General features: G+C 36.8%; 4 protein-coding genes and 1 non-coding gene across 10 annotated transcripts; 2 read left to right on the forward strand and 3 right to left on the reverse strand.

Moving 5' to 3' along the window:
- The first annotated feature begins 7394 nt into the window (after window positions 1-7394).
- LOC141669345 (small nucleolar RNA R71) lies at window positions 7395-7501 on the forward strand. Its single transcript, XR_012553632.1, has one exon. It is a non-coding gene; the product is annotated as a small nucleolar RNA R71 (small nucleolar RNA).
- Window positions 7502-32933: 25432 nt separating this feature from the next.
- Window positions 32934-46678, forward strand: LOC141667945 (uncharacterized). 3 transcript variants are annotated; one of them, XM_074474596.1, is made up of 11 exons: window positions 32934-33295; window positions 34044-34274; window positions 34711-34915; window positions 35453-35543; window positions 35633-35778; window positions 35863-36106; window positions 36513-36617; window positions 36808-36990; window positions 45160-45364; window positions 45661-46144; window positions 46439-46678. In XM_074474596.1, exons 2-11 carry the CDS (start codon window positions 34049-34051, stop codon window positions 46524-46526), a joined length of 1977 nt encoding a protein of 658 aa, XP_074330697.1. In that variant the 5' UTR covers window positions 32934-33295; window positions 34044-34048; the 3' UTR covers window positions 46527-46678. The 3 variants fall into 3 exon arrangements, with proteins under 3 accessions (XP_074330697.1, XP_074330699.1, XP_074330696.1); XM_074474598.1 differs by lacking the exon at window positions 32934-33295 and adding an exon at window positions 33350-33573; XM_074474595.1 differs by lacking the exon at window positions 32934-33295 and adding an exon at window positions 33596-33845.
- A 303-nt stretch (window positions 46679-46981) lies between these two features.
- Window positions 46982-51665, reverse strand: LOC141667946 (sucrose-phosphatase 1-like). Of its 4 annotated transcripts, none has more exons than XM_074474601.1 (9): window positions 51483-51665; window positions 50265-50349; window positions 49889-50188; window positions 49642-49704; window positions 49223-49417; window positions 48815-49105; window positions 48455-48641; window positions 47430-47476; window positions 46982-47346 (listed from the first exon to the last, which is right to left on the reverse strand). In XM_074474601.1, exons 2-9 carry the CDS (start codon window positions 50322-50324, stop codon window positions 47254-47256), a joined length of 1236 nt encoding a protein of 411 aa, XP_074330702.1. In that variant the 5' UTR covers window positions 50325-50349; window positions 51483-51665; the 3' UTR covers window positions 46982-47253. The 4 variants fall into 4 exon arrangements, with proteins under 4 accessions (XP_074330702.1, XP_074330700.1, XP_074330701.1 ...); XM_074474599.1 differs by having other exon boundaries at window positions 49603-49704; window positions 51483-51664; XM_074474600.1 differs by lacking the exon at window positions 51483-51665 and adding an exon at window positions 51207-51327 and having other exon boundaries at window positions 49603-49704.
- Window positions 51666-53852: 2187 nt separating this feature from the next.
- On the reverse strand, window positions 53853-59196 carry LOC141667944 (putative myosin-binding protein 4). The gene is made up of 4 exons (XM_074474594.1): window positions 58894-59196; window positions 56421-57638; window positions 55020-55965; window positions 53853-54224 (listed from the first exon to the last, which is right to left on the reverse strand). Exons 2-3 carry the CDS (start codon window positions 57565-57567, stop codon window positions 55094-55096), a joined length of 2019 nt encoding a protein of 672 aa, XP_074330695.1. The 5' UTR covers window positions 57568-57638; window positions 58894-59196; the 3' UTR covers window positions 53853-54224; window positions 55020-55093.
- A 439-nt stretch (window positions 59197-59635) lies between these two features.
- LOC141664187 (uncharacterized) lies at window positions 59636-78336 on the reverse strand. Its single transcript, XM_074470085.1, has 18 exons — window positions 78182-78336; window positions 76880-77008; window positions 75815-76054; window positions 74632-74778; window positions 74466-74544; window positions 73770-73953; window positions 72647-72712; window positions 65756-65995; window positions 64853-65059; window positions 64443-64746; window positions 63512-63671; window positions 63316-63424; window positions 62627-62762; window positions 62451-62506; window positions 62072-62371; window positions 61839-61961; window positions 60923-61612; window positions 59636-60132 (listed from the first exon to the last, which is right to left on the reverse strand). The coding sequence occupies exons 2-18, from the start codon at window positions 77004-77006 to the stop codon at window positions 59968-59970; spliced, it is 3333 nt and encodes a 1110-aa protein (XP_074326186.1). The 5' UTR covers window positions 77007-77008; window positions 78182-78336; the 3' UTR covers window positions 59636-59967.
- Window positions 78337-144179: the final 65843 nt, after the last annotated feature.

Raw genomic sequence — 144179 nt, forward strand, 5'->3', positions numbered from 1 at the left:
GACACTAAAGATCAATAAACTTATGCAAACGGACATACCGCCAGAAACGTGGTGTGTGCAAATGCTTAACAGATATGCTTTGGAACTAGACCAATTACTAGGACTAGACTATCCTCAAGGCAATCCTACGATTATACAAAGAATAAAAATTCTAGGCACAAAGTGATATACAACACTACAAGAACTCTGGAGCTTACTACGGAATCGTGCTTTTTATTTACAACTCAAATGCTTATTTGACCGTGCAATGAGTGAGGTCCACAAAAGACTTATACAATGGTATCCATGTAACGAGCGTTAGGTTAGCGGATCCCAGACTCTAAAAGCCTTAGGTCACTAGGCACAAAGTCCCCTAAGAACTTAATAACTCGAATACCAAAGAGCCCACTCTTGATCAATTATGCAAAAAAAAAAAAATTTCTCTGAGCAAGTGCGTTTCGCTCCATCTTGCTCAACCCTAGACTACTCGCATAACATGCGAGCCGGCTACTAGCCATTTGACGCCTAGCCACAACTAGCAACAAATTCCATTTTTACTCCATTTTTTTTTCTTTTTCATGCCTTTACCACTAAGAACCTATTATCAAATTCTAAGCATAATAAATAGATTATCCTCGAAAATAATCAGATCATAACAACAATCTAGTCCTTAAGCATTCTCTAAGACTTAGTGACAATACAAGTGCTTCTAGCATGCATATCAACCTACACAACTTAATATCACTTTAATGCTATCACTACACTCGCATCAATATCACAATTCAGTCGATAAATCATTGCAAAAGGGATCATGGTATATGCATGAGCTATATGATATGACAAACAAATAAAGCTATATATAAAAAAAACTATATGGCAAAAATTATGCAACTATATGAACTAACTATCATGAATATGCAGCTATATGACACACACAAAATATTCCTTAACTACCACCCCCAAACTTAAAATCTTCACTGTCCCCAGTGAAGGTAGTAGAAAGGAACACAGGGTATACCTACTCGGAGTCATCATCATCATCACCCTCAGTGGGTGGAGTATCAGGCGGCGGGTATGCAGAGTCCTCACCAAAAACTGGCCACTGGATATCAGCTCCAAGGCCTCGAAAAGCAGTCCCTAACGCAAGAGTGAGCTCCTGAGCAAACCTGCTCTGTGTCTCATACATGGCATCCATCCACCGTGAAAGCCTCCTATACTGGGCATCACCCATCCCAGCACCCTCCTGAGCTCTCGAAGAACTAGCCTCACCACGCCCTGGCCTGGCCATAGTAGCACCTCGTGCTGGACGCCCTCCTGGAAGACGATAACTCAGCCCATGCTCCTCAGGCTCACCACCGGTCCACTCCTGCATCCCATTCAGAGTGCCAGAATCTATCGGAGCTGCTGGCAACTGCAACTACTCATGAGCCGGCCAGTTCACTCCTACTGCTCGGCATAGCTTTGTAACCGTGGATGCATAAGGGATGTTCATATGCTTTGCTCCCCTCAAAAACTTCAGAATTCCTTGGTAGATAAACTCACCAAGGTCCACATAGTATTCCTCATTCAGAATTCCCCACAACAACTGTGCTCTCTCAACTGTGACCTCGTGTGCATGTGAAGAAGGCAAAATATTAGCACATATAAATGCATTCCATGCACGGGCATACCTGTTCATGGCGATCGCCGGAAAGTGACGATACTCATTATTGGCTGGACTGCGGTTCCAAACTGTGCCCGGTCGACAGAGAGTCGCACAAATCAAATCCAAGTCAAAGTCCTCAGCAGTCTTTTTATTCCAGTTCTCCTCCTCGGGCTTCCTCTCTCGCTGTCCAATCACACGGCGAATCGCCGCAGGATGATAATCAACCGTCAGCCCACGAACTACAGAAAACCCATTCTTTTCAGCCTTCGCGTTCGCGTAGAACTCGTGAACAACACTCATCGGTACTGCTTCGGGTGACTCACAAAAAGCTATCCACCCCTTCTCTGCAATCATGGGCAACAACTCACCATCCCTCCCTGATGGTAAAAACCCCCTCTCCTTCAGAATCGGCTTCCCCAACAGCCTAGTGTACTCCTCCTCCGCGGCTCTGTCAGTTAACCGAGGCCTTGCAGCAGTACCCCTTGATGAATCAGCAGTAGGAACTGTGCTGCTGCTGTCAATAGTGCGTGCTCTCTTGGGTGCCATTGATTTGTGAATAAAAGTGTGTAAGAACTGATTTTTGATGTTTATGAGAGGGTTTAAGTGTAGGAAGTTTGTGGGAGATATGTGGGATAGGTGTATGTATATATAGGGTGTGGAGTAGGTTAAATTAGATTAGGAGTGGGGTTGAGGGATAAAATCATGGGGTAATGGGAAAAGAATTCGTGGGTTTATGGGCTGTGATGGGTTTTTGTGTGTTTTTTTTCTGAACTGTAAAAAATTTTCTGGAACTCGACCCCTGCGCGGCCGCTCAGCATTTCTGCGCGGGCGCGCAGCAAGCTGCGCGGCCGCTCAGCATAGCTGCACGGGCGCGCAGAGGGTCTCTGGAATTTTTTTTTTTCAGCCCCTATTTTCTGATTTTTTTTGTGTTTTTCGATAGGTTATTAACTTCTAAGGGTTCCTGTAACAACAATTCATGGGTTGCCTCCCACGCAGCACTTCTTTTTCGTCATTAGCTTGACGTTCCGTACCTTTCTCACGTAGTCAACAACATGGCATTAACCACCTCTCGGTTTGCCATGTCCCCATAGTAGTGTTTCAACCGCTGACCGTTAACCTTGAATGCTTGGTCCGAATCATTCTCAAAAATTTCCACCGCTCCATGTGGAAACACAGTTTTGACAATAAAAGGTCCAGACCACCTTGATTTCAACTTCCCAGGAAAAAGTCGGAGCCGAGAGTTGAATAACAGAACTTGTTGCCCTGGCACAAATAACTTAGGATGTAGCTTCCTATCGTGCCACATCTTCACCTTTTCCTTATACATTTTGTTATTCTCGTACGCTTGAAGTCGAAATTCATCAAGTTCATTAAGCTGAAGCATTCTTTTCTTACCAGCTGCATTTAAATCCAGGTTCAATTTCTTCAATGCCCAGTAGGCCTTATGCTCAAGCTCCGCCGGTAGATGACATCCCTTACCGTACACCAACTGAAACGGTGACATCCCAAGTGGAGTTTTGTATGCTGTTCTGTAAGCCCAAACATCTTCATCGAGCTTTAAAGACCAATCCTTCCTTGACGGATAAACAACCTTCTCTAGAATGCGCTTTATCTCTCTGTTAGACACTTCCGCTTGACCATTTGTTTGCGGATGATAGGCAGTAGCTACTCGATGATTCACATTATAACGCTGCATCATAGAAGTGAACTTACGGTTGCAAAAATGCGATCCTTCATCACTTATGATTACCCGAGGTGTTCCAAACCTTGTGAAAATTTGCTTATGAAGAAAATTTAGCACTGCCTTTGCATCATTTGTCGGTAAAGCTTTAACTTCGACCCATTTTGAGACATAATCGACTACCAGCAAGATGTACTGATTATTGCAAGACGAGATAAAAGGCCCCATGAAATCGATTCCCCATACATCAAAGACCTCGACTTCAAGCATCACATTTAATGGCATCTCATCCTTCCTTGACAAATTTCCCACTCTTTGGCAACGATCACACCTTAAAACAAACTGATGAGCATCCTTGAACAAAGTAGGCCAGAAAAAACCTGCTTGCAGAATACGAGCTGCCGTCTTCTCACCTCCATAGTGTCCACCATAAACCGTGGAATGGCAGTCTCGTAATATCCCCTCCGTCTCACAGAACGGGATACATCTCCTGATGATCTGGTCAGCTCCCTGTCTAAACAAATATGGTTCATCCCACATATACCACTTCACCTCATGTAGAAACTTCTTCTTTTGAGCGGATGTCAAATTAGGAGGCATTATATTGCTGACAAGATAGTTTACAATATCTGCAAACCATAGCTCTTCCTCCTGAACTGCGAACAACTGCTCATCCGGAAAAGATTCATTGATCAATGTCTTATCTTGTGAAGTAGACTCAGGATTCTCTAACCTAGAGAGATGGTCAGCTACTTGATTTTTAGTACCTTTTCGATCCTTGATCTCTAACTTAAATTCTTGAAGTAAGAGCACCCAACGAATGAGTCTCGGCTTCGAATCCTTCTTGGAAACCAAATAGCGAATGGTCGCATGATCAGTGAATACTGTCACTTTTGTCCCAAGCAGATAAGATCGAAATTTCTCGAAACCAAAGATTATAGCCAAGAGCTCCTTCTCCGTAGTGGTGTAGTTCATTTGGGCCCCATTTAAGGTCTTACTCACATAGTAGACCACATGAAAGAGATTATTCTTGCGCTGCCCCAGAACTGCACCTACCGCATAATCACTCGCATCACACATCATCTCAAACGGCTCTGTCCAATCTGTTGCTGTAATAACTGGTGCAGTGATCAAACTCTTCTTGAGAGTCTCGAATGCTGCCAAACATTCATCATCAAATTTAAAAGGCACATCTTTCTCAAGTAAATTGCACAATGGCTTAGATATCTTTGAAAAGTCCTTGATGAATCGCCGATAAAAACCCGCATGACCGAGAAAACTACGGATTCCTTTCACCGAATTAGGTGGGGGAAGATTTTTAATGACTCCCACCTTGGCCTTGTCCACCTCCAGACCTTTGCTAGAGACCTTATGCCCAAGGATAATGCCTTCACGCACCATAAAATGACATTTCTCCCAATTAAGCACCAAATTAGTTTCCACACATCTTTTGAGTACGGCACGAAGATTATTCAAACATTCATCATACGAGTGTCCAAAGACGGAGAAGTCGTCCATAACACCTTGACATTATTTCCAATCATGTCAGAGAATATAGCCATCATACATCTCTGAAAAGTGGCTGGGGCGCCACATAACCCAAACGAAACTCTGCGAAAAGCAAACGTGCCAAATGGACAAGTGAAGGTAGTCTTTTCCTGATCCTCTGGTGCAATACAAATCTGATTATACCCTGAATAGCCATCCAGAAGACAATAATACTCATGACCAGCCAACCTGTCAAGCATCTGATCAATGAATGGAAGAGGGAAGTGATCCTTCCTCATGGCTTTGTTCAACTTTCGATAATCCATGCATACTCTCCATCCTGTTACTGTTCGAGTGGGGATGAGCTCGTTCTTCTCATTTGCTACCACAGTAATACCTCCTTTCTTAGGCACACATTGTACGGGGCTCACCCAAGAACTGTCAGAAATAGGATAAATGATGCTTGCATCTAGCCATTTTAGAATTTCTTTCTTCACCACCTCCTTCATGATAGGATTAAGTCTGCGCTGCTGCTCAACAGTCGGCTTACTACCTTCCTCTAACAGAATTTTATGCATACAATATGAAGGGCTGATCCCCTTGATGTCTGCTATGGTCCATCCAATAGCTGATTTGAATTCTCTCAAAATCCTTAAGAGCTTGTCTTCCTCACTACCTGAAAGGTCAGATGCAATAATAACAGGTAAAGTAGATGCATCACCTAAAAAAGCATACCTCAAGTGTTCAGGTAATGGCTTGAGCTCTAAGGTAGGTGCTTCCTCTATTGATGGTTTGAGCTTTCCTTCAGCATTCTTGAGGTCAGAAGTACCAAGAGATTCAAACGGCATGTCCAGCTTTCGCTTCCAGGGAGAAGCATTCAGATATTGTAATTGCCCGTTGCCATCTTCATCATCACTGTCAAAATCCCCCACTAAGGCCTTTTCCAATGCATCAGACATTAGCATGTGATCGAGTTCTGAAGTAACCGCAGAATCAATCACATCCACTTATAAGCACTCCTCATCTTCTGTAGGGAATTTCATTGCCTTGAACATGTTGAAGGTCACATCCTGATCTTGTACCCGCATAGTAAGTTCACCTTTCTGCACATCTATCAAGATACGGCCAGTAGCCAAGAAAGGTCTTCCCAAGATTATGGGAATCTTCTTATCTTCCTTAAAATCCAGAATAACAAAATCTGCAGGAAAGAAGAGCTTATCCACCTTAACTAGCACATCCTCCACTATGCCCCTTGGGTAAGTAATAGAACGATCAGCCAATTGTAGAGACATGTAGGTGGGTTTTGGATCAGGCAAATCTAACTTTTTAAAGATCGACAACGGCATCAGATTGATGCTTGCTCCCAAATCACAAAGGCACTTGTCAAAAGTCAACTTGCCAATGGTGCAAGGAATTGTGAAGCTACCTGGATCTTTAAGCTTTGGAGGTAACTTTTGCCGCAGAACAGCGCTACATTCTTCCGTTAGAGCAACGGTCTCAAGGTCATCCAGTTTCACCTTCCTTGAAAGAATACTCTTCATAAACTTCGCATAACTAGGCATTTGATCCAGAGCCTCGGCAAAAGGTATATTGATGTGAAGTTTCTTGAACACCTCCAGAAACTTACCGAACTGTTTATCCAGCTTTTGTTGCTGCAATCTCTTAGGGAAAGGTGGTGGAGGATAGAGCTGTTTCTCCCCTGTATTACCCTCAGGCAGAGTGTGTTCAATAGTAGTCTTCCTTGGTTCCGCCACTTTCTCCTTTTGCTTAGCCTCTTCAACTCAAACTTCAGCTTCTCCTTCTTTTGCCTTTTCAGCATCAACAACTTTTTCAGACCTTAAGGTAATAGCCTTGACTTGCTCTTTAGCTTCCTTTCTGCCTGGTACTTCCGTGTCAATAGGAAGTGTGCCAGGTTGACAATTTAGCACTGCATTGGCTATTTGACCGATTTGATTTTCCAAGGTCTTGATAGCAATCGCCTGACTCTTGCATAACAGCTTAAGTTCCTCAAAATTAGCACTAATAGGTGCAGCTGCACTTCCCTGTTGAGGATATAATTGCCTTTGAGCATACTGTTGTGGTTGCTGGAATCCAGGTGGATTAAACTGTTTACTCACACCTTGCTGATATGGTGGCTGAATAGCATTCTGATTATTACCCCAGCTGAAATTTGGATGAATTCTGTTGTTAGGATGATAAGTAGCTGGCACAGGCTGCTGTTGTTGCTGATAATTATTCACATACTGAACAGATTCGTTGACAAGAGAACACTGATCCGTAGCATGAGAACCTGCACAAAGCTCACAAACCATAGCTATTTGATTAACTCCATATGTAGCTAGAGAATCAACCTTCATCGGCAGCGCCTGGAGCCGTGCTGCAATAGCGGTGGCTGCATCGACTTCCAGAATACCTGCTACCTTCCCAGGCATCATCCTCTGAGTTGGGTTTTGATGTTCATTTGCAGCCATAGTCTCGATAAGATTATAAGCCTCAGTATAGCTTTTGGCCCATAAGGCGCCTCCAGCTGCTGCATCGAGCATGGGCCGAGATTGGGCCCCCAAACCATTATAGAAACCAGTGATCACCATCCAATCGGGCATTCCATGATGTGGACACTTTCTCAACATTTCCTTGTAGCGTTCCCAAGCTTCGCACATAGATTCTGTAGGTTGCTGCGCAAATTGAGTAAGAGCACTCCTCATAGCAGCAGTCTTTGCCATCGGATAAAACTTCACCAGAAACTTTTGCGCAAGATCTTGCCAAGTAGTGAAGGACCCAGCTGGTTCAGAATGTAACCAGTCCTTAGCTTTGTCCCTCAATGAGAATGGGAAAAGCCTCAGCTTGATAGCCTCATCAGTCACGCCATTATACTTGAAAGTGCTGCAGATCTCGACAAAATTCCTTATGTGCATGTTGGGGTCTTCAGTCGCAGCTCCTCCAAAAGAAACAGAATTCTGCACCATCTGAATAGTGCCAGGCTTGATTTCAAAGGTGTTAGCTTGAATAGCCGGATGAAGAATGCTTGACTGAATATCATCAATTTTAGGCCAAGAAAAGTCCATAAGAGCTGGATTAGCCTGAACAATATGATCACCCATGATTACTGGTTCTTTCTGCTCAGTTCCTGAATCCGAATCTTCAAAATCTATCTTCTCCGGAATATCAAGAACTTCGTCTGTCTCCTCAGCTGTATCTAAAGTCCTCTTGCGAGTACGAGAATGAGTTTGCATAAACGCTCGCTAAAGTATCTGAAACACAACCAGAAATAATAAGTAACAACTACGTCCTAATCACTGAGTCCTAATGACCAATGATGGTAAGTACATAAACTAAACAAATACGCCGAGTCCCCGGCAGCGGCGCCAAAAACTTGTTAGGGCGAAAATACGCGCTAAAATACACGCAAGTATACGCGTTCGCAAGTAATATAGAATACTTTCTAGTTCGTTCCCACAGAGACTCAGACTAATTATTGTTTAATTAAACTCACGCACCAACGTATGATTACTTCTTAATGTTAAGACACTAACACTTAGAATTATTGACTAAATATTAACTACAATTAATTACTTAGTTTATCACTTAAATAACACTTCAATTAACAATATTAAAACACTCATGAGATCACAACTTTATTACTACTTCCTTCAATAGTTATTGTTATTACCTTTAGCATGTGACAGTGATGATATTAATCGAATAATATGAAACTGATAAAAGCCAACTTTCATTGTACTAATACCATTCTACCAAGCATCCACAATTAAGATAGAAGTTGAATAGGCATCAATTATGTTGAGTTCCTATATGTCTACAGAAATTGACAACACAATGATTTAAGCACAAGTTATTCCTTTTGATTACACAGGGCGAATAAAACTGTTAGAGTTACCCACTAATCATGCACATCATACATGAACCTATGCTAGCATGGCAAGTTCTAAATCTCAAGATCCACCGTCGCTTCACAAGAGATTAACACCCTATCTTATATGTTCGCGACGCACATAAGACGAATACGCACAACCAATACTAGATATCATACAATCATCACACACTAAAGTATTAAACAATTAACTAAAGAATTCCATAGTAAATCCGTTGCGACCCCATGATCACGATTAGCCCATAATAGCACTTATCGTCATCATGGGTTCATATGAAATCATGATAAACAAACACAAAAAATTAATAACTCAACTAATTATATTAAATCAGAGTACGGCACAAGAGTAATTAAGTTCAAAGTAAGAAAACTAGCATCCAACGTTACAACGAAATAAGAATCACAAGAAAATATGCTTCCTCTTCGTTGCTGTGTGCTAAAACGGTCTTCTTCCTTATCTCCTTCGCTCCTTGCTTAATACCACGATCCAACCTCATGAAAACGTCTCTTAATCTACTTATATAATAATCCCATAAAACTCAGATTACATAGAAGTGGAAGCCAAACAGAAGTAGAAGTCCTAAAATAATTTATCTTTTTTCCCGACCCTGTGCGGCCGCTCAGCATAGCTGAACGGGCGCTCAGCTTTCTGCGCGGCCGCTCAGCTCAGGACCCTACTGGAAAATTCCTGAGTTTGCTCCGTTTCTTCGCCGTAATCTGCCCCTTTCTTTCCTCTCGCAATGGTAAACACATGCCAAGGCTTATTCTTGATGATTACTCCTCCGAAATGTAACTAATACCCTGAAATGCATAAACACTAGAAAAACGCATCAAATACACAAAATACTTGATTTCAAGGCACCAATTTAAGCCATTTTAAGATGTTCTAAGTGGTATAAAATGCCACTTATCAATTTGCTGCTGTTATTGCTGTATGAGCTGTTGTTGCTGTTGTTATTGTTGCTGCAGTTGTTGTTGCTACTGCTGGAATTGGAATTGTTGTTGCTATTGGGCCAGCTGAGTAGACTACTGACGCAACAAATTCATCAATTCACTCATGGAGGGATCCTCAACAGATCCGTTATTGGGTTAAGAATTCTTCTTTAGTGGCATCTCCTGAAACATAACAGTCATAAATAAAAAAATGGATTGCTCCAAGCAATTTATACATATGCATCAGTAGAGCGTTTCCACTAAGACAGTATCCTCAACCTAAGTTTAATTGGATCCATGCTGAGTGAATGATCATAATCTAAAAATGCCAGCAATAGTAACAACAATAATAACAATGCACAAATATATAAAAACTGAATAATGAAATAAAGCAGCTACTAGTACAACTGAAATCCAACTGAAAATAAACCATCCAAATACACATTAAAATTGGCTGTCATAGCAGCCTCTGCCTACTATAATCTATCACAACATAATATACATATACAAAGAAAACAACTACATAACTCCTGGATACCAACTCTGAGCTCTGTATCTCTCTGCTGCAATCCTGGTCTAACCACTGCCACTGCCACCGATAGAACCTAGCTCAAACACTAACCAGTTCACTAGGTCCTGATACTGCACAACCCTGAACTCTGAGCTAATGAAATGGCCAATGGATATATCCCTCTCAACAACCATTTGGGTCAAGGATCGCACACGGGCCTGCACCTCAGGGGAAGGGGAAGGAATGCCCTGGAAAGGTGCAACGGATATCTGGTCAAGCTGAGCAGCCAACCCCGGACTCTGCTCCCTGATAAAAGATGTATTCACCACTCGGAGAACATGGTAAGGGATCGGAGAAGAAGTACCACTAGGGGCCACAGGAGGAACCGGAGGTCTCGAAGAGGAAGAACTGGGACCACAGCCAGGAGAAAAATCCCTAACAGCAGACACAGACCTACATACCCAACGGGGATGAGCACTAGGTCCAGGGATGTCCCTCAGTACAAAAGAAGGAACTGGTGGAGGAGGCATAGGGGTCTCCTCAACAACAACATCCAGGGTCCTCTCGGAATCTGAGTTATCCGAGTCTGAGGGGTTCTCCCGAGAAGGAGAACTAGAAATCACAATAGGCCACTGCCAACAGGATAAATACAGGAAAGACACAACCGGGTCAAGGTAGTTCTATCAAAACATTTAATAGATACCAGGGTAATACCGTCGGAACCCTCGACTGACTCTAAGGATTTGCTCCTCTATATGAGTTGTTGACTCGCTCCTTAAGACTCACTTTAACACCTATTCGACACAATCCCTAACTTGGATCAAGGACTTGAAACTGTAGCTCTGATACCAACTGTAACGGCCTCAACCCTGGGGTCAGGAGTTGACGTCACTCAACACAAACACCAAAAATATAAACAACAAGATTATTATTATTATATACTAATTCGACCCCGAACCAAGATCCGTTCCAGGTTTAAGTATGATTCAGGTTCACAATATTACAAGCCATTTATTCAACATCTGACACACTCTAACTATATTCAGTAACTCATCAGACCGCATGTGGCCTGATATACACTACCTCTGAGGAGCCGGGTCCTGAAGGGGCGGGAACACGGGTCTGTCTGACAGGTCTTCTAGGCATTTGTGACATATATATATAACAAGTTTCAAGGGTGAGCATAGTCGCTCAGCTGTACCAACATATGAATAACAGAATAAAAACAGTAATGTAACCAAAGATAGGAACAAAGCTATAATCATGTGAACAACATTATATAATGAAAAGCTGAGATAATTGGATATCACTGACTAGCATGATTTTAATAAAACAACGTAGTAGTGTGCTATGTAAGTACCGGAGTCCAATTTTAGCACGCTATTCACATTTATAAAACCACTGTATCAATTACTTATACCCTTACGGGAATCACAAATCCAAATCAGATACGTAACGGATATGTGAAGACAGCTGATCAGGCTATCAACACCAGACGGCTCTAACTGCCATCCCATTTACCTGTTCCGGAACTCAGAGACTAGCTAGGTCTCTGACCTGCTGGACTAATCAGTTATAATTTGTGCGCAACCGAATTAGCCTCTTACGCCACCTCAATAGGCCTACTCTGGCCCCTATGTATCCCATATCTGATAGTTTTATCCAGTTTTCAAAACACGTGTACCTATCTCATTTCAAAACCATTCATTTTAACATCACACATATAAAATCTAGTTCGCAAATCATTTCATTCGAGATAGGTACCTTTCGAAGTTACTTTTCCCCAAAACAGATTGAAAACATTGATTTATAATTACAGGGGATACGTAACTTAAAACGTTTCTGTTCCTTTACGAGATTAAAACATTTGCTATTCATATAAACTGAACCATAAAAGAATGGTCAGGGGTACTTGCCTTGCAACGCTTTCGGAAATCCTAAGTAGCTTTTATGCTGACCTCGATCTTGGCAAAACTCGACTGGGATCTACACATACAAAATACCCTAATCAGTTATACCGACATTCTTGATATCCTCAAACCCTAATAACCCAATCCGATAACCCAACTCGTATAGTTATTAAACACACAATCACGTAATCACGTAGTCCGTATACAAATAGGGGTAAAATGTTTAATATAATAAAGTACGTTTGAAAATAAATTTTTAGAAAATTTTGGCAGCAACTCTTTTGTTTATAAGCCTACCCGTCAATTACAATCGACGTCAAACCCAACAATCACAGCAATCCATAATTTCGTACAATACTCATTCCGATACAACTCGTAATACAAATAATTATTTAAGTTCAAAAATATTTTACGTAAATCACTTTATTTATTTATAAAGATTAGGACTCAGAACGAATTCATCACTGTCCACCTTACGCTCGTAACGAGTCATCGCGATACGGTGGCAAAATTCTCGGGGCACTCGATTACTTGAATTCTAACGTGAAAATTTCATCGATTACAAAATAATTTTCCCCTCAAGAATTATAACATCACGAATATTTATTCATAAATAATTCCTGCAGAAAATCAATTAATAAATTAATAAAAATTAATTCGAATTAACTGGAATCAGACAACAGGCAAAAAAAAACCAAAACACGGCCACACGCACACACAGCGCGTGCAACAACAACATAACACAGGCGGGTCGCCTCACCGGATAAAACCGGCGGCAACCGGAAACGGAGGAACCGACAACAACAACAACAACAACAACAACAAAATAGGGAACTAAGCACCCATAATCAACTGATTACATGCATATATACATGTATATATATATATATTCACAATCAATTAAGCACATAACCGAGCATCAATCGGAAAAGAAGCAAGAACAACGGAGGCGAAACTCACCACAACAGGGAAGCTGAGAGTGGGAGGAGGAGAGGAGAGAAAATAGGAGAGAAATGAGAGAGATAAACGAACAAAAGAGGGAACCAGAGAATCGAGATTATTCGAGAGCCACAGCCGAGAGCAAAAGGGAAATTGATGTTTAAAGAAATAATATGACAGCCACACGTGTCCTGCAAAAACAAGATACGGGTTGATTTATTAACACGTATCCCTGAATACTCGGAAAACTGATTTTTATCTCGACTTTATATTTTTAACGAATAAAGTGTGATTGAAAACATACCGAAATAAATCCAAACTAGTCTCAAAAGGTCAGAAATATTCCAGAATAATTAAAAACATAATTTTCAAAATTTTAAAATAATTATTAAAACACAATTTATACCCGCTTTTTAACCATTAAATGAAACAACGCGCGGTGAAATTAATCTCAAAAATTTCCAAGATAATTTTAAAATTACCAGAATATTATAAACTTAATAAAATATGAATTCCATGATTTTTGAAGAATTCTGGAATTACATATGGAATTTATAAATAAACACACTCAGAAAATCATTTAAAAATAAATAATTAGTGAAATATTGATTTCTCAATTTTATAAAGTCCTAAACATATTTATTGTAATTATAAAATTGTAAAACCAATTTTAGAAATAAATCCAGATATTTACAAAATTAAAACTATAAAAAAATTACTCTTAAAAGCATAACACAACCACATATCTCAATAATAATTCGCACAATCCAACTCATATACCAATAGATCACAGATAGATAATAAAATCAACACACTGCTGCCAAAAATCAATACGCACATTTTATTTAATTATTTATTCAAATATTACACTTTTAAATATTAAAAATAAAAAGAAAATACACGAGTCGTTATCCGTTGCATTCATATTAGTAGCATTCATGCATTTTTATTCTCTTGTTCTTTGAGTCTTTTTATGCTTGAGGACAAGCATCGATTCAAGTTTGGGGGTATGTTGAGTGGCATTTATGACACTTTATAATGCTCTAATAAACTTTGAATTGATGCATTTGTACTCAAGTTGTTAAGTGTTTTAACGTGTTTTCTAGTGTTTTTGCATTTCAGGCATTAATATCTGAATCAGGTGAATTGACATTGTTTTGGTGCTAATTTGGTGTCAAGGTGGTGTTGGAATAAAAGCTCGTGAAAAGCCTGCTCGAAGCCACAAGGAAAAAGATGAAATCTTAGTTTTTCCCAGAAGGACGGCGCGCCCGCGCTGTGAAAGCGCACGGCCGCGCCAGGATTCCAGAAAGGCAGCGGGCCCGCGTTGTGATAGCGCGCGGCCGCGGCGGTGCGGAAAATATGAATCATGATTCTAATTTGATTCTAAGTGGGGAGACTTCCAGATTGCAAAGGGCTGCTATATATATTCAAATAAAGACGTTTTTACGAGAGAGACATACTAAAGCGCAATGAAAGCCGTAAGAAGACCGTTTTAGCACAATTCAACGAAGGCGAAGAAGATCTTGTTTTTACTTGTGAATCTTTGTTTTAAGTTATATTTGGATGCTAGTTTTCTTACTTGTGAACTTTTACTCATATTTGTACTTGGTTTTATTTATTCGTTATAAAGACTATGTTTGTTATACCATGCTTTCATCGGAACCCGCGTTGATGATGAGTCCGATCATGGGCTAATCGTTATCATGGGGTTCTAGCGGATTTATTTATAAATTTATTTAGTTAAATTGTTTTGATACCTTAGTACGTGGTTATTGATTGATATCCTAGTATTGGTTGTGCGTATTCGTCTTATGAGCGTCGCAAACTTATAAGATAGTGTGTTAAATCTTAATGAAGTGACAGTGAATTTAAGGATTTAGAACTTGCCATGCTAGCATAGGTTCATGTGTTATTGTTATGCATAATTTGTAGGTAATTTTAACCATCTTACTTGCCCTGTGTAATCAAGATAGATAACTTGTACTTAAACCGTTATGTTATTAAATTCTATAGACATATAGGTTCTCAATATAATTGGTGTCTATTCAGCTTCTATCTCTTTTGTGGATGTTTGGTAGTATGGTACTCGTGCAACGAAAGTTGGCGTTTATCAGTTTCATGTTGTCTGATTAGTGTCATCACCATTGCATGCTAAGGTTGAGAACAATAAGGTTATTGAATGAAGTATTTAATGAAGTTAGAATCCCATGTTTGTCATATATATTAATTCAGTCAATCTTAATTTCGTAGTTATAATAGTTAACGTAATTCTTAGTTATAAATAACCTCAATTTGTTATCGTATTAGCATTGAATAATAACCATACATTGTTGCTTAAGTGCGTGAATTAATTAGTTAACCAATACAGTCTCTGTGGGAACGAACTAGAAAAGATTCTATACTACTTGTGAACTCGTATACTTGCGTATAATATTAGTGCGTATTTAGCGACTAACACCTTCTTACCAAATCTAGTCAGTCCTTTCCATGGTGATATCTTCAATAACACGGGTTCTCCCTCATTGAATTCCATATCCTTGTTGGCTTGATCCACATATTTTCGTTGATGATTCTGCGCTACTTCCAGTCACTTCTGAATAAGTTTCACTTTTTCTCTAGTTTGTTGAATCAATTCTGGACCTAAAATCTTCCATTCACCAACTCCATCCCAACATACTGGAGATCTGTATTTCCTCCCATTTAAGGCCTCATAGGGTGGCATTCCAATCCTTGCATGATAGCTGTTGTAAGAAAATTCTACCAACTATAAGTGTTTGTCCTAACTGCCATCAAAGTCCAGTGCACGTACTCGTAACATATCTTCAATTGTATGGATTATTCTTTCGCTTTTCCCGTCCGCCTGGAGATGATATGTGGTGCTCATATTTAACTTGGTAACCAAGTATTCTTAAAATTGTCTCCAAAATCTTGAATTGAAACGAGGATCTCGATCGAAAATGATTGATACAGGAACTCCATGTCGCATCACGATTTCCTTGAGATATAAATGCACTAGCTTTCCAAGTGAAAATCTTTCGTTGATCGGAAAAAAATGTGCTGACTTCGTTAGTCTGTCGATAATAACCCATATTGTGTCATGATTTACCCTGGTTCTTGGAAGTCCTACTACGAAATCCATCGCAAGATGTTCCCATTTCCATTTCGGAATATTCAGTGGTTGCAGTAATCTACTTGGATGTTGATGTTCTGCCTTGACTCTTTGACACATATAACATTTACTTACCCGTTCTGATATTTCCTTCTTCATGTCTAGCCACCAAAAGTTTTCTTTCAGATCCATGTGCATCTTTGTACTTCGTGGATGAATAGAGTATCTCGAATTGTGATCGTCTCGTAAAATTTCTTCTTTGAATTATGTTATATTAGGTACCCAGATTCTCTAGGAAAATCGTAGAATTCTCAGATTCAGCTAATACTAGTATCAGTTGTTATTCAACCATATCAAATTTTATTAAATATGAATCAACAAATACTGAATCTTTTGTTATAGATATACACTGACTCCATATTCATATTCAAATAATATAAAAAGTTAGTAAGCAGTAAAATTCCTCGCCCAGGTTGCCTCGCGTACGCGAGACACCAAGACGTTCTTCCAAATCGCCCTTCGACCCGTGTCGTGTCGTGTCATGGCGAGGCATTAGTGCGCGCGAGGCCCACACTACCACCATGCACACCCACATGCCTTAGTAGTTGTACACAACTTTTGCACATGATACTATATAAAACACAAAGTCTCTCATTATCTTATCAATGTGGGACCCACACAACCCATTTCAAGTTACAACATTCACCTCAATTTCTAGATGAATTATACTAAAAAAATGACTTGGATCGAAATATAAAAGTTTAAGTACTGATTATAAGTAACAACTTTCAATAACTAGATGTTTGTCTTTGTATCTTTGTATAAAATATTTTAGATGCCCGTGACAAAATATAATTTATCTAGATATCCTAAATAATATAACTCATGACATATTTCAACATTATTGAATATAAAATTGTAAGAAAAAACAAAAAATGGATATATTTCTCCACAAAATAAAATTACTTTAATTTCCCAACTTCTATCCAAAATCTCCTTACTGTTGGATTTTAATCGCAGCGGAAGCATGACAAAACGCTTTTACACATATAAAATCCAAATAAAAGCATATAAATCGTGATTAAAACATATGAATCGATTACTAACCTTTAGTAGTGATCCAAAAGCAACGATCGGAGATCCTTAGCAGCTGCTCCTCAAACGTAAAGCACTCCACCAGTATCCACCAAGAAAACGATGCTAAGGAGGAGGAGGAGGTGGAGAGAATTAGGTTTTTCTAAAAATTTTGGGTTAGAATGAAAATAGGGTTTATAATAGTATATTTATAGGCAAAATTTTCAGCTGAAATTTTCCCATAAAATATTATTATTATTAACCCTTTATTATTCACATTAATAATTAAAACACCTTTTAATTATTAATCCTTTTTCTAAACACTTTAGAAATAATTCTCTCTCTTGATTTAATTTCCAAAAATTAAATTCTTAATTAATAATATTAAGAACTTTTCTTAATTAATTTATAATCAATTAAATCTCATTTAATCAATTATTAAATTTCCCAATTAATTATTTATTTCATAAATAAATAATTATTAGCCATTATTAATTAATTCCTCCACCATTAAATCATTCTCTTTTATGGTGTGACCCTGTAGGTTCAATATTAAGCCGATAGTAGAAATAAATAATAATAAAACTATTTTATCATTATTTATATAAATTCTCTAATTTATTAAATATGATTAATCAATTAATCATATTTATTCTACATCGTGAGGGATACTTCTCAGCATATCGCGACTATCCGGATAATACGAATTCACTGCTTAGAATACCAAGAACCTATTCAGTGAATAGTTATCATACAATTAACTCCTTCTACCCTACAATGTCCTGATTAAATACAAGGCATGGATCTTGTGTCAAGCCTATCTAATTTAATCATTTGCTTTCCCATTCACTATGCTCAGTTCTATGTAAATTAGAAACTTCTTTCTAATTTCATTCACTCTGGCCAGAGATTCCTGAACTAGCATAAGTGGATCAACCTTGAACATTCTCTTCCTTCACTGGAAGGGGTAGATCCTTTATTGATCATACACTATCTTCGTGTACAAATTCCTATACCCAGTAGAGCCCTAATAATTGTCCCTGGAGACTAAGAACTAAACCAAAGCACAGTTCAGTGTACACAAGATGACTATGATGACCTCAAGTCTAAGGATACTTGTACAACTATCACTATGTGAACAACTGTTGGCACGTGAGTGAACTCCATCAGTTGTTCAGCTGTGCGAGTCATGTTCAGTGAACTTATTCTATAATAAGCACCTACATACTAGCTATAGTGTCACCACACAAATATCTATGAGAACAGACATCCTTCATAATGAAGCAAGCATAGTATGTACCGATCTTTGCAGATTATTAATTACCAGTTAGTAATCCTATGACCAGGAACTGTTTAAGTTTAGAGTTATCATCTTTTAGGTCTCACTATTATGATCTCATCATAATCCATAAAAAGCTTTACTCTAAACTATGGTATATCTTATTTAAACACTTAAATAGATAGAGCCCGTAATAAAAATAAAACAAGTCTTTTATTAATATCAAAGAAATCAAAACAGGTTACATAAAAGTTATTCCTAAATCCTCATACATGATTGGACTTAGGACATATTCCTTTCAATCTCCCACTTGTACTAAAGCCAATCACTCTGGTATCTAATACCCATCTTGTCTTTATGACGATCAAAGTAACTTTCAGAAAGTAGCTTTGTGAGTGAGTCTGCTATGTTGTTATGTGTGTCAACTCTCTTTTAATACTAGAAATGTTACCGCGCTCCCACTAACCCTTTTGTAGACACATGGTTCATCTACGTTTTTGATAAAACCAAACTCTTTGATTGTCTCATCAAAACGGATATTCCATCTACGAGAAGCTTTCTTTAAACCACATATGGTTCGCAGCAGCTTACACACTAGGTTTTCATTTCCCTTGGAAAGAAAACCATCTGGCCATTTGCCAGATTTCATAGTCGTAGTAAGCAGCAATCGCAAGCAAAATCCGAACTGATTTTAACAGGGCTATAGGTAAAAGGTTTCATCAAAGTCAATTCATTGCCTTTGTTTGAATTCTTTTGCCACAAGCCTGGCCTTAAAGGTCTCCACCTGGCCATCTGCTCTAATCTTTCTTTTGTATACCGTATACATTGATTCCATTTCGGATTTCATGGCACTTTGCCATTTCTCTGAGTCAACACTACTCATAGCCTCATTATAGGTCACAGGGTCATCTTCATCGATGATTGACAACTCATTGTCATTCTCAATGATAAGGCCATAATACCTCTCAGGTTGGCGAGACACTCTCTCTGACATACGAACGGGCTGTTCCACAGAAGGTTTGTTCAGTCTGAACAGGTGTTTCCACTTGAACCGTAGTAGTTTGTGCTTCTTGAACTTCATCAAGTTCAATTTTGCTCCCACTGTTTCCTTCAAGGATAAACTCCTTTTCCAAGAAGGTAGCATGTCTGGGGACAAACACCCGATGATCGGTGTAAAAGTAATACCCTAAAGTCTCTTTAGGATATCCCACAAAACTACATTTTACGGATCGAGATTCCAGCTTATCTGGGTCAACTTTCTTGACATAAGCTGGACATCCCCAAATCTTAACATGTTTAAGACACGGTTTCCTTTCTTTCCATATCTCATATGGAGTTTGAGGAACAGATTTGGAAGGCACCTTATTCAGTAAATATGCTGAGGCTTCCAATGCATAACCCCATAGGAATACTGGAAGATTCGCATATCTCATCATGGACCGAACCATGTCTAACAAAGTTCGATATCTCCTTTCATATACCAATTTGGAGGAGTCCACTGGGAGACTATACCCTTTTCTTTGAGATAATCCAGAAACTCTCCATTCAAGTATTCACCACCTCGATCTGATCGAAGAGTTATAATACCATTTTTGGTTTGTTTCTCTACTTCATACATATACTCTTTGAACTTTTCAAAGGCTTCAGACTTGTGTTTCATCAAACACATATCTGAATCTAGATCTATCATCTATAAAAGTAATGAAGTATGAAAATCCACCCATGACTTGCGTAGACATTGGTCCACATGTTGGGAACCACGGACTTAGGGTGTTACTACGTTTTACGATAAAGATTACGAAAAGAGGATTACCTTGTTAATGGTTGATTCCACGCTCTTCTATTGTATTCCCAAATTCCCTTGAGCGAAGTGTGGCCTCCGTCTTCTCAAGTTATCCTCTCTTCTTGCTCCTTGGTGGCTACAATATATTTTCACACAATTCCAAGCAAGAAGAGAATAAGAATATATATAGGCTACAATAGGGACCATGGATAATTAGGTTGGGCCTTCTAATTACATCTTGAGCCTAGCCCAATGTAATTAAATATTAATTCAATCCACTAAAGAATTAATATTTGCGCTACCTTTCCTAATACCGTAATTTAATTAATTCGGTTCCAATATTATTTGCTTATTAAATTCCTCATATTTAAAATATCATATGTCCATTAATTAAATAAATTACTGATAATTTATTTAATTAATATCTTTTATCCTTGATCATCCACTCAACCTTTATTTAATTATGCCAGAATAAATTCCACCTGCAGGGTTTCACATAATTAAATCTTTTTGAGCTTTCAAGGGGACATCATTAACCCGAATATTATCAGGACATGGATTCCTTCAATAAATAATATCCACCATGTATATAATTCCATCACCCAAAATATAATGATATAATTCAAAAGAATTATTTCATATATAAATCAAAGCATGTAAATAATATACACGTGTCAATTACTATTTCCGGATTAAGAACCTAAGCATTAATAATAACATAGAATCTTAGTTCTCCTTCTTAATCAGTATTAAGGGAACAATTCTAAATTTGATCCTGTTCAATATACACAAAGTATACTAGTATTATTTATTAGTCAATATAAACTAATCTAAATAATACTACAGCCATACCAGTGGATTGTCCAACACCACCTGTGCTGTGAACCTTATTATATTATATAACCGTATTTAACAATCTAATATTCTGTATCCCATTTGATACTAGATTGTTCACAATATATAATATTAGACAACATGTAAACATTCAAATGATTCTCAAATAAACTGGCCAGAAATAAATGTACATACTTCAAATAAATATTTTCAGTATACACTAACACCACATACATCTGTGTGTACCAATCCTAGCAAATCTGCAGCCCTCTCTCCATGTTCACTAAATGGAGATTTGGTCATTTTACCCAATAGACAAGACTCGCATGTAGGATATGATTCAAAATCAAAAGGGGTCAAGTAACCCTTCCTTATGCAATGTCCGCAGTCTATTTTCACTAATATGACCAAGTCTGCAGTGCCAAAAGAAAGTGAGATTTTTATCATCCCTTTTCTTTTATTAGTTCGTTCAATCTGAAGTAAATTATGTCACATACATACAGACCATTATTTAAAGTACCACGTCCATAAAGAATATTATCTCTAAGAATAAAACATTCATTATTCTCAATAATAAATAAAAATTCAGCCAAGTCTAACATGGGAATAATATTCTTCACAATCGAGGGAACAAAATAACAATTATTTAAAAAACAATAGTCTTGCCCGTAGGCATATGTAAATGAAATGATCCTACATCTTCAGCAGAAACTCTTGCTCCATTTCCCATCAGTAGAATTACCTCCTCTTCCTTAAGAGTCCTACTTCTCCTTGGTCCCTGCAACGAATTGCGGATATGAGAACCACAGGCGGTATCTAATACCCAAGTAGAAATTTGATTTAATGACATATTCACTTCTATCATGAACATACCTGAATCAGAAGCGGTAGTCTCACTACCATTCTTCTTCTTCAATTCTGCAAGGTAAACCTTGCAGTTCCTCTTCCAGTGCCCCACCTTGTTACAGTGAAAGCAAACAACTTTGCTCTTGGGGTCTTCAGCTTTTGGTGGAACCGGCTTTTCTTCACTTACTTTCTTCTTCTTGGAAGGGTTCCTCTTCCTTTTATTAGGTTTGGAACCTTCACCAATTAGAAGAACAGAACTCTTCTTAGGGGGAAAATTTGATTCCGCAGTTTTCAACATGTTGTGGAGTTCAGGCAGGCTGACATCCAACTTATTCATGTGAAAGTTCACAACAAACTGCGAGAATGAACTCGAAAGCGATTGCAAGACCAAGTCTTGGCTCAACTCCCCATCCATGGCAAAACCAAGTTGTCCAAGACGTTCAATCAAATTGATCATCTTAAGTACATGGTCATTCATAGATGTTCCCTCAGACATCCTACAACCGAACAGCTCCTTCGATATCTCATATCGAGCTGTCCTCCCCGCCACATCATACAACTCTTGTAGATGCATTAGGATAGTGTGAGCATCCATATGCTCATGTTGCTTCTGTAACTCAATGTTCATGGAAGCTAGCATGATGTATTGAGCAACATTTGCATCATCTATCCACTTACGATACACAACATGTTCATCATTATGTGCATCGCTAGCAGGTTCAGTAGGCTTAGGTGAGTCAAGCACATATTCCAGCTTCTCAACCCTGAGAACAATTCTCAAGTTTCGAAGCCAGTCAGCATAATTAGGACCAGTCAACTTGTGAGCATCTAGTATGCTCCTGAGTGATAGTGCAGAAGACATAATATAGTAAATCTGTAAATGATAAACACATAACAACACTTAGCAAATATTCAATTTCATTTCAAAACATTATATGAATCGGGTCTTTATTCATAAGTGGCTCCCACTAGTTTATCTAATTTATTCAACCCCCTAAGTGAAAAATTAAGCATTCATAATGCTAGTGGGAATGGGGATCCTACATTCCATCACATAACCTCGGCTGTGGCACGAACCGCCATGTAATGTTCAATAGGCAGACAACTCTTGTCAATTACATCTTATGTTATTCCCTAATCAAACTTTAGCCTCTTGAATACTTGAGTCACGGCTGTGGCACGACAAACTCAATATTCTAAGTCAAGTCTAATCCAACATTCCGTACAATTGAATCAGTCTCCAACGGCCCACGGCTGTGGCACGTACCGACCTTTAGATTCTAATTCAATGTACACATCTCTATGTAATAGAAAAGTATTTCTTATTTCGAAATCAAAGCCCTCGGCTGTAGCACGAACCGACAATGATTTAAAAATAAGAACTACTTTCTATCATGTTGGAAGGCTATGACCGACACAAGCCCGTTGTATCATTGGCCAATTACTACTTGATATTAATTAATTTTAGAGGGATTATATTACGTTACAATCATAATCATATTATAAAGAGATTCTTCCTTTTAAATTAAAATTTCAAATCAATAATCAATAATCAGATGATTCCCAGATCGGGTGGAGCATTGTCAAGAGGCGTCACTTAATAACCCTTTCTTACAGATAGAAATCTGTTGTTGACATAATCATCCTTTCTCTCATATTGAAAATTCATTTTTTAATTACGTGTTTCATAAACACAAGAATCTTATGATTGTATTCATAATATTATTATTAAGGTTATGAAACAATTTCACTATACTAGATTGTCTAACAAACGCCTTATGTTAATTTAAGTTCACCTAAATCTATCATCGCATGATAAACTAAGCATATATCACATATATAAACATGAATAAATGACAAGGTAGGCATGTTATATCATCTAGCATATTGGTCTAAGCATTATACATCTCTATGTATCACATGAAGCATTTAAAAGCAATTCAAACGATCAACAACAGCTTTAAAACACTTCTGTTAGCTATAAACAGTTCAAAACAATTTCTTATGTTAGGTCACACACACACTGTAGAGGGGGTGAATACAGTGTATAGTACACTCAAATCGAACTTTAAGAACTTAAGTAACAAAAAACAAACTTTATTGAAACAATAAACTCTGTTACAGTATGGAACTGTTACCTCTCAGTGATGAACAAATATCACGAGAGCTGCTAGGGTTACAATAAATAATCTTCTCGATAATGATAACACTTATAGTGTAAACCCTATGTCTGTGTTTATATACTACACAGTTACAAGATAATCGTTAATTGATATGGAATATAATTCTGCTTCCTAAAATATATCAATCAGATATCTTTTCTTCCAAGTATTCCATTCTTTACGGAATTCCTTCTTCATGCATATCTCTTCTTATGTTTATCTTGATCTTCTTTCCTTTAATCAGCTACTGTCCTTATCTGATTGTCCTTCAGCACTTAAGTTCTGATATCTATCTTCTGATGATTATCTCCTGATAACATACGTACTGATATCCTTAAGTCCTGACTTCCAGTATAAGTACTGATCAACAGTTAAGTACTGATTTATCCTGTTCAAGTAAGATCTGAAAGCTAAACATAAAACATATTAGCCATGACATTATCAAATATATCTAACAATCTCCCCCAACTTGTAAATTAACATAATATACAAGTTTAACAGATATTTGATGATGTCAAAAACATTAAGTATAAATGCATGAGAATTAGACTAGATAACTACAACTTACAGTCCTTAAAGCTTTTACCAATATCAACTTCTGATAACAACTTCAGTCTGTATAAATATCAGTATTTAAGTAGTTGTAGATCTTCGACTTGGCTTCATCATTTTCTGATCTCTCTGATGTCAGGAGTTGTTCTGAGATAGTTCTTCAACAAACATTTCTCAGCATATCTTAGTTCATCAATCATTCTCCTTTTGACATCTTTAAGCTCTGCAGTATCTTCACCAGTTTGAAATATTGCAGCTCTGAAATCATTGATCTTTGCTTTTCTCAACTCATGATCTAGTCTTATGACATAAGCTTTGTCAGACTCCAGATTGAATTCAAGTCCCTTAATACCAAGATATGTTCTGATCTGTGCAGTATTAGACTTCATATCAACAATATTACCATTGTGATCTCTGTACTTTGGAACATATATGCTGTCAGACTTAACAGAATAAAGCCTTTTCTGTCTCTGAATCTGTTCTTTTAAGTAGTTTGCAGCAGTCTCTGTTATTCTGTCATCCACTTGAAGTAAGAAAAGTACATGCTCCAATTCTTCAAAATACTTCAATGGAATGGCATTTTGTCTTATATGATAAACCCTACCATCTGTCATGAAATACAACATGATCTATTCTTTCAAGTAGGTATGATAAACCATCTGTACAGATTCCAGTTGATTCAATCTCTCAGGAGTTGCTCCAATACCTGGTTCACTCAAGGAAGTTGGATCATTGGTAGTGTTGTGTACTCTTCTTTCATCAGCACTTCCCAATCCAGTTTTATCTCTAGCTTCTTTTCCAGTAACTACTCTTGCTTCAAAACCACTTGCAGTAGTCTTCAAAGATTGAGTCTGTTTTGCTTTAGTGAATCCTGGTAGGAGTGTCTTTGATCTATTTTCTGATATCAAGTTAACTTGAGCTCTGTCAGAGGTTACTTGCTTCTTCTGAATATCAGAACTTACAATTTCTTGACTCTGAACAACTTGAGCCATGTCAGAGGTTGTTTTAAGAACTTTTCTTGAAGTCAGAGCAAGATCATCCTTTTCATCAGTAATTTCTTCTTCCTCATGAGGTACATAAATCTTGATAGGTTCACCAACCTTTTCTTTACCCTTGGATCTTGGATCTATCTGTGGTTGTGATCTAGCCAACGTTGCTTCAGTATGTGTCCTTTCTTTGATCACAATGCCTTTGAGTTTTGGAAGTGAATTTTTACCAGAAGCTTCAGATTTAGATGTGACTTTCTCTTATTTAAGTCTAGCTTCTTCTTCCTTTAAACTTTCCAAGTCCATTCCTGGATTTTCTTGAAGAAATAACTGTCTTGACATTTCCTCATCAAGATCTAGAAGTTCATCAGAACTTATCCTTTTACCAGCAGCAGAACTTATTCTTTTCCCAGTATCAGAACTTGTCCTGTGACTAGCTTGTCTTGATGTAAACCTTCTACCTTGACTATGAACGCTACCCATTCCAGACTGTCTTGACATTTCCTCATCAAGATCTAGAAGTTCATCAGAACTTATCCTTTTACCAGCAGCAGAACTTATTCTTTTCCCAGTATCAGAACTTGTCCTGTGACTAGCTTGTCTTGATGTAAACCTTCTACCTTGACTATGACCGCTACCCATTCCAGAGTATCCTTGATCATCATTTTCATCATCCTTTCCTTGCAGTGTCTTGTTAGTGTTGCATTTGGACTTAATTACCTTCTCCCCCTTTTTGGCATCAGCAGGTAGTAAAAGAGAGATAAGTAATTCCACTGAGGATTGGATTTCAGTAAGTTGCGATTGCTGAGAAGCTTGATTTGTCAGAATGTCATCAATCTGAGCTTGTTGTTTCTCTTGAGTTTTCTCAATATAAGCAATCCTGTCAATGGTAGGTTGAAAGAACTTTTTCTTATCAATTTTCCAAACTTGTTCTTGTTTGATAAAGTTCTCCTGAATCTTGTGTATCTCTGCATGAGTAGTTGAATGAAGACCTTGTAGATGTTTAATACTCAATGCAGTGACTCTAAGCTGGGTTTTTAAATCATCAGAATTTAACATTTCATCAGCTTTAGTCAAGTGCTCAGCAAGATGTATTACAGTTGGAACATATGAAACTGAGTTCCATTCCTTAGTCCACTCCTGACCTGCAGGAGTTTCACTCCAAGGTACTGGTGCAGCCCCGGTAATAAACTCCTTTACCAGTTCAGACTTAGGAAGAGTCTGTTGAGGAGTATGTCCTGAAGGACCTGCTTCATCAGCATCTATAGTTGGAGCAGCTTCACCAGTATCTCCAGCATTTGCAGCATCAGAACTTAAAGAATCAGTATCTTCTGATAAGACCACAGTGTGAGTAGCAATGGAGGCTTCAGCATCCTCTAATTGCTGATCTGATACTAAGTTCTGATCAACAACCATATCCTGATGCTCACCTAAAGTCTGATCATCAGCATCTTGATGCAGAGAAGGTGTTGGTGATAACTCTGGAGTTTGAACAGCATCAGTAACAGGTGTTGTGGAAGGATTATTTGCTGTTGGAGCTTCTAAGAGAAATACTTCAGACACAACCAAGTGTTGAACATCAATATCAACACTTGTGCCTGGATCAACAAGAGACACAGATGGTGAGTTAGCCTTATCAGATACAGCTTCCTGAGATGGAGTTAATGGAGAAGAAGTGACTGGAGCAAATTCCTTGTCTTGTGAGATCAGAGATTCCTGATCCCCTTCCTTAGCTGCTTCCTCTTCATCATCTGAAACTGGCCTTTGTGCCCTCTGTTTCGTGTACTTCCTTGTTGATTTGGAGTCCTTGGGAGTTTCAGGAACTGTCATTCGTCTAAGCCTGTTGAGAAGCCTAGAACCCCCAATTTCAGAATCCTTCTGAGAAATTTCTTTCTCAGCTTCAGAAACAACAGGTTCTCTAAAAGAAACCTGTTCCTCGGAATCAGATTCATCTCTCAATATAATCCTCCTTCTCTTTTGAGATGGTTGAGGAACATTATTTGTCCTCTTTGGCTTGGAAGATGAAGGCTTCACAATAGGTGCTGAAGATGAAGGTCGAGCAGTCTGTGAAGTTGAGAGATAGGATTTGAGATATGTTCTGAGGGTAGGTTGAGTAGAATGAGTGGTAGGTACTGAGGTTGATGGATTTTGGGTGGTTGGAGTTGGTTGGACATCAGAGTAAACAGATCTATAAGTATCAGGATCAGCATTTACCAGGATCTGTTTTACAGACTTAGGAATCTGTAATGGTCTAACCACTTTTTTCTTAGTATCAGCATTTACCAGGTCATTAAAGTATCGTTTTGCAACCTTAAAAGGTGGGGTTTGAGTGCTGACTAAATGAGGTTCATCAGTACAGTAAGTGTAAATAAGTTGACAGAATCTAGCAAAATAAATAACATCTCGATCCTCTGTCATCCTATCCCCAATAAAACCAATTATTCCAGTTGCAAAATCAAAATAAGTTTGATGAATAATAGCATACCCTATGTGCTGACTCAGAATTGGGATAGCATCAAAATTTGAACATTTGTTCCCAAAAGCTTTGGTGATGCAATCAAAGAAGAAACTCCATTCTCTTCTGATATTAGCCCATTTCAACTGTCCAAGTTTTGTCAGACTCTTTTCATATCCCAATTCAGCCATTAACTCCCGAAGGGCTGAGTCCTCTGGAATTGAGAAAGTACAATCTTCTGGAAGATGTAAAGCCCTGCGTACTGTACCAGGAGTGACTACAAAGGATGAATCACCCACTTGGAAGATAATACTGGGAGTTCCACGTTGACCACCATCATCAAAAAGCCCAGTCCTCCAAAACCTCAGAACTTGTTGGCTTGAAAAGAATTCAGGTTGTGTTAATGCATACCCAACCTCACTATGTACAAGAAGATCTTGCACAAAGTGCAATTCAGATGGAGCTTCAGTATGATCAAGAACTGCAGCATAGTTGTTGGGGACAAACTTAGCTCCATCAATGATTAAATCCTTTGGTGCCATGTGAAAAAAAAATGAGATTCAAGTATGCCTGTTAGGTGTTTGAGATAATGTCTGTATGAAAAACCAACGTGAGAAATAAAGAGAAAGAGAGTAAAAGTAAGGAGAGAGATAAAATATGAAGAAAATAAAAGATTAAAAAAATCTTCTCTCTGTTGTACTTATACTCTGAACAAAAATGTTACCGTTGGACACCTGTCAGACATGCAGTAATAACGGAAAGTTACTGGGCTCGAGAAAACAGGAATCATTACTTACCCAGTTGCCTAGTTTCAAGGAAAAACCGTCCCATTTATCAAGAGAAACAGTTTTAATTCAAAATTGAAACCGTTAGCACTGATTGAATTATTTTTCACTGCATCATTGATATTCTGAAAATACATCACATGAAAATGACCAAGATAAATTAGATAAGTAAGTGCTGAAAATGAATCAGAACTTAATATAAAACAAAATTTATATGGTCATCAGAATATCAATCAGGATTTATCAACACAAGATAAAATAACTCAGAGATAAAATCTTGAAGTGAAAACAACTTTCATTAATATATCAAGACAATACATTTATGAAATGGAAATTACATCAATACGTATACAAGATTTTCCCTAAGCTTCTATACCTAACATCAACAGCCTTAGTCCTAGCTAAGAAGCCTGACAAAGCTGATGATGAAGAAAAACAGGAAGAAGACGAGATTAAGTCATCTTCTTCTTCCTACTCTCGACAAACAGAATGGCGAGTCGGATGATTCGCTCTTGCTGGCGGAGAGCTTCCAGCCTTTCCTCCTCCAATCGCTCCAGATGGCGATGGTAGTCCATATAGAAGAACAGAAGGTGTGTCAGTACCTCCTGTGGGACAGAGTCCCATATCTCCTCAGGAATGGCTGTGACATGCCATTCCTGCTGCCACTCGGCACAGCTTAGCTCCATATTGAAGTTTTGGTAGTTCAAAAACATGTTGTATCTGACCATTGTGTTTTTGAAAGAAGAATTAGGAGATAAGTGTGTGAGAAGAATTTGATGGAAAGACTGATGTGAAGTGGCTGCTTATATAGGCAAGAGAATGTCAGGAGACGCAAAGAAATTGAATGCTGACAGGTAGAATTAATTCTACCTCGTCTCCCTAGACTTTGAAAAAGAATAACATTCATTGGAAAGAGGAATCATGGTTTAAAACGCACAAGAAACAAAAAACAGTGGATTGTTCAAGTACGAATACCATTAATCCTAATCATAGTGACTATTAATCTTCCACTTCAACATATTCTAGTTCGAACTGAGACTGTTATCAAAATTTATTCACAGATAAACCAAGTAAAGGATTAGACTGAGAAATCAGAACTTAGACCTATACCAGAACTTAACAGTCATCAGAACATAATTTCTTAACTCGAAAAAGGAATGCCCATCTTAGTAAATCCTCATACAAGTTCTGTGTTATAGACTTCAGAACTTAATCATCAGAACGTGTAACTAGAACTTGTCCTCAGAATTTGTGCAATAATGACACAATGACTATTTATCTAAAATAACATAGACCACCACAGAAATTTTCATCATTCAGATGGAGTGATTAGTGTGTGCATTAAGCTAAATAACAGACAAAGAGTAAAGTCTGATTCACTTCAGTACATCTTAGAAATAAGGCATAACTAAAATTTTGCTAAAGAGCTGTCATTGTCCTGAAACCTACTGATGAATGAGTTCATACTTGAGTCCACCTCAACTGTTTTGTGCTAATTTTATGCATCTTTTGAAATTCTATTTTACAGTGGATTCTCAGTGTAAGTGAGTCACGACTGTTTATCAAAATTTATACTATTATCAGAGTATTTCTCTAGTAATCATAGAGTGTGAAAAGTCACCAAGAAAATATTTTGCTTTTCTAATGCATGTCTACTTAATACCAGCAATGCACTTGGGTCGTCCCTTCCACATTTTTACTCTAGATCTCAAAGGAGTACCTGATTTTGAACTTTTTGCTTTTTCTTTTGATAAGTGAGGTTTATCAGCACTTAGTACATTCAGCAGTTTTACTAGTATCAGAACTTAACAGATGAGTAGCATTATTCTAATTTGTGACTTAGTAATAAGATATACAAAGTAAACTTAACTAAGCTCAATTATCAGAATTTGCTAGTGTCATAGGGTTTCCACTGAAATAATTACTTCTTACATGGAATCATTTGTTTATTGAAGACTACTAGGTCAGTATCTAGCACAGTTATCCTCATAAGATTGAATAGGTACTTGAACAGACATATCACTTATCAGAGTTTAGAAACATATATCAGACAACAGTCAGTACTTAAAGACATTTATCAATTAAACACAGAATACACAATGAGATTAATTCTGTAAATACTGAGCATAAAGTCTGATAACACAGAACAAGACTAAGCAGATTTAGAGAAAGAACCTGAAACCATTCCAAGTTCATTTACCAATCTTGTAAAAGTAGCTTCACACAGTGGTTTTGTGAAGATATCTGCTAGTTGTTGATCTGTGGGAACAAAATGCAATTCCACTGTACCTTCATCCACATGTTCCCTGATGAAGTGGTACCTGATGCTGATGTACTTTGTCATTGAGTGTTGAACTGGATTACCTGTCATAGCAATAGCACTTTGATTATCACAGTAAATAGGGATTTTGAAATATGTTAACCCATATTCCAGTAACTGATTCTTCATCCAAAGAATCTGTGCACAACAGCTTCCTGCAGCAATATACTCTGCTTCTGCAGTTGATGTGGAAATTGACTTTTGTTTCTTGCTGTACCAAGAAACCAATCTGCCTCCAAGAAATTGGCAGCTTCCACTTGTGCTTTTCCTGTCAATTTTGCAACTTGCAAAATCTGCATCTGAGTAACCTATTAGTTTAAAATCTGATTCTCTAGGATACCATAATCCCAGAGTAGTTGTTCCTTTAAGATACTTAAAGATTCTTTTTACAGCTGTTAAGTGAGGTTCTCTTGGATCTGCTTGAAATCTTGCACAAAGAATTCAAATTCTGATAAACAGGAATTTTAATGTGTATAAGTACAATACAAACTTGTATTGACACTTGACACTAAGTTTTGTATGAGTAATTAATAACAATTTTAACACAACAAATACACGAAATATTTTTAATCACATTTCTAACATACAAACAAATAAAATAATTATGAACAAATCAATAATTTATACATATTTAGAGAATGCTCGTGCATCACACCCATTAAAGATTGTGTTATGTATAAGTAATCGACATCCAATATATGTTGTTATTATTTTCTCTATCGTCCATAGTGAGTTATGTACCATTCTATTTTTCAAGTGCTATTTTCTTGAAATGTATGGTAGAAAATGAACACAGACACACGCATAATCTTTGGCTTATATCTTTAATTAAACATATGATCATATTGGTTAATATTGGTATTTGGTTGCGTCCTTACACGTCACAGCTTGAAAGAATAATATCGACTGAAGCAGATAATCTTAGTATTATTTTTGTATCAAATTCAAATGAAACCAGAAGGAGTCTAGCACGTTCAAAACTATTTATTAGTTAATATGGAATGAGGAATGTGAAATTTACTAAGGTCAAGAATAAATATTTAAATAATAATAAAAAATAAAATTATAAGCGTACAAACGATTATATTCTGCAGTATCTCAAACAACCACAAACACTTTACAACAACCCCATGGATCACCCTTACCAGTGGACAACAATAAATACCACAAATATTTCTACAACAACCACATGAATCGCCATTAGCAGTGAATAACAAGAAATACCACTTGCAGCCTCTATTATTTCATTTTAATGTTAAATTTCGAAGAACATGTTCAATTCAAGTATCACCGCATTCCAAAGTAAGTCATATATCCAAACAAATCCGTGCTCAATCCACCGGGTAACGACATGCATATATTTTAAATAATTGATGTTAAAACAGATACCCGTAACAATATTGCAACCACACTATAAATACTAATGCTCGTATACATAAATAAATACATCATTTATCCATCAGACAACAATATAAATATAACGTTGACCATCAAAGTTGAAAAATAAAATTCAATTTACACGGTATAAAACACGTGCACGGACTATAAAATTAGTATTCTAAAAAAAACAAGGAGAATACGATGTTCCGGAATTTTCTATCACTAATTCGGTATTTAATGAGAAATGCGAGATTTAATTCGGATTCAAATTTGAAGGAACGGAAAAGTTGGCCAAATTAGATTCAGATTCAAATTACAATATCAACTCCGGATCAGGGGAGATGCTCTCGTCTTGTTTAACTACTATTGTCCATAGCGCACAGTAGAACATTACTGGAAAAATAAAAAAGTGAAAAAATGTTTTACAAGGAGCTGGTTGGATAACTCATAGCCAACTTCCTAGCTACATTTAAGTTACTTTATCAAATTGTTTGTATACTACTACTACTATTAAACGTACGTTGGAGTTTGGATTTTGTTGAATTGTGGTTTACTAGTGAGTCCCAGTCCCACCGACCCTTTTCAACACTCCCCTTTCCTTTATTCTCAACTCAAAACTCCCCCTCACCCACGTTCCCTCACTTTTCTTGCACTGCATTGTACTATCTCCCCTCCTTTGTAAATTGTATCTATAGGGTTACTACACCAACACACTACACTTAGGATATCATTCTTCTTGAATCTTTGCCCAAAGGGTTGGTGGCCTTTTCTTTCTACCAAAACGCTTTCTCTTCTTTATCCTTTCACATTTCCTTTTATTCATACACTGTGCTTGCTGCCTCAATTATTTGTTTACAATGCTAAAGTTGGAAACTTTTTATTCTTCTGACTTTATGATTTACTTGGCTAAAGTTTTGTAGACTTCAAGAATATGAGATTTGGGATTCTTGATCATGTTCTTTAGCTACTTACTAACTTAATTTTAGTTCAAGATTTGGTTTTAAAGTTCAAGATTTGTGTTTGTTTCTTTCTAGTATGTTTACCCTTTTTTATTAAGCTGTAGTATTATATTACACTCACATAAAAAGTAAATGTGTATGACTGTCCATTTGATTATGTCTGACTGTAAAATGTCAAATGCAGTTGGATTGTAGATAGGAAATTTCAATGGTGTTCATTTTTCAGGGTTTAAGTAGTGCAAAGTCTCCATAAGTTTTCTACTTGTTATATATCTCACTCAATTTTTATGGTCATTCTTTAAGCAGTTGCTTTGAATGTTAGATCATAAAAGCTTATCAAAACAAGGTGAACTTGAAAAAAAAATTGAGTAGTGGAACTGATTATATTGTGCGAAATTACAAACCGGGCTGAGTTGGGACTTCGTAAAAATACAATATTCAATGTGAAAATAAGAGTTTATGTTTGAATTTTATTTTTACTTGTATCTTTAGAGTAGAATAATTAGTGGAGTGTATCTAATTATTAGCTTTTTGTGTATTGCAGTTAATATGAATCAGATAAAAGTTACATGGTTTGGGTTATTGGCGTTATGGTGCATCTGCACCGGAATGGCAGAGGAGGGAGAATACATGAAGTACAAAGACCATAATCAGCCGGTGGCAATAAGAGTGCAAGATCTTTTGACTAGAATGACTTTGCAAGAGAAAATCGGGCAGATGGTTCAGATTGATAGAATTGCAGCCACCCCCGATATAATGCAGAAGTACCACATTGGTAATGGGAACCACTTTTTTCAGTGTTCCATCTATCTGATGACTATAAGATCTGTCACTAGTAATGAGGTTTTATTAGTTCCGCTATCTAATGAATACATTTTAAACATACACTGTTTAGAGCATTTATCGTGTCCGTTTAAATATTAGTATTATAAACTTAGACTACCAACACGGCTGTAACAAGATGGAAATTAACAGGAGCGATTTCTGATATTACTCAGTTTAAGTTTTAAATTTATGATTTCTGTTATCATGAAATCGACAATTTTGATGTGAAAGTGAGATTCTTTTGTTTTGCTCTGATTACAAGAAAAGCTGAAAAGGTTCTTAACGGGAGCTATAATTATATATATAAATCAGACGAAGATAATTAAGCTCCATGATGCCAAAGTGAAATTTGTATGGCACTGATAAAACTCCTGTCTTTTATTCAGGTAGTTTATTAAGTGGCGGGGGTAGTTCACCACTTCCACAAGCTACGGCAACAGATTGGGTTAACATGGTGAATGGGTTTCAAAAGGGATCACTTGCCACTCGTCTAGGTATCCCCATGATATATGGAATCGATGCTGTTCATGGGAACAACAATGTCTTTAATGCAACAATTTTTCCGCATAATGTTGGTCTCGGAGCTACAAGGCAAGTGGGCTATCATTTTCATGGTTAAAATAATCTGTCTTCACGTCTGGTAATCTACCAGATTAACTTAAGATTTAATTAGCCATTTGTTATAAACCAAATAAGCATTATGTTTCCACAGCAGACCAGATTAATGGTTCTTATATGCATTGCTTGACAGTCGTCAGATTAATCCTTCATTTTTTTAAAAATTTCATTCTCGTTTTCTTCTTACCTCTTATATTTGGAAATTCCTGTAATTTAGGATGTCCCTCTTGTAAGAAGACATTGATAAGAGTACGAAAACTTGTACTTCTAATTAATAAGAGAAAGGGAACAGACACCCCAAAATAGAAATTATCCTCAAAAATAACTTTAATACTATATAAATACGACCTTATAATAATGATGGTTAGCTAATGCGTTTTTAAGAATACAATTGTAGTGACCTAATATTTGGTGATTTCATATTATGCGTGCTCATCAAATAAGGTCTTTGTTGATCTATTTTTTAGGCTTCCTTATTAGAATAACTTATTTGAAAATGTAAAATATCAGGGACCCTGATCTTGTGAGGAGGATTGGGGCTGCTACTGCTCTTGAAGTCAGAGCTACGGGGATACCTTATGCATTTGCTCCTTGCATTGCAGTAAGTACAAATATGCTAAGTTCACTTGTCTAATTACCTACTCAGAGCAACTTGGTTAGAATGATTATTTAAGTAAACTGTCTGAGCAGGTCTGCAGAGACCCCAGATGGGGACGGTGTTATGAAAGTTATAGTGAGGATCCCAAGGTTGTTCAAGAAATGACAGATATTATATCGGGCTTGCAAGGCGAAATTCCAAATGGTACCAGAAAGGGAGTTCCTTATGTTGGTGGAAAGTAGGTAGTCCTCCATAGCAAACTGTCAACTCATTATTCACTCGGATGATAATTTTTGTGCCACCCCCTATCTCTCTCGAGCAGGAATAATGTTGTGGCTTGTGCGAAGCATTTCGTTGGTGATGGTGGGACAACTGAAGGCATAAACGAGAGCAACACTATGATTGACATGCATGGGTTGCTTAGCATCCACATGCCACCCTACTATGATTCTGTCATCAAAGGCGTCTCAACAGTAATGGTTTCGTACACTAGCTGGAATAATAAAAAGATGCATGCGAACCGCGATCTAATTTCTGGGTTCTTAAAGGATACCCTTAATTTTAAGGTAGAATTCTATTCTGAGCTCGTATAACCAACTGCATGTTAAAATAAATATCACCTTAGGATTATTTTAGCCACCAAACAGTTCTTCTAGGAAATTGATTCGTTAAAAACTTCGTGATTTAATTTACAGTTAGTCAGTTACATTTCATTAATAAAATTCTTTAAATTTGAGATTCCTAAATTACTAGATCATGCTGCAATTGCATGTTATGCTTGTACACCATAGTTATAGCAAGGATCTAAAATAGATGCCTATATAATCTTAGAAATTGTTATATTTATTTTGTATACAGTTCTTATATAATATATGCTGGTTTGCCGATCTTAGATTTAAATGACTTGCTGAATATTTCTATAATTGTGCGACAAGAATTGACATATCAGTAACTATTGTGGATAATTGGCAGGGCTTTGTCATCTCTGATTGGGAGGGTATAGACAGGATTACTTCACCGCCTCATTCAAATTACACCTATTCTGTGGAGACCAGTATACTTGCAGGCATTGACATGGTTAATATTTCTCTCCAAAAAATTTGAAATTGTTTTTTAAACAAGGCTATAAATATCCCCCCTTCATTGTTTTGATTTAACTGATTCTTGAAGTTGCATACCGAAATTTACAGTAATTATGTAAATTCAAAGAAAATTAGATGGAGAATATTTTGATCGGGCAATTCTACTTTTTAATATGTTATCACAGGTAATGGTCCCGATCAAGTTTTCCGAATTCATTGATGATCTTACTAACCTGGTCAAGAACAAGTATATTCCCATGGACCGTATTGATGATGCAGTTGGGAGGATTTTACAGGTCAAGTTCTTATCAGGTCTCTTTGAGAACCCTCTTGCTGATCTCAGTCTAGTCAATGAGCTCGGAAAACAGGCAAGTAAAACTCCTTCACATGTAACACTTGTCATTCTGAACTCCATTTCAGTTATGCTTGTTCACAGCTTGTCCTCTTATATTTTTCACATGGGGTCATAATTCTTAACCAATCAATACCTGATTGGGAGTAAATAAATCCTGATTATGTAATTAATATTGCATTAATTATACGTGAATTGGGCTATAAGGCCCAATAAGAAGATGTATGACATTCAGACCAAAAAGGTTAACACATCCATCATCAAGCTTGATGGACCAGATCAGGCCTAACGGAACAAAGAAAGCCCAAAACCCTGAATATCAATTAATAAGGGAGAAAAACAGCTATTAAGATGAGTCCGGGTGAGGATATAAATCCTTGTAGATTGGCCTTCAAGAAACCTCATGGGATAAGGAATCAGCTTCCTACTTCCTAGTGTTGAAAATATTTCACTAACAAATATTGCAACATAGAGGCAAGTGTATAAAGAATTTAGCAAGTTCAGACCAAGACCACAGTCAACAAAACAAAGCATGCATATAAACAAAATTAGTAACTGAAATAACGAAGAGAGAAAGGAAGATGTACCCGAAACCATAGCTTTCATCAGTGTCTGAAAATAATGGTACACAGATACAAAAAAAAATCAAGAAAATATGATCACAGCTGAGTCACCAGGCCTTGCTCGAAGTCCTGGCTGCTCTTGAAGAGAATATTGCCCCCTACCTGCTGCGTTTGGGATGCGTGCAATATCTCCACCAGGATAAAACAGCTCGGAGTTGATGTTAACAGCAGCAACAAAACCTCCACCTCGACCAGCACCTCAGTCGCCGGAAAAACCAACCTACAGCACTTCGAACTTGTGTTTCTGGGAGAGAAAATGCAGAGAGGGCGAAAAGAGGAGAATGTTGTGTGGTATGTTTCATCAACAACTTAGGCCCTCTATTTATAGTAGAGGCTAAGTGTAACTTACAACCTTGATATTAATAGACTTTAATATACATTAATATCAGAAATCAAAACTGCTCATTTAATAAATAAATCAAAACTGCTGATTTTGAATTTAAATAAAATGTAACAGCTTTTGTATTTAATCCACACATTAAATCAGTTTTAATATTTTTAATTATGAATCTTTATTTATCAGTTACATGTCCAGATTCATTGAATCTGACTCATCCCACTTACAAAGTGTCCAAGCCCAACAGAGACAATAACCCAGCCCGACTGATAAATTAATTCTAATTAAAAAATTAAATCATAAATAAATAAAATCCTCACTTTATTTATTTTCAATGTGGGACAAATGACACATTCTCCATTTCAAGCTTTTACAAGCTACTAATTTCAACTCTATTTCTTTATGGATTTCATTAAGAAAAATTCTTAAAACCATACATGAAAGTTTAAGTCCACATATCATGGAAAAACTTCCAATCATTAGATTTTAGGATTATTATCAAGAACATAATAAAACTATGATCTAAAAATCCAATTTTTCTAACAATCCCCCACAAATCCATACAGAAATGCGATCAGGTTTTTCATCATGACATGTTTTTCAGAGTAGGTACCCTTCCGGATTTGAACCCTCCTAAGTCCTCTACTTCAATGGCTACCGGATTCAGATGGAATGTTTCACCTTGAATCTTAATCCGTTTAGTATAACCATGTTCCATAGACGACGACAAGTCAAAGGCTATGGTGCCAATTTACGGCTTTGAGACATTAATGGTCATGTCTCGATCCTGTTCGTCGAATGCTTCAAGGATTAACCCTATCCTCTAATTGCGACCACACAATTACATTCGCTTAGCTGGGCATCTCCAGAGATATACTGCTTCTATCTCGTCAAATGACTTGACCCCATTCAGAGTTTTAACACTCTTGCTTTTCTAGCAGTGTCAATACCTTCTAGGTTTACAGGGGATAGACTCAGATACTATAGTATCAACTATGTAGCAAAGGTACTACCAATTCATCCTTACAGCTTGTTATTACCCATTGAATACACTTCGAGGGATCTCCTCTCATGTGTATTGGGTTCCCACTGTTGATGAATTATGATGGGTTGACAGTCTCATCCCCAACCTTGACTTAAGGACCACTGCAAGTTCTAGTCCTTTAGTAAGAGGATCAGCTATATTATTCTGAGTTCCTATGAACTCTATAGCTATGATCCTATCAGTCACTAAACCCCTTATAGACTTGAGTCTAACTTGGATGTGTCTCTTAGTTTTAGCATTATGCTTTTTACTGCTAATTTTGTCGATAGTTGTTCGACTATCACAGTGAATAGCAATAGCAGGAAGCGGTCTGCTTACTACAGGTATTGCAGACATAAGTCCGTGTAACCATTCAGCCTCCGTCCCTGTGGCATCAAGTTCACACAACTCAGCCTCAAAAGTAGACCGAGTAACTATAGTCTGTCTGCTTGACTTCCAGGATATTGCTCCACCAGCCAAGGTGAACACGTATCCAGTCACTCCATTGAAACCAGACTTCTTAGCTATCCAACTTGCATCACTGTACCCTTCAAGCACACCAGGAAATCTCCTGTAGTGTAAACTAAGGTACATTGTGCCTTTTAGATATCTAAGTACTCTATCAAGAGCATCCCAATGAGTTCTGTTTGGACAACTTGTATATCTAGCTAATTTAGACACAGAATATGAAATATCTGGTCTTGTACAGTTAGCAAGATACTGCAAGCTCCCAATAATCTGAGAATACCTTAATTGAGACACAGGCACTCCTGAAGTATTCTTGACAAGGGCAACTTTCGAATCATAGGGTGTACTAGCGATTCTACACAGTGAATAACCATATTTCTCAAGTATAGATTTCTCTATATAATGAGATTGAGTCAAGGTTATTCCTTCAGTGGACTGAATCAATTTGATTCCAAGAATCACACTTGCCTCACCCATATCCTTCATTTCAAAATGCCTTTTCAAGAATTCTTTAGTCTCGTTAATAATCTCAATATTGGTTCCAAACAGTAAAATATCATCCACATATAGGCACAAAATAACACACTCATTACCTTTAACTTTAGTGTAGACACACTTATCACTTTCATTAATCTTATAACTGAAAGGCAATACAGTTTCATCAAACTTTTTATGCCAATCTCTGGGAGCTTGTTTCAAGCCATAGATGGATTTGATCAACTTACATACTTTCCTTTCATTGCCTGATGCAAAAAATCCTTCAGGCTGATCCATATAAATCTCTTCTTCAAGTTCACCATGAAGAAAAGCCGTCTTTACATCCATCTGATGGATGATAAGACCATGGACTGAAGCCAATGCTATAAGCATTCGGATTGTTACCATTCTTACAATCGGAGAGTATGTATCAAAGTAATCAATTCCTTTCATTTGCTTAAAACCCTTAGCTACCAGTCTAGCTTTGTACTTGTCAATTGAGCCGTCAGTGTTCAACTTCCTTTTAAAGATCCATTTGCACCCAATAGTAGAACACCCAGGAGGGAGATCAACCAACTCCCATATTTCATTAGAAACAATAGAGTCAATTTCACTCTTCACAGCGCCCTTCCAGTGCCTTGACTCAGAAGAATCCATAGCTTGTCGGAAAGTTAAAGGTTCGTCCTCGATATTGTAAGTGATGAAATCACCTCCAAAATCCTTGACTACCTTTGCACGCTTACTTCTCCTTGGTTCCTCTAGTTCCTTAGTACTACTAGGTTCCGCCCCCACATTTGTCATCTTTTCCACATGATCAGGAATAGAACTTGATGTGTGAGTAGGATCTTCCTCAGAAGTCGTTTCAGGTATTCCAGTCTTCATAGGGTAGACATCCTCAAAGAATGTCGCATCTCGAAATTCAACTATCGTGTTTGCCACTATACCATCTATGTCAGATTTTAACACTAAAAATCTCATAGCTGTAGTGGTTTCAAGATAGCCCAGAAAGATACAGTCAACAGTCTTTGGACCTGGTTTCTTTCTCTTGTGTTCAGGAACAAGCACCTTAGCAAGGCACCCCCACACACGAAGATACTTAAGACTAGTCATCCTGCCTTTCCATAACTCTAAGGGTGTTTTATCCATGTGTTTCAGAGGGACTCTATTCAAAATATGGCAAGTCGTATTTAGAGCCTCTCCCCACATGTATTTAGGCAACCCAGAGTTAATAAGCATACTATTAATCATATCTTTAAATGTTCTATTCTTTCGCTCAGCAACCCCATTAGACTCAGGTGTGTATGGTGGAGTAACTTCATGAATTATACCATTGTTAGCACAAAATTCATTAAAAGCATTACTCGTATACTCACCACCTCTATCAGATCTCAACCTTTAAGTAACATACTAGTTTGTTTTTCTACTTCAGTTTCATATATAATGAATTTACTAAGTGCTTCATCCTTATGTCTAAGTAAATAAACATAACAGTATCTACTACTATATCTATAAAAGTAATGAAGTATCTAAACTGGTCCTTGGTCAACACACCACCAAATTCACAAATATCAGTGTGTACTAAATCTAACAAGTCTGAACCCCTAACAACGTTATGAAAAGGTTTCCTTATTTGTTTAGCAGACACACATACTTGACATTTAGAATTCTTTTTTATGATATGTTTTGGTATCAACTCTAAGTTCATCATGTTCTTAAGAGCACCAAAGTTTAAATGACCTAGTCTAGCATGCCATATATTCGAGGATTCAATACAGTTAACAGAAGGAATAACATTATTATTCAAATTTCCCAAAACGGGATCCGCATTAATAACAAATAAACCATTTGACAAGTAACCCTTGCCAAAGAATGTACCAGTGTGAATAAGAACTACTTTATTACATTTGAACGAAATTTCAAAACCACTAGAAACTAAACAGCTTCCACTTATTATATTTATACGCATGTCGGGAACATGATGCACTCTCGTCAGAGATAGAATACGTCCTGAAGGGAACTTCAGATCCATGTTTCCAACTCCATGTACTTGAGCAGCACTAGCATTCCCCATCTTCACAGTTAGGCTATGACTCTGTTTGTTGATAAGATACAAATAAACTAATATCAGCACAAATATGTACATTAGCTCCAGTATCTATCAACCATTCATTTGACAGATAGGTAGAAAATATTACAGGGTTGTAGGATACATACCGGTCAACGTCGGTTTCAGAAGCCGTAGCCTCACCAACGACCATGTTCACTACAGGCCCACTTGCGGTTCCAAGCACAACATTTGCTTGTGCTTTCTTCGTAGGGCAGTCCTTACTCCAGTGCCCAACCTGCCCACAAGACCAGCATGGTTTTTTTGCCTTGGGTTTCTTGGCCTTGTCCTTGTCACTCTTAGGTTTATTACTATTAGCTTTCTTAGCAAAAGCCTTCCTCTTCTGTCCTACAGTTGCTATGTTTACCTTCGAGGTACCGTGTTCAGTTGGCATCACATGTCCCTGTTTGGACTTGTGTTGTTCTTGCACCGAGATGTCCAGCATAAGGTTGGTCCAGGTGATCTCTCATTTTTGTCTTTTCAGGGAGAGAGAGAACTTTTCCCAAGACTTCGTGAGCTTTTCAATCACACTCATCACCTTGAACTTCTCCGGGAGGTCCAATCCAGACTCCTTCAAAGCATGCACTATCATCTCGAACTCATGCACCTGCTCAGTCATGGACTTATTGTCCACCAGCTTGAACTCGAGGAACCTTGCCACAGAATACTTTTCTAGACCTTGTGAGTCAGTATTATGTGTCTGGTCCAGCTTTTCCCATAAGAGTTTTACAGAGTAGGCATCAGAAGAATAGACATCAAACAAAGTGTTTGTTAGTGCCGCCAGAATGGCCGCCCTAGCCACTCCATCCTTCTCAGCCCACTTCGCAAAAGCCTTAACTGTGTCAGCCTTCTCTTGATCCACTACTGGTTTCTCATATTCCACAACCGGCCACAGACCCTTTATAGTCAGCCACAACTTCATCCTTTTCTGCCAGCGAGAAAAGCCAATGTCACCGTTGAATTTCTCCGGTAAACCGGTTAGTTCAACAGCTTGTGGGAAACTATAGGTGGTCCAATCAATGGCCCCAGCAGTTGCACCCGAACTGCTACCACCACCAACGATAACCTCACTTTCGTTAACCATTATGCTAAATTCTAAATAACTAATATTCTCTTCAAGAATGTTGAAAATATTTCACTAACAAATATTGCAACATAGAGGCAAGTGTATAAAGAATTTGGCAAGTTCAGGCCAAGACCACAGTCAACAAAACAAAGCATGCATGTAAACAAAATTAGTAACTGAAATAACGAAGAGAGAAAGGAAGATGTACCCGAAACCATAGCTTTCATCAGTGTCTGAAAATAATGGTGCACAGATACAAAAAAAAACCAAGAAAATATGATCACAGCTGAGTCACCAGGCCTTGCTCGAAGTCCTGGCTGCTCTTGAAGAGAATATTGCCCCCTACCTGTTGCGTTTGGGATGCGTGCAATATCTCCACCAGGATAAAACAGCTCGAAGTTGATGTTAACAGCAGCAACAAAACCTCCACCTCGACCAGCACCTCAGTCGCCGGAAAAACCAACCTACAGCACTTCGAACTTGTGTTTCTGGGAGAGAAAATGCAGAGAGGGAGAAAAGAGGAGAATGTTGTGTGGTATGTTTCATCAACAACTTAGGCCCTCTATTTATAGTAGAGGCTAAGTGTAACTTACAACCTTGACATTAATAGACTTTAATATACATTAATATCAGAAATCAAAACTGCTCATTTAATACATAAATCAAAACTGCTGATTTTGAATTTAAATAAAATGTAACAGCTTTTGTATTTAATCCACACATTAAATCAGTTTTAATGTTTTTAATTATGAATCTTTATTTATCAGTTACATGTCCAGATTCATTGAATCTGACTCAGCCCACTTACAAAGTGTCCAAGCCCAACAGAGACAATAACCCAGCCCGACTGATAAATTAATTCTAATTAAAAAATTAAATCACAAATAAATAAAATCATCACTTTATTTATTTTCAATGTGGGACAAATGACACATTCTCCATTTCAAGCTTTTACAAGCTACTAATTTCAACTCTATTTCTCTATGGATTTCATTAAGAAAAATTCTTAAAACCATACATGAAAGTTTAAGTCCACATATCATGGAACAACTTCCAATCATTAGATTTTAGGATTATTATCAAGAACATAATAAAACTATGATCTAAAAATCCAATTTTTCTAACACCTAGGACTCCAAAGTCCATTCTAATTCCAAGACTTGTCCACCAAGTCTCATAACCCAAGTCCAAATCAAGGACTCCCAACATCAATATAAGGGGTCTCACCCCATGGTTGTCACATCGATGAGTCGAGGCAAGTCGACGGACCTCCCGCTAGTCGACTAGTCGACAAAAAATAATATATTATTATAAATTAAAAATACAATATATATATATACACACACAAATGTATATATATTATGTATTTTAGATTTCTAAGTTCTAGGTTTTAAGTTCCAACTCATTCCACAGTGTTTTATTTCAGATTGTAAGGAATTAAGAATCCAACACTTGGAGAGATTGATGAAAAAGTTAGAAGATCTAACAAATGATAACAAAGAAAAGTATTTGCAATCATCTAACAATTTAGTACAACAAAAAAAAGTACTTGCAATCATGTGAAATATGTAACAATTATTCAATAACAATTGTCTGATACAACTGTGATTTGATGTGGTAGTGCAGCATGTAAAAAAAATTATGCAGAAAAAAAATATATACACTGAGCAGCTCGACTAGTCGACTAGTCGACCGCTTAGTCGACTAGTCGACCGACTAGTCGACCAGGCGACCGAAATATCGACATTCAGCTAGTCGACATGTTGAGTCGACCTCCAATCACTGCTTAGTCGACTAGTCGCGACTAGTCGACCGACATGACAACCATGCTCACCCCCAAATCAGAACTACGTTTTTGACTTGATCCCTGACAATCAGCAAGGTAGTTAGGCATCTTGTTAAGGCGGATTGAGTCACGAAACACAAGAGCAGTCAAATCGAGTCTCGAAACTCACGTTCCTTAGTAATAAATACAGTAATTATATACCTTAGTTTTTAATCCATAACAATACCTCTAGTATTTAAGCTATTTGAAGTGTGGCAAACCAAGAGTCATGACTGACAGAAAGTTTTTTTATGCGAACAGGAACACAGAAACTTAGCAAGGGAGGCGGTAAGGAAATCACTTGTGCTTCTGAAAAATGGGAAGAGTGCAGATGACCCGTTGTTACCCCTTCCCAAGTACGTTCCTAGAATTTTAGTTGCTGGTAGCCATGCTGATAATCTTGGTTATCAGTGTGGTGGATGGACAATCAATTGGCAGGGGTTCAGTGGCAATAATAACACAGCCGGTATTGCTCATTTTTGCTATTGGTTTTGTTGCTAAAGTTCGAGTCTTTATGTATGACTTGAGCACTTCGAACAAGCTTCAAAATGAGTGCTTATTGCCAACACTTTTTGGCAACATGAATTTCACAAGTACCTATTGAAATATAGCCATTTAGTAACTACTAATTAATTGTCTTGCGTGTCAAAATTTAAGTCAATATTGATTATTTGCTCTGTGCTCAATCTCTAATTGTTTTAAGAAAACAAACGCGGCGTGTGTATAAACAGTTTAATAAACATAGTCTCTGATTATGAACAGGAACCACCATTCGTAGTGCTGTAAGTTCTGCAGTTCTTCCAGGAACAGAAGTTGTATACCTCGAGAACCCTGATAGTGAATCTATGAAGTCTGGCAACTTTGCCTATGCTATTGTCGTTGTTGGGGAGCACCCATACACTGAGAGTTTTGGTGATAGCACAAATCTCACTATGGCAGATCCAGGCCCAAATGTGATCAACAATGTGTGTGGGGTAGTCAAGTGCGTTGTCGTTCTTATATCGGGGAGACCCGTTGTAATACAACCTTATATGTCCACCATTGACGCCTTAGTGGCAGCCTGGTTACCTGGCAGTGAAGGTCAGGGAGTTACTGATGTTCTGTTTGGGGATTATGGATTTACCGGAAAACTGTCGAGAACTTGGTTTAAAACTGTTGACCAACTCCCAATGAACATCGGAGATTCACATTATGATCCGCTCTTTCCCTTTGGATTTGGACTGTCAACAAAAACAGAAGTGGGAAGGTAAGAAATTCTACAAAAAGAGTATATTGAGCTCTCACTCTAGCTTCCGGTCATTGCGCTTTAATAACTGTTGAAAAAAAAAGGAACAGAAAAAATTTATTGCTAATCCTGCCATTTCTAAGTTTAAGAATTCTTAAGCCACGGGTACTACTAAATACCAACTTGAAAGTTTTTATACTGAATTATATATCTTTTGCAAACTTCATGTCCAAATTATTACTATCATTCTGACTATTGAGAATATCATTCGTATACTACTACTGAGTACTGACCATCATAATGTTGTTTTTGCAGGACACTATCAGCTGGTGTTGATGGAAGACCAAATTTATTTGCAATTTTAGTTTCTTTGTTCATAGCTTTGTATTTCAGATTTGTATAATCAGAATTAGCAGGAAGCAGACATTAACCCCTAGAATGATTTTTTCGAGTGCTCTGATTACCATTGTATTAGTAACATGAGAATGCAAGTTTAAAACAGCAAGTGTAGTTTTAAAGAGAACAGGTGTTCAAATAAAAGCCCCCTTGTCAATTTGGCTGGTATTGCAAGTGAAAATTCGAGGATATGTACTTGTGTTCTTGAACAATTTTTTGTTAAATATTTAGAAATTTAATATTGATCATTTTGTTGTTTGTTTAGGCAAGAGAGATTCTAAAGTACCCTTTAAATATAAATTAAAAAAAAATAGAGTAATGACCTAAAAAATCATGTCATACACAGTCATTAACGAAGTCTGAGAATATGACAAGGGGTATCTTTTCCAAAGCTTTCTTAGTCACTGAACTCTGGCAATTATACGTGAAACATGAAAAATAAGGTAGAACTGAAAACCAATGGAAATAAAGTTCATTTATACTGTAAATAACTCTGCAGATGTCAAGACAAATTAAACAAAGGGTTAACAAGATTAATCAGCATCCTGTTTTATTTGTTGGAGTTGATATGCTAAATGACTTATCGAAGGTATTGCCCAGATGGATCGACTTTATTGAATAAGGACCGGAATATGTTCAGTTGTTCTCTTGTATTGGTCCTGTTGAGAAGATAGACTGGAGATTTTAGACAGACGCACTGGAGATATACAATTATTAGCTCAGAGTTTCGTGTTCTATAACAGCCATGTTGAAGATTCTTTTGTTCCTCGACCTTCCAGCCACGTCTGGTGCATGTGCAGCCACATTAAACCATCCGGTTCTTCAGTCTGTTCACAAGTAGAAATGATAAGTACTAGCAGCATCAGCATGAAAATATGACTTTATAGACGGAGAAAATCTTAAACTTAACCTTCAAGCTCAGTAGAACTGTTGTCAAACAGCAGTATTTCTCCTCATCTGCAAAGTCCATATAAGTTCAGATGGTCAAAGCATATTCAGAGGTTCTTAAGCCTTCATTAAAAATATGTTGGAAAGGTAAGTTACTTTTGTTCAACTTCCAAGCTGACTCTAAGGCAAATCTGGAATTGTTAGAAATATACTTAGATCATAGCTTAGTGTTGATAATTATGGTAAGGTTGATCACCCTTAACTGCACTAGCTTGTACTCCACAGGTGTAGTAGAACCCTCATTGTGAAACTGATCTATAATATTTGTATCGATTACATGAACTCCATACCATATGTATCCGGTGATTTTCAAATGCTTGGCTTGTATATATAGGATTTATAAAATCTAGATATATTATCTTAAATTAGTATATAGATATATTATCTTAAGATAATGCTTAGAACAACTGAACAACTTTTGATTTGGTTGGAGTAGCATTCAAGAAAAATGTGTAGAACTCAATAATATATTACTTTTACTTTTCGAGCACATATTTGGAATTATTTGTTTGATATTTATTATGAGTCTAGTGATTCAAATGATAGTCCGATAAGATGGGTGACAAAAATGATATATGGTTTTCATTTGAGTGACCACTTTGATATTTAACCCTTTAAAATTTTATGACTGTACTTTTTATTTCCAAGTATATCACAATACTTTTACTGATACATACACAGTATCAACTGTTTTTACTTTTAATGTGATACAATTTTACCGTTTGATAATGTAATATAGGCTAGTGTTACAGTTTTCCTTTGTTTTAATATTATTTTAAAGATTGCATTAATCTTTTCCCTTTCCTGAATAATTACAGAGTGCATTAACTGCGCATTTTAAACATGAAAAGCAAAGAGTAGCAAGTCTGCAAGTGTAGTACAATAGAATATTGGATATCAGCATATTTATGTCTTCCACTAAATCAGTTTCAATTATGTTATAGCAAAGGGCAGAATGAAAGTAACATATTACACTTCTAGACTTACCACAGAGCTCCCACTTGTAGAACTTTACCAACCATGTGTTTGAAGCAATCTCAGCTGAATAAACCTGATCGACCCACACCGAGAATGGTTTTCCCTTCTTGTCTCCATGTAACATGACCACATCATCTATACTATGCTTAAGAGGTCGTTTGACTCCAGATGGATGAACAAAGATAGCCATTGAATGCTGATAAAAAGAGAAGCACATACTAACGGTCAGTACGATGACAGATGGTAAGAGCTGAATGTCCCATAAATTATCAACTCTTAAGAGTACTCGCAAGATATTATGTCCAGAATATTTTTTATGATATTAAAACCCTAGTAGATAGATAAACAGATATTTACAGCAAAACATACACAGAGAGATTTCAGTTTGTGTAATGATTGCTCAGTTTTTTCTACTTCAGCTTTCCTCCATTTCTCGTAGAACAAGTAAAACATAACTATCTCATGGTCTGGATGCAATGTTTTACTTCCGAATTCAGAAAGGTCTACTCTGTCTCGTGGAGATATGCTTGAGCCCAATCCAAAATTACCAATAGCTTGTATGATGCCAGCTGCACCTCTTTCCGTGGCAAGAAGTATTTTAGAATTGCTTTTGGCATTCTCTTCGCGCCACTGCAACAACTCTTCCATTGCATTACTGACCTGAATTTCAAGAATATAAGTTGTCCTCACTCCTCACAACAGTTATTCTTGAAAAATGCAATCAAAATGACTTGAAAAAGATTTAAAGTGCATAAAAGATTAGTGTTCGGCTTGAACCATCACTCCGTGGACTTCAGGAACGCTAAAAAGTTCAGCATCATTTCCAGAGTCACCGCAAACAAGAATATTGTTAGGTCGTTTCCCCTCCACTTTGAATTTATTCAGCAAATATGAAAGAGCTCGTCCTTTACCAGCACCTTCTGGAAGCACATCCAAAGCCTCCCCTCCACTATATATAGTCTTAGCATCTAGCTGATTAATAGTAAACATATAGAGGCAATCAGTAAATAAGAAAGCTACATTCCTAATTATATTAGACAAGGAGCAACTTTTGAATCAGGCACAATACAAATCTGTAACCTATCAATAAGTCAAAATAAACTTGTGAAGCGAGTCAGTTAGTTAACTGATTCATCAGTTAATTAACTGATTCATACCCCACGTGCTTTCAGACGCTCAGTGACAGCCTTGATTACTTTCTCAGCCTCATCTTTCTTGAGGAAAAAGCTAACTTTGTGAGGACGCTGACTTTGTTCCGACTGCAATGCATTATGGATTAATAGATTCAGAGAAGAACATGTACCAGATCTGATCTATCAGATGAAGGATACATCCTACAGGGCGAACATCACTAGACATCCACATCCTTAACAAACTAAACTTGTTTATATAAAAGCCAAAGTTAAATATCCCTAACCGGAAATAATTCCCTTAGCATAATACCTGAGGAGTAAGCTCGGGAAATTTTGATGTTTCCTCGAGGACTATGTCTCGGTTCCAGTTCTTATCCAATGATTGTTTCCAATCATCGTCTGGTACCATTGACTCTCCATATGCAATCTCAGTTCCAACAGACATAACAGTTATATCTGGTGATAACAAGGGTTTTTTATCACGCAAGTGCTCATAACTTATAAATGACCTTCCACTTGAAAATACAAGCAAAGAATCCTGACGATATTCAGCTTCCCACAAGGCATTAAACCGAAGAAGAGAGAGGTTCTCACAATCATTATGATCTACCTGCAACATTGAAGTTCCAGTTAAACATTTAATGAAAAACATGCAAACACTTGGAGGCAGCTAAAGAAAGAAATACCATTGTCTGGTCAAGATCTGAAACTATCATGAGGCGTGCAGGACCATGTAGCCGATCCATGCTGCAACCAGCCTTAAACCTGTAACTGTATAAGAATCGATATTTATTAATACTTTTATTCTAGGCGTCTTTAGATGTCATCCAGAAAAATACAATAATAAATACAGACTAAATCCACAATAATTTGTATTAAGAATAGAAGAGTGCAGCTATAGTTAGTGTTCTGGTTCAATTTAAGAGCCCGTACATGCCTATAAACTATGAACTACCTAACACAAAGTCGTGCCAATAGTAATCCTCCCAAAAAAATTTGCCAAGAAAAAATCTTACTCCAACATTCCCTCGTATGAAAGTAGAACTTCCTATGTAGTGTTTAGTTGGGCTGAATGGAATGGAAAGGAAAGGAATGATATTTGAAGTGTAAAATGATTAAATTTTGAAAATTTTACATTCTCTGGCCCATTCTATTCTTATGAAATTTTTCTTCAGAATTTTTATCATAACAATTTTTTTTAGGGTCTTATCATAACAATTTTGCACTACCTTAACTTTTTTTGGATCACTTCAATTTCTATTCATTTTCTTTAATTTCATTCATTCCATTCACTCCAACCAAATACATAAGCGTTGAGATTCATTTTCTCTGTAGGAAAAACAACGGTTCTCCAGAGTAAGGACATTAAATCTATTCGAAAACTACCTTAGTTTAGTTAATTGTTTGCAAGCAAAGCACAAGTCATTTAGTTCAACCTTATGCAACATCACGGACATGGCTGTAAATATATAATAGTATGTTACAGTAACATACTCCACCGTCCGTATATGAATTTTTTTGTTTAAGTTAGTACTTTATAAATAATAATACATATATAATCAATTAATGTTTGTAAATTAATTAGATACCAATATGTAAATTTAACACCCACAGTTCGAATTCCTGACCTTCTCAAACAAGTACGAGAGCTCAACTACGTCGCCGTTCTAAAGTACGGTACGAGGATAGATAGGTAAGAAGATGTACCATTATCTAAAAGAGTAGAGATAATGTTTCCGTAAAAAAGACGTTATAATATAAAAACATGTACAAGCATACTTTGATATACAAAAAAATTGTGCACATTGTAACAACAAACAAGATACATAAACTAAAAAAATTAACAACTAATCTAAAACAAAAAAAAATAGAAAAATTTAAGTTATCAATCAAATAATTATTACCTAATGAGAGCAACGCCGCCGGAGTAGGGTGGAGGCAAGACTATTCAATATACATACATACATACATTCATCAGTGTATGTAGAATTGGTTTTGGTTTGGTTATGAAATAGTCTATGAGCAGAAGTCTGGGGAACGAAGAAATTTAAATATCACTGGGTCTTCTTTAATAATAATAGTATAAATTAATCTTATTAGTATTAAATTTGAATGAATAGGTCAATATACCAATTTTCTTTATTTTATTTACAAAGCATAAGTAATTTCCACGAAAATAAGTATTAATTCCCCTTGACCAATTCTTTACAATATATTTTGTACACTAGTGCGGAAATTTCCACAATAATATTTTTATAAAGGGCGCGATCCAAAATAAAATATTTAGATATATATATATATATATATATATTTTTTGATCATTACTCTTTTATTTTAGAGAAAATTAATCCCACCATCCATGGATTATACACACTTTTTTTCTAGGTCTCTGAATTTTAAATATAAATTGATAAGTAATTTAATGTTTGATTTTTCCCATCACAAACCTTCCGTTAAATCAAATTAATGTCGTAGTGACGTGACAAATCACCCACGAACATTTTTGAAATTCTGGAAAATCAAAGACAACTTTAAAAATGATTCTGATATCAAAATTTGAAACTTGAGTAACTACAAACACTCATTTTTCCATCCCTTATCCATCAATGCCATCAAAATGTTTGGGAAATTTTCAATTTTTGACTTAAATTAGGGTTTTGGTTTGATTAGTTTTTCAATAATTTTGACGATATAAATGGATAGGATATTACAAAACGAGTGATTTGATTACTCAAGTTTTGAGTTTGAAAATTGGAATCACCTTTAAAATTTCGTTTAATTCTTTGAAATTTCAAGAATGTTCTTTGAAAATAACGACGTCAATCTGATATTAACGAAAGAACTGCGATGAGAAAAAAATAAAAATTAAATTACTTATAAATTGACATTTATGGACATGGAAAAAAAAGTTCTTATAATTCACATGTACATCACAATTAATTTTCCCTTCATTTTATATCCAATTTTTCAATTTTGTGTCTCAACATATTTAAGATTTTTTCTTTTACACCTTGATACATAATGAAAAAGCGTGTCATAAAATTTATTTCCTGTAATATCCCCGTTCAAGAGTAGAAGCTTGGGGGCTGACTATGAGCTTAGATTATAACCTTTTCAAATGAAGTTGTTTTAACTTGAAAAATTACCTGGTACTGATTGGGGGTTCGGGGGTGTAATCGTCCCGAACCGAGCCAAATACTGCCAGCCGCCAGGTTCGGCTCGAGCTCGATTAAAATAGTTCGGGTTCGAGCTCGAACTCGATCGAGCCTTTAATTTCAAGTTCGAAGTTCGGCTCGTAAAAGACTCGGTAGGCTCGAGTTCGGCTCGAAAGCTTGAATTAATTCACCAAATATTAAAAAAAAATTAAAATATAATCGGTTCGACTCGAGTTCGGCTCGATAAAAATAAATAATATATAATAAATATTAAATATTTACATAAAAATATATTTATAATAAAAAATTAAAAATAATAGAGGCTCGTACGGTTCGCGCGAGCCTCGCGAACCTTACGAGCCGAATAATTTAAAGCTCGAGCTCGGTTCGGTTAAAAATTCGAAAAGTTCGAGCTCGAGCTCGGCTCGGTTATTTTCGAGCCGAATTCGAATTTTTTACGAGCCGAGCTCGAGTGGCTCGTAAACAGTTTAGTTTGTTTACACCCCTAGTACTGATACAAGCTATGCGCAGCTAAATTAATTTCAATTCATACCTCGGTAATTTGGTGAAAGAATGCCCAAAATACACCAATTTCCACCTTCAACTGCCCAAAATGCCCAGATCCGCGCGAACCGCCCAAAATACCCACAAAATTCGCATTTCAGGCATGCGTATTCAGCCTTTTAAATTTTAATAAAGAATACACATGTTGAATATGCGTATTCACTTTTGATTTTTACGAAGAATACGCATCTTCAACATGCGTATTCACAAAAAAACAAAAAGTGAATACACATGTTGAACATGCGTAGTCTTTGTTAAAATTTTAAAAACCGAATCCGCATCCCCCACATGCGTATTCAGTGGGTAAAAAAGGCGGAACATCCCGCCAATAGATATTTTAGGTAGATTTTCACGAATGGTGGGCATTTTGGTTTTTCAACCTAATTCGGTCGAGGATTGTAAAATTTTGCTATCAGAGGTAAAAGTTGTGAAGTTATATTCGTAAAACGATCCACGTATAGGTTAGCTCATGCTCACAACTTATGGTAAAATCTGAAACAATAAGATTACAATACTTTCGTATGTCATTATTATCTTAATTAATTACATTAAGAATTGAAAAGACAGTAAGATTAAACCCAAGATTTGTTTTAACATCCACAAAATTAGCAAAGTGACTATCTTAATCTTTACACGTACACTTCATCTTAAATAACCAAAAAAGCAGCTTTACACAGTTGATATGAGCCAAACCTCATTACTTGCAAGGAAAAGAAAAGAGCAAGAGGCTCTTCTAAGACTCTGTATAGCATCAAACTTTGCAAACAAAACTAATAGAAAGGAAACCACACTCAGTGTACTCAAAATCCCTTGCAACTCTTTACTGTGGAAGGAAAAACGTCGCAAATTTGTACAAATTTATCCCCATTATCTTCATAGGCGCTGCACACCCTTAACAAGAATATGGTACGTGTACTCGAGAATTATCTGCGAAGTAGAAAGCAAAAAGAGGTTAGTGAAGATGCTAAATAAGTCGTAAATTGTTTGTGGAAAAGCTTCCTAAGTGAAATCATATTGCACTCATAACATATGTACAAGAAGAAAAGTTAATAAACTAACTATATAGACTGATAAGTAAAACAACCGAGACTACTGCACTATAGACAAATTCAAGATTCCAGTTTGCATTTATTATTCTAGGCTACTCCACAATCCTGGTGGATAATTTTGGAGGGGCATATTGAAGTCTACTAATACTTTAAACCTCTAAGAAACATTAGTACATTACTAGATAGTAGATATACATAGGTTCATTCATTCCGCGTATTATTCCCTAAATTCCTTTTTTAGGAAGAATTCACTGCAATCTAATTTTTTTTAGCCAAACTGAGCAAGAATATATTTAACCGCTTGTAAAGTAGGGTTTTGTCAAGAAAATATATGACCACAGATACATATATCAACATTTTATAATGAATTTGCTACCAAGGAAGATAACACTGTACATAATCTGTCCATCTTCAATCACTAAATGTGTTTGCATAGTAGTAAGATTGGAAGACGTGCTACAACTATATTCAAACTTTATATATATCTATGTATACACACATATAAATGAAAATTCTTACGAACTTATAATGTAAGAATTAAATAGATATTTTCTTTAACATGTCTTTGAAATCGTAAATCCAAAACATAGCAAAAAAGTGAATGGCAAACTCTGTACTAATGACCACTTCAAAGAATTACCAGGAAAAAAGATGAAATGGCAAGAAAGTTTACCCTATCATTAGCAAACCCCAGCAATGAACTTTGTGGATCAATCGATTTGTTAATAGATATTATGTCCGTTTTGTTCAAGTTGATTCTGAATTATCCACCATCAAGTCTTCCTTAGTATCAGGATACGGCTTTATAAGAATATCGACTAATGGTTCATTTCCTAATTTTTCCCTAAAAAGTTCAACCGCAGCTTCTAAATTTTTTATCTCTTTCTCTTTATCCGCAATCAGATCATTTGCTTTCTGCAATGCTTCAACATCATACTCAGCCTGCTCTTCCATCATTCTTAGACATTGCAAGGCTTCCATATGAAGTGCCGACTTCTCTTCTTGCAATCTGGTTATCATAGCCATTGCTTGATTGGTAGCAACTGCAGAAGCATTTCTTTCTTCCTCTAGTTCCTTGTATAAAGCACCTAATAATTTCCTATCATGCTCTATCTGCCGTTTCAATTTGTCAACCACATTTTCGCCTTCGATATCACTAACAATACTTCCATCTATAGACAAGCCAGATTCGTTTCTTTCAAGAGAGATTCTTCTTTGAAGTAAATGCATTCCCGTTCCAAGGGAAGAATCAGTACTTCTCATGTCATCAATATTTCCTGATAATCTAGGGCTAATATCATATGATGGTAACTCAAGACCTCGAGCAGCAGACATTTGTGACAATAACATCTTCAAATCTTCACTAAGCTTTGTAGAATCCTTCATAGATATTTGTTCCAAAAGCTTCCCAGATAACTGCCTTCTCGTGTTGCCAACAGCTAGCTTATAAGCATCCCCAAGATCGAAAGAACTGGGCATTACTGAACCAGTGTCGGTCACAGTGGAAGTTTCCACCAAGCGTGTTTCAATAGATGTAAGTGGCTCAGTTTCCACCTTAGAAATGACTTCACTCTTTGCAGCATTTTCCCGACCCAGTTTGTCCGCTTCTGGAACTAATACTACAATAAGAGAACATACAACAAAAACTAATTAACTTTAAGTAATTTCTTCAGTAATGCCATCCAACTGTGTATATATCTCATAAGCTGCTGATGTGTGTTTGGGGGATTAACTGTGTGTATATCTCATAAGCCGCTGATGTATGTTTAGGGGATTAACTTTGTATATATCTCATAAGCTGATGATGTGTGTTTAGGGGATTATTTATCTATTGGGGGGGGGGGTGTAATTTTACATCAGTAGATGCTAAACTCGTCATCGGGCTTAAACTTTTGGACTATTTTTTTTTTAATTTTTAGAAATCACTTTCCTCTCTGAATTCTAATCTCTATATTATGCAGGGGGGTCAAATCGACACAACTTAGTTTGTTTGGAGATCCTTTCTTCAAATCAAACAGGTGAAGATAATAAGTGGAGATTAGGCATACTATATGCCGCAGTAAATCATACTTACTTGGTTCTCCTAAAGCTTCTACAGGAGCAACCAAGACACTGGATGAAGAAAGCCTATTAACAGATGTAAGCTCATCATAGGCAGTTGTACAGAGCTTTGAGCCATCAGATGGAGGAACCTCATCAAAAGATATAAGGTCTGACGGGGCAGGTAGATCAAACTTGCTGTTAACATCTTGTGGGTTGAACTCCTTTAATCCATTGTCTATTGATGTAGTTCTTGCACTGTCAGGGGAATCAATAGCTTCTAACAGTGCATCCGATTCTAAACCTGATGGCTTAGACGGAGAGGCTAGATTTCCAACAGAAAGATCATTAGCCACACTGTGAACAGTTTCGCTGCCAAAAAAATAATCCATTTCATGAATTTGGGCACTGGCTCTATCATCGTAATGAGGGATATCTGATTCACTCTCCGAAGTAATCTCTACTTTACTATATTCCACATGTGACAAAGGATCACAATGAATATTTCTCAAATCAGAAGTTCTGCATGACATAGATGATTCATCCACTGTTTTCTTCATTTCATCCATGTGGTATTCGGTATTTAACAGCACATGTTCATCATGTTCCGTAGCATTAGCGCCAGGATCACATGATGTGGCGCAGAGTTGGTTTTGAATAGTTCCTTTCGAAATCCACTGCTTATGGCAACAAGAGCAGGTTTTTGTCTCTGAGAAATCATAACTACAATTCGCATCCACTAAATCTTTCTCAATCCCAGTGGGAGGATTGGCTCCCAATTTACCTACTAATACTCGATATGTTTCTGCATTAGATTTATTTAATGTGGCAAATGAGAATAGGCAAGTCTCACACAACTCTTGGACATCAACAAGTTTTTTATGGACATGGCAATAGACTCGAGAAGATATCTCCAACTTATGATTGTAACATATCAAATCCCAATAAAATCCTTTCTTCTCCTTCCCTATAACGTCATCAAGTCTTGAGCAAAGCAGACAAGGAATTTGCAATCCACATAAGCGGGCAAACTTTGTAATCAAGTATGAGAAACTTGCATCAAAGAACAGCATAAACATTAGAAACCATTCAAGAACAACCAAGGCCAGAGACATGGAAACTCTCTGGTACATATTTTTTAATCTACCAGAAGGTGACATCCAAGACAAAGCTAAGCACATTTTGGACACAAGTAAGATGATAACTGTAACCGTTTTGAACTGAGATCAAATCCCAAACCGTGATCCGATAACTGAAACATGCAGAAAGAGGAAAATAAATGTTAAGTGCTCTAACATATAGTGGAATGGAAGCAGAAAGAACATGTGATACAAGTCTAGAAAAATCTAGACAAAAGAAGTGGGAGTAAATACATCGTAACTTCCTAAACTTAATACACATAAATGCAAAGTTATATTCCCTACATGGCTACATTATCACAATTAACCTAGAGCATCTTGCAACAAAATTAACATTTTTAGACTAACAATTCTCCATTTTTTAAGATAGATCCAAACAAAGCCAGTGAATTCTTCATCAGTTATTTAGAGAAAAAAACAAATTTACATAACCATGTAAAATAAGAAACTGATGTTACTATGAATCTGTTTGACATTAATTCACATACCCTAAAACATCTTTCCCTGCCTTTTCAGATAAAAGTAGACTTTCTAACACCACAGTTGATTTCCTTAATAGTCGGGAAGCTGATTTTAGGAAGGACTACAATTTGCAACTTATTTGAAAAGCTACTTTCACAATTTATAAGGAAAATGAATATTAAAATTGTTTCCCAATAAACATACCTTAACCTTCGATTTGATTCCAGGAAAATCCAAAATTAATTTGTTTTACAACTTCGAACATTTATTTCTAGCATCTCTTTTTTTGGCAACAACAAACAAGAGGTTAAGGGTTCAAGCTACAGTGAAGGCACTTGCACTAATAACCATTAACTTGAAAATTTTCACACATATTTTATTTACCTAACCTTGAATCATGATAACAATTCATTGTACAACACTTTTTGTATTTGCCATTTTAACGGCCTTTGCTTCCCCCACGGGAGGTTGGCCACAACAATGTCAAACTGACCCTAAATACTAGTAATTGCAAATATCAATGACAGAAAAAATCAGCCCCTTTTTGACAAAGTGTTACTATACCAATACCAAATAGATATAAACTAAAACTTGAATCAATCAGTAGAAAAGAAATGATCACCTCGAAGCCACACCATTTACAATATCCACACACACAGACAATTGCTTCAATTCAACTCAAGCTAGCAAAACTACACACACACGAACAGAGACAGCCTACAGAAGCTATACATAAAAAAAAAAAAAAACTAAAACAGATACACGCACATTATTACTGAATGAATTTTAAAAAAGCAAAGGACAGTAATATACAAATATCATCATAATCAGAATCAATACATATAAAGAAGATCACGCTTTATTAATCAAGAATTCTCTAATCAGTAATAAAATTAGAAACCAAACCTGAAGAAACAAGAAACCCAGAAATATAAAGATAAAAAGAATCGATGTTAAAGATGAAGAGGTTAAGATGAAGAAAAAACAAGAAGAAGAAAAGGTGAGATGAAACTGAAAGTGGAGTGGAAACAGATGCGCACGTTGTTGTTGTCTTTACTTTAGTTGTAATAAAAGTGAGAGAGAGTTAGGAGGCGACAAAATACAAAAGATAAACTAGAAACATAGATAGTCGGCTCCAACTAGGACTCCCCTTTGTTTTTGACTGACGAAAGAAAGGCCCCCCCCTCCCTCTATATTCATAGCCGCCAGTCCACAACACCGCCCCAACTCACTCCGTGCCTTTTTGTTGTTACGCGGAATCTTAAAGCATCTTTTTTTCTACATGCTCCGTAGGGTAATAATTAATAAAGTGATAAATTTATTAAAATAATATTTTTTTCGGTCTCAAAAATAATAAATAGATAGTATTTTTATTTCTGGTAAAATAATAAACTCATTAAAATAATATTTTTTCTTGACCCCGGCTATTATACTTTTAAAGAGATTTAAATGTATTTTGATAATCCATATCAAATCCCGAGTTATTCCAAAATTTAGATGTTCGATTTTTAATTTGCAAAATATTGTTTTTTCAATATAATAAAAAGATTTATCATTTTAAAATCAGATATTGTAAACTCAAAATTATTCTATTTTTAAACCCGAAATTTTATATTTAACTATTTATTTATAACCAATTATAAACCCATATTTTAAAACTCAACTTTATGCATACATCCTCTGTGAGCAGAGACAATTTATACATCTCTTCTGTCATTGTCAACTCAAAATTATTGTGAGAAGATGTATATGAATGAAGTAAATTTGAAATTATACTGAGTGAACAGATTGTAGATGCATGGTTAAGTCTTCAGTCTAGCATACCGGGCGCCTTCCGGTTCACATGAACTTGAGAATAATTGTGACCTTCGAAAGCCAGCTGAACAAGGCCGTGAAGCTCAATGGACATGTATGGTTCGGAATCTGTAACATATCGAGAGACTACAGAGAAGCTCAGTTGTTCATGTGCCACGAGTTCTTTCAGAGCTGCAATTTGTATATGTCGTGGCCAGAAGTGGCTGAAGTGATTGAACGGAACCTGATGGAGAACGAGTATGGCACAGCAGGAACCAAATACTTTTCATGGCAACTTCGTGACCAACTATCATCTCCTCCTAAACCCATATGCTTGTGATCAAGATGAACCTGCGTAACACCAAATATATTATGTCAATCATCAATGTCTAACCAATTATGCATATAAACAAAACTTAACAGTGTTTCTCCAAAAACCTGATCACATAGCTTGGTATTTGAAAAAACATCAAAATATGTGTCACTTTCTGGTGAGATGTGACAATCTTAAATCTAAATGGAGTTATTTAGCAGACTAAACTCAAAGAAACGTTAAGTCAAAGTCCAATGTAATGATATTGGGCATGACGGAGAAGTGAATTGCATTTAACGAGAATGTGACTTTTTGAGTACTGCTTAATGTCAAAGCGTGAATGATCCAAAAATTAGCAATCTACCCTTAACCACCCAAAAACAATCCAATGTCCAATGTAAGTATGTCGGACAGATGGTTATAACAAGTTTTTTTTTGTAATTATATTGTCACATTTAACTATGAAAAAAAGCACAATGTAGTTTCTTACACATTCTAATTCACTTGTATCTTCTAATGATTGTTCACATCATATAGAATCTTTAAAAATCATAGAAAATTATATATTCAGTCTGTTTTTCTGTTCCATTGGCATACACTGCTACAAATATTATATGTTATCGTGTGTTCCATGTTTATCATGGCACCGAGTCAAGCCTTAAAGTCGATAAATTGCTCGACTAATACGAAAAGCTTTGACGCCCGGGTACCTTTGTGTGGTCTAGTCGTCTTTGATAACAATGGCGTGTCGCTTGTTTTTGGATGAAGTTTTATAGAATTATTTAACTAAGAATTACTTCATTAATAAAATTATTAAAGGGAATATACCTCAACATGTTCTCCTTTAATAAGTTCTTCATTGTGCGTTGCCCGGTCAAGCTCTTCTGTGGTGTAGTAACTTGCATTCATTTGCATAGGCGGAGACCCATCATATATGCTAGTGTAGAGTCCACACCCTTCTTTGTTCAAAAATGTTGCCCACCTCACGTCTGCCCTACCTGCACATTCTCCAGGAACAATATACGGGACATGCATATCATCAACATTCATTTCATATACTCCAACATGGGCAGCTGATTTTCGGTCTGGATAACATTCAAATGGCCCCTTTCCATACCATTTGACAAGGTTTATAGATTTCTCCAAGTGAAATTTAACTCCCACACGTGGCAATGGTGGAAGATTAGGACTTGGAGTTACACAGCATTTCATAACAATATCTCCAGTACCATGGATGAAGTATGTAACATTGATTTTGAAGAGAACGTTTGAATCTTTTGACTGGGAGACGGAATTCTCCTCAAGTTCTACTACACCAAGATAAACAACTGCTACTTCCAGAAGACTATCTGTCTTGTTCCCAATGATACAACTTTCAGTCTGAAAGCAAACAGCATCAAGGTTAGCAGCTTTCCACCTTGACAAGTAACTATCTGACTCTCCTCCTTTGTCATTATCTATCGGTGCTCGCCAAAAGCAAGGGAATATCCCTTTCTGCATTACTTGAGTTCCCTCAACCTACCGGTCATGACATTTTTAGTGAGATTATATAGAAAGACGAAAACTTAAGAACACTATTATATGCTTAATTAATTGTACAAGTTTATGAGTATGACCCTAAAGCTTCACAATTCAAAAAAATGTATCAAAAAATTACATGTAAAACGTACCCCTGGTTGCTGCCTTTATTTTAAGTTTATGCAGAAGACAATGGCTAATATAATGAAAATCATCAATCATTTACCTTCCAGCTATCAATGGCGCCAGTGCACTTGTTGAACTTTATCTCCCACAATTTGTAGTTGCTTACTTTTATCGCATCTTCTGTGATTTCAGTAGAGAAAGTGGCATTGTTTACTTTGATATCCTACAATCCACAGATTGACAAAAAAAATTGTTGCACATAAATCTATATAAATTATTAAGGATATAGTTTACTTCTAAACAGGCAACCTGGAGTATAGAAATACAGCTTACATGAGGTATAGATTCATTCTGAACGGGTAGCTGAATTTGTGAAGATAAAATAACATGACCAGTATCAGCCCACCGTGTAGAGCGCAGAAGTTTTGCTGTTATCGTCATAAAGGTTTCAGCAGCAGATGACGAAGACCAAAGCTGATACCACACACCCGAGTCCCACTTTATTTCAAAGCTCTTCTGTGGTTCTATCGTTGGTACAGAGAGGACCCCAGATCCAATTTCACATCCATCACCATAAAGGGTCCAGTCAAACTCTAATTCTTGTGTTGTATCAAAAAAGTTGGTGTTGGTGATCTACAAGGTAAAAAATAAAAGGATGAAAGAACATTTATTCCAAGAGACGTAAATTAATGTATAGGAAATATGACGATACCTTAATTATTCCGTCTTTGAATGACGCCTTGATTGGTTGGTAACAGTACTTGACCTCTAAAACAAAAATAAACTTCATTATCTTGTATAAACTATAAACTATGCCGTCTTTAAATAACTGTATTAACTCATTATATTGTATAAAACTTGGAACAACAAGATGTATAAATTACTTACCGTGTACTGCAGGATGAATAGAACGATCTGGCCACACTATACCATTAATACAAAAGTTTAAATCATTAGGGATATCACCAAAATCACCTCCATACGCCCAATGCTTGGTGCCATCAGAACCTTCCTTCAATAACCCCTGCATAAAAAGCAAACACTTAAAACTTTACAATGACATTGAAACATAAAAGACTGGTAGACAATGAAGCTTCTAGGAGTTCAAAAATACGAGGAGAGTATAGTGTACATCTGAGGAGAAAGGTTGTGCAATATAGTAGTAAGACTTTCATGAGCTTATAAACCTACTAAGGTTCAAGATAAAAAACAATGTACAGAATTACAATTTATCTTTAATTAGGGCTCGATTAGAGTTGAATATACAGATACCTACAGTTCTGAACTATAATTGAGATCTACTTGTGGCAACTGGACTTTAAACTTCACTTATATGGTTCTCAGTTTGTTGCTTGATACACAAGTGCTTCGGCAGTTCGCGAGGCTTCATATTTAAAAGATGTTTTTTTCCCGACCGGGGGGTGGGGTGGGGTGAGTTAGAGTTAAAGAAATATAAACGATAAAGAATCTTCATTACTATAATGTTATCAGTGCGTCATATCAAAATTTAGCGACACAAACTGGAATATGAACATGAAATGACCATTAAACAGATGACGGATTTGTTGACTAAAAACCTGATCAACCCAATCCCAGATAAAGCCTCCCTGTAGACCAAAAGTGATATCAATTGCCTTCCAGTATTCATCAAGGCTTCCATTGCTGTTTCCCATTGCATGTGAATACCTGTCAGTGCATTGAAACTTTTTTAGATACTTAAATTGCATATCTTAGTATAAACAGAGTTGCAAAATCACAGAAAGGAAAACACACTCGCATAAGATCACAGGTCGTGTTTCCGTAGGATCCTGGGCTATCTTTACTATGTCCCACACACGCATGTACATGGGACACACTACATCTGTAGCAGTAGTCCTAGATCCACCACCTTCATAGTGCAAAGGCCTTGATGGATCCTTACCACGTATCCATCCTGCAACGAACCATTTATAAACATGACTGCGTCAATTTCTTATTATAAGATATAGTCTTAGAAGCAGTTTTTAACAATTTGGATATAATTTTAAAATTTAGATGCTTTCAGAGATAAATGGTAGCTCTGACTAGTTTGCAAATATAAGTATCATTGTGAAATGTATTAAGCTAGAAATGTACAATGAGTATTGAGTATCTGCAGCAGACATCTGGACTCAATGAATCTGTACATTCAACGTGGATAAGTAAAAGAAAAAATGCGTGCCAGATATTAGTGATAGACAACAGATATGGTAGTATATGGGGCCACAAAATTCGGTGTTCTGCTATTTGGTCCTATAATCTGGCTATATAAACCCGAAATTACATAAATAATATTTGAGGATTCTATTTTCTTATTCGGTATTCAATGCAACATGTAAAAATCGAAAGCAGTGCCTTCTGTATTCAAAGACAATGCTAATCCGTAATAACGGAAACCAGTGCCTGAAGATTGGACATGTAAACTGAACTTTGACCCTGGTACATATGAGTAATCATTCAATTCACATAGGATGATTTTGCATGTATAAAATCAGACAGCTTCATGTCAAATCGGAATAGTGAGATCCTCATGTATTGCTAGTTTAGAGTAAAGAAATGGGCTAGTTTTCTCTTGTTCAAAAAATTTATAACCATAATAGTTAACATCAAGAGCATATTAAGAAACACTTAACGATTTTTATTTAATCAAGCCAAAATATGCTCCATGTTATTAAATGTCAGTTACCAGCAAGTGCATCATGATTGGGACCATATTTTGCCTCATTCCCCAAGGACCATAAAATAATGCATGCATGATTTTTGTCCCTCTCAACCATGCCAATGACACGATCCAACATAGCTGAAGCCCATACTGGTTCCTTAGTCGGATGCTTAAAATGTCCAGTATAATCAAAACCATGCGTCTCAATGTTGGCTTCATCAATCATGTACATTCCAAACAGATCACACAATTCATACCACCGTGGATGTTGTGGATAATGGCTGTTTCTTACAGCATTAATATTATTTTGCTTCATTAAAACTAAATCCTGAAAGAAAAATATATAAATTTTGATGTTAGAACCGTGATTTCCAACTAGCATTCTCACAGATGCATGGAAAACTTTAGCTGATAAGAACTACTTATGTTGTCACCTTAATCATGCAGGACTCCAAGTTTGTTTTTCCAAGACGTGGATGGTGTTCGTGCCTATTTACCCCTCTTATGACAACGGGTTGCCCATTTACAAGAAGTTGCTTTGGGGCTTTTGAGATCATGCGAATACCTACTTGTGATGATTCACAATCGATAATTTGGCCTGATGCATCTTTGAGGGTGACAACAAGGGTATACAAATTTGGCTGCAAAGCAAAAAATATGAGAGAAATGTTAGATGAGCTTCATGCATAGATATGTCAAAATTTCCAACCATATTGCAAACGTGACATCATATTATATCTACTAACTGTTATATCACATAACAAAAATTTAGACCAGTTGAAGAAACATCTAAACTTCAGTTGTTTGTCCCAAAACATTGAAATAAGAAAGTGCAAAGAAACAAAATCCAGACCAAACTATTGTACAAGTAAAATCATGTATAAGTTACATTCCTTGCAATTAATATATACATATTACATAATAAAATTTAGTAAGCAACTCATAAAAGCTAGGGTATTAGACAGAGGCCCCAACAAATAATATAATACTAGTATAGTACCTCTTTCAACACTTCTTGCCATGTAGATAAGTAAAGAGCATATATATGAAGTGCATATAGATAATCGGCATTTAAGTGCATCATGTGGTAATAGGACTTGCAGCAAACATGATACAATTATTGAGGGGACTGAAATACCATCTATATACCAAGTTATCGAAAAGATTGAAAAATTTAGGGAGAGACTGACCAGCTTAATATGTTAAATAGCACACAGACAGAGAAACAATTAAAGATAAAGGAAAACTTAAGCTCAAAATTGGTCTTCAGATGCCAGTAGTATGCTAGCTGCAAGGACATTATTTTGAGTAGTTTATTAAAAGGTGAGAATGATTACGTGCTCCGCTGTCCAAAGCTTGGGCGATTTAAGTTTTCCTGCAAGCATATATCCATGGAAACCCAGAGTCCCCGCAGGTGGTGGACAAAATTTCAAATGACATACAGCAGCCGAAAGTAGATCAACCTGCCCATCACTGATAGGCACGCTTCCAGTATCATAGACTGCAGCTTCAACAGTGAAGTTCTTGAGGAAATCTCCCTTGGATGCTTCTTTTGAGTTATCGATTACAACTTCAAGCTGGATTATAAAAATGTAAATTAACTCATTTGTTTATCACAAGATTCTGCTAGTTAGGACTACCAATGGGTGTCACTAGATATACGAGAACATCAGAATTATTAACTCAAATATCTTTTCCGCATGCAGAGGCATTATTTATATAGTATATAATATTGAAGTACATAATATGGGTTAAGAACAGATTATGATACAAAATGTCACGCATCAGGGTCAACAGCCAACTGTGCTCAAAACTTACTCAAGGCGTAGGACTAAAAAGAATTAAAAAGGGGTATCATGGTAATTTAATAAATTAAAGTAGCAGTCTTTTTATTTAAAAGGGAAATAGGAAATATTGGTGGGCTTGGGCCGGGGAGAACAAAAGAGGGGAGGGGCAGTGGAATTAGGGTTATGTTATTTCTGTGAATTGAGAGAATAGTTTGGGAGAGGCGACTGGGGACTCTCGAATCCCTCCCAGTAGTTGTAATCGTTCTATACGTTAACAGTTGATTTATAATCTAAGTTTAATTCATCTCAAGTGGTATCAGAGCACTACGATCTATGGCGCCGACAACACCTATGGTTAATCAAAGAGTGGAGGAGTTAGAGGATGCAATGGGGAATATGGAGGCTAAGTTGCAGGAGATGGTAAGTCAGGCTGTCGAGAAGGGTTTGGGGGCGATGAAGCAATCATTGGTGGAAGCGTTACGAGCCAATCAAGCGGAACAGGTGAAGAAACAGGGGGCAGACATGGAAGCTTTGGCGGCACGGTTAGAAGGGCGAATCTCACGAGTCAGGGAACAACACGAAGCACTCATCTATGCCATTAAGGATTCGCAAGATAAATTTCAGCTGGAGGTAAAATCCACTCTTACTTCTATTCAATCTATGCATAATCAACCTTCTGATACGATGGAACGAAGTGTTAATTATGCGGAGTCATCGCGAGATGTGACTTATACTCCAAACAGAGAGGGTAGTTTATCTGGGGGTTTTGGGAGTGCGCAGTATGACAGGAGCAATCAGGTCGGTGTGGGTTCTGGAGGGGGACCTGGAAATTGGCATTTTCGAAAACTCGACATGCCAATTTTTGATGGGAGTGACCCGGATGGATGGGTTATGAGGGTTGATAGGTATTTTGATTTTTACAAGCTTACGGAGGAAGAGAGGTTGGAAGCAGTGGTTGTAGCTCTTGAAGGAGATGCGTTAAAATGGTTTCAATGGGAGAATAAAAGGCATCCGATTCGTCGTTGGGCGGATCTAAAAATATTTGTTCTCGGGCAGTTTCGATCAGTTCAAGGAGGGTCTCTCTACGAGCAATGGTTGTCAACAATTCAAACTCATACAGTAGCCGAGTACAGGCGTAAGTTTATTGAGACAGCAGCGCCACTTGACCGTGTGGCGGAGGAAATATTGTTGGGACAGTTTTTGACTGGGCTAAAGGAAGATATACGGGCTGAGGTGAGGCTGTTGAGTCCGGTAAATCTAGAACAGGCAATGGAGTTGGCTTTACGGGTTGAAGAGAAAAATACGGCAGTGGGATCATAAAAATTGCTAACTAGTTCGTTCAAGTCAAGTATGTATTCTTATGCTTCGAAGGGCCCTGCAGCAGTGCCTTCCCTGAGTGGACAGACCAGTCCTACATCGGTTAGAAGTTGGGTTTCTGGAGGTGGGGAGTCACAGGCATCAGTAACTACGCCCAAGTATACGGGAATGAGTGTAGGAAAGGGCGTGGGAGAGGTTCGGCGTTTAAGTGAGAAGGAGCTGCAGGAAAAACGCTCAAAGGGTCTATGTTTTCGATGTGACGACAAATGGTCGGTGGGACATCGCTGTCGAAGACGGGAATTGAGTGTTCTTTTATTAGAGGAAGACGATGAGGAGGGGTCAGAGGGAACAGGTAGTGAGCCACCTCAATCACCGACGGAAGACCAAATGGGGGAGAAGCAAAATGAGGTAAGAATGCATCCCGAAGTGTCATTAAACTCGGTAGTGGGGCTGTCAAACCCCAAGACAATGAAGTAAAGGGGGTTGTTGGGGAACAGCGAGGTCGTGGTGCTTATCGACCCCGGGGCCACGCATACGTTGGGGAATGGAGATACCGTGAAAGGGAATGGAGTGTGTAAAAATGTATCAATTCAGTTGGATGGAGGTTTGGTCGTGCACGAGGATTTTTTGCCTTTGAGTTTAGGTACAACGGATGTGATTCTGAGGATTCAATGGTTGGAACAGTTGGGAGCCGTAACAACAAACTGGAAATCACAAGTGATGCAATTTCAAAAGGGGGGCACTACTGTGACACTGGTTGGAGATCCGATGTTGGTTAAATCCCAAATTTCTTTGAAGGTAATGATTCGCACTCTTCGCAAGGAGAAAATGAGGTTTTGGGTGAAAATAAATAGGATGGAAACTGGAGAGGAAAAACAAACAGGGAAAAACAAGGTGGAGGTACCAGAATTTTTGGCGGAAGTGGTGAAGGAACATCAATCAGTTTTTGCAGAACCCGAGGGCCTGCCCCCTCCCAGAGGCCGAGAGCATTCTATTCGGTTAAAAGAGGGGAGTCAACCTGTAGGGCTACGACCTTATCGGTACCCCCAGAGTCAGAAGGATGAGATAGAGAAAATGATCCAGGAGATGTTAAAAGCGGGGATAATAAAACCATCTACAAACCCATTTTCTAGCCCCGTGTTGCTAGTACGCAAGAAGGATGGATCTTGGCGTTTCTGCGTAGATTATAGGGCTCTAAACAAAGAGACTATACCCGACAAGTATCCCATTCCGGTGATTGAAGAGCTACTAGATGAGTTACATGGGTCAAGGATTTTCTCAAAACTCGATTTGAAGGCGGGATATCATCAAATATTGGTGCAAGACGAGGATACACACAAGACCGCTTTCCGAACCCACGATGGGCACTATGAGTTCTTGGTTATGCCGTTTGGTTTGATGAATGCCCCGACAACGTTTCAATCCTTAATGAATGACGTGTTCCGACCGTATTTAAGGAAATTCGTCCTGGTCTTTTTTGACGATATCCTCATTTATAGCAAAACCAGGGAGCAACATCAGGAACATGTTAAACTGGTTCTAAGGGCACTGACAAATCACAGCCTTTACGCGAATATAAAGAAGTGTACGTTTGGTAAAGACCGTGTAGCCTATCTCGGTCACGTCATCTCAGGCCAAGGTGTCGCAGTCGACAGTGACAAAACCAAAGCTATAGTGGAGTGGGAACAACCAAAAAACTTGAGGGAGCTTCGCGGGTTTCTGGGCCTTACCGGTTATTACTGAAAGTACGTAGAAAAGTATGCTCAAATAGTTGGACCATTAACGGACCAGTTGAGGAAAGACAATTTTGGCTGGTCAAATGAAGCTACAAGGGCATTTCTGCAATTAAAGCAAGCACTCACAAATCCCCCTGTGCTTGTAATGCCTGATTTCTCTCAAGAGTTCGTATTAGAGACAGATGCATCCGGTTTCGGTCTTGGAGCCGTGTTAATGCAAGGAAACCGTCCTCTGGCTTATTTTAGCAAACTGCTAGGCATACGAGCTCGTCAAAAATCCATCTACGAAAAAGAGTTGATGGCTGTGTGTCTCGCCATTCAAAAATGGAGGTATTATTTATTGGGTCGGCATTTTATTGTGAGGACTGATCAACAGAGCCTGAGGTTTATAATGCAGCAGAGGGAAGTTGGTAGTGATCACCAAAAATGGGTTTCAAAGTTGTTGGGCTACTCTTTTGAGATACAATTTAAACCGGGACGAGCCAATAAAGTGGCAGACGCGCTATCGAGAAAAACTACTGGGGACATTGAGTTGGGAGCCTTGTTGTCATTGCCTGAATTAAACTGGGAGCAGTTGCGGCAAGAAGTAAAAGAAGATCCATTCTTGCAACAAATCATAGCAGATTTGCAAGAAAATTCAAATGGGCACGAAGGGTTTTCTGTGGCTGAAGGTTGTTTGTTGTATAAAGGGCGTGTGATTATACCGCGAAGATCGAAGCTAAGGAACATGTTGTTAAGAGAGTATCACAGCTCTCCAATTGGGGGTCACGCCGGAGAAGTAAAATCTTATCTCCGCCTTGCCTCTGACTGGCACTGGTCCGGAATGCGGAAAGAGGTAACAACCTATGTGCAACAATGTGGGGTGTGTCAACAAAATAAGTTATCACAACGATCTCTAGCCGGGCTTCTACAGCCCCTACCAATTCCTACAAAAATTTGGGATGATATTTCTATTGATTTTATCGAGGGACTGCCACTGTCCAAAGGAGTTGACACCATCTTGGTCGTTGTGGATAGGTTGTCAAAGTACAGCCATTTCTTGGGGTTGAAACACCCATTTACTGCAGTCTCAGTAGCAGAGGTTTTTACGAAGGAAATCGTGCGACTACACGGGTTTCCGAGTTCAATTATCTCAGACCGTGACAGAGTTTTCTTGAGTAACTTTTGGAGAGAGCTTTTCAGGATGCAAGGGACCGAACTTAAACATAGCACGGCCTACCACCCCCGAACCGACGGCCAAACGGAGATTGTTAACAAAGCCCTAGAAACTTACTTGCGTTGCTTTGCTGGAGCTCAACCAAGACAGTGGGCGCGTAGGTTACCTTGGGCGGAATATTCTTACAACACTGCCACTCATATGTCAACACAGCTGACCCCTTTTACAATGGTTTATGGGAGGGATCCCCCACCACTACTCAGCATTGGACGGGGACAAACCCCAGTGAGTAGCATAGAAGAAATGCTTCAGGAACGTGATTATTTCTTGGCTGAATTGAGGCTGGATTTGGTACGTGCTCAGATTATAATGAAGGCAGCTGCTGATACAAAACGCAGGGACGAACTGTTTGCAGTAGGGGATTTTGTATACCTCAAATTGCAACCGTACCGTCAACGGTCCCTGGCACGCCGTCCTTTTGAAAAACTAGCAGCAAAGTTTTACGGGCCATTCGAAGTGATGCAGCAGATTGGAAAGGTGGCGTACAAGCTTAATTTACCTCCTGAAAGTAAGTTGCACCCGGTTTTTCACGTCTCACAATTGAGACGAGCTATAGGGACTGTACCAGCTTCCCCCACAATTCCAAATCAGTTAAATAGTGATCTAGAACATGTGGTCCATCCTGAACAGCTGTTAGACGTGCGTCATGTGGGTCCAAAGGATAAGGGACATCGGGAGGCATTAATAAGGTGGAAAAATCTACCGGAATTTGAAGCTACTTGGGAAGAAGACGTTGATGCTATTAGTGAGCGATTTCCGGAGTTCCACCTTGAGGACAAGGTGCTTGTGTGGGAAGGGAGTAATGTCACGCATCAGGGTCAACAACCAACTGTGCTCAAAACTCACTCAAGGCATAGGACTAAAAAGAATTAAAAAGGGGTATCATGGTAATTTAATAGATTAAAGTAGCAGTCTTTTTATTTAAAAAGGAAATAGGAAATATTGGTGGGCTTGGCCGGGGAGAACAAAAGAGGGGAGGGGCAGTGAAATTAGGGTTATGTTATTTCTGTGAATTGAGAGAATAGTTTGGGAGAGGCGACTAGGGACTCTCGAATCCCTCCCAGTAGTTGTAATCGTTCTATACGTTAACAGTTGATTTATAATCTAAGTTTAATTCATCTCACAAAAATTTATCAAAATATAAAACACACAAGGTGTGACTAGTCCTTTGCAGATATAAACCACCGACCTCTACAAATGTTATCAATAAATCTGACCACTCACTAGAATAGATAATGGAAAGAAAACAAAAGAGAAAAGTTCTACATGTCTGAATGTCCCAAAACTTCAGAAAGAGAAGACCTTGATTATTTATAATGATAGCAACAAAATTGCTAATATATAAGAGCATCAGGGACCAAGTTTAATGAGAAATTAATGACAAATTGAAAGCATTAGACATTGGATGTAGGACACGATTTTAGAAAGATGAATTATAATATAAAAACAAGAACAAAATGATTAAAGCAATGACTTATATGATACCCAAGAATAAATTCAATATTATTCCCAAGAAAAAAGTATAATCAAAACTACTTAATAATGTGGGGGATACATCACTTATACAGACTATGAAACCCTAGTATTAACCTAATGGACTAAGGCCCGTAAAAAATGGGCTTTATTATAATAAACTACTTAATTAATATACTCATAGCCACACATATAAAACATAAAGATAAAAACATTATTTATCTTTACACTGAATAAATATAAACTAATTAATAAAATATATATTAATTCTTTAATCTCGTTCCTCATCAAATTGCTATTAAATCTACCGGTCATACATATGATATACATAATATAAAGAGAACTGTTTATACTGGAGATAAACTACTACATTAGCCTTCGTTAGGTAAAAACATTTCTGATCGAAATTGGCAAGCCCGTTTATATACAACCTAGTGAAGATACATTACCACAAAAATCTGTACTAGGATAATAATTGATGACAAATTCACTGAAAAACGGGGGAATGGGTAATTATAATAAGTGTAGAATGTAACAGAGTAGAATAATTTTTAAGTTAATCAGAGATTCTTTCAAGAGAAGAGTGTGAGTTTAGTTTTTAAGTATTAAACACTAAGAAGAAAAATATGATATTTAACTAAAAATGAAGGAAAGTATGATAAAGAAAATGACAAATTTCCTTGCAAATTTGAGACATACTTGTAGATCGGCAGAAGAGAAGTCTTTCTCCAAGTTCGATCTAAAGAAATAGTCCATGATGAATACCTGCACATAAATTTTCTTACCGAATTACATCAGTTATATACCACATAGTATGATTTTTCTTCTGGATTATATATCAAAAATCAGTAATTACAATGGTGCTGTTTGTCACACTTTCCAAGATTTCATATTCTACTTATATGGCCAAAAAATTTGTATAGTGTCCGTAACAACTGCTAATACTCGAACATAAGTGTATAGTGATGTTCACCATATAAGTTGAGGTAATAGCTTTTAGGGCCAGCTTTAACTGATTACTCACACAACACATACAAAAACAGTATCTTTATTATAATAAACTTTAATCTTCAAAAAATTCCATCTTAAATTAATTTTGGAGGCAGGTGATTTTAGAAATCACATAAGTAGACATTTCCATAACGAGAAGATATAAAAACGTCCATACTAGCATTAGTTTTTCAGAGGGTAAATTCGGGCTTTTCAGAAAAAATAGTTATATACTCCCTCCGTCCCATTGATTTATATACGTTGGGTTTGTGCACGGAGGTTAAGAAAAATTGTAATATATTGGGAAAAAGCAAGAAAAGTGATAAGGTTGTGGGACCAATCAATATAAACTGTATAAAGTGAGTGTAGTGGAAGAAAATAGTGGATGTAGTTACTTTTTCATATTATAAAACTTTACTATTTTGGGTAATATTTGAAATGTATAGAATTGAGAGGGACATCCAAAAAAGGAAACTGTATAGAAATGAATGGGACAGAGAGTAATGATTAAAATGACCGTATGCTTCGAACTGCGCGGTCTCAAGCTTTTCTAACATGGTCACCATATTTTAGAAAGACTGTAATCTACCAAGATCGAGCATTATCTAAATTGAAAAGAAGTATATAAACACTTTCAAAATTAGCCTTTCTTTGTTAATAATATGCACAGCAAATGTACAAAAAAGTAATATCACAATCATAAATATTTTAGCACATTTTTACTACCAATTACTGGAGCTGGAAACGTATACAGGCAAATTATTCACTGGCGCCTAATATTTTTCTAATTCTGAATCAAAATGGAAAATCGACATGGATGTTAAATACAAACCCGTGGTTTGGATAGAAGCAGCACGTCACGGTGAATACCAGATAGCCACCAGTGGTCTTGATCTTCAAGATAAGAGCCATCACTCCACCTATAAACTTGGACAGCTAGTACATTCTGCTTCTGAGAACCACATGGATGACATAAATCGCTTATTTCAAACTCTGCAGGTAATCTGCTGTCCTGACTGGTATACATATAGAAGTAAGTTAATATGTGCATAATATTATCTGTCAACATTAGCTTCATCATTATACAATCTGAAGGTTGACCGTACACAGCCCCCAAAGGGTAGGCATGGCTTGCTAAATAAACTACAAAGATAAGTTCTTTAAGGTTTAAGAGATAATAAGAGATTCAATGATCATACCAAAAGACAGTTCTCTGTAGGAAGAATACCTTGTCTCTGCAAATCTTAAATCTTAAGAAGGCATTTTTTTTATTCTAAAGATCCTTTAGAAATTATCACAGTAAAGGGTCTTTCCCCATCTTTCTTTCATCAAACATTATCATAGATCATATATGTCTAATTCCAAAGTTAGTCCTAATAACATATGACTCACATAAATGCTTTGCAACTTAATGTCTTAGACAAAATACAAGTCTTTTACGGTCCCATTTTTATTTTACATTAAAACATCTTAACAAGAGGCATGTATCAATTATCACAGAGATTAATTATAAGAAATAATTAAAAACCTGTATCCAATCGCAACACCATTAACCCATGCATGGAAAGCAGAATCAACAGCCTCGAAGTGCAAAAATATCCTTCGACCTGTTAAACAAGCATATTACATAACAAAGCTGGCTTCAAGTAACACTTACAAAGTAACATAGCCTCGAAGCTGGTTCCCTGTCATACCTTCCCATTCTTTTGGTAGGTTGAAGTATGTCCTGTAGCATCCAGTTGGATTATCATCAGAAACACTAGGCGGATTAAGAGGAAATGGATATACAACATTTGTGTATATAGGACGACCAAATCCATGCATCTCCCAGTTAGAAGGTACTGCACCAATAACATAAAAGAAAATATATATATAAGACAACAATAATAAGATAATAGATCTAAAAGTAATTTGCAAATGGTAAATTTTAAAAGTTACATTCATCTTAGCCTATAAAGAACTTTGAGAACAAAGAATGTACTGTTGAAAGAAAAACATAAAGGTTAAATTTCCTGTCCAGCTCTCTTTATCTTGTTGTACTATTACTACTTAACTTTTTCTTCCTCTTTTCTCTCCTCTTGCAAGTTCGGATGATCAATACTTATGATATAAAATTGGGATAATCACTAGACTGAACAGCTAATGTTAATTTCAAGCTATTTTCGGTTAGCCAAGAAAAATCCTGTCAAATAGTCATTTAATAGAAAATACACTTCTACTCCTAAACTAGGAAAAGCAATATTGCAAATAGTATGGTAACAGATAACTCTGGGCACATTTAACAGCTGTCACAATTTAAAACGTTTTTCAGAAGCAAAATTTAGATATTTCATGTGAAAAACCACATTATCACAACAAATTGATAATTAGTTAAGCAGTCTCAACATTGATATGCTTTAAAAAGTGAAGATGAAACATTGGTCCCTAGATATGCTAGAGTTTGTGCAAATGATCGTTACTTTACTTTGGGTGAAAATATGGAACAAGGCAGACCGATCAGGTGATACAGTGTGACAAACAGGAATCAGTAGCCCTAGGCATTGGTATTTAGATGTCTATGGACTATGATGAATCATTTAGAAGGATAAATAGTCATGAACCTAATTCATTACCATTTATTTTTAGAGTTCATTCCTTTTTTTTTTTTTGCTAAATGCTTTTTTTTCTAAATATTACTGATGTAAATTCTGGGATAAAGTGGCCTTCCGAATATTAGGATTATTATTTATTTGATTTGCTGTATGAAAAGGTTAAGAACAATGCATCATATAATATTAGTAGCAAGAAAATACTTTGGAAAACTAATAAATGAAAATGGTCGTTTTCAAGGTGAAAAAAAACTGATGCATTTAGAACTTAAAAAATAAGAATAGGTACCTGGTATTTTATCCCATGTTGAATCTTGGAACGAAATATCATAAAAGTTTGAAGGGACACTGACAGGAGAGGAAGCAAGCAAAAATTTCCAATAACCGGACAAGGATTTCACGTAAGGCAAACCCTTGACCCAAAAAGCAGCACAAGTCAGAGCCTGAGAAACAGCATCATCATCCCAAACCGCTGATTGAGATGCCACTAGGTTCACTTTGCTGCGCTCGTGCCAGTATCTAAGAGACCCTATTCGTATATATAACATTTACACAGACAATGAGTAATGAGATTCATCAGGTATGCAGCTTTTTAAGTAGAAACCAAAAAGTAAAGGTTCCAAATATATATACTGCATGACAACACTTAAAACATGTGACATACATTGAAATCAAGTGTATATCTATGATTGTGCATCCTTTCCTTTTCCTTTCTTTTTTTATAAGAAAAAAAGCGCAGACATCAATTAATTCTGAATTTCAAGTAATGTCCTCATCTTATAATTGACCATCATAACAGTGACCAACCAATCAAAACAGGAACCCAATTATATATCAAATGCATTAACAATGAACTTAAAATCCTACAGAGTTCAAGTAAAGCTCCCAATTAAAAAATACAATGTCTAAGAAAAACCTGACTGGATGCATCACTGTTGCTACATCATAGTGGGAGCCTATTTTACAGAATAATTCCATAATTTCAAGTTTATCTATGTTCTGGAACCTGGATAAGGCAAATAGGGAGGACAGAGGACTAGAAGTCAAACAATGAACCAACTTTATTTTTTTTTTGCTAAATAACAATGAACCAACTTTAAGTGCTACTCTATCAAGATCACACAATTACTCGAGCATTAACTTATAGGACATGCCTCTGCACAAGAATTTTCCATGCCCATAATAACCTACTTTTGCTGCTAAACATAATTTCCGTGAACATATTTTTTTGTAGTTTCATACATTTTCACATATACACATTTGAAAAAAAAATAAACAGAACCTATCACCAAACAAATTTAAACAATGACTATAACTGCTATGAGAACCAAGAACATAGAGTATTGATAAATACCTTCAACTGAGTCCTGGCAGCGCAATGTAACATGAGCATCTCTCTTGTTCCACTTGATAAAAGATGGATCTTCATAAGCCTTATATCCATTTTTGGGAAGCGGAACAGGAGGACCAACCAAAGCCATTCCTAAAGGAGAGAAATTTGAAAATTGATATTTACTAAGCCAGACTATATTTATTATGTAAATGTCAGAAAACAAAAAAGCGATATAAACTTAAATTGAAAAAAGAAGACTGTATTAGATGGCATTTCAGTTTCAGAGGATAACATACTGACCAGAATTGGCAAGCTAAGCAAACTTTAATCTGGTGGAAAACACAGAGTAAAGCCCTAGTCCGTCTTCTATTCCTAGAATAGATTAAGCAGCAATAGTTCATAAACTATCATAAGGTTTATGTGATACTTTAATTTTTTAAGTGTGAGATCACTTGGAGTAAACTTATACAAGGTAAAGTTGTATTCTATTTCTCCAAGTAATCTTAATTTTATTTTATTTTTGAATAGTTAGGCTTAGATGCCTTACAAAATGTCTCAGACATCTTGGGGGTGAGCGGGAATTAAACAGGAACAACAACAAGATATAAGCTCTTACTACTTGAGCTATCTCATCGTGCTCCCAAGTAATCTTAATTAGTTTACCGGAAAAGGGTATAAATGATATAAGTGCAATTCAAAATCTAGTAAGGTACAGCCTGTCAAGTAGCATAGAAACATGAGAAAAACACTCAAAATCGGCAATCTGAAAATCCCAATACACCTAAACAGAGAATCATCCAAACAAGAAGTGCTGGTCCTGGATTATGAAAACCAGAATACTGTTATTGATGGTTCTTTTAATCTTATAGTTTCTTTCCATTTTAAATCTTTTTTGCTAATTTTAATCTTATAGTTGCATTATTAAAGAAGCAATGATCTACCCAACCAAAATCTATAGTTTTAAGTTACCTGTGCTTCAAATGTTCGAAGTGTATGAACTGCCCCAGTCAACACACACATGTATTTACATACAATATAATCCAAGAGGATAACACAGATCCTCTGCATCCCAAGAATTAATAAAATCAATAATATGTAAACTGGGCAATCTACAACTATAATCAAATGATACATGTATCTGTATCAACATAATATCAAAAGTAAATACAGGAACATTCGATCAAAAATCATCCCAGCCCATATTCTAAAAAAAATGAAATTTATCGAACACCATTTAGAGTTTAACACAGATTGAGGATTAACAACACATGAATATATTTGTTACAAATTTTTAAAAAAAATAATAAAAAAATGATAGCATACCCAGTAACAAGTTTTGAAGCAGAAAAGGATCTAATGGCAGAAGTGCAGAGAAAATAGATTTTTAACTAGTTTGAGTAGTGTATCATCATGTGTACTTTGGTCTCACTGGTGTACCAGTGTATATAGTATAGATATAGATATACATTGGTCGCCTGCCACGTTTTGTAATAATCAGATCATTACCCATTTACCCTTTTTGCATTCTTTTCCACTTGCGGGCGTGGGGGACCATGAAATCATTTTCACGGTTACGTAATTTTATTATACTCCTATTATTATTATTATCCTGTCGCACCTTATTTTGTCATGTTATTTAATGTTTTATTTACTCCATATACTAGCCTATAATAATATAGTATAGATACTTAGGTAGCACACCTTGTGATTTGTCTTGTATTAATTTCTTATTAATAAAATGGAAACTAATGATTTTTTTTTGACAAATACAGAAAATATTCATTAAATTGAATATAATAAAGCCGGGACAAACCTCAAAATGTCGATACAACCAGGTGATTAAACAAATAACATACTAAAATCAATTAGAAGATTTGTTTCCTGATCGTTTAACACATAGAATTTAAAAATTCTTGAAGCTAAAAACGAAATCAAAGACATCCCAAGCGATCCAAATTGCACCAGCATCTCTGAAGATAACAACATCGCAATTGACCATATCACGTAAAAACTATGATTAGCCCAATTTTCAGAAACAACAATCGCATAAAATGAGATTGAAGAAGCGGCACTCCAGCTATCTACATGCCGGATACCAGCTATAAACATGCCGAAAGTGTAAACCCATAAAAGATGAACAATCTTTGGTTGTGAAAGGTGAGCTCTTGCAATAATCATCACCGTCCCAGATTCGATACAGGTTTTGCAGATCACCAAAAATATCAGCAACTTCGTCCTCAACAGATCCAATACCAAGTTAACCCAAGCATGACTAAACAAAAACATAACAAACACTCCAAAAGGAGAGACAAACACACTCCAAAAGGAGAGACACATGAATACCCAAAAGAATTGGGTTTTATTGAAAAGAAATCAATCAGAATAAAAGAAAATGAAGGGATCGGGGCTTTCCACTGGAGAAAACCAGTAGAAGCCCCTCAATTTACTTGAAAATGGACAAACCCTAGGAGAGGGGAGAGAGGAGGGAGGCGGCTGGTATTTGTGAATTTTTTTTGGAAACTAATGATTTACTTCTCATCTAAAACAGCAATTTATGTAACAAAATTTTGACTTTTAATACAAACAACCATGCATGAGTCATTTTCTTTGATGTCAATTTTTTATTTATTTTTAAACACATCAATTAAACCGCGTTTTAAGCCGATATTGCAAATTCAAAATTTTGAAAAATATATATTTAGTTTAACAGGTAGCTTTTAAGTTCTTATTCTTAACTAATAAACTCAACAACGTGAGAAGTAAGTTACCAGTATAAATATATGTTGGTTGTCTCTACACGTCTAGTCATATTTACGAATCTTTGTCTCTCTCGTCTCGATTGTCAAAAACCCATTACCAAATTTGTTCAAAAAGAAAACTTCCGTGAAAGCAAAACAAGTATGTTTCCATTTCATCTTAATTATAAACTAATACATCAAATAAAAAAGAATTAATCTACAATTATCGAGGAAGTTGAATATGTCCATGTAACTTAGGTATAAGAGCACCCTCAGTGGGGGTCACTTGCCGCATTGGGCCACGTGAAATGGCTGGGTTGTGGAAAGTGGGACTGTATTTGCATTAGATGAATGGAGATAAAAATGGGCAGTCCCTTCTTACTGGGACTGTCCCATTTGATTATTTTACTATATATTCAAAATCAACTTCCTTCTTGTATCAGCAAACCATTACTCATTAATACATTACTTTACTTTTTCAGTTTACAGATTTCTACAGACTGCTTTTCTAAATATAACGTATATATTTATAACGTAAACTTAAAAAACGGTAATATTTTTTTCTATAAATACTCGCAATTCTCATATCTTATTCATAATCTTTACATTCTCAAAAAAAAATTAAAAAAAATTCTTTGGAAAAATATGAATCCAAACAATTCCAACAATCCTCCACCTTCAAATTCTCAAAATTCAAACCCCCAATTTTCATACCCATATCCAAATTCCTATTTCTCAAACCCACAAAATTTTAATTTTAATACTCAAAATCCGAATTCTCAATACCAATTTCCATTTTCTCATAATTCTCAATTTCCATTTTCATGTCCTCAAAATTCCCCGTACCAATTTTCATTTCCTCCTGTTAGGTCACACACACTGTAGAAGGGGGTTGAATACAGTGTATAGTACAATCAAATCGAATTCAAATAACACAAGTAACAGAAAATAGACTTTATTTAATACAATAAACTCTGTTACAATATGAAACTGTCCTCTCTCAGTGATGAACAAATATCACGAGAGCTGCTAGGGTTATAATGAATAATATTCTCGATAATGATAACACATATAGTGTAAACCCTATGTCTGTGTTTATATATCACACAATTACAAGATAATCGCTAATTGATATGGAATATAATTCTGCTTCCTAAAATATATCAATCAGATATCTTTTCTTCCAAGTATTCCATTCTTCATAGAATTCCTTCTTCATGCATATCTCTTCTTACGTTTGTCTCGATTTTCTTTCCTTTCAATTAGCCGCCTTCCTTATCTGAACGTTTCCTTTACATCCTGATATTATCTCCTGATAAATATCTCCTGAACCTTAAGTACTGATGACTTAAGTTCTGACTTCAGTATAAGTGCTGATTTCAGTTAAGTACTGATTTGTCCTGTTTAAGTAACATCTGAAAACTAAACATAAATCATATTAGTCATGACATTATTAAATATATCTAACAATCTCCCCCAACTTGTAAATTAGCATAATATACAAGTTTAACAGATATTTGATGATGTCAAAAACATAAAGTACAAATGCATGAGAAATTGACTAGATAACTACAACTTACAGTCCTTAAAGCTTTACCAACTTTAACTTCTGATAATAACTTCAGTCTGTATATATATCAGAATTTGAGCAGTTGTAGATCTTGACTTGGCTTCACTTTCTGATCTCTCTGATGTCAGGAGTTGTTCTGAGATAGTTCTTTAACAAACATCTCTCAGCATATCTAAATTCATCAATCATCCTCCTTTTAGCATCTTTGAGCTCTGCAGAATCTTCACCAGTTTGGAAGATAGCAGCCCTGAGATCATTTATTCTGGCTTTCCTTATGTCCTGATCCAGTCTGATCAAATATGCCTTGTCAGACTCAAGATTGAATTCTACAGCCTTGTAACCCAGAAAGGTAGTTATAATCTTAGCAGAGTTAGGCTTCATCTCAATAATATCACCCTTGTGATCTCTGTACTTTGAAAGATATGTGCTGTCAGACTTTACAGAATAAAGCCTTTTCTGTCTCTGAATTTGAGTCTTCAAATAGTTTGCAGCACTTTCTGTTATTCTGTCATTCACATGAAGTAAGAATAATACATGTTCCAGTTCTTCAAAATACTTCAGTGGAATAGCATTTTCCCTTATATGGTAAACCCTACCATCTGTCATGAAATATAACAAGATGTGTTCTTTCAAGTAAGTATGGTAAACCACTTGTACAGATTCTAGTTGATTCAATCTTTCAGGAGTTGCTCCAACACCTGGTTCACTTAAGGAAGTTGGATCATTGGTTGTGTTCTGTACTCTTCTTTCATCAGCACTACCCAATCCACATTTATCTCTTGCTTCCTTTCCAGTAACCACTCTTGCTTCAAAACCACTTGCAGCAGTCTTCAAAGGTTGAGTCTATGTGGATTTGGTGAAACCTGGTAGGAGTAACTTTGAGGATTTAACATGAGCAATGTCAGAGGTTTCCTTTAATTTATCTTCTGATATCAAGTCAACTTGAGCTATGTCAGAGATTGCTTGCTTCAAGGTTATATCAGAACTAACTATATCTTGACTCTGAACAACTTGATCCATTTCAGAGGTTGTCTTAGAAATCTTTCTTGAAGTCAGAGTAAGATCAGCATCTTCAACAGAAATTTCTTCATCCACAGGAGGCACATAAACCTTTATAGGTTTACCAACTTTTTCTTTGCCCTTGGACCTTGGATCTATCTGCAATTGTGATTTAGCCTTGGTTGCCTCAAGATTTGTCCTTTCTCTTATCACAATGTCTTTGGCCTTAGGAAGTTTCTTTTTACCAACAGAAGCTTCAGATTTAGAATTGTCTTTTTCTGACTTAAGTCTAGCTTCTTCTTCCATCAGACTCTCAAAGTCCATTCCTGGATTTTCTTTCAGAAATAACTGTCTTGAAATTTCTTCATCAAGATCCAAAAGTTCATCAGAATTTATCCTTTTACCAGTATTAGAGGTTATTCTTCTCCCAGTATCAGAACTTGTTCTATGACTTGTAGTTCCAGCTCTTCTTGATGAGAGACTTCTACCTTGACCATGACCTCCACCCATTCCAGAGTTTCTCTGGTCATCTTTTTCATCATCCTTCCCTTTCAGTGTCTTAACAATTTTGCATTTGGACTTAATTTCTTTCTCCCCCTTTTTGGCATCAGCAGGTAAAAGAAGAGAGACAAGCAATTCCACTGAAGATTGGATTTCATCGAGTTGAGATTGCTGAGAAGCTTGATTTTTCAAAATTTCATCAATCTGAGATTGTTGATTCTCTTGGGTTTTCTCAATGTAAGCAACTCTTTCAAAGGTAGGTTTGAAAAATCTTTTCTTTTCAATTTTCATAGTCATTTCTTGCTTGAGTAATGCTTCTTGAATTTTATGCAACTCAGCTTGAGTTGTTGAGTGTTGACCTTGAAGATGTCTTGTACTCAATGCAGTAACTCTCAGCTGTGTCTTGAAATCATCATTAGCTAGCATCTCATCAGCCTTTGCCAAGTGCTCAGCAAGAATATTGTCAGATGGAACAAAGATAACTGTATTCCAATCCTTAGTCCACTCCTGTCCTCTAGGAGTTTCACTCCAAGGTATTGGTGCATCTCCTCTAGCAAACTTTTTGACTAGTTCAGATTTTGAAGTAGCTTGTAGAGTTGTAGCAGCAGTACCAGTATCATCAGCATTTGCAGCATCAGAACTTACAGAGTCAACATTCTCTGATAAAAGAACAGTATGAGAGGCTATGGAGGCTTCAACATCATCCTCTAAGTGCTGATCTGCTTCCAAGGTCTGATCAACAGCCATATTCTGATGCTCACCTATTGCCTGATCTTCAATGTCTAGATGCAGAGAAGGTGTTGTAGACAATTATGGAGTTTCAATAGCATCAGGAATTGGTGTTGTGAATGGATTGGTTTGAGCTGGTGGAGCTTCTAAATAGAGAACCTCAGGCACAATTAGGTTGTGAATATCAATCTCAGCACTTGTGCCTGGGTCTGCAGTAGATACTGGTTCATGTACAGGAGACACAAGTGGTGTAGATGCTTTATCTGTAGCAGCTTCCTGAGTTCGTGACAATGGAGGTGGAGATGCAGTAGCTTTAGCAAATTCTGGCTCTTTTGAGATCAGAGATTCCTGATCTCCTTCCTTAGCTGCTTCATCCTCATCCTCGGAAACTGGCCTGTGAGCTCTCTGTTTCTTTTTTTTCTTTGAAGATTGATATACCTTGGGTGTTTCATCAGAATACATCCTTCTAAGCCTTTTGAGAAGCTTAGATCCCCCAATTCCAGTATCCTTCTGAGAAGAGACCTTCTCAGCTTCTTTAATAACAGGTTCTGATATAGAAACCTGTTCCTCACTGTCTGACTCATCTCTCAGAATAATCCTCCTTCTCTTCTGTGGTGTCTGAGGTACAGTCTTTGTCCTCTTGGGCTTGGAAGATGAAGGCTTCACAGTATGTGCTGATGATGAAGGTTGAGTTATCTGTGAAGGTTGGAGATGTGTTCTGATAGAGGGTTGAGTAGGTTGAGGTGTATGTGTGGTATGTTCTGATGGTTGTTGTGGTGTCTGGGATGTGGTGGTGGGTTGAATATCAGGGTAAACAGATCTGTAAGTTTGAGGATCACCATTTACCAGGATCTGTTTTATAGACTGAGGTATTTGTAAGGGTCTAACCACCTTCTTCTTAAGGTCAGCATTTACCAAGTCATTAAAAGCCCGTTTTGCGAGTTTAAAGGGTGGAAATAAAGAACTGGCTAGTTGAGGTTCATCAGCACAGCAAAAAGTATATATAAGCTGACAGAATCTAGCAAGATATACTACATTCCTATCCTCTGTCATCCTATCCCCTATAAAGCCTAGCACAACACTTGCAAAATCAAAATGAGTTTGGTGAATAATAGCATACCCGATGTGTTGACTCATAATAGGAATGGCATCAAAGTTGGAACACTTATTGCCGAATGCTTTAGTAATGCAGTCGAAGAAAAAACTCCATTCCTTTCTGATATGTGCTCTTTTCAACTGTCCAAGCTTGGCCAAACTCTTCTCATACCCCAAATTGGCCATGAGCTGCTGATGGCCTTTGTGATTCTTTCTGATATGTGCTCTGATACCACTTGTTAGGTCACACACACTGTAGAAGGGGTTCCTCCACTGTTGAGAAAATGCAGCCTTCTGGTAAATGTAGAGCTTTACGAACTGCTCCAGGAGTTACCACATGCTCAACATCATTTACTTCAAAAATAATGCTTGGAGTACCAGTAGCACCACCATTATCAAAATGCCCAGTCCGCCAGAATGTCAGAACTTGTTGGCTGGAAATGACTTGAGGCTGGGTCAATGCATACCCAATTTCACTGTGTGCTAGAAGATCTTGCACAAAGTGCAAATCAGATGGAGCTTCATCATGGTTTAAGATTACAGCATAGTTGTTGGGTACAAACTTGGCTCCATCTATAATCAAATCCTTAGGTGCCATGAGAAAAATTGAGAAATAAGGTTGCCTGTAAGGTGTTTGATAAAATGTCTGTATGAAAAAGCGTCAGGAGATGAGAGAGAATAGTAGTAGAAAGAGAGAGATAAAATGTGAAAGTAAATAAAAGATTTTAAAATCTGTTCTCTCTTTTACTTATACACGGTAGAAAAAGTAACCGTTGGACACCTGTCAGACATGCAGCAGTAAAGAATAATTAATGGGCACGGGAAAACAGTAATCATTACTTATCACATGCAGTTTTTCAAGGAAAAACCGTTTCATTTATCAAGTAATCCCATTAATTAAGGTAGTTCAGTTTTAATTTTAAAATTAAAAATTGTTCCCACTTAAGAAATTATTTTTACTGCAAGACCAATATCCTGTAAAAATACACTAAGTGAGATAATGACCAAAAAAAATAAATCAAGTAATCAGGTACTGCCACGTCAAAATCAGAACTTGATTTGTATCAGAGATAAAAACAGTCATCAGAATATGGGTAAATCAGGATTTAACAATGCATCAAAATACTAACCAACTCAGAGACAAAATCTTGCAAAAATATAAAATTTCATTAATATATTGAGTAAATACATTTCATGAAATTTAAATTACATCACAAAATTACAAGATTGTCCTAAGCTACAACTCCTAATATCAACAACTATTGTCCTAAGCTAAGAAGCCTGACAAAGCTGACAGTGAAGAGAAACAGGGAGCACAAACTATTTCTTCTTCCTACTCTCAACAAAAAGAACAGCGAGACGATTGATTCGCTCCTGCTGTCGAAGACGACGGAGATGTAGTTCTCTTCGAACTGTCAACAGATCATATTTAATAATCTCTGGAAATTGAATCCAGAGATTGTGAGGTATGCTGTTGATAGGGTATGGAGTTGGAATTCCATTTTAAAAAACATGTACAGTCTCGTCGCCATAATTGTAAAACCATCCAAACCCAGCCATTTGTGGTGAAAAGAATAAGACGAGAGTGAGTTTTGTGAGAAATTTAGAGATGTGCTGGCTGGAATGAAGTGTTGGTTTATATAGCCAATGGAATGTTAGGAGACGCAAGTAAAATTTAATGAGTGTAGGTAGAAATAATTCTGCCTCGTCTCCCTAGACTGATGAGAATAAAAACAGCCCTTGGAAGTGTAAAACAGGATTCAATGCGCACATGATACAAGTAACAATTACTGTGCATGGACATGTACCATTAACCCTCATTGTATTGTTATTGACTGTTAATATCTCACCCATACATATTCTGATTTCAAAAAGACTATTTCAGATTTTAACCATAAATAAGTCAAGTAAAGAATCAGGTTTTAATATCAGAACTTACACTTATATCAGAACTTAACAGTCATAAGAACATGATTTCTTAACTCGAAAAGTGAATGCCTATTTCTGTAATTCTTCACACAAATTCTGATTTTGGTTCTTCAGAACTTAATCATCAGAACTTTCATCATAACTTGTCCTCAGAATTAATGCAATCTGACACATAAACTGTTCATCTAAAACATCATTTATCACCACAGTAATTTTTATCATTCATATGGAGTGTATGTGTGTGCAGTCAGCTAAATATCAGATAAAGATTAAAGTCTGATTCACTTCAGTACATCTTAGAATTATGGCATAACTAAGAACTTTTCTCAAAATCTGGCATGATTCTGAAGTCTACTTTAGAATGAGTTCATGCATGAGTCTACCTCAACTGTTTTGTGCTTATTTTATGCATCTTTTGAAATTCCATTTTATAGTGGCTTCTCAGTGTAAGTGAGTCACGACTACTTATCAGAATTTATGCTATCATCAGATTATTTCTCCAGTAATCATAGAGTGTGAAAAGTCACCAAGAAAAATATTTATTTTTGCTTTTCTGATGCATATTACTTAATACCAGCAATGCACTTGGGTTGTCCCTTCCACATTTTTACTCTAGATCTCAAAGGAGTACCTGATTTTTATTCCTTTTTCTTTTCCTTTTTCTTTTGATAAGTGAGGTTTATCAGCAATTAGTACATCCATCAGATTTACTAACATCAGAACTTAACAGATAAGAAGCATTATTCTAGTTTTTGACTTAGTAATAAGATACCCAAAGTAAATTTAACTAAGCTCAATATCAGAATTTGCTTGTGTTAAGAGATTTCCACATAAACAATTACTTCAACCATGGGATCTTTAGTATATTAAAGACTATTGGGTCAGCATCTAGCACAGTTATCCTCATTGGATTGACTAATCACAGAAACATTCATATCACTATCAGAGTTTAGAAGTACACATCAGACAACAATCAGTACTTAAGTAATTTTCAATTAAGCACGGAACATACAAAGATAGGAATATCTATAAATACTGATTCATAAAGTCTGATGCATCAGAACAAAAGCTAAGCATATTTAGAGAAAGAACCTGAAACCATTCCAAGTTCATTTACCAATCTTGTAAAAGTAGCTTCACATAGTGGTTTGGTGAAGATATCTGCTAGTTGTTGATCTGTTGGAACAAAGTGCAATTCCACTGTACCTTCATCCACATGTTCCCTTATGAAGTGGTACCTAATGCTGATGTGCTTTGTCATTGAGTATTGAACTGGATTACCTGTCATAGCAATAGCACTTTGATTATCACAGTAAATAGGGATTTTAAAATATGTTAACCCATAATCCAGTAACTGATTCTTCATCCAAAGAATCTGTGCACAACAGCTTCCTGCAGCAATATACTCTGCTTCTGCAGTTGATATGAAAATTGACTTTTGTTTCTTGCTAAACCAAGAAACCAATCTGCCTCCATAAAATTGGCAGCTTCCACTTGTGCTTTTCCTGTCAATTTTGCAACCTGCAAAATCTGCATCTGAGTAACCTGTTAGTTTAAAATCTGATTCTCTGGGATACCACAATCCCAGATCAGATCTTCCCTTAAGATACTTGAATATTCTTTTCACAGCTGTTAAGTGAGGTTCTCTTGGATCTGCTTGAAATCTTGCACAAAGACAGGTAGCATACATGATATCAAGTCTACTAGCAGTTAGATAAAGTAAAGAGCCAATCATACATCTGTAATCAGTAATATCTACTGATTTACCAGAATCCTTATCCAGTTTTGTTGCAGTGGCCATGGGAGTGGATGCACTTGAACAATCTTGCATTCCAAATTTCTTCAGCAAGTTTCTGGTGTACTTGGTTTGACAAATAAAAGTGCCTTCTTCATTCTGCTTGACTTGAAGGCCCATAAAATAGCTAAGTTCTCCCATCATACTCATTTGATATCTTGACTGCATCAGTTTGGCAAACTTCTTGCAAAGTCTGTCATTTGTAGAACCAAAGATGATATCATCAACATATATCTGAACCAAAAGTAAGTCCTTTCCATGGTTGAGGTAGAACAGTGTTTTGTCTATAGTTCCTCTGTTAAATCCACTTTCTAGAAGAAACTGAGCTAAAGTCTCATACCATGCTCTTGGAGCTTGCTTAAGGCCATAAAGTGCTTTATCAAGCCTGTAGACATGATTTGGATATTTGGGATCTACAAAGCCTGAAGGTTGTTCAACATATACTTCCTCCTCTAATTCTCCATTGAGAAAAGCATTTTTCACATCCATTTAAAAGACAGTAAACTTTTTGTGAGCAGCATAAGCCAAAAATATCCTTATGGCTTCCAATCTAGCAACTGGTGCAAATATTTCATCATAATCAATTCCCTCATGTTGAGAATATCCTTTTGCAACCAACCTTGCTTTATTCCTTGTAATTATGCCATCACTATCAGTTTTGTTTCTGAACACCCAATTTGTACCAACAACAGATCTGTTCTTTGGTCTTGGCACTAGGGTCCAGACTTTGTTTCTTTCAAATTCATTTAACTCTTCCTGCATTGCTTGCACCCTATCAGCATCTTGAAGAGCTTCTTCCACTTTTTTTGGTTTAGTCTGAGAAAGAAAAGAATTATAAAGACATTCATTTGAAGTAGTTATTCTAGTTCTGACACCTGCATCAGGATTTCCAATTATTAAATCAGGTGTATATGATTTAGTCCACTTCCTTACAGATGGAAGGTTTTCTCTAGAACTGGATGCTCCCCCATGATCCATGCTATCTTCATCAACATTTTCTAATGCTCCCCCTGAAACTATGCTCTCTTAGTTGGATCCTTCAGAATTTAAGTTTTCAGAACTATCAGAACTTGGCTTATCAGAACTTGATGAATCAGAACTTGAAGAGCCAGTTGTATGTTCTGATGCTTCTTGAGATGTGGTTGTATCTTCAGTATGCTACCCCTGCACAGGTGCATCCTCCTTTGACGTAGTCACCACAGTTTCAATGACATCAGAGTTTAATCCATCAGAGTTTGCAATTTCAGGACTTAGACTGTCAGGGTTTTCAGTATCAGAATTTAAGTCTTCATTTTCGAATCTCAGCTGATCATGATCATTGAAATCTTCAAGTCCAGTAATCTTCTTATCATCAAAAGAGACATTGATAGATTCCATGACCACCCTTGTTCTCAAGTTGTAGACTCTGAAGGCTTTTGTGGAAAGTGGATATCCAACAAAGATTCCTTCATCAGCTTTTAGATCAAATTTGGATAGCTGTTCAGGATGAGTCTTAAGAACAAAACATTTGCATCCAAATACATGAAAATACTTCAGATTTGGCTTCTTTTTCTTTACCATCTCATATGGTGTCTTTCCTTGCTTGTTAATGAGTGTTGCATTCTGAGTAAAACAAGCAGTCTGCACAGCTTCAGCCCAAAAATAGGTTGGAAGCTTTGCTTCATCAAGCATAGTTCGTGCAACTTCAATGAGAGTTCTATTCTTCCTTTCAACAACTCTATTTTGCTGTGGAGTTCCAGGAGCAGAAAATTCCTGCTTGATTCCATGGTCTCTGTAGAACTCTTCCATTATAAAATTCTTGAACTCAGAGCCATTATCACTTCTTATTATTTTCACAGAATCTTTGACCAATTTATCCAGTTGCTTGACATGATCAATCAAGATAGATGTAGTTTCACTTTTTGTGTGCAAGAAATACACCCATGTGTATCTGGTGAACTCATCCACTATGACCATAGCATATTTCTTCTTTGTAATAGGCATGATATTTACTGGACCAAATAGATCAACATGTAGTAGGTGATAAGGCTCAAGAATTGATGATTCAGTCTTGCTCTTGAATGAAGATTTTCGTTGTTTAGCCTTCTGACAAGAATCACAAAGGCCATCAGGAGCAAATACTGATTTTGGCAGTCCTCTCACAAGATCTTTCTTGACTAGTTCATTTATATTATTGAAATTTAAATGAGAGAGGTTCTTATGCCAATTCCAGCTTTCTTCAATTGATGCTCTACTCATCAGACAGATTGCAGAACCATCATTACTTGTTGAAAGCTTGGCTTCATAAATGTTACCATGCCTGTATCCTTTCAGTACAACTTTGCCTTTAGATTTACTTACAACTTCACAGTGTTCTTCAAAGAAATCCACATGATAACCTCTGTCACAGATTTGACTAACACTTAGCAGATTGTGTTTAAGTCCTGAGACCAGAGTTACTTCTTTAATGATGACATTCCCAAGATTAATATTGCCATATCCCAATGTTTTTCCAATATTGCCATCTCCATTAGAAACACTTGGGTCAGCCTTCTCCACAAAGTCTGATAGCAGGGCTTTATTTCCAATCATATGTCCTGAACATCCACTGTCCAGAACTAGGATGTTTTTCCTGTTGCCCTGCAATCACAAAGACCACTAATGATTAGTTTTAAGGACTCAGACTTGCTTGGATCCTTTGGCCTTATTAAGTTTGTTAACATTTGCAGCGGATTTAGCATTAGAGTTTATGTTTACATTTTTCTTATCAGAATTTACACTATCAGACTTTGAATCAGAACTTACACTAGAAGGAACAATGCTAACTTTCTTTAAAGAAGGTTTTATTTGATAATAATCATAGTACAAACTATGATATTCCTTACAAGTATAAATGGAATGCCATAAACTGCCACAATGAAAACAAGGATTTTGTGGCTTATATCTAACAGACTGACTCTTAACTCCTGACTTTGAAGGTAATGAGTTTATGTTCTTATTCTTCCTGCAAAAAGAAGCCAGATGGTTAGAACTTCCACAGTTATGACATGTTTTTCTAGGAGCATCAGGAACAGGCTTATAATCATTGCTTTTATTCATACCTTCCTTTCCATTCCTATTTTTCCTAGGTGATTTTACCTTATTTGCATTCTTAACATCTTTCAGCTTATGCTTAAGTTACTTCTTAGTCATTAAGCCTACATTTACTTCAGTTGTCTTTTCCTGTTTTAGTTTGTTAGAAGTTAATTCCTTTTTAACTTCTGATTTCTCAGTATCAGACTTTACAGCTACAAACTTAATAGGTTTTAACTTTGGCTTTTGTTTAACAACTATAGGCTTAATATCTACGGTTCCTTTATCATTCTTATCATCTCCATAACCTAAGCCCTCTTTCCAGTTTCCACTACTTAACAAATTCTGAGTTGTTCTGCCAGAGTTAGTCCAAGTCCTGATTATCTCTCTTTCCTATTCTAACTCAGTTTTTAGAGATCATTCATTTTAAGTACTTCATCCCTAACATATAAAGCATCATCTCTATCTTTCTGAGTTTGATGGAACATGATTAACTCTTTTTCTAAATAATCATTCCTCTTTTTACAAGCAAGATTTTCAGAAGTTAATCTTTCACATGTTAAAGTTTGATCTCTATAGCTAATGAACATGATTTTAAGATATCTTCTCAACTCATTAATATCATCAGTATGAAAGGCATAAGTAGTTTGAGGTACCTTTAACTCAGCAGCTTCAGGACTGCTATCAGCATTTGCCATCAAGGCATAGTTCTCCTCACTTTCAGAATCTGAAGTGTCTGTCCAGCTTTTCTTCTTTGTGACAAGAGCCTTGCCTTTGTCACTCTTCACTTTCTTACAATTAGGAGATATGTGGCCTTTCTCACCACAGTTGTAGCATTTGACATTTGTGTAATCTCCTCTGTCAGACTTCCCTCCTTTGCCTTCAGATTTTCTGAAATTCTTCTTATCAAAACTTGCACCTTTCCTGGAAAACTTCTTTCACTTCCTGAACTTCCTGTATGCAATCCTTGTGATTCCTTTCACCATAAGAGCACACAGCTTCATCATCTCTTCATCAGCATCCATCTCAGGCGAGCTTTCAGTTTCCGAGTCACCATCACTATAAGAACTTGATGACTCAGTATCAGACTTTGTGAAGAGCGCTTTACCCTTGCCTTTCCTTGAGGTAGCTGCCTTGGGAGATTCTTCTTCAGCCTTAAGAGCAACTGTCCTTGACTTTCCTTCTTTCCTCTTGCCTCTTTGTTCCATCTCAAGTTCATGAGTCTTGAGCATCCCATAGATTTTATCAAGAGTTGTTTCTTCAAGACTATAGTTGTCTCTTATGATTGTGGCCTTCAAATCCCAGTTTTCAGGAAGAGCTAACAGGAATTTAAGGTTTGAATCTTCAAGATCATACTCCTTATCAACCAGTGACAAATCATTCAAGAGTTTGAAAAATCTATCATATAAATTAGTCAATGACTCATTAGCCTTTGAGTCAAAGTGTTCATACTCTTGAGTGAGTATTGTCTTCCTGTTCTTCTTAATCGAATCAGTTCCCTGACATCTTGTTTCCAAGGCATCCCATATCTCCTTTGCAGTTTGCAGTTTATTACCCTGTTTGACATTACATTATCAATGACACTATGCAGTAAGTGTCGTACCTTAGCATCCTTAGCAATTGATGCGATATCTTCAGCAGTGTAATCACTCTTCTCTTTTGGTACAGACTTTGCTGCTTCACCTGCAACTGCAACAACGAGTTTTGTTGGATTGTGAGGTCCTTCCTTGATTCTATCAAGATATTCTGGATCTGTAGCTTCCAGAAACATAGTCATCCTCACCTTCCATATAGGATATTCAGATGGTTTCAATATGGGAACTCTAATAGCCTCATATCGACTATGGATTTGTGTCTTTGGAGGTTCTTTAGTTTTGCTGGGCTTAGTTGGAGTTTCTACTTCAGACATGATTGTTTTTGGATCTTAAACTATTTGTGTGTTAATAGATATGCTCTGATACCACTTGTTAGGTCACACACACTGTAGAAGGGGGTTGAATACAATGTATAGCACAATCAAATCGAATTCAAATAACACAAGTAACAGAAAGCAGACTTTATTTAATGCAATAAACTCCTTTACAATATGGAACTGTCCTTTCTCAGTGATGAACAAATATCACGAGAGATGCTAGGGTTACAATGAATAATATTCTCGATAATGATAACACATATAGTGTAAACCCTATGTCTGTGTTTATATATCATACAATTACAAGATAATCGCTAATTGATATCGAATATAATTCTGCTTCCTAAAATATATCAATCAGATATCTTTTCTTCCAAGTATTCCATTCTTCATAGAATTCCTTCTTCATGCATATCTCTTCTTACGTTTGTCTCGATCTTCTTTCCTTTCAATCAGCCGCCTTCCTTATCTGAACGTTTCCTTTAAGTCCTGATATTATCTCCCGATAAATATCTCCTAAACCTTAAGTACTGATGACTTAAGTTCTGACTTCAGTATAAGTGCTGATTTCAGTTAAGTACTGATTTGTCCTGTTTAAGTAAGATCTGAAAACTAAACATAAATCATATTAGTCATGACATTATCAAATATATCTAACACCTCCATTTTTAAATCCACAATTTGAAACCCAACAAATAATCCCCGATAGTCAAAATTCTCCACGTTTGCAAGTTCCGGCCTTTAATAACCCGAATTTTATTGATTTAAATGATAATTGTGAAGAAAGTGAAGATGTTCGAGAAAATACTGGTCAGTGGAAGTGGGTTGAAGATCAACTCTTAATAAGTGCATGGTTAAATGTGTCAATGGATCCATTGGTTGGTACGGATCAAAAAGCTGAAGCATTTTGGGAACGAATTCATCAATATTGTGAAGAAGATAATCCTGGTGTTATCAAGAGAGGAGTTGTGGCGATGAAAAAACGGTGGAGCCGGATAAACGAAGGTGCTCAAAAATTTGGAGCGTGTTATGAAAAGGCAGTCAAGCTAGTCGGGAGCGGTTCAAATTTGGTTACTATATCTGACCAAGCTCATGCATATCATCTAACTACATACAAAAAGAAGTCTAACTTTGACAAACACTGGTTTGAACTCCGTAGATAACCTAAGTGGAGAACTCCTTCAAGTACTGAAAGTTCGAAAATAACTAAATTAAGTAATTCCGGAAATTACTCATCATCGGGAAATAATGAAACACCAACAAATGAGAATGTTGTTGAATCTCCGGTTCACCCTCAAGGTACAAAAGCAGCTAAAAGGAGGGGAAAGGGAAGGCAAGAACAGAAGAAGCAGATGAAGAGTATGAGGAGTTACGCGCTAATGCATGCCGAAAGTTGAACCTGATGCAAGAATTAAATGAAACTAGACAACTAGAACTTGAGACTCGACAAAAAAAGATTGAGGCAAAATAAAGTGAGATGGATTTACAAGTCATTTTGGCTGATACTACCAAAATGACTGATGCTCAACAGAAGGCTCATTCAAAAATGCCTCAGAAGATTATGGAAAAAATTTAGTATTTGTCTTATTTTTCTTTTGTAATCTAGTCGTTGGAGGCTAGTGTTTGTCTTTATTTCTTTGTAATCTAGTCGTTGGAGGCTAGTGTTTATCTTTATTTCTTTGTAATCTAACCGTTTGAAGTTAATGTATGTCTTTATTTCTTTGTAATGTAGCCGTTGGAAGCTTGTGTCTGTCCTGGAATATATTCCTTTTTACCTTTTATATAAACTACGTTTCTTGATTCATTTAGTTCACTTTCATATGAATCAAAGTCCTTACTTTCATATGGATGAAACACTAGAAACTCTAACTAAAGAATTCATTGATGAGTTCTGCTACGATGATACTGAAGATGATTGTATTCTGGAACTTTATCATCAAAGGCATGGACAGAGCTCAAGATCCGGGCCTAGAAAAAGTATATTCAGAGACCGTGAAGTGGGTCATCGGCGTCTAATGAATGATTACTTTTCAACGAATCCAGTATATGCTGAGCAAATATTTCGACGAAGATTTCGTATGGGAAGACATGTTTTTCTCCGCATTGTCGATGCTCTTTCTAATGTTGATCCCTACTTTCAACAAAGGGTCGATGCAGTGGGAAGAAAAGGTTTATCACCTTTACAAAAATGCACTGCGGCAATGCGTATGTTAGCGTATGGCGTGTCAGCTGACGCTGTTGATGACTATGTTCGTATCGGAGAGACTACTGCGGTTGAATGCTTAAAAAAATTTATCTCTAATGTTATCATGGAATTTGAGGGTGAATACTTGCGAAAGTCGAACTCTAATGATGTTGAACGTATATTACAGATGGGCGAGGCTCGTGGCTTTCCTGGTATGATGGGAAGTATTGATTGCATGCATTGGCAATGGAAAAATTGTCCAAAAGCATGGAAGGGAATGTTCATGAGTGGTCATAAGGGAGTGGCAACAATTATATTGGAAGCGGTTGCTTCATCTGATCTATGGATATGGCATGCATTTTTTGGAGTTGCTGGGTCAAATAATGACATAAATGTTTTAGATCGGTCACCGGTATTTGATGATCTCCTACAAGGTCGTGCTCCAGAGGTAAATTATACTATCAACGAAAATAATTATAATATGGGGTATTACTTAACTAATGGAATATATCCTGAATGGGCAACATTCGTTAAAATGATACCCCGTCCCCAAAGTGAGAAAAGGAAATTATTTTCAAAATATCAAGAAAGCCAATGAAAAGACGTTGAACGAGCGTTTGGTGTGTTACAGTCCCGTTTCGCAATTATACGTGGTCCAACACGCTTTTGGGACATAGCAGATCTTGGGAGAATCATGAGGGCATGCATTATAATACATAATATGATTGTTGAAGACGAGAGGGACACATATGCTACTCAATTTGGTCCACTGCCAACTTATGACGATGCAACAAATGGTCTATCGCAACCAACTTTAGGTGAAGAACCCTCTGTCTCGTATAAAACATATATTCAAAACCGTATGCAAATGCGTGATAGACGGGCACATCGTCAGCTTCAAAATGACTTGGTTGAGCATATCTCGCAGTTCAACGAGAATCGTTAAATTGTAACGTTTAAATTTAATATTTTGTTGTGTGCTGTATTTTTATTTCATGTTTTTAATAATATGATGCATTTTAATTACGAGACATGTGCTTTATTTTAATAATATTTCCAAACCCACAAAATTATAATTTTAATTCTCAAAATTCGAATTCTCAATACCAATTTCCATATTCACAGAATTCAGACTACTGTTACTAATTAATATCAACGATGCAGTAGATTGAATTCAATCTACTGTGTAAATAATGCCATTTAATATCACTGAGGCAGTAGATTGAATTCAATCTACTGTGTAAATAATGAAGTAAGAAAAATCATATTGATATAAAATTAAAAAAAGATGTATATACTAATAAATTCATTATATTAAATATATATTATAATAATAATATAATGGGTCCTACAAAATATGGGAAATGGGCTTCTAGCATTGTATGAATGGGGGTCACTTTTTTTATAAAACCATTTGGGTGTGAGGTGGCAAAAATGTGTAAGTGGGAAGGGGGGAAGTGACCCCCACCACTGAACATGCTCTAAGGGACATTACGGCCAATTCAAAAACGAGAAAATGATAAAATTGATTAACATGTTAAATATCAAAGTAGTACTCCCTCTGTCTTTTTCATTTCTTTACACTTACCTTTTTTGGATGTCCCATTCATTTCTTTATATTTCAAAACTTACCAAAAATAGTCAATGGGTCCCCTTATTTCCCCACTTTTTCTTCCTTTTCACACTACTTTTACCCCACTATCTCTCTTTTATACATTAAAAATCAATGGGTCTCGCCACTTCACCCACTTTTCTTTCTCTTTTTCACTACTTTATACATATTTCTTAATCTCCGTGTCCAATCCTTTTGATAACAAATCAAAAGGACGGAGGGAGTACAAAACTGGGCTAATATATCAATAGTTCTATTATAGTGGGGTCTCATGCACATGACTTTAGTACTAAAAAATGACTGACCATGACTCTTTGATTTGATAAAAACGTGACGTTGCTGACCTGTATATTGCGTAGCAGCTGACCGGTTAAGATATGGCCTAATAAATGGATTAAAACATATATATTAAAAGAGTAAAAAAAATATGGACATAAGTCACAAATAACTCAAACGATTTAGGCATTAAAAAACTCAAACACTTCAGGAGATTAAGATAACACTAATCAGCCACTTTATACACGCTAGATTACCTTTAATCAACTATGTTATACATAATAAGACTAAGTTACCTTGATAACCCTAATAATAAGTTGTATGATAATCTTGTTGTATTATGTAATTATATTTTTTGAGTATGTAAAAATGCTAAGTAGATTAGACTGGAGGATTTTTTTATGAACATCCATCAAGCTAAGGAATAAACTCTGGAAGAAGATCAATCATGATCATACCTTGGAGAGAATCTTGGAGTTGAATAATTTTATTTTAGGAAAAATGTCCTAAGTCGGATATTGACAAGTCACTGATCAATGAATATATAGAAGTATGTCGAGAAGTCTAAAATGGCTTGTAGAGAAGTCCCAAGAGATATCGACAAGTCAAAAAGTCCATGTAGAGAACTGGAGATATCGACAAGTCAAAAGCTCATGTAAAGAACTGGAGATATCAACAAGTCAAAAGCTCATGTAGAGAACTGGAGATATCAACAAGTCAAAAGCTTATATAGAGAACTGGAAATATCGACAAGTCATTCTGCTTATAGAGAACTGGAGACCTCGACAAGTCAAAAGCCTATGTAGAGAAGTGGAGATATCGATAAGTCATTTTATTTATCGATATGTGACAACTCTACACAACAAAAGAGATCTCGATAAATAACTTCAGTATTCAGAATACAGACAACTTGAAGATCCAAGATTATCAGTCAACAAACAAGTTTATCACTGAATTGGAAAAGTCCACAAATGCAGCTTGAAGAATTTAAGATCAAGGGCCAAGATGAACTGGACAAAGGAGGGTCACAGACCTAGTAGATTCTGCACATATATGATGCACTAGAAATAGAAATAGACAAAGGAGTTTTAGAAAATATGTTAGTCTATTTTAGTGCAAGTTCTGTAAACCGTGCATGTTGATCTATAAAATATGTCACGGGACACGGGACCTTTACTTAGTAAAAAAAAAACATAAATAGGAAATCTTGTAATTCTCTCAAGAGAAGTTGCTGAGTTCTTATTTCAATAACACACATTTGTAGCAAGACAAATTTTATTTAATACAAATCAAGTGAGATTTTGATAAGTTTCTTGTATGTTTATATTTAGTATTTTATCCCTATAAATTCTTCTAGTTGTTTAGTTCCAAAAGCCACAAACACTCACATGTAACTAAAGAAAACAAGAAAATACATTCACCCCTCTATGTTTCACTTCATACCTAACAAGTCGTATCAAAGCAAAATCTCAAAGTAAACAGATCAGATCTTGGAAGTATGAGTGCACAGAAGCTTAGCAGTATCAAGATCCTTGTTTTTGACAAAGTGAACTACACCTTATGGAAGAAGAAGAAGATGATGTTGTTCATCAGGATGGCCAATATACTATATATTGAAACTCTTAGGTATGGACCCTTCATTCTTATGGTAAGAGTGTTTGAAATAACATATGGTGATATGGTCATTCCTGGAAACTTTGCTCCTAAAAATCCATCTCCATACACTGAACAAGAGAAGGAGAAAGTTTCACTTGACAGCAGCTTGCAACTCATTCTCATTGAATCTCTTGATAATGTGATGTACAACAACATTATCAATTGTGAGTCAGTTAAGTAGATCTGGGAGAAGATAGAGATCTTGTGTAAAGGTACTGAAGAGGTGAGATCAAACCAGAGAAGGATTCTACTCTCACTATATGAGGGTTTCATGGCTAAACCTAAGGAAGGCATTACTGAGGTCTTTGAACACCAAGTTGATAAATGATTTGCAGCTTCATGATAAATACTATGAAGCTGAGGAAGTTAACCTGAAATTCTTTCTCACTCTTCCTGACCACTTAGAACAAAAGATCTCTGCAATAAGAGAAGAAAGAGATCCAAAGAGAATAACTTTGGAGGTTTTGTATGGTATTCTCAAAACCTATGAGTTGAAAATGATGCAAGGAAAGTCAATAAAAGTATGTCAAGCGCATGTAGTGGATGTATCAAGTGCCTTGATAGAAAATAACAAGAAAATAACTGAAGATGTAATTGAACCCAAGACTCAAGTTATTCAAGCTGTTGAGCAGAAGAACAAGGAACCTCAAAAATAGATAATTTTGGAGTTGGAAGAGGATGAGTACAATACTCTTGATGAGTTGGATGAAATGGACCGGACTATGGCTTATCTAGCAAGAAAATTTTCAAACATCAGAGTCAAGAAGCCTAGGTCTTTCAAGGGTAAATGCCAAACATACTGCAACAACAACTGGAAAGGAAAGACACAGACAAATGCAACTGGCAAAGGTGGTTACAAGTCAGAATCTCTGGACAAATCAAAGATTAGATGCTACAATGGTGATGAACTTAGTCACTTTGCCACAAAATTCATGAAGCCAAAGAAGATGAAGAAGGATAAGGCTTACTTGGAGTTTGAAGCTAAGTATGAAGCACTTCTGAGAAAATAATAGGGAAAAACTTATATTGCTAAAGATAAGAGTTGGGATGACAGATGATGAAGATGATGTTAAAGAATATGGAAACTATGCTCTCATGGCATTAGAGCAAGGAGATTCATCAACACCTAAATCTGAGGTACCTATCCTAACCACCATTGATTTGAATGCTACACAATATAAGAAAACTGTTGAAAAGAAGAGTGCAAAAATGTTTCACATTCACACAAGCATGGTGGAAGCTACTGAGGAAGTGAGTAGGCTGTTAAAAGTGACTGAGAAACTTGAGATTAAAAAACAAGAACTAGAGCTACAGCTTGTTAGTCTAGAAGCAGCTAGACAAGAAAAGAAATACCTCAAGAACAAGCTGAAGTGTGCAAAGGAAGTAGAAACTGTGCTAAGAGAAAAAGTTAAGAAAAATGATCTGAAGCTCAAATCATTTAAAAATAAATCTCAATTAGTTGGTCAATAACATGAGAAGAACAATCCTTGTGATAACGTAGCTATTGGGTTGAACTATGAGGTTGTTGTATCCCACAAGAAAAGTGATGTTGATAAGGGAAAGGAAAGTGTGAACAAGGATGTTTCTGTGGTGCTCAAGAAGGTGAATGCACCCTTGTTCAAAGCTTGTAAGGTGAACTTCAGTGAAGTGGAGCTTTTCATCAAGTAAAAAATTGCAGATGAAGATGAAGAAAAGAAGGATGCAAAATCCACTCTCAACACTGAAGGTGAAAAGAAGCCTAAAGTTAGTCCTATTGCCAAGACACCAGTAAATAACATCTAGAATGAAAGTACTGGAAAGAAAAAGAAAAACAGAAATGGAAAGATAGGTGTAAACAAAAGCAACAATTAAGCCTATGTTGCAGATGCTTCTAGAAAGTAATGTCAAAGATGTGGCTCAATAAATCATCTAACTCATCTTTGTAAAAAGGTTGTTAGTGAGCCAAAGTATGGAGCTTGCAAATATAATAAGGCACAAACAAATGACCCATACTCTTTCGGTGACAAGTTTGATTGCATTCCATGCAACATGAAAGTTATGACCAGCTATAATAAGTTGAGAAAGGATCTAAAAGAAGTCAATTTTAGAGATATGATCAAAGAAGATAATGTTAATCTAACTAAGAATGATGTTTATTTTGAATGTTCAAATTCTACTCCTGCTAACTCTGTCAAGAAGAAGAAAGTGCCTAACACTGCTTGGGTAGCTAAACACACTTAAACCTCATTGTGAGCAGGGCAAGAAGAATAAACATGTAGATCATTAAAAATGGATGCTCCAGACACATAACAGGTGATAAAGCCATGCTATCACAGTTTCAGGAGATGGTTGACCCTTTAGTGACCTTTGGATATCACAGCAAGGGATTCACAATGGGATATGGCAATTTAATTCATGGAAATTGTAACACCCCCAGATCCGGGGTCAGGGATCCGGGTCGTCACGGTCTTTCTTTCCACAATATCACTTCACTTAATTAACAATAAATAACCTCATGCTGTGACCCCACACTAACACACACCACAACCCGTTATAGTCTCAGAGATGAAATTAAAATAAGTACAAGTCTTTGAATCCACAATTTAAAAGTTATTACAACCCAAAAATGATTACTTGATAAGTTTACAATTAATTGCCATTATCTGCCACAAGTTATAATTATACATAATTGATTCCCAAAAGTAGAAGGTCTGATCTACAAATAGATCTACCTCTGCAGCTATAGCAGCTATGATCTCAACGGGAAGGCGCGGGGCGCTTCCCACGCTCTTGCGCTGGGTCTGCTTGAGTCTGGCCATCTTTCCTAACTGTTGTTGTGTGATGAAGAAATAAAGCAAGAGTGAGCATTACAGCTCGCAAGATAATATATAGTGTAAACAATAATGCAAGTATCTAAATGGATAACTTACTAAAATCCTTTATCAAGTGTAAGATAATTACTTATTGGATATAAGCAGAAATAAGGGATGAAGTTACCAAATACTTCACTATACTTATATCATTTATAAGGCTACTTGAACTACCACTGTTCAAAGAATTATAGGTTTCAAAAGGGTCATCCCATAGATGAGACCACAAGTTAAGACTTGAATAGATTCAATCTTTAAAATATTATTGAATGAAATAAAGTTACGAGATACTTTATTTAGTCCTGATATATATATCCACATATATATCTCTTAAACATTTCCTGGAACCTCTGTTATGTAAAGTATGAACAGAGTTTGAAACATCCAATGAATTTTTGGAAAGGAAAAGAATTTTGGCATAAACCCGATATCTTGCTGATCAGGCAAAGATACCAATAAGTAACCTTTTCTACTAGTAGATGGATGAATCCCCCACCGGTCATCACCCTGGCCACATAAGGACCTTGTGCTGGACCGCCACCCGGCCTCTTACGCATTGATGGACTGCCACCCACCCACTTACACTTTGATAGACCGTACCCCGGCCTGTCGCTTATGCCGACTCAATTAGATGGGCTTACTTCCCGAACATTGGGTAAGTAATCAATTCATTTGTCAAAATAACAACCTCGTTGTGAATACAATATACACCACAGAGCCGGATCCCTCAGGTTTTGAGCGAGTATTTAAATCCCCTTTGAAAGGAGGATCTTAAATATAAAAGAATGAGTTTTGGGATCCGCCCTAACTTTTAGAAATCATTTTGAAGACTCGAAAATATTTTTAAGAATGTTTGGAGTACTGCTGATTTATTAAAATAAATCAGTCCCGATATATTAGAGATATCTGAATATTATTATTTAAATAATATTCTCATAAAGATAATTCTTATAAAAATATTCGAAGTAGAAGTTTTAAAACTCATACTTGAAATGAATATTAAATAACGAAAGATATACTTATATGAAAGTACTATCTTTATTTGAATAATCGAAAATAAGTTTGATTATCGAACATTATTATTTAATAAAATAAAGAATATTATTAAATAATAAGCGGAGTCATAATACCTCGAATGAATATTATAAATAATATTCATTAAATAAAATAAAGTGAGTCATACATCCTCAAATGAATATCCAATTAATAATCATTAAATATAATAAACAGAGTCATAAGTCCTCGAATGAATATTCAAATAATATTCATTAAATAATATAAATTTATCGAATAAACCTTATTCGATTAATAGTTTTGAAAACTATTCATATATATATATAATATACTCGGGAACATCGACTCCCGGTTTAGAAATATGTTCACCTTTTGATCCCCTATACTAAGGGTAAACTCAAATACCGCTTATCTCTAGCATAGGTATTATGCAACTATAAGCATTTGAACCAACAGATATATAAATCAAGAATATGAAACAGGCATGCATATATACCATATCACATGCTACAATATATCGCAAGAATTTGCTAATAACAAATATGCATTTATCGCAAGATCATGCATATACACATATACATCACAACAACAGTTATACGGGTAGAAAACTTGTCTGAGCGACTGGGGGTTATTAATGTCTTGGGATGAGTCTGGTAACCTATAAACAACATATAAGTTGGAATTAAACCAAAGTCACTTGTAAATCTATACTTTAACCAATTTAGACTCTAACGCTCGCTTTGCGCTTAATGATTCTCTTAAGTCGCTCGAGTACCCTCGGCTCCACCATTTTTAATAAATTAACCATTATGAGTTTTAAGGCAATTCTTTCGCGAGTGTCTTAACAACTGCCTAACACACTTAAAATAATTGATTCATACACTAATTAACCCTTTTTAGGTCTTTAACCTAGCTTTCAAAGTAAGGCAAGGGGTAATGTTTCGTTCGCGAAATGTCGTTACTTAAAACGGCCGTTTCTCCTAAACCGTACATCAGAATCAAACGAACCACATATCAAAACGAAGCACGTAACGTGAACTATCTAAACATGGCAATGGTCAAAACCTAGCAGGGAGTTCTCGGGTCCTAATGTTATGAACAAAAGCAGTCTAAAGTAAATCGAACATTACGACAACTATGTTTACGCGATTTCCCAATTTTATACCATTCCAATTCAATCACCAATCAATCCCAATTCATTCATACAACCAACATCCATCCACACTACATCATAACAGCCCCAATAAACTCTATATTAACAATTTATACTTATTCTTAAACTTGAATTTAAACTATACTTAAGTCCTTTAACCAAACCATAAGATTTCAACATTCAATTCACTACCATTCCAACCCAAACTCTAAACCAACAAGCATCAAGCTACTCTTTTACCATAACTATCAAAATCATCCTAATATACAAAGTAAATCTAGGGTTTGGAGATGTTATACCTTCCTTGAAGTGATTGGAGTAGCTAGGAAGCCTTAAGAAGCCTTGAGATGTCTTAGGGATGCTTGGATCTTAAAGGAAAAACAAGAAAAATCAAGTTAAAAACCTTGAAATCACTATTCATTGTCTTTTTCATTGATTTCTTGGAGAATATTGTGAATGATTTGGAGGCTTAAACTCATAGGATAGCTATATCTATGCATAAGGAGTACTAGATAATTAACTTACCAATTAAGGAAGCTTGGAACTTGAATTTTGAAAATTTTTCTTCTTGAAATGGAGAAAAGCCGAGAGCAAATATGGGAGAAATGAAATGATTTTGTGTTTTTGATTTGTTTAGCTTAGCTTGGTTGTTTTTGTTTTGTTTTTGGTTAATTACCTTTCTAACCTTGAACTTTGTGTGGTTTTAAATCAACCACATCTCCTTCCCCTTATGTCATGCTTATGTCATGCTTATGATGTCATCATCCCTTACTTTCCCTCTTCTTATTGGTTGGATGACCTCATCATCCCTAACCTCCTTGATTAACTTCCTAATTGTTTGCCTAATGACCGCTGATCTGTTATACGGTTCGCTTAACTTTCGTTCTCGTTTCTCGTTTGAGGGATCATACCCGGGATCTTATTACTTGGGTTTCCTTAACCTTTCTCAATACATTATATTCCTTTTATTATCCTCTCTTATAATCCTTTAATTTAAATCCTTTTTATCCTGTTACCTTATACTCAATTCTTTCCGTATCTAGTGGATTTCCGGGAAAAATCAAAGTGTTCGGAATTGGATTCTGACGATCTTTACATACACTTATATACCATATAGTACTAATAAAATCTCAGAATATCCATAACAGAACCCCTACATAGTGTGACATGAAAAGTTTTCTCATTCAACAAAAATACTATTCATAAGGGTTACAAAAAGTTCAAATTTTTGGGGGTTATTACAGAAATGTTGTCATTGAAGATGTAGCACTAGTTGTAGGTTTTCAAGTGAATCTTCTAAGTGTCAGTCAATTCACAGACAAAGGTTTCAAGGTTATCTTTGACAAAGAAGATTGCTCAATCACTAGAAAAAAGACTGGTGAAGTTGCTCTGAAAGGAGTAAGGAAGGGAAACATGTTTGTTGCAGACATGAACTCAACAAATAAGGACATGTTGCTTCTACATCAAAGCATAGAAGCTCTCTCATTTAAACTACAAAGCAATTAATACTCTGGTCAAAAGGGAATTGGTGAGAGATATGCCATCTTTGGAATTTGCTCAAAATGAAGTTTGTGAAGCTTGTCAAAAAGGCAAAATGAAGAGGTCTAGTCATAAAAGAAAAACTATGAATTCCATTAGTGCTCCACTATAACTTATCCATATGGATTTGTTTGGCCCTATAAATGTCATGTCCATATCTAGAAAGAAGTATGCATTGGTGATGGTGGATGACTACTCAAGGTACACTTGGGTGGAATTTATGTATTTAAAATATGAAACTCCAAACATTATCATTGAGCACAAAAAGAAAGTTGAGAAACAGGCTGAAGATCAAAATTATGTCAAAAGACTGAGGAGTGCATTAGTACAGAATTAAAAAAATGCAATACTAGGTGAATTCTGCAAAGATAAAGGCATTATTCAAGAGCTCTCTGCTGCAAGAACACTTCAATAAAATGGTATGGTTGAAAGGAAAAATAGAACTCTAGTTAAAGCTGCAAGGACAATGTTGCGGGATGTTAAGTCGCCAACCAGTTTTTGGGAATAAGCTGTTGACACAACATGTTACACACATAATAGATATTTATTAAACAAAAAAATTGGCAAGTCACCTTACTCAATCATGACAAAAAGAAAGTCTATTGTTAAGCATCTTCATGTGTTTGGAAGCAAGTGCTTTGTGTTAAAAGATAACTCTGAGTATGTTGAAAATTTTGATTCCAAAGTATTTGAAGCTATCTTTCTTGGATATTCTTTGTAAAGGACTGCCTACAGATTTTATTTTCTAAAGCAGAAGAAAATAATGAAAAGCACAAATGTGACATTTGATGATGACACGTATCCAGATTTGGACTACCTTGATGAAAATGAAGTTAAAACTATAAGATTTAATAATCTCAACCTTGACAGTGATTCTAAAGATGAAGACGAATATAATGTAGACAATAGAATGAAGAAATAAATAAGTGAACCAGTGAATTCTGACAATGAGAATTCATCTCAAGAAAGAAGCTCACCTGAATTTGATGGCACAAACTCAGGGGGAGAAAGAGATGATAGTTCTGCAAGTCATGCCAACAATGAAGAAAATGAGGACAATTCTAGTCATAAAAATCATCACACCGGAAAATGGGAAAAATTAACACAAGAGACACTATAATTGGTGATTCTAATGCTGGAGTGAGAACTAGAAGTGCCACTGTAAATGAATGCTTGCATGCATGTTTTCTGTCTCAAATTGAGCCTAAGAAAACTGAGAAAGCTCTACTTGACCCTGATTGGATAACTGTTATGCAAGAAGAGCTAAATCAATTGGGTTAGAGATGCTCTAAGCCCATCTCCAACCAACTCTAAAAATATACTTTTACATCATTTTGGTGTAAAAAAACATGTTTAACCGAACTTCAAAAATCACACCAAAATGGTGTGATACCAAAGTTTACACCAAATTTGGTGTAACGCCAAAAATTACAAGTGTTTTTTAAAAATTCCAATATTTTCATTCTATTCATTCACAAAACAAATATTTCCTTTTGTACCCAAATACTTCTACACTTTTGTTATCTTTCTTTCTCTTATTTATTTTTTTGCTTTATAACTTTTTAGTTTAATAAAATTTGAACATAGTTTGACATTTAAAATTATATTATATTTATTGAAATGATAAAATTATATAATTTAGATACATATACACATGCTTTTAAATAACAAATTCCTGAAAATTTAGAAATGAGATAAAATATAATAAAATTAAAAATTTATGCATTAATTGAAATAATAGTTTCATTTATGCATGTGTCACTGAATACATGCTCTCACATAATACATGCTCAAGTAAATATTAAAAATCAAACAACCTAGTAGTCTGGAAAATCACTTGAACCTGCAACATTAGTATCAAAATATTGTCCAGGCTCAAACTGTACAGAAGCATCTTGATTGTCTTTTTTATTTCTCTTCTTCCAAATCCTCTTTTTGAAATTCCTTAATATCTAATTTCTTAGACTCAATCGGAGCTCTTAGCATCTAGAGTTCATATATCCTTGTCTATCAGCATAACCTTGCTTGAAAATTTTAACAAGTTGGCAAATTTCTTCTCTAGTGCTCTGACTGAGTTTTAAATTTTCATTGCCGGTTTTTCTTTTTAATTTTGCTTTCTTTACATCAATAGGATGTTGAGAATAAGTTCCGCCAAGTCCCTCTTCACTTGCAATAGGACTTTCAAAAAGTGGTGACATTAAACTTGGTATATTTGACTGTGAAGTTTGAGTTTCACTTATCCAAGATGGGATGTGTATCATCCGAAATTTTTTCAATATTTTTATTAAGTGTATGGGCCAAACATGTTCAAATTTAAAACCTTTTTTGAAGTTTGGATCATCAGCTAACATGATTTTGGCTTGAGAGAACTATGAAAAATATAAGAATAAAAACATGATATAACAAAATCAAATATACATATAATCAAGTTAAAACAAATAGTATACTCATAATATTAGAACTTGAAGCACCATTTGGATTAAGCTTCTCTACTTGACGAACACTTGCCTTCATTTTTGCTACAGCTGCTAACATAAGTTACATTCGACTTTGTAAAGATCGTAACGGTCAGATTGGTGTACCAGATGATGTTGTAGAATTATACTCATTTTCAATCTAAGACCATAGCCTAACTTTTAACTGGTTTATGCCTATTATAAGATTTTGGAAAATATGTAAATAAATATTACAAAGATGTACATCTTCATCATTAGTATATTCTATTGTTTGAAATCGTGAAAGATCAAGATACTCGTTTTCGTGAATTTATGAAAAGATATCATCAAATCAAGAATAAAAAAAACATTTTGCATTAAGAAATGCTTTAAGCAATCATTTATGGGAGTAATATGGAAATTCAAATGATTAATTACTAGTGTAATTATTTGAGTTTGTATTAATGATAAAAGTTTTTAAGTCTTTGTAAATATTATTATAAGTTGATTACTTATTTGTTAGTATATAATTAATATAAGTATAATATACTTCTAGAATGAGAATTATTCCTTTTGTTGTTAATTTTGGTGTAGATGGGGTGAGCATGGTATAAATTTTACACCAATTTGGTGTAAAAGTTATACCAATATGATATAATAGGTTGGAGATGTTTTAAGAGTCGCAGACCGGAAAAATTATTTAATTTTTTTTTGGAGTATAATTGCATTTGAAGTCGCAAAAGTTGCATATCGTATTTTTTAAAATAAAAGATAAAAAATTGCATTTTTGTAAATTATTTTCAAATGGAAAAATAATTTTTTTTGTCACTCAACTATTTACACTTTTAGAAACCTACCACTGAACAATAAAACTTCTGAAAATTAGAACCGTACTAATTATGTTATTGATAACTAATCATTTTGTTAAAAATAATTAACGGATGTTAATTATCCCCTTTCACGTATGAAACGTGCTCCATGTGGCAGATTAGTTGGCTGCTGAATAATTAAAATAAAAAGTAAGAAAATAAAACGACAGGTTAAGTAAACAAAATAAAAACAAAACATGATCAAAAAACAAAAAAATTGTTCCACTACCAAAATCCTGATCCCAAAACCCTCGATCTTTGAGACTCAAAAACCTCTCGATCAAAAAACCCTTTCACTCTTCCATTGATGTTCCATTGTTGAATAACCTGGTAAGCCTTTTTTTTTATTATCAGTATGCATCAATTAATGTACTTGTTGGAGTATAGATTACTTATTTTACCTTGTGTCTTTGTAGGTATATATGATGAATGACCTGAGAGTGGAGATATATCATGGCAGAGAATTTAAAAATAAAGAAGGCATCTATTACTATAAGGGAGGTAAATCGATACTCTTTACGATGTTGACTTAAGCATACTTACAATAGATAGTTGTCTTGAATATTTAAAAGAAGCGGGTTATAGTAAAGGGCTGAAATTGTACTATAAGAAACATGGTAGTCATGACAAAGATGGTTACAAGTTGCTTTGGAATGATGAAAGTTTTAAAGAAATTAGGGAGGATGCTAAAAAAGTTAGTATGATAGAAATATTTGTGGATCATTGTGCTGAAGAGAAGGTAACAAATATTATGGAGAATATTAGTTTTGTAGATGATGATATGGAATCAGATGATCCTGATTATCATGATAAGGAAGACTACAGTGAGAGTAATAGTGAAAATATTGAAAATGATAAATTGGGTGAATCAGATACAGATGAAAAACTAGAAGAAATAAGGGAAAGATAAAGAAAATTGAAGGAAAGGTTGATTGATCCTTTGAGGGATGGAAATTTAACTGATATAAATATAAGTAATGGTGCTAACAATGTCACTATAGAACTCGGGAATGATAGAGATGATCACATTGAAAGGGATGAAGTTAGGACTGAAACTAGGACCAAAAGAAAGCATGATTCAGTACTCATGGGTGAAGTACCTCAGTTGCATAATTTGTGTAACATGAGAGAGAGATGTTAGACACCAGATATGATGATAATCAAGAGCTTTGAACCTGGACTTATATTCACTTCAAGGGAGTATCTGAAAGAGGCCATCAGAAATTATGGTGTTGCTAAGCAAAGAAGGGTGTATTTGAAAAGATGTGACTTTAAGAAGATGCAAGCTAAGTGCAGAGATGGATGCAAATTGGAATTGTGGGCTAGACGAATGATAAATGATGAGGCATTTCAAATCAAAACTTATAAAAAGGAGTATAACTGTATCATTGTAAGCATGCAAAGAATGGTGAAGGCTGATTGGTTGGCAAAACAGTTTGGAAGCATTATCAGGAGCAACCCTAAGTGGGAATTAAAAGAATTTGCAGCAGCCATAACTGCAAAGTACAAGATACAGTGCACACTAAATAAGTGTTGGTGGGCTAAAAAAGCTGCAATAGCAGAACTTGAATCAACATTGAAGGAACATTATGCTAGGTAGTGGGACTATGAAGCTGAAGTGCTAAGGACCAATCCTAAAAGCTCTTTGTTTATTAAAGGGGAAACAACTAAAGGGAGTAAAAATCCCAAATTTCAGAGATTGTATAAATGTTTTAATGCATTAAAAAGGGGGTTTTAAAGTGAATAAAGAAAGGTTATAGGCCTAGATGGATGTTTTTTGAAGGGGTATGTCAAGGGAGAGTTATTAATAGCTATCGAAAGGGATGCAAACAATCATATGTTCCTATAGCTTGGGCTGTATTAGAAGTAGAATGCACAGATTCCTGGGTTGGTTCATTAAATTGTTAAAAGAAGATCTTCATCTTGGTGATGGCTATGAAGTTGGAAGAAGAAGAGAGGTTGATGAAGTTGGAAGTGGTAGTAAACTTTTAAAGAAAAGTATTGTTATGAAATGTAGTAGATGTTTGATGATTGGACACAATAAAACTACTTGTAAGACATGTGAGGTTTGTTAGGAAATGAATAACACACAGAGGGGGGGTGGGTGAATGTGTTTTACTGTTTTTATGCTTTTCTTGAACTTTTTATGGTTGAAAAAAGTAAATTAAATCTTGTAGTGAAATGTGTTACTTGTTGAAATTAAACATGCAATAATAAAGAACACGGATCTTTTAAAACTCACTTAATTTTATATTAAAATTAAGACTGTTTTGCTACAAAATTAATTAGGCTCTTTGTTGATAAAGAGCTTAGCTTCATCTTGAGAGTGTTACAAGATTTTCTATCTAAATTGTTACATCTAAACAAAGAACCAGTGTTAACTTTATAACTCAGTTAACTTCTGGTTTACACAGTGTATAATAAGACATACTTTTTACTTTAGTAAACTGTCACTTATCATTTCCATTTTAGGAAAATTATAACTTCAATTTCTGGCTTAGCATATCTTTGCACACTGTGTTAACTTTGATCTTCCTTTGTCAGTTAATCTTCACCATTGATCTTGCACACTCTTCAAGCTGCTTTTTGTAGACTTGTCAATCCAGCTAGTTGGATTGTTTGTTGATTGTTAATCGGATATTGAACTGATCTGCAATTCTGTACTTTGAGATTTTACCTCGAGATCTCCAGTTTGGTCTATAGAGAACTTGACATCTCGATAAGTATAATGGCTTATCGAGATCTCTAGTGCTCTATAGTTAATTTGACTTGTAGAGGTCTCTCAGTTTTCTATAAGAGAATTTGGCTTGTCAAGATCTCTAGTCTTCATATCTTCACTTTGACTTATCGATATCTCTGAGTTCTCTAGTGACTTGTTGACTTGTCGATAAATCAGGGTTCTCTAGTCAAATTTGACTTGTCAATATCTCAGAGCTCTCTAGTAGAATTTGACTTATCGATAACTCTGAGTTCTCTAGTAGAATTTGACTTATCGATAAGTCAGAGTTCTCTAATGAATATTGACTTGTCGATAACTCTGAGTTCTCTAGTGAAGAAATGACTTGTAGATATCTCCAATCTTCATGTCTTCAATTTGACTTGTCGACATCTATGAGTTCTCTTGTAGCTTTCCCGAGTTCTCTATAAGTCATTCTGGAGTTCTCGAATGACTTCTCTAAAACACTAAATATGTGACTTGTAGAGATCTTGACTTAGAATATTTTTCCTAAAACAGATGTATTCAACTTCAAGCTTCTTCATAATTCTTCTGAGGCATGATCTTCTTGATCTTCTTCCTAATAGAATTTTTAGGCTTGACACTGTTTATAGAAAAAGACTCCAGCTCCTTTGACATTTTTACAGACTTTAAATGTTACAAGTACAAAATACAAATGAAGATAACAATACAACTTACGTAGGGTTGTTAAATTGACTTAGTCTTGTTAAAGTACAGGCATGTCTTGCACAACAATCTCCCCCAATTTGTGAGAAGATTGCTTAACACAAATTCATGCCTGTTAACAAGACTAACCCCAAGTTTAAAATGATGGAAAATAATTAATACACAAAGCTTGATATAATTACAACTTTTGTACATTAGAATATTTACAATGTTCAATGGTTACAAATATCAGGTAAAGACAGTTTTTGTGTCTGCTTCTTCTCTAAGAACATCCTTTAAGTGATCAAGAATTTCAAGTTCTTCTATTATAGGTGTCCCACTTAGAGCTTCTACAAGTTTTTGTCTTGTTACCTTTGGATAACCACTGTCTAGTAAACCAATCCTAAATTTTGATAATCCATCAGCTTTGATGTTTAGAAATTTCCCATCTTTAGAGATTTTGCTCATTCCTTTAGTTTTGAGCTCTTCTGATCTTTTTATGAACAACTCTATTTCTTCATCATGTTTCCTCCTTCTCTCTTCAGATTCAGTCTCATTTCTTTTTCTTGTTTCCTCCCTTGTAATCAACCATATAGCTAGAACTGATCTCCATGCCCTTATAGCAGTATCCTTGTCCTTTAGCAAACTTATCATTCTCTTAATTTCTGTGGGAGAAAGAGAATCCATTAAATCACTGCCAAGGAAGGTGAAAGACCCATCTTCATAGAAAATTCTAACTTCTCTAAAAGATACAACCCAGACTTTGACTATTTCCTCAGCAAGTTGTTGGAAATGATCTTTATATGAGATGTACCAATTCAAAGGTAGAAAGTCAGATTGCTTGAAACAGTTCCAGATGGCCCTTTCAGCGACTTCTCCTTTTTCTGCAAACTTGGCTTTCTTAGACTTTCTCCCAAAAAATTTGAGATTGACTTTTAGTGAAGGTTTGCTAAAGGTAAGGTTGTGATTTTCTTGAGACTTGTCTGGCTTGTGGTGATTGGAATTTTTAGGAATGAGTTAGTTGTTTGCTTGAATAGAAATTTAGGCTTTGAGGTTTGAGGTGGTTTGATATTTGAGATAGTTGATGTTGAAGGTCGAGCTAGTTGTGTTTGGATTTTTAGGGTTTGTTGTGGTTCTGAGCCATCATGTCTTCTTTTACTTCTTCTCTCACTTGCTTTCTTCTTCTCTTCATTCTTCTTATCATCCTCCTTCTTCTTTTTTCCACCCTTGCTTCCTGATGGTTTAGTTGATTGACTTGGATTTGAGCCAGAAGATTTTTGATCATCTATCTTCTGCACATCATCATCCAAATTATCCTTGTTGATTTGAGATTTAGGCAATGTGGCTTCAGGATTTCTCAGATACCTTTTCAACAGTTTGATCATCTCCTCATCTTCAAAGGTTTTGTTCTTCTTTGCTTTTAATTCAGTTTCCAGAATCATGATAAGCTTCTTGTTGGCCATGATACAATGTTTAGGGATTTGGAAGTGTTTGAAGTGCTTGGTGGTTGGACAGATGTATGCAACTCCCTTGCTAGGCTCTAGATAAGCTTCTGGAAATGCAGCCACTTGTTCATTCTTTAGTTCATGTAGCAAGAGAGTGTCTTCATTAGTCACCACTTTAACTTTGCTAATTAGAATGTCTAACTCAGATGCCCTCCTTGAGATAAGATAATTGAGGGACACCTGTGTTAGGGTGAAAACACACGCTAATATCCACGCAAGTATACGTATTCGCAAGTAATATAGAATACTTTCTAGTTCGTTCCCACAGAGACTCAGACTAATTATTGTCTAATTAAACTCACGCACCAATGTATGATTACTTCTCAATGTTAAGACACTAACACTTAGAATTGTTGACTAAACATTAACTACAATTAACTACTTAATTAATCACTTAATTAACACTTCAATTTAACAATATTAAAACACTCATGAGATCACAACTTCATTACTACTTCCTTCAATAGTTATTGTTATTACCTTTAGCATGTGACAGTGATGATATTAATCGAATAACACGAAACTGATAAAAGCCAACTTTCATTGTACTAATACCATTCTACCAAAAATCCACAATTAAGATAGAAGTTGAATAGTCATCAATTATGTTGAGTTCCTATATGTCTACAAAAATTGACAACACAACGATTTAAGGACAAGTTATTCCTTTTGATTACACAGGGCAAATAAAACTGTTAGAGTTACCCACTAATCATGCACATCATACATGAACCTATGCTAGCATGGCAAGTTCTAAATCTCAAGATCCACCGTCGCTTCACAAGAGATTAACACCCTATCTTATATGTTCGCGACGCACATAAGACAAATACGCACAACCAATACTAGATATCATACAAACATCACACACTAAAGTATTAAACAATTAACTAAAGAATTCTATAGTAAATCCGTTACAACCCCATGATCACGATTAGCCCATAATAGCACTCATCGTCATCATGGGTTCATATGAAATCATGATAAACAAACAAACGAAAATAATAACTAAACTAATTATATTAAATCAGAGTACGTCACAAGAGTAAATAGGTTCAAAGTAAGAAAACTAGCATCCAACGTTACAACGAAACAAGAATCACAAGAAAATATGCTTCCTCTTCGTTGCTGTGTGCTAAAACGGTCTTCCTCCTTATCTCCTTCGCTCTTTGCTTAATACCACGATCCTCTCTCGTGAAAACGTCTCTAAATCTAATTATATAATAGTCCCATAAAACTCAGATTACATAGAAGTGGAAGCCAAACAGAAGTAGAAGTCCTAAAATAAATTGTCTTTTTTCCCGACCCTGCGCGGCCGCTCAGCATAGCAGAGCGGGCGCTCAGGACCCTTCTGGAAAAATCCTGAGTTTGCTCCGTTTCTTCACCGTAATCTGCCCATTTCTTTCCTCTCACAATGGTGAACACATGCCAAGGCTTATTCTTGATGATTACTCCTCTGAAATGCAACTAATACCCTGAAATACATAAACACTAGAAAAATGCATCAAATACACAAAATACTTGATTTCAAGGCACCAATTTAAGCCATTTTAAGATGTTCTAAGTGGTATAAAATGCCACTTATCACACCCCCAAACTTAAATCGATGTTTGTCCTCAAGCGTCACAGACTCAAAAACAAATAAAAACATGCATGAATACAATCTATATGAAAATGCAGCGATCCCCCTTACTACGAAAAAATCAACCAAATTGCAACAACTCAACAAATGCAGTTAGGCGACTAAAGATCAATAAACTCATGCAAACAAACATACAGCCAGAAACGTGGTGTGTGCAGATGCTTAACAGATATGCTTCGGAACTAGACCAATTATTATGACTCGACTATCCTCAAGGCAATCACATGATTATACAAAGAATAAAAATTCTAGGCACAAAGTGACATACAACACTACAAGAATTCTGGAGCTTATTACGGAATCATGCTTTTTATTCACAACACAAATGCTTATTTGACCGTGCAATGAGTGAGGTCCACAAAAGACTTATACAATGGTATCCATGTAGCGAGCGTTAGGTTAGCGGATCTCAGACTCTAAAAGCCTTAGGTCACTAGGCAGAAAGTCCCCTAAGAACTTAATAACTCGAATACCAAAGAGCCCACTCGTGATCAATTATGCATAAACACCAAAATTTTAATTTTTTTTTTTTTGAATTTCTGAGCAAGTGCGTTTCGCTCCATCTTGCTCAAACCTAGAATACTCGCATAACATGCGAGCCGGCTACTAGCCATTTGACGCCTAGCCACAACTAGCAACAAATTCCATTTTTACTCCAATTTTTTCTTTTTCATGCCTTTATCACTAAGCTAGACTACTCGCATAACATGCGAGCCGGCTACTAGCCATTTGACGCCTAGCCACAACTAGCAACAAATTCCATTTTTTACTCCAATTTTTTCTTTTTCATGCCTTTATCACTAAGAACCTATTATCGAATTCTAAGCATAATAAATAGATTAACCTCGAAAACAATCAAATCATACAAACAATCTAGCCCTTAAGCATTCTCTAAGACTTAGTGAAAATACAAGTGCTTCTAGCATGCATATCAACCTACACGACTCAATATCACCTTAATGCTATCACTACACTCGCATCAATATCACAATTCAGTCGATAAATCATCGCAAAAGGGATCATGGTATATGCATGAGCTACATGACATGATAAACAAAAAAAATAAAAAACTATATGGCAAAAATTATGCAACTATATGAACTAAGCTATCATGAATATGCAGCTATATGACACACACAAAATATTCCTTAACTACCACCCCCAAACTTAAAATCTTCACTATCCCCAGTAAAGGTAGTAGAAAGGAACACAGGGTATACCTACTCGAAGTCATCATCATCATGACCCTCGGTGGGTGGAGTATCAGGCGGCGGGTATGCAGAGTCCTCACCAAAAACTGGCCACTGGATATCAGCTCCAAGGCCCCGAAAAGCAGTCCCTAATGCAAGGGTGAGCTCCTGAGCAAACCTGCTCTGTGTCTCGTACATGGCATCCATCCGCCGTGAAAGCCTCCTATACTGGGTATCAGCCATCCCAGCACCCTCCTGAGCTCTCGAAGAACCAGCCTCATCACGCCTAGGCCTAGCCATAGTAGCACCTCATGCTGGACGCCCTCCTGTAAGACGATAACCCAGCCCATGCTCCTCGGGCTCACCACCGGTCCACTCATGCATCCCGTTCAGAGTCCCAGAATCAATCGGAGCTGCCGGCAACTGCAACTGCTCATGAGCCGGCCAGTTCACTCCTACTGCTCGGCACAGCTTCGTAACCGTGGATGCATAAGGGATGTTCATATGCTTAGCTCCCCTAAAAAACTTCAGGATTTTTGGTAGATAAACTCACCAAGGTCCACATAGTACTCCTTATTAAGAATTCCCCACAACAACTGTGCTCTCTCAACTGTGACCTCGTATGCATGCGAAGAAGGCAAAATGTTAGCACAAATAAATGCATTCCATACACGGGCATACCTGTTCATAGCTATCGCCGGGAAGTGGCGATACTCATTAGTGCCGGTCTTGAAGGTTCAACCTGTGCCCGGCCTACAGAGAGTCGCACAAATCAAATCCAAGTCAAAATCCTCAGCAGTCTTCTCATTCCAGTTCTCCTCCTCGGGCTTCCTCTCTCGCTGCCCAATCACACGGCGAATCGCCGCTGGGTGATAATCAACCGTCAGCCCTCGGACCACAGAAAACCCATTCTTTTCGGCCTTCGCGTTCGCATAGAACTCGCGAACCATGCTCATCGGCACTGCTTCGGGCGACTCACAAAAAGCTATCCACCCCTTCTCTGCAATCATGGGTAGCAACTCACCATCCCTCCCCGATGGTAAAAACCCTCTCTCCTTCAGAATCAGCTTCCCTAAAAGCCTAGTGTACTCCTCATCCGCAGCTCTGTCAGTCAACCGAGGCCTTGTAGCAGTACCCCTCGATGAATCAGCAACAGGAACTGTGCTGCTGCTATCAATAGGTCGTGCTCTCTTGGGTGCCATTGAATCTTGAATAAAAGTGTTAAAGAACTGAGTTTTTGTGCTTGGGAGAGAGTTTAAGTGTAGGAAGTTTGTGGGAGATATGTAGGATAGGTGTATGTATATAGGGAATGGAATAGGTTAAATTAGATTAGGGTTGGGGATTGAGGGATAAAATCATGGGGTAGTAGGAACAAATCGTGGGTTTATGGGCTAAAGTTGGGTTTTATTTTTTTATTTTCTGATTTTTTTTGGTTTTTTTCTGAACTAAAAAAAAATTCATTCAGCCGACCCCTGAGCGGTCGCTCAGCAAAGCTGAGCGGGCGCTCAGGGGGTCACTGGAATTTTTTTTTCAGCCCCGTTTTTCTGATTTTTTTGTGTTTTTGGATAGGTTATTAATTTCTAAGGGTTCCTGTAATAACAAATCATGGGTTGCCTCCCACGCAGTGCTTCTTTTTCGTCATTAGCTTGACGTTGCGTACCTTTCTCATGTAGTCAATAAAATGGCACTAACCACTTCTCGGTTTGCCATATCCCCATAGTAGTGCTTCAAACGCTGACCGTTAACCTTGAATGCTTGGTCCGGATCATTCTCAAAAATTCCACCGCTCCATGTGGAAACACAGTTTTGACAATAAAAGGTCCAGACCACCTCGATTTCAACTTCCCAGGAAAAAGTCGGAGACGAGAGTTGAATAAGAGAACTTGTTGCCCCGACACGAATAACTTAGGATGTAGCTTCCTATCGTGCCACCTCTTCACCTTTTCCTTATACATTTTGTTATTCTCGTACGCTTGAAGTCGAAGTTCATCAAGTTCATTAAGCTGAAGCATTCTTTTTTTACCAGCTGCATCTAAATCCAGGTTCAACTTTTTCAACGCCCAGTAGGCCTTATGCTCAAGCTCCGCAGGTAAATGACATCCCTTACCGTACACCAACTGAAACGGGGACATACCAAGTGGAGTTTTGTATGCTGTTCTGTAAGCCCAAACAGCTTCATCGAGCTTTAAAGACCAATCCTTCCTTGACGGACAAACAACCTTCTCTAGAATGCGCTTGATTTCTCTGTTAGACACTTCCGCTTGACCATTTGTTTGCGAATGATAGGCAGTAGCAACTCGATGATTCACATTATAACGCTGCATCATAGAAGTGAACTTACGGTTGCAGAAATGCGACCCTTCATCACTTATGATTACACGAGGTGTTCCAAACCTTGTGAAAATCTGCTTATGAAGAAAATTCAGCACTGCCTTTGCATCATTTATCGGTAAAGCTTTGACTTCTACCCATTTTGAGACATAATCGACTGCCAGCAAGATGTACTGATTATTGCAGGACGAGAAAAAAGGCCCCATGAAATCGATTCCCCAAACATCAAAGACCTCGACTTCAAGCATCACATTTAACGGCATCTCATCCTTTCTCGTCAAATTTCCCACTCTTTGGCAACGATCACACCTTAAAACAAACTGATGAGCATCCTTAAATAAAGTAGGCCAGAAAAAACCTGCTTGCAGAATACGAGCTGCCGTCTTCTCACCACCATAGTGTCCACCATAAACCGTGGAGTGGCAGTCTCGTAATATCCCCTCCGTCTCACAGAACGGGATACATCTCCTGATGATCTGGTCAGCTCCCTGTCTAAACAAATATGGTTCATCCCACATATACCACTTCACCTCATGCAGAAACTTCTTCTTTTGAGCGGAGGTCAAATTAGGAGGCATTATATTGCTGACGAGATAGTTTATAATATCTGCAAACCATGGTTTTTCCTCCTGAACTGCAAACAACTGCTCATCCGGAAAAGATTCATTGATTAATGTCCTATCTTGTGAAGTAGAATCGGGATTCTCCAACCTAGAGAGATGGTCAGCTACTTGATTCTCAGTACCTTTTCGATCCTTGATCTTTAACTCAAATTCCTGAAGTAAGAGCACCCAATGAATGAGTCTCAGCTTTGAATCCTTCTTGGAAACCAGATAGCGAATGGCCGCATGATCAGTGAATACTGTTACTTTAGTACCAAGCAGATAAGATCGAAATTTCTCGAAACTGAAGACTATAGCCAAGAGCTCCTTCTCCGTAGTGGTGTAGTTCATTTGGGCCCCATTTAAGGTCTTACTCGCATAGTAGACCACATGAAAGAGATTATTCTTGCGCTGTCCCAGAACTGCACCTACCGCATAATCACTCGCATCACACATCATCTCAAAAGGCTTTGTCCAATCTGGTGCTGTAATAACTGGTGCAGTGATCAAACTCTTCTTGAGAGTCTCGAATGCCGCCAAACATTCATCATCAAATTTGAAAGGCACATCTTTCTCAAGTAAATTGCACAACGGCTTAGATATCTTTGAAAAGTCCTTGATGAATCGCCGATAAAAACCCGCATGACCAAGAAAACTACGGATTCCTTTCACAGAAATAGGTAGTGGAAGATTTTCAATGACTCCCACCTTGGCCTTGTCCACCTCCAGACCCTTGCTAGAGACCTTATGCCCAAGAATAATGCCTCCACGCACCATAAAATGACATTTCTCCCAATTGAGCACCAAATTAGTTTCCACGCACCTTTTGAGTACGGCGCGAAGATTATTCAAACATTCATCATACGAATATCCAAAGACGGAGAAGTCGTCCATGAACACCTCGACATTATTTCCAATCATGTCAGAGAATATAGCCATTATACATCTCTAAAAAGTGGCCGGGGCGCCACATAACCCAAACGAAACTCTGCGAAAAGCAAACGTGCCAAATGGACAAGTGAAGGTAGTCTTTTCCTGATCCTCTGGTGCAATACAAATCTGATTATACCCTGAATAGCCATCCAGAAGACAAAAATACTCGTGACCAGCCAACCTGTCAAGCATCTGATCAATGAACGGAAGAGGGAAGTGATCCTTCCTCGTGGCTTTGTTCAACTTTCGATAATCCATGCATATTCTCCATCCTATAACTGTTCGAGTGGGGATGAGCTCATTCTTCTCATTTGCTACCACAGTGATACCTCCTTTCTTAGGTACATATTATACGGGGCTCACCCAAGAACTGTCAGAAATAGGATAAATGATGCCTGCATCTAGCCATTTTAGAATTTCTTTCTTCACCACCTCCTTCATGATAGGATTCAGTCTGCGCTGCTGTTCAACAGTCGGCTTACTACCTTCCTCTAGCAGAATTTTATGCATACAATATGAAGGACTTATACCCTTGATGTCTGCTATGGTCCATCCAATAGCCGATTTGAATTCTCTCAAAATCCTTAAGAGCTTGTCTTCCTCACTATCTGAAAGGTCAGATGCAATAATAACAGGTAAAGTAGATGCATCACCTAAAAAAGCATACCTCAAGTGTTCAGGTAATGGCTTGAGCTCCAAGGTAGGTGCTTCCTCTATTGATGGTTTAAACTTTCCTTCAACATTCTTGAGGTCAGAAGCACCCAGAGATTCAAACGGCATGTCCAGCTTTCGCTTCCAGGGAGAAGCGTTCAGATATTGAAATTGCTTGTTGCCATCTTCATCATCACTGTCAAAATCCCCCATTAAGGCCTTTTCCAACGCATCAGACATTAGCATGCGATCGAGTTCCGAAGTAACCGCAGAATCAATCACATCCACTTTTAAGCACTCCTCATCTTCGGTAGGGAATTTCATTGCCTTGAATACGTTGAAGGTCACATCCTGATCTTGTACCCGCATAGTAAGTTCACCTTTCTGCACATCTATCAAGGTACGGCTAGTAGCCAAGAAAGGTCTTCCCAAGATTATGGGAATCTTCTTATCTTCCTCAAAATCCAGAATAACAAAATCTGCAGGAAAGAAGAGCTTATCCACCTTGACTAGCACATCCTCCACTATGCCCCTTGGGTAAGTAATAGAACGATCAGCCACTTGTAGAGACATGTATGTGGGCTTTGGATCAGGCAAATCCAACTTTTTAAAGATCGACAACGGTATCAGATTGATGCTTGCTCCCAAATCACAAAGGCACTTGTCAAAAGTCAACTTGCCAATGGTGCAAGGAATGGTGAAGCTACCTGGATCTTTCAGTTTTGGAGGTAACTTTTGCTGCAGAACAGCGTTGCATTCTTCCGTGAGAGCAACGGTCTCAAGGTCATCCAATTTCACCTTCATTGAAAGAATGCTCTTCATAAACTTCGCATAACTAGGCATTTGCTCCAGAGCCTCAGCGAAAGGTATATTGATGTGAAGTTTCTTGAACACCTCCAGAAACTTACCGAACTGTCTATCCAGCTTTTGTTGCTGCAATCTCTTAGGAAAATGTGGTGGAGGATAGAGCTGTTTCTCCCCTGTATTACCCTCAGGCAGAGTGTGTTCAACAGTAGTCTTCCTTGGTTCCGCCGCTTTCTCTTTTTGCTTAGCTTCTTCATCTCTAATTTCAGCTTCTCCTTCTTTTGCCTTTTCAGCATCAGCAACTCTTCCAGACCTTAAGGTAATAGCCTTGACTTGCTCTTTAGCTTTTTTCCTGCCTGGTACTTCCGTGTCACTCGGAAGAGTGCCAGGTTGATGATTGAGCACTGCATTGGCTAATTGACCGATTTGATTTTCCAAGGTCTTGATAGAAACCGCCTGACTCTTGCATAACAGCTTAAGTTCCTCAAAATCAGCACTAGTAGGTGCAGCTGCACTTCCCTGTTGAGGATATGATTGCCTTTGAGCATACTGCCGTGGTTGCTGGAATCCAGGTGGATTAAACTGTTTACTCACACCTTGCTGATATGGTGGCTGAATAGCATTCTGATTATTCCCCCAGCTGAAATTTGGATGATTTCTGTTATTAGGATGATAGGTAGCTGGCACAGGCTGCTATTGTCACTGATAATTATTCACATACTGAACAGATTCATTGACAAGAGAACACTGATCCGTAGCATGAGAACCTGCACAAAGCTCACAAACCATAGCTATTTGATTAACTCCATATGTAGCCAAAGAATCAACCTTCATTGATAGCGCCTGGAGCTGCGCTGCTATAGCGGTGGCTGCATCGACTTCCAGAATACCTGCTACCTTACCAGGCATCATCCTCTGAGTTGGGTTTTGATGCTCATTTGCAGCCATAGTCTCGATAAGATTATAAGCCTCAGTATAGCTTTTAGCCCATAAGGCGCCTCCAGCTGCTGCATCGAGCATGGGCCGAGATTGGGCCCCAAAACCATTATAGAAACCAGTGATCACCATCCAATCGGGCATTCCATGATGTGGAAACTTCCTCAACATTTCCTTGTAGCATTCCCAAGCTTCGCACATAGATTTTGTAGGTTGCTGCGCAAACTGAGTAAGAGCACTCCTCATAGCAGTAGTCTTTGCCATCAGATAAAACTTCACCAGGAACTTTTGCGCAAGATCTTGCCACGTAGTGATGGACCCAGCTGGTTCAGAATGTAACCAATCCTTAGCTTTGTCCCTTAGTGAGAATGGGAAAAGCCTCAGCTTGATAGCCTCATCAGTCACGCCATTATACTTAAAAGTGCTGCAGATCTCGACAAAATTCCTTATGTGCATGTTGGGGTCTTCAGTCGCAGCTCCTCCAAAAGAAACAGAATTCTGCACCATCTGAATAGTGCCCGGCTTGAGTTCAAAGGTGTTAGCTTGAATAGCTGGATGAAGGATGCTTGACTGAATGTCATCAATTTTTCACCGAGAAAAGTCCATAAGAGCTGGATCAGCCTGAATAATACGATCACCCATGTTTACTGGTTCTTTCCGCTCAGTTCCTGAATCCGAATCTTCAAAATCTATCTTCTCCGGAATATCAAGAACTTCGTCTGTCTCCTCAGCTCTATCTAAAGTCCTCTTGCGAGTACGAGAACGAGTTTGCATAAATGCTCGCTAAAGTACCCGAAACACAACCAGAAACAATAAGTAACTACTACGTCCTAATCACTGAGTCCTAATGACCAATGATGGTAAGTACATAAACTAAACAAATACGCCGAGTCCCCGGTAGTGGCGCCAAAAACTTGTTAGGGCGAAAACACACGCTAATATCCACGCAAGTATACGCGTTCGCAAGTAATATAGAATACTTTCTAGTTCGTTCCCACAGAGACTCAGACTAATTATTGTCTAATTAAACTCACGCACCAATGTATGATTACTTCTCAATGTTAAGACACTAACACTTAGAATTGTTGACTAAACATTAACTACAATTAACTACTTAATTAATCACTTAATTAACACTTCAATTTAACAATATTAAAACACTCATGAGATCACAACTTCATTACTACTTCCTTCAATAGTTATTGTTATTACCTTTAGCATGTGACAGTGATGATATTAATCGAATAACATGAAACTGATAAAAGCCAACTTTCATTGTACTAATACCATTCTACCAAACATCCACAATTAAGATAGAAGTTGAATAGTCATCAATTATGTTGAGTTCCTATATGTCTACAGAAATTGACAACGCAACGATTTAAGGACAAGTTATTCCTTTTGATTACACAGGGCAAATAAAACTGTTAGAGTTACCCACTAATCATGCACATCATACATGAACCTATGCTATCATGGCAAGTTCTAAATCTCAAGATCCACCGTCGCTTCACAAGAGATTAACACCCTATCTTATATGTTCGCGACGCACATAAGACAAATACGCACAACCAATACTAGATATCATACAAACATCACACACTACAGTATTAAACAATTAACTAAAGAATTCCATAGTAAATCCGTTGCAACCCCATGATCACGATTAGCCCATAATAGCACTCATCGTCATCATGGGTTCATATGAAATCATGATAAACAAACAAATGAAAATAATAACTAAACTAATTATATTAAATCAGAGTACGTCACAAGAGTAAATAGGTTCAAAGTAAGAAAACTAGCATCCAACGTTACAACGAAACAAGAATCACAAAAAAATATGCTTCCTCTTCGTTGCTGTGTGCTAAAATGGTCTTCCTCCTTATCTCCTTCGCTCCTTGCTTAATACCACGATCCTCTCTCGTGAAAACGTCTCTAAATCTACTTATATAATAGTCCCATAAAACTCAGATTACATAGAAGTGGAAGCCAAACAGAAGTAGAAGTCCTAAAATAAATTGTCTTTTTTCCCGACCCTGCGCGGCCGCTCAGCATAGCAGAGCGGGCGCTCAGCTTTCTGCGTGGCTGCTCAGCATTGCTGAGCGGGCGCTCAGGACCCTTCTGGAAAAATCCTGAGTTTGCTCCGTTTCTTCGCCGTAATCTGCCCATTTCTTTCCTCTCACAATGGTGAACACATGCCAAGGCTTATTCTTGATGATTACTCCTCCGAAATGCAACTAATACCCTGAAATGCATAAACACTAGAAAAACGCATCAAATACACAAAATACTTAATTTTAAGGCACCAATTTAAGCCATTTTAAGATGTTCTAAGTGGTATAAAATGCCACTTATCAACCTGCAACACTTATGAACCCCAGAATCATTAATATTTACCACTATCCTCTTCTCCTAAAAGTTGTCTTTGGTCACTATAATCACCCTTAGAGAGTTTATTGTCCTGTCCAAGGCCTTTTTGTAGGTGAAGAGATTATTGTTGAGAGAAGCCCTTAAAGATTTGAGAAGTTCATCAAATTCCCTGCTCAAACTTGGTATTTCAGCAGCCCTAATAAGCCTCTCCTTATCAGTATCTGCTTCTTAACTTGAGCTCTTTGTAGTACCTTGGACATGTTGAGTAGATGATCTGGATTGTGCTAGCCTAGCCTCTATCTCCCTCTTAGTCTTGTTGGCAGGCATGATAAGGGGAGTAGGAATTTCAGGCCTTATTTGTTCTAGAAGTGATGGTAGAGGGATGTTGAGCTTCCCCATGATGGCTCCCCAAGCAACTGAGTTTTGTATTTGGAGATGCTTGTGAGAATCCACCAGGGTCTGAATGTCTGTCTGTTGGCTCTTGACTAGAGAAGTCAAGGCTTGAACTTATGCAGTGAGAGAAGCATTGGAGTCTTGCAGTGCCGAGACTTGAGTTTGAAGAGATTGGATTTGCAGATTTGTGGAAGTGGAGCCAGGCTAATAAGAGCTAGTAGATGTTGATGTGCCAAAAGTTTCTTCTACAACCTGTTTGATGCTTTCATAAGCAATGCTGAAGGCTTATATCTGCTCTGGTGAAGTTGGTCCAGTTTGACCTTGGTGTCATTGGAATGAGTGATTTGCTGTTGGACAACTGTATGGAGAGAGATAAAGGATTGTTTGAGATTTTTGACTTCCTTCTCAATTGTTAAAAGATCCATCCTTGACATCTAATCAGCAAAAGGCTTGAACTTGGAGGTGATTTGTACTTGAGATGGAATGATTTCATCCATTTTATCCTTCACCAACTTTCTGATTTTATCCTCATGACCAGTCATCTTGACTTCAAGAGCTTTACCAAAAAGATGAAAAGCCTTGAGCTGAGCTTTGTAGACCTCAATTATTGCATCATAAACCTCCTTTAGAGTCAAGACTTTGGCATTTCTCCCAAGAATAGTAACATACTCTTCCCTGAATCTTGCCAAGACTTGATCCATCTCCAACACAAAATCCTGAGATAGCCATGCATCCACATTTTCATCATGTTCTTCAGCATTCACAATCTCTTCCTTCTATTTTTTAACATCTTCATTGTAAGTGAGCATGATGGCTTGATATCTTGATTGCTCATATCAGAAGTCAATAGATGTTGTGAGATATTTTCCAGTCCAGAAATCTGTTCTACTAGAAGATCATCAATATATGTGGTTTGAGAACCAGATTCTTGCAGCCAATGTGATAGGATGTGTGGTTGTGAAGTTGAGGGTTCAGAAACACCTGAGACTGAAGTCACAGTTTTACTCACAGATTGCTCTGTGGTTATGGATAGTTGTTGTTCCACACTAGTTGTGGGAATCTCCAATTGAATTGGAGGGGATTTGATTGGGTTACTTCCATGTGCACCAGTCTCAAACCCTTGTGTGCCTTGAACCACTCTATCACCTGAATGTGCTATACTTGCCTCCCCTATGACAAGATCATTGGTAATTGTACTCCTAGCATCAACTGCCAAAGCAATTTCTGCTAGGGTTTTGAGGGGAGTTGTTCCTACATGAGGAACCTCCAATTGAATTGGAGAGGATTTAGATAGCTCCCCCTCAGGAGTACTGCCCTCAAACCTTACAGTCTGTGAAGACTGATTTGCACATGAAGGTGTATTTAGTATCTCCATTGGGTCTTCAGTAAAAACTGATGAATCCCCCATGGTTTTGATGGTGTCATCAAGGTCTACCCCCAGCTAGTAGCCTCTCACCATCTAAATGAAGTGTCTGGGTGGTGAACAAGGTTTCTTGAACCAAGTCACTTGATTTATTTTGCACTTGAGAATTTGGTTTAAGTGCTGTAGGTAGGAAAGAAATTTGAGAGATTAGAGATTGTTGCTCATATATGAGTGTTGGCAGCTCCCCTTGAATAGATGAGGGAGCTTCAAAAGATGTGCCCTCACAGTGTGTGCCATTCTTATTTCTCGTACCATACACTTAAATTGCTTCAAGTGCAAACTGTGCAGACTCTTTACATGGTGCATTGGGGTGAATGCTCTTTTTAATAGATACACTATATTGAGAGGATGCATCTAGAGTCTGTTTAGACCCCATTTTTATAATACATCCTGTTGGGAGGATACAGAGGTAGTTTGAGTGGTCAGCTCAGATTTCTTACTTCTTTTGGATCTCTGGACCCAAGGTGACTCAGCTTCTGCTTGATCCTCACAACTCTCAATTATAACTGCTAAGGTTACACCCCTTCTCTTCTTTTTACTCACCTCATCTTTTTGAGAAGATGAGGTGGTTATTTTCCTAGCTTCAACAGGTTTTGAATGAATGGTTTCAGCTTGGGAAGATCCCTGTGGGTGTTCCTATGTTTGTACTTCCACAGGTTCAGGGATCATAGTTGTGCTAGATTGTACATTTGACCTCATGTCAGGCATAAGGTAAGGGTAAGTCCTAAACCTCTCCAACATGAATGGAGTGATTCTTAGACTTACATTTACCTTATTCTTTGTGGTAAGTGAACCAAATATTATTTTGGACTCTTGCTTAGAATTGCCTATTTTTGTGCTATATATACCATTTAATAGATATATGTCTGTTACTTTATGATTTAAAGTGGACATAATAAATCTAGGAAAGAAAATTTCCTTACCTTTAGCTGACAGGGGCATTGTTAGCCTGGTTTCAAGTTCTTCCAGAATCAATAGACCAACATTCAAGTGTCTGTTGTGGGCAATTGAGTACACCAGCTTTGGCATCACACTTGAAATGTTATCACACCCTGTCTTCCTGCATGTGAATGCCCTCACCACAAAATCAAAGATAAAGGACCACTCCTTCCTTAGATTGGTCATATTCAAGCTTGATAAGTTGATTCTTCCACCATAATTGATGAAGTCCAGAAACTCAGTCAGCTCATCAGGAGTTGGCACCTCCACTAGATTATCAGTTGGCAGCCCAAAACCTCTATTCACATCTTGTTGATTAAACTCTATTAGTTGGCCTCCAAATATGCATGTTACTATCATAGAGAGAGAGAGAGAGAGAGAGTTATCATTCATATCAGTCCTCACTACTGCTGTAGTCCAGAATTCATGCAGAACATCCAGATACTATTCAGGATTTGCAGTCAAAGCTCCTGTAAAATAAGATTCAGCCAAATGTTTCACAAACCCCTTGAAACTGTCAGGAGCTTGGTTAACATCAGTAAAAGCAAGGTAATTGGTTCCTTTCTCTGGAATAGAGGCTCTTGCAACATTGAGTGCCATTGTTGATTGATGAGAATGAATGGGTAAGAAATTTTTTGAGAAATGAGTAAAACTGAGAAAGAAATCGGTTTTTGCTTGAAAGGCTAGGTCACTTGAGATCTCAAAAATTGTAAGTATGTATATGTATCGAGATGTCTGGGTATTTATAGTAAAAGCAAATGACTTTTCGAGAACTCAAAAATAAACATTTGGAATTAGTCTATCGAGAAGTCATTTTAAATTACTCTAATAGAGAACTAAAAATTTACTTATCGAGATGTCAAATAAATAATCAGTTTATCCAGAAATGGACTGAATTAATTCCAACTTTTATTTGAATAAATTCAAAATAAAATTAGATTAAATTTTCCAAAAGTATTTTACCAAAATAATTTATTAAATTAAATTATTTCAGTTATGAGTTATTGATAAGCCAAAAAATTGTACTTGTAGAGAACTCTGTGAAATAACACTACTAGAGAACTCTACAAGGACTTATCGATAAGTCATATTTTAGCTTATCGAGAAGTCACTCCAGAAGTTAATAAATTGACCTATCGAGAACTCACTCGAGAAGTCTTAAAATGACTTGTCGAGAAGTCAGTTAGACTTATCGAGAACTCTGTTCTCTATATACCTTTGGATCATTGTAATTCTGCCTTGTGTTAATTTTACATATTAAAGATGTATATTAACAACTGAGCAGTTTACTTAGAATTTGAAAAATTCCAAGTTAAATTTTGAATTGAAAAATAAATATGCAGATATTTCTGAAATATTTATAATTCATATTTCAGTTAATTTCCAATTAAATCAAATTAATTTTGATTTACTAGAAATTAATCTGCTGCAAAACATTAGTTGGGTTCTTGCCTTAGGATGAAAAATTAAGCATTCCAATTTCACCTACAAGTCTAGTGAAAGTTGCTTCATCCAAAGGTTTAGTAAAAATGTCAGCTAATTGTTTTTCTGTTTAAACAAAAATGAGCTCAATGGTACCATTTGTAGCATGTTCTCTAATAAAATGATACCTTACATTAATGTGATTTGTTCTAGAATGATTAACTGGATTAGCCACTATGGATATAGCATTAGTATTGTCACACATGATAGGAATTTTGTGTAACACTAGGCCATAATCCATTAGCTGATTTCTAATCCAAAACACTTGAGCAAAACAACTTCCTGCAGCTATGTATTCAGCCTCTTCCGTAGAAGTTGATACAGATTGTTATTTCTTGCTAAACCAGGATACAAGTCTTTATCCAAGAAATTGACAGCTTCCACTAGTACTCTTTCTGTCAACCCTGCATCCAGCAAAATCTGCATCTGTGTAATCAACAGCTTCAAAACCAGTTCCCTTAGGATACCATAATCCCAAATTTGGAGTCCCCTTTAAGTATCTGAAAATCCTCTTTACAACCATCAAATGTGATTCTTTTGGATTGGTTTAAAATCTTGCACATAGACATGTAGCAAACATGATGTCTGGTCTACTTACAGTTAAGTAAAGCAATGATCCAATCATCCCTCTATAGCTTGAAATATCTACATTCTTGCCTTTTCTATCTTCATCCAACTTTGTTGCTGTAGACATAGGTGTAGAAGCAGGTGAACAATTAACCATACCAAACTTTTTCAGTAAGTCCTTGACATACTTAGTTTGGCTGATGAAGATCCCATCACTTCTTTGACTGACTTGTAGTCCAAGAAAGTAACTTAATTTTCCCATTATACTCATTTCATATTCACTCTGCATAAGCTTATAAAATCTTTGGAAAAACTTTTCATTAGTAGAACCAAAAATGATGTCATCCACATAGATCTGAACTAGAATCATATCTTCACCATGTTTCTTATAGAAGAGATCTTATCTATAGTACCTCTAGTAAAACCATGTTTCCGTAGGTTCTTTCTTTAGTCCATATAGAGCCTTGAGTAATTTGTACAAAAAATTTGGAAATTCAGGATCTTCAAAGCCAGGTGGTTGTTGCACATAAACCTCTTCTTCTAGCTCACCATTTAGGAAGACACTTTTGACATCCATTTGATACACTTTAAAATTTGAATGTGTAGCAAATGCTAGAAAAATCCTTATTGCTTCAAGTCTTGCAACTGGAGAAAAAGTTTCATCATAATCAATTCCTTCTTCTTGTGAGTAGCCTTTTGAAACCAACCTTGCCTTGTTTATGGTAACTATACCATTTTTATCCATATTGTTCCTGAACACCCATTTTGTTCCAATTATACTTATATTCTTTGGTGCAGGAACCAGTTCCCAAACTTTGTTTCTTTCAAATTGATTCAGCTCTTCCTGCATGGTAGATATCCAGTCAGGATCCAGTAGAGCTTCATCAATTTTCTTAGGCTCTACTTGAGACAAAAAATATGCATGTATGCACTCATTAGCAGTTGCACTTCTAGTCCTCACACCAGCAGTAGGATCACCAATAATTGCTTCTCTAGTGTGACTTCTATCCCACTTTCTTGTATGAGTTTGTTGACTTGTGCCTTCATCATTTTCTTCATTATTGGTATGACTGCTAGATCCTTCTTCTCTTTCTCCCCCCGAGTTTGTGCTATCAAATTCAGGTGTTTGAGATGAGCTTCCATTCCCATGATTTTCCTGTTCAGTAATCTATTCATTCAACATTTGTTGTGCATTGACTTCATCTTCACCATCAGAATCACTATCAATGTTGAGGTTTTCAAATACAAGGGCTTCAGCTTTATTTTCATTAAAGCATTCCAAGCCTGGACACTTGTCATCATCAAAAGTCACATATGTGCTCTCCATAATCTTCTTTTGATCTATCACATAGACCTTGTAGGCAGTTCTCTTCAATGAATATCCCAGAAAAATTGCTTCAAAAACTTTTGAGTCAAATTTTCCCACATATTCAGAGTTGTCTTTCAAAATGTAACACTTGCTTCCAAACACATGAAGATGCTTTACAGTAGGCTTCCTTTTAGACATGATTGAGTAAGGTGATTTTCCATGTGCCTTGTTAATGAGATATATGTTCTGAGTGTAACATGCAGTGTTAACAGCTCCTTCCCAGAAACTTGTTGGCAACTTGGCATCTTGCAGCATTGTCCTAGCAGCTTCAACTAATGTTCTGTTCTTCCTTTCAACTACTCCATTTTGTTGAGGTGTTCTAGCTGCTGAAAATTCTTGAACAATCCCTTTGTTTTTGCAGAATTCATTCTATGTTGCATTCCTGAATTCTGTTTCATTATCTTTTTTCAATATTTTCACACAATTTTGATCATCAACCTATTTTTCTATCTTCTTGATGTGCTCAATTATGATGTGTGGAGTTTCATCTTTAGAGTGCATGAACTCTACCCAAGTGTATCTTGAGAAATCATCCACCATCATAAGTGCATATTTGTTCCTTGAAATAGATAAGACATTTACTGTGACGGCCTCAACCCCGAGGTCAGGAGTTGACGTCACTAAACACAATTACCAAAAATATAAACAACATAATTATTATTAAAATATACTAACTTGACCCCAAACCAAGATCCGATCTAGGTTCAAGTATAATTCAGGTTCTCATTATTACAACCCATTTATTTAACATCTAACACACTCTAACTTTATTCAGCAACTCATTAGACCTCATGGCCTGTTACAAACTACCTCAGAGGAGCCGGGTCCAGTAGGGGCGGGAACATGGGTCGGTCTAGCTGATCTTCTAGGCATCTGCGAGATATACATAACAGTTTGCAAGGGTGAGCATAATCGCTCAACAGTGTCAACATATGAATAACAGAATAAAAGCAATAATGTAACAATAATAGGAACAGAGCTGTAATCATGATATCAACATTTCATAATGAAAATCAGAGATAACTGGATATCACTAACTAGCATGCTATATCAAAACAACATGGTAGTATGTTGTGTAAATACCAGAGTCCAATTTTAGCATGCTAATTACATTTATAAAACCGCTGTATCAACTACTTATGCTCTTATGTAAATCACAAATCTCAATCAGATACGTAGCGGATATGTGAAGACAACTGATCAGGCTATCAACACCAGACGACTCTAACTGCCATCCCATTTACCTGTTCCGGAACTCAGAGACTAGCTAGGTCTCTAACCTGCTGGACTAATCGGTTATATAGTGCGCGCAACCGAATTAGCCTCTTACGCCACCTCAATAGGCCTACTCTGGCCCCAATGTGTCCCATATCTGATCGTTTTATCCAGTTTTCAAAACACTTGTACCTATCTCATTTTCAAAATCATTTATTTAACCAGCACACATATAAAATTCATTTCGTAAATCATTCCATTCGAGATAGGTACCTTTCGAAGTTATTTTTTCCCAAAACAATTTAAAAACGGTGATTTATAACTACAGGGGATACGTAACTTAAAACATTTCTGTTCCATTACGAAAGTAAAACATTTAGCTATTCATACGTACTGAACCATAAAAGAATGGTCAGGGGTACTTGCCTTGCAACGCTTTATAAAACCCTAAGTAGCTTTCACGCTGACTTCGATCCTGGGAAAACTCGACTGGGATCTACAAATACAGAGTACCCTAATTAGTTATACCGACATGCTTGATATCCTCAAATCCTAATAACCCAAAGCCGACAACCTGACTCGTATTATTATTATACACATAATCATGTAATCACATCTCTCGAATATAAATAGGGGTAACACGTAGAACATAATTATGTACGTTTACAAATATATTTTTAGAAAATTTTGGCAGCAACTTCTTTATTTATAAGACTACCCGTCGATTATAATCGACGTCAACAATCCACATTTTCATTCTATACCAATTCTATATTCACGCACAATTTAGTTTCGAAAACATTTTATACGAATCATTTTATTTATTTATAAGGTTTAGGACTCAGAACATCGTCATCACCGTCCACCGTTGACTCACCGAGGTTCATCGTCATCGGTGGCACAAATTATTGGCGCCCGATATAATACGGGTTCCCAAATAAATTATACCGATTAATTTATTTTCTCGCAACAAATATTTTTATATCATAAATATTACTCAAAATTTACTGCAATATAGAAATTATCATTAAAAATCTGCACAGTCCAGTCCATTAGCACACAAACGGCCCAAACAGGCCAAACAACCAAAACAATCTGCATAAACAGGCTCACAAAATAGGCCCAATAATAGAGCCCAACTGAAAGCCCAATAACCAGACCAACCAAACACACAGCCGCACAACTGCACAGCTAACACACGCGCCACCGCGCCACACACACACACACAATCGAATACACACACACATACACACACACACAGGGCACACACACATATATATATATGTATACCAACTGTATAATACAAAGCCAAGCCAACCAGAAAACAGGGGCGGCTCACCGGAGAGATCGCCGTAAAAACAGGAAAATGGAGAAACGAAGCCCAGGGAAGCAAAGCGAAAGGAAGAAGATGAAAACCGAGGAAAGGAGCCGAGCAAAAGAAAGAAACAATCGAGAGAGAACATAGAGAATCGAGAGAGTTCAAGACACAGCCGAATGACCAAAGGGAAATGAGTGTCAAGGAAATAACAGGGCAGCCACACATGTCCTGTTAAAACATGATACGTGTTGGTTTATTATTAATCCGAACTTCTGAATCCCCTGAACCCAGTTTATATCCCGACATTACACTTTTAACGAACCAAGTAATATTGAAAACACATTGAAATAAATTCCAACTAATCCAAAAAGATCCGAAATATTCCAAAATAATTAAAAACATAATTTTCAAAATTTTAAAACAATTCTTAAAGCGCACTTTATACCTGCTTTTTAACCAATAACGAAACGACACGCAAGTGAAACGAATCCCGAAAATTTCCAAAATAATTTTTAAAATTCTCAGAATATTATGAACTTAATAAAATATAAGTTTCATGATTTTTGAAAATTTCCATAATTAAATATGGATTTTACAATAAAATATACTCGAAAAATCATTTAAAAATAAATAATTAATAAAATATTGATTTCTCAATTTTATAAAGTCCTAAATATAATTATTGAGATGATAAAATTATAAAACCAATTTTAGAAATAATCCAAGTATTTGTGGAATTAAAACTACAATAAAATCACTTTTGCAAGTCAAATAAAATCGTATAACTTACTAGTAAATCACACAATTCAATCTCACATATCAACAGATCACAAATAATTAAATAACAATCAACAACTGCTGCCAAAACCATTACATACATTTTATTTAATTACTGAAACCTTTATTACACTTTTTAAGTTTTAAAAATAAAAAGAAAAATACACGAGTCGTTATATCCTTTCCCCCTTAAAAAGATTCTGTCCCCAGAATCTGACTTAACTAAACAAATAAGGATATTTATCAAGCATGTCTGACTCTAATTCCCAAGTAGACTCTTCTACTCGAGGATTTCTCCATAAAACTTTTACTATAGGAATCGACTTATTCCTAAGGACTCGTTCCTTACGGTCTAGGATTTGAATCGGTTGTTCCACATAGGACAAATCTGGCTGAAGCTCAATCGGTTCATATTCTATGACTTGATTTGAATTAGGGATATAGGGCTTCAACATAGATACGTGGAACACATTATGAATGTGCTGCCACTGCGGTGGTAGCGCTATCTCATAAGCAACATTTCCTACTTTCTTCAGAACCTCAAAGGGTCCTATAAATCTAGGGCTAAGTTTACCTTTCTGACCAAATCGTACTAACCATTTCCAAGGTGATACCTTTAGTAACACTAGAGCCCCTATCTCGAAGTCCATATATTTCCTATGTAAATCTGCATACTTTCTCTGTCTATCTTGGGCTGCTTCCAACCTTTTCCGAATCAACACTATGGCATCTCTGGTTTGCTGAACCAACTCAGGACCTAACACTTTCTTTTCTCCTACCTCATCCCAATACAACGGTGATCTACACTTACGTCCATACAAAGCTTCGTAATGCGGCATCCCAATACTGGCATGATAACTGTTATTATACGAGAACTCAATCAAAGGTAGGTGCTCATCTTAATTACCTTTAAAATCCAAAACACAGACTCTCAACATATCCTCTATGGTCTGAATCGTTCTTTCACTTTGACCGTCCATCTGAGGATGATAAGCAGTGCTAATATTCAACTTCGTTCCTAGGAACTCTTGGAATTTAGTCCAGAACCTGGAATTAAATCTCGGGTCTCGATCCGACACTATGGAAACAGGCACTCCATGTTTGGTAACTATCTCATCCAAGTATAACTTAACTAACTTTTCCAACGAATACTTTTCATTGATCGAAAGAAAATGCGCTGACTTAGTCAACCTATCAATAATTACCCAAATAGCATCATGATTCGCTCTCATCTTTGGTAATCCCACTATAAAATCCATAGCAATGTCTTCCCATTTCCACTGGGGAATCTCTAAAGGTTGTAACAATCCGCTCGGTCGTTGATGCTCTGCTTTCACCGTTTGACATAATGACATTTACTTACCCAATTAGCAATATCCTTCTTCATTCCTGGCCACCAAAAATTTCTCTTCAAATCCTGGTACATCTTGGTACTACCAGGGTGTATAGAAAACCTAGAGTTATGCGCTTTGTGCAATACCTCGTTCTTCAATTCCGTTACATTAGGGATTCCAAACTCTGGATGAAAATCTATATAACCCTTGACTATCTTTTTAAGTACACAACTCTTCTCCTGTCAAAGTATCCAACTCTTATTCCATAACTCCTTCCTGACACCTTCTGATCTTTTCCATCAATGTCGGCTGGAAAGTAACTTTATATAATTGCTCTTGACTTTCGCTAGATACTCGAACCTCAATTTCCATTTTTTCCAAGTCTTGTGCTAATTCCTCCGCAATCTTAACCACATTCAACCTTTCTTTTCTACTTAAGGCATCAGTCACCATATTGGCTTTACCTGGGTGATAGTTAATCGAACAATCGTAGTCCTTAATTAACTCTAACCACCTTCTCTGCCTCATGTTCAAATCCTTCTGCATGAATATATACTTCATGCTCTTATGATCTGTATAAATATCACATTTTTCTCCATACAAGTAATGACGCCATAACTTCAAAGCAAACACTATAGCTGCCAACTCAAGGTCATGAACTGGATATTCCTGCTCGTGAGGCTTCAACTGTCTGGAGGCATAAGTAATCATTTTGTCATGCTGCCTTATCACACAACCTAATCCTTTCAAAGAAGCATCACTATAGATTACAAAATTTCCCGTCTCATCTGGCAATGCTAACACTGGAGCCGTCACTAATCTCCGTTTCAATTCCTGGAAACTTTTTTCACACCTTTCCGTCCAAACGAACTTCTCATTCTTCCTGGTCAACTTGGTTAATGGGGATGCAATCTTCGAGAAGTCTTTCACAAACCTTCGATAATATCCTGCTAATCCAAGAAAACTCCTTACTTCTGTTGGTGTCTTCGGTTGCTCCCACTTTGATACGGCTTCGATCTTTACCGGGTCTACTTTGATACCTTCCTTACTCACCACATGTCCAAGAAACTGTACTTCCGTCAGCCAAAACTCACACTTAGAAAACTTCGCATACAATTGCTTTTCTCTTAACTTCTGAAGGGCAATATGTAGATGCACGGTGTGGTCTTCTGGATTCTTCGAATATATATGGATGTCATCAATAAATACAATAACAAACTTATCTTGATACTCCTCATATACCCTATTCATCAAATCCATGAAAGCTGCTGGCGCATTCGTCAATCCAAACGACATCACTAGAAACTCGTAATGGCCATACCTTATTCTGAATGCAGTCTTGGGGATATCTTCAGGCTTTATCTTCAGTTGGTGGTAGCCAGATCTTAAGTCAATCTTTGAGAAGTGACATGCTCCCTTAAGCTGATCAAACAAATCGTCGATTCACGACAAAAGATACTTATTCTTTATCGTCAACTTGTTCAGCTCTCTGTAATCAATACACAATCTCATGCTTCCATCCTTTTTCTTCACAAATAGTACTGGAGCACCCCACGGGGAAACACTGGGTCGAATAACTCCCTTATCCAATAATTCCTGAAGTTGCTTAGCCAACTCTTTCATTTCCATCGGGGCCATCCTGTATGGAGCCTTAGAAACTGGTTCAGCTCCAGGTATCAAATCAATGGAAAACTCTATCTCTCGATCAGGTGGAAATCCTGGTAACTCTTCTGGGAAAACGTCAGGGAATTCTCTTACTATAGGAATCTCATCCAAAATAGGGGTCTCTTCCTTCGTATCCACCACATGAGCCAAGTACGCCTCACATCCTTGCCGCAACAATCTCTTTGCTTGCATTACTGAAAGGAACTTCCTATCTTGTCTCTGTCCTTGGTAACTGATCCTTTTATTATCGGGGGGGTACACAATAACTCTCTTTTTCTTACAATCTATATTCTCCTTATGTAAAGACAACCAATCCATGCCTAAAATAACATCAAAGTCTCCCAACTCGAAAGGTATTAAGTCAACAGGGAACATATACCCTGAAATCTCTAGGGAACAACTAGGACAAAATTGTTTTACAGGTACTTTATCTTTATTAGCCACTTCTATGGTCAGAGGTTCGTCTAGGTCTTCTAACATCAATTGCATTTTATTCATACAATTCACAGATATAAAGGATTTGGACGCTCCCGAATCAAACAGAACGTTAACAGGTACGGAATTAAGAGTAAGCGTACCTGCAACCACATCGGAGTCATGAACTGGAGACTTCTGGGTCATCTTGAAAGTCCTAGCTCTAGCAGTACTGGTTACTGGTCCTTGAGACACACTCCTTCCAATATTACCTTGGGTCACTGACTTGCAATTCCTAGCTATGTGTCCCACTTTTCCGCAACTAAAGCAAGTAACTCCTTGAATCTCAGACTTACACTCCGTGGAATAGTGACCTTTCTGTCCACACTTAAAATAATTGATGTTCTCTCGGCACTGTCCACTGTGCTTCTTCCCACACGTCTTACAATCAACCACTGGCTTACTCATCCTTGTCGGGGCAGAGTTAACTGAAGTTGTACCGGGTTTAGCCTGAGGGAAATTCTGCCTTTTGAATTTCTTATTCTTATTCTTGCCAAACCAACGCTGGAACTTCCGACTTGCTATTCCTGATTCTAACCTAGCAGGTCCACTTTCAAATTTCCTCTTCTTCTCACCCTGCTCCTTTGCAGCTAACTTCTGATCACTCTCTATCACTAGGGCAGCCTGGACTACCGAAGTATAGGTTTTGAGTTGTAAGGCTACAACTCCACTCCTTATTTCCGGCTTCAACCCTTGTTGAAACCACTTCGCTCGTTGAGCTTCTTAACTTATACATTCCGGTGCTATACGGGCCAACTCCGTAAACTTCGCTTCATATTCCGTGACACTCCTATCTCCTTGTTTCAATTCCAAAAATTCCATCTCCATTTGACCTTGGAGACAGTCTGGAAAGTATTTTTCCCAAAACAACTCTGTAAATCTGGCCCAGGGAACTGGTTCTCCTTCTAGGGCTCGCGTAGATTCCCACCAATAATTCGAATCATTTCTCATAAAATAACTAGCATAATCAGTTTTTAAATCCTCACTCACCTTGGTGAGCGCAAACGCCTTTTCCATCTTCTTTAACCATATCCTGGCAGCAACAGGACCTACTTTTCCATTAAACTCTGGGGGCTTCACTGCTTGAAAAGACTTAAAACTAACACCCTGATTTGCCCCTCTCATCTCATGCTGCTGTTGGATTTGTAGTTGCTGCTGTTGGATTTGCTGTTGTTGTTGTTGTTGTATGAGTTGCTGTTGCTGTTGTTGTTGTTGCAATTGTTGTTGCTGCTGGAATTGTTGTTGCTGTTGGGCCAGCTGTACAGTCTGCTGACGCAACAAGTTCATCAAGTCACTCATGGAAGGATCCCCAACAGATCCGTTATTGGGCTGAGAATTTCTCTTTGGTGGCATCTCCTGAAACATAACAGTCATATATAAGAAAATGGATTGCTCCATCAGTTTATCTTTATGCATCAGGAGAGCGTTGCCACTAAGACAGTATTCTCATCCCCATTTTAATTGGATTCGTCCTGAGTGAATGATTATAATCTAAAAATGCCAGCAACAGAAACAACAATAATAATAACAACAATAATAGCAACACACAATATATAAAAAAACTGAACAATAAGATAAAGCAGCTGAAATACAATAACCAACAGAATCCAACTAGTACAACTGGAAATCCATCTGAAAAGAACCATCCGAATACACACCAAAATTGGCAGTCATAGCAGCCTCGCCTACTACAAACTATCACAACATAATGTACATATACAAAGTAAACAACTACAGAACTCCTAGAGGTCAACTCTGAGCTCTGCATCCCTCTGCTGCAACTCTGTCTAGCCACTACCACTGCCACCAATGGAACCTAGCTCAAACACTAGCCAGTTCACTAGGTCCTGATACTGCACAGCTCTGAACTCTGAACTAATGAAATGGTCAACAGATCTAGCCCTCTCTACAGCCATCTGGGTCAATGCTCTCACACGGGCTCGCACCTTAGGGGAAGGGGCAGGGATGCCCTGGAAAGGTGCAACAGGTACCTGATCAAATTGAGCAGCAAACTCCGGACTCTGATCTCTGATAAAAGAAGTATTCACCGCCCTATGAACATGGTAAGGGATCGGTGAAGAAGTACCACTAGGGGCCACAGGAGGTACCGGAGGTCTCATCATGGAAGAACTGGGACCACAGCCGGGAGGAAAATCTCTGACAGCAGACATAGACCTACGTACCCAACGGGGACGAGGACCAGATCCAAGGATGTCTCTAGGCACAAAGGAAGGGATTGGTGGAGGAGGCATAGGGGTCTCCTCGGTAACAACATCAGGGGGTCTCTCAGAATCTGAGCTATCCGAATCAGAGAGATTCTCCCGAGATGGAGAACTTGAAATCGCAATAGGCCACTGTCAACATAATAAATATACAGGGAAGACACAACCAGGTCAAGGCAATTCTATCAAAACATTTAATAGATGCCAGGGTAACGCCGTCGGAACCCTCGACTGACTCTAAAGGTTTGCTCCTCTATATGAGTTGCTGACTCAAACCTAAAGACTCACGTTATCACCTACTCGACACAATTCCTAACCTGAATCAGGGACTTGAACCTGTAGCTCTGATACCAACTGTGACGGCCTCAACCCCGGGGTCAGGAGTTGACGTCACTAAACACAATTACCAAAAATATAAACAACAGAATTATTATTAAAATATACTAACTTGACCCTAAACCAAGATTCGATCCAGGTTGAAGTATAATTCAGGTTCTCATTATTACAACCCATTTATTTAACATCTAACACACTCTAACTTTATTCAGCAACTCATCAGACCTTATGGCCTGATACAAACTACCTCAGAGGAGCCGGGTCCAGTAGGGGCGGTAACATGGGTCGGTCTGACTGATCTTCTAGGCATCTGCGAGATATACATAACAGTTTGCAAGGGTGAGCATAATCGCTCAGCAGTACCAACATATGAATAACAGAATAAAAGCAATACTGTAACAATAATAGGAACAGAGCTGTAATCATGATATCAACATTTCATAATGAAAATCAGAGATAACTGGATATCACTAACTAGCATGCTTTATCAAAACAACATGGTAGTGTGCTGTGTAAATACCAGGGTCCAATTTTAGCATGCTAATTACATTTATAAAACCGCTGTATCAACTACTTATGCTCTTATGTAAATCACAAATCCCAATCAGATACATAGCGGATATGTGGAGACAGCTGATCAGGCTATCAAAACCAGACGGCTCTAACTGCCATCCCATTTACCTGTTCCGGAACTCAGAGACTAGCTATGTCTCTGACCTGCTAGACTAATCGGTTATATAGTGCGCGCAACCGAATTAGCCTCTTACGCCACCTCAATAGGCCTACCCTGGCCCCAATGTATCCCATATCTGATCGTTTTATCCAGTTTTCAAAACACTTGTACCTATCTCATTTTCAAAATCATTTATTTAACCAGCACACATATAAAATTTATTTCGTAAATCATTCCATTCGAGATAGGTACCTTTCGAAGTTACTTTTTCCCAAAATAATTTAAAAACAGTGATTTATAACTACAGGGGATACGTAACTTAAAACATTTCTGTTTCATTACGAAAGTAAAACATTTAGCTATTCATACGTACTGAACCATAAAAGAATGGTCAGGGGTACTTGCCTTGCAACGCTTTACAAAACCCTAAGTAGCTTTCACGCTGACTTCGATCCTGGGAAAACTCGACTGGGATCTACAAATACAGAGTACCCTAATTAGTTATACCGACATGCTTGATATCCTCAAATCCTAATAACCCAAATCCGACAACCCGACTCGTATTATTATTATACACATAATCATGTAATCACATCTCTCGAACCTAAATAGGGGTAACACGTAGAACATAATTATGTACGTTTATAAATATATTTTTAGAAAATTTTGGCAGCAACTTCTTTATTTATAAGACTACCAGTCGATTATAATCGACGTCAACAATCCTCAACAATCCACATTTTCATTCCATACCAATTCTATATTCACGCACAATTTAGTTTTGAAAACATTTTATACGAATCATTTTATTTATTTATAAGGTTTAGGACTCAGAACATCGTCATCACCGTCCACCGTTGACTCACCGAGGTTCATCGTCATCGGCGACACAATTTATTGGCGCCCGATATAATACGGGTTCCCAAATAAATTATACCGATTAATTTATTTTCTCGCAACAAATATTTTTATATCATAAATATTACTCAAAATTTACTACAATATAGAAATTATCATTAAAAATCTGCACTGTCCGGTCCATTAGCACACAAACGGCCCAAACAGGCCAAACAACCAAAACAATCTGCATAAACAGGCTCACAAAATAGGCCCAATAGTAGAGCCCAACTGAAAGCCCAATAACCAGCCCAACCAAATACACAGCCGCACAACTGTACAGCTAACACACGCGCCACCGCGCCACACACACACACACACATACACACACACACAGGGCACACACACATATATATATATGTATACCAACTGTATAATACAAAGCCAAGCCAACCAGAAAAAAGGGGTGGCTCACCGTAGAGATCACCGGAAAAACAGGAAAATGGAGAAACGAAGCCCAGGGAAGCAAAGCGAAAGGAAGAAGATGAAAACCGAGGAAAGGAGCCGAGCAAAAGCAAAAAACAATCGAGAGAGAACAGAGAGAATCGAGAGAGTTCAAGACACAGCTGAATGACCAAAGGGAAATGAGTGTCAAGGAAATAACAGGGCAGCCACACGTGTCCTGTTAAAATAGGATACGTGTTGGTTTATTATTAATCCGAACTTCTGAATCCCCGGAACCCAATTTATATCCCGACATTACACTTTTAGCGAACCAAGTAATATTGAAAACACATTGAAATAAATTCCAACTAATCCAAAAAGATCCGAAATATTCCAAAATAAATAAAAACATAATTTTCAAAATTTTAAAACAATTCTTAAAGCGCACTTTATACCTGCTTTTTAACCAATAACGAAATGACACGCAAGTGAAACGAATCCCGAAAATTTCCAAAATAATTTTAAAATTCTCAGAATATTATGAACTTAATAAAATATAAGTTTCATGATTTTTGAAAATTTCCATAATTAAATATGGATTTTACAATAAAATATACTCGGAAAATCATTTAAAAATAAATAATTAATGAAATATTGATTTCTCAATTCTATAAAGTCCTAAATAAAATTATTGAGATGATAAAATTATAAAACCAATTTTAGAAATAATCCAAATATTTATGGAATTAAAACTACAATAAAATCACTTTTGCAAGTCAAATAAAATCGTATAACTTACTAGTAAATCACACAATTCAATCTCACATATCAACAGATCACAAATAATTAAATAACAATCAACAACTGCTGCCAAAACTATTACACACATTTTATTTAATTACTGAAACCTTTATTACACTTTTAAATTTTAAAATTAAAAAGAAAAATATACGAGTCGTTATATTTCTGGCCCAAACAAGTCCATGTGAATGAGCTGTAATGGTGCACTTATATAATTCACAGTTTTTGACTTCTGACTTCATCTTTTCATTTTTCCTTTCTAACATGCTTCACAAACTTCAACTTGAGCAAACTCCAGTTTAGGCATGTCTCTTACCAATTCCTTTTTGACCAAGGTGTTAATTACCTTGAAATTCAGGTGAGACAACTTTTTATGCCAAAGCTTGCTTTGTTCTTCTGATGCCTTGGTGTAGAAGCAACAAATTCCATCCTTATTTGTTGAATCCAAGTCTACAACAAATAAGCTTCTTTTCCTTGCTCCTTTCAGAGCAACTTCACCAGTTTTCTTGTTGATAAAAGTGCATTCTTCTTTGTTGAATAAAACTTCAAAGCCTTTGTCAGCAAATTGACTAACACTTAGAAGATTCACTTCAAGACCAGCCACCAGTGCTACATCATCAATGACAATATTTCCAAAAACAATCTTGCCATATCCCATTGTTAATCCTTTGATGTTATCTCCAAAGGTCACCAAAGGGCCAGCCTTCTCCTCAAACTATAGCATGGCCTTATCACCTGTCATATGTCTGGAACATCCATTGTCTATGATCCAGATGACTTTCTTCACTTTGCCCTG

This window comes from Apium graveolens, chromosome 6, assembly GCF_009905375.1.
Source record: "Apium graveolens cultivar Ventura chromosome 6, ASM990537v1, whole genome shotgun sequence".
Taxonomy (NCBI): Eukaryota; Viridiplantae; Streptophyta; class Magnoliopsida; order Apiales; family Apiaceae; genus Apium; species Apium graveolens.

What these genes read in the sequence shown, in the direction of transcription:
- LOC141667945 (XM_074474595.1), top strand. Translation starts at nt 33,815, where the DNA reads ATGTTAGATCATAAAAGCTTATCAAAACAAG. An exon ending in TAAAAGCTTATCAAAACAAG is followed by an intron (nt 33,846 to 34,043) that starts GTGAACTTGAAA and finishes TGTGTATTGCAG; the next exon opens with TTAATATGAATCAGATAAAA. An exon ending in AGGATACCCTTAATTTTAAG is followed by an intron (nt 36,107 to 36,512) that starts GTAGAATTCTAT and finishes GATAATTGGCAG; the next exon opens with GGCTTTGTCATCTCTGATTG.
- LOC141667946 (XM_074474599.1), bottom strand. Translation starts at nt 50,324, where the DNA reads ATGGATCGGCTACATGGTCCTGCACGCCTCATGATAGTTTCAGATCTT. An exon ending in TTCCCGAGCTTACTCCTCAG is followed by an intron (nt 49,705 to 49,888) that starts GTATTATGCTAA and finishes AATGCATTGCAG; the next exon opens with TCGGAACAAAGTCAGCGTCC. An exon ending in CTACAAGTGGGAGCTCTGTG is followed by an intron (nt 47,477 to 48,454) that starts GTAAGTCTAGAA and finishes TGGACTTTGCAG; the next exon opens with ATGAGGAGAAATACTGCTGT.
- LOC141667944 (XM_074474594.1), bottom strand. Translation starts at nt 57,567, where the DNA reads ATGTGCTTAGCTTTGTCTTGGATGTCACCTTCTGGTAGATTAAAAAAT. An exon ending in AGAAGCTTTAGGAGAACCAA is followed by an intron (nt 55,966 to 56,420) that starts GTAAGTATGATT and finishes CTCTTATTGTAG; the next exon opens with TATTAGTTCCAGAAGCGGAC.
- LOC141664187 (XM_074470085.1), bottom strand. Translation starts at nt 77,006, where the DNA reads ATGGCTTTGGTTGGTCCTCCTGTTCCGCTTCCCAAAAATGGATATAAG. An exon ending in CAATCATGATGCACTTGCTG is followed by an intron (nt 63,672 to 64,442) that starts GTAACTGACATT and finishes GGTTCGTTGCAG; the next exon opens with GATGGATACGTGGTAAGGAT. An exon ending in TCAAAGACGGAATAATTAAG is followed by an intron (nt 62,372 to 62,450) that starts GTATCGTCATAT and finishes TTTACCTTGTAG; the next exon opens with ATCACCAACACCAACTTTTT.